We start from the raw sequence: 144,179 nt of genomic DNA, 5'->3' as shown, positions 1-144,179 counted from the left end.
GCTGAGGGCATTGTCTCAAAGCGGGCTCTAGAGAAAGCCCATCTATAAGCTTCGTTAGTGATGTTAGTTAAGTAAGGGGCAGCTGCAAAATTAGGCCAAGCTTTTAAACATCTATACGTCTACGGGAGTAGGGCGTCTTCTTGTTGTAATTCGACATCGTAAAGTCTCTGAGTGATAATTGCCTTTGCCTTGTTCAGAGTTCCAAGAAGAAGATTTTCAGGGTTTAGGCCAATTTGTTTGATCTTGTTAGTTATTTGCATAAGCCAAGGAGGGTAGGGAACTGCGGCCAGGAAGCAAGGTAACAGTCCCTTAGGATTGTAATGGATTTTCAGCCAGAGGGATATTGCTTGCTCCCAGACTATTAATTCCACTCTGGGCAGTCCTGCCTCTTGCCTTAAGACTGCATTAGGTGTACACTTTGGGGTAGCAAATAATGATCTTAAGAATTTTGATTGTACTGTTTCAAGGGTCTTAAGATGGGCAGAGGGGCTAATTTGAGACCCATACAGGAGTTGGGCTAAAGATTTTGCCTGAAAAACTTTTAGGGCCATCGGGAGGAAGCCAGCTCCTTTCCTTCTGAATAATCTAAGGATGGCATTTGCACTTCTTCCTGCTAATATAGCTGATGTGGTCAGGTGTGCTGACAATTTGGCATTATAAGAGAAAGTAATGCCTAAGTATTGGAAGGTCTTAGTCTGTTCAATGGCGTTTCCCTTTACGCTCCAATTATCTTTCCTGAAGGAGCAGTTAAAATGTACGATTTTGGTTTTGGCAAAGTTAATTGTTAACAGTTCAGTGTTACATTGGTCACTAAACTTTCCTAAGGCACGTTTCAGACCCACTTTGGTTTGAGAGAGAAGAACAGCATCATCCGCATACATTAAAACTGGTACTTTTCTGCCGTTAGAGAACACGGGGGGGGGGGGGGTTCGATTTCACGGCAGCATGTGACCAGGGAGTTAACATAGATGTTAAATAAAAATGGGGCTAATATTTTTTTTAATATTTTTTTTTTGATTTTCCAATTTTATCGACACAACAACACTAAATAATACATACAACAACAGACACACACAAAAAACATAAATCCTACTTTCTTAACCTCCTTTTCGTAAACCTCTTTTCTCGGACTTCCCCGTACCTTCCCCTTTTTGCATCCTAGTTTCACAATTTTTCAGCAACTCTTTTAGCCAATTAAAGTTTAAACTTATTCTCCTATTCAATATCACATTAAATCAAAAAGAATAAATATAGCTGTAATTATACATCTTCCTTTCCCTTCACACTTTAACACTCCTCAATTTTATAGCGATTTTTAAGATATACTTTAAACTTCTTCCAATCTTCCTCCACAGTTTCTTTCTCCTGGTCGCGGATTCTGCCCGTCATTTCTGCCAGTCCCATAAATTCGATCACTTTCGCCTGCCATTCTTCCAGCGTGGGTAGCTCTTGTGTCTTCCAATACTTTGCTAGTAGAATCCTTGCTGCCGTTGTGGCATACATAAAAAAGATCTTGTCCCTCCTTGGCACCAGTTGGCCCACCATACCCAAAAGAAATGCCTCTGGTTTCTTATGAAAAGTACATTTAAGTACTTTCTTAATTTCGTTATAAATCATTTCCCAGAAAGCTTTAATCTTCGGGCAGGTCCACCAAAGGTGAAAGAAGGTACCTTCAGTCTCATTACATTTCCAGCATTTATTATTGGGCAAATGATAAATCTTAGCAAGCTTGACTGGGGTCATGTACCACCTATAAATCATTTTCATAATGTTTTCTCTTAAGGCATTACAAGCCGTAAATTTTATACCTGTGGTCCACAACTGTTCCCAGTCAGCAAACATGATGTCATGTCCTAGGTCCTGTGCCCATCTAACCATTGCTGATTTAACAGTTTCATCAATTGTATTCCACTTCAACAGCAAGTTATACATCTTTGATAGGTTCTTAGTATTGGATTCTAACAATTCAGTTTCTAACTTCGATTTTTCCACCTGGAACCCAATTTTCCTGTCTTGTTTAAAGGCCTCCATTATTTGATAATAATGGAGCCAATCTCATACCTTGGACTTTATCTTCTCAAAGCTCTGTAATTTAAATTCGCCACTTTCTATTTCTAAAATCTCAGAATATTTTGGCCAATTAATTCTCGTGTTTAGCTTCTTCACCTCTTTAGCCTCCATTGGTGATAACCACCTGGGAGTTTTATTTTCCAACAAATCCTTATACCGAGTCCAAACATTATATAATGCTTTCCTGACCATATGGTTTTTGAAACCCTTGTGCACTTTAACCTTGCCATACCAGATATATGCATGCCAACCAAACATGTTATTAAAACCTTCCAGATCCAGAATGTCTGCATTTTCAAGTAGTAGCCAGTCTTTCAACCAGCAGAAAGCTGCCGATTCATAGTACAGTCTTAAGTCTGGCAGGGCAAATCCCCCTCTTTCTTTTGAATCAGTATCTTAAAGTTTATTCTGGGCTTTTTGCCCTGCCAGACAAATTTAGATATATCTTTCTGCCACTTCTTGAAACAATTCAGTTTATCCACAATTTGTAATGTCTGAAACAAAAATAACATTCTAGGCAATACATTCATTTTAATCACTGCAATTCGTCCTAGCAAGGTAAGCTTCAAGTTCGACCATATTTCTAGATCCTTCTTAATCTCAGTCCAGCATTTATCATAATTGTCTTTAAATAAATTCACATTTTTAGATGTCATATTAATTCCCAGATATTTCACTTTTTTTGCCATAATTAGTCCAGTTTCCTCTTGGAACCTCTCTCTTTCCACGCTTGTTAAGTTTTTTTCCAAAACCTTGGTTTTTTGTTTGTTCAATTTAAATCCTGCTACCTGACCAAAAACTCGGATTAGTTCTAAAACTCTTTTTGTACTAGTGTCTGGCTCCTGTAGGGTCAAAACTAAGTCATCTGCAAAAGCCTTCAGTTTGTACTCTCTGGCTCCGACCTGAACTCCTTTTACCAGCTGGTCACCCCTTATCATGTTTAACAGAACCTCCAGGACTAATATAAAAAGTAACGGGGAAATTGGGCACCCCTGCCGTGTCCCTTTTTCTATAAGAAGTTCATTCGTAACCACATTATTTACAATTAATTTTGCCTTTTGTTCCGAATATATTGCACCTATACCATTTTCAAATCTTTGGCCTACCCCCATCCCATGGAGATTCTTCTTCATAAACTTCCAAGAAATATTGTCAAAGGCTTTCTCCGCGTCCACAAAAATCAAAACTGCCTTTGTATTACTATTAACTGTCAGCATTTCTATTATGTCAATTATGTTCCTTACATTATCCGATAGGTGTCTACCCGGGAGAAAGCCTGCCTGGTCCTTATGAATCTCCTCCATCAACACTTTCTTCAATCTTTTTGCCAAAATGTCTGCAAATATTTTATAATCCACATTCAATAAAGATATTGGGTGGTAGTTCTTGATCTGTTTTTTTATCAACCTCAGTCTTTGGTATAAGTGTAATAAAAGCTTCTTTCCACGATTCAGGTGCCTTCCTCCCCTCTAATATTTCATTGCAAACCTCCTTAAGCGGCTGTATTAACCATTCCTTTAACGCCTTATAGTATCTGGAGGTTAGTCCATCTGGTCCTGGAGATTTCCCTAGTTTCATATTCTGAATGGCACCCTCTATTTCTTGCTCAGTTATTTTCTCATTCAGAGTCTGCACATTCTGTTGCGAAATTTTTTGTAATCCATATTTCTTAAGAAAATCTTCTATTTCTCCTTCATTTTCTGGCCCTTGTGCATAGAGTCTTCTGAAATAACTCTGAAAGCAATTACTGATCTCATTTGGCTTAGAAATGCTCTTTCCATCCACCTCCAAGCTTGTAACAGTGTTCAATTTCTGTCTCTTCTTCAATTGCCATGATAGGAGTTTCCCACATTTATCTGCTGATTCAAATGTCCTTTGTCTCATTTGCTTTATCTTCCATTCTATCTCCTGATTCATCAGTTCCATATATTGCATCTGGTAAAACTTAATTTCTCTCAAGATCTCATGAGACTTTGGTTTAGACCTCAATTTCTTTTCACCTTCTTTTATTTTTTCCAGGATCTTGTCTTTCTTCTCATTTTGTTTCCTCCTTTTCAGGGAATTCTGCTGTATTAGGAAACCTCGCATCACGGCCTTGCTTGCGTCCCAGATCACTCTTTTCTCCACTTCTGTCCTCAGATTTATCTCAAAGTAGTCCCTCAAAGTTTTTTGGGCCTTTTTGTAGACTTCTGGATCTCTAAATAGGGTGTCATTCATTCTCCATCTAAAGGAACCAGCTGTTGTTACCTTCATTTCCATCTTTACCGCGTTATGGTCTGAGCGTGTCTTTGGGCAGATTTCCACTTTTTTTATCATTGGAGCCATTCCACTAGTAATCCATATTTGATCTATTCTTGTCCATGTCATCTGGGACTCTGAAAAAAAGGTCCCCTCTCTCTCGAGAGGGTTTCTTAGTCTCCAAATATCTATCAAGTCCATATTGTCGGTCATTTCGAAGAAAGTCTTAGGTAGTCTCCCATCCTTGGAGATCACCTGTCTTTGTGCTTTGTCCATATATGTAGAGACGACACCGTTCATATCTCCTAAAAGAATCACCTTATAATCCAGGTAGTCCATCAATGTCTCATGCAATTTCTTATAAAATTCTGCCTTCCCTTCATTTGGTGCATATATGCCGACTGTCAAAAACTTTTCTCCTTGGATTTGTATTTCAATTGCCAATATTCTTCCATGTTCATCTTTAAAAATCAGTTTTGGGGCCAATTTCTCCTTTGCATAGATCACCACTCCTCTTTTCTTAACTTTATCCGATGAAATAAATTCCTGTCCTAACCTTTTGTTTATAAGCAATTTTCTGTGTATTCTTGTTATGTGGGTCTCTTGTAAACAAATCAAATCCAATTGTTATTTTTTTAAGATATGGAAAACTTCACGTCTTTTTCTGGGAAGGTTCAAACCGTTACAGTTCCAGCTTAGGAATCGCAGAGACATTGTTGGTTAGTTTCCTCCAGCCGCACCCTGCGGCGGTTCTCCCTCTGGAGGTGATTTAAGTCCAAATGTCAAATTTCCCAAATCTGTATCCGATGTCGAGTCCAGCACTCCTTTCACCAGGTCCTCTTCGTATCTGTCCAGGAATTGTTCTTTATCTTGTACTGTTCTTATATTAACTTTCTTTCCTTTGAAATTGAAGGACAGGCCTTGCGGATATTCCCACCTAAAAGGTATGTTGTTCTTCTTCAGCAGGTCGACCAAGTTCTTAAAGTAGGTCCTTATCTCTAAGATGTATTTTGGGATGTCCCTGTATATTTGCACAGTAGCGTTTTCAATCTGGAGAGTTTTCTGATAATGCAAGTTCAGTATTTTATCTCTTTCCTCTTTAGATCTCAAAGTTATCAGACAATCCCTTGGAATCTTCCTACCTTGCCTTCTGCCCAATCTGAAGGCAGTTGTTATCTCAAATTCTTCTTCCTCTAGGTTTACCTGCCAAAATTCCGAAAGTTCTTTTGTGAGAAAGTCCACTAGGCTGTCCCCTTCACTCTCTGGGACGAGTCTCAATCTCAAGTTCTTCTCCTTACGCTGCATCTCCCACAAAGACAAGGTCGCCTCATGCTGGTCAAGCTTCTTGCAAACCGGTACTAAATTTTCCTGTGTGGATTCCGCTGTAGATTTGGCCTCCTCCGCAATTTTCCTGATTGTGGCGTTTTCTTGCACCAGTTTATTTATAGTCTCTGTATTAGATGTAATACTTTTGGTATTTAAATCTAATTTTACTGTAAGTTCTGTCAATTGTTTAGTATTTTCCGTACTCTGCTTGGTCAAGTTTTCTAAAGATTCATTTATTTTAAGTAATGCCTGTGTCACTGAATCCATGAATGCTGTTATTCCTTTTTCCTGTCCTGCTGCACCTGTTGGCGGTAGTCCTGATAGCGAGCCCCTTTTCTTTTGTGCAGCTTTAGCTTTAGACCTTGTTGCTATTTCGCCTACAGGGCCGCTCATGTCCCAAGGTCGTTCTCACAGGAACAGGTTTACAATGGAAAAATCCAGTGACTTTCTTTTTAAAGCCTATGTTGCAACTGTTACCTTCAGCCCTCTAGAGGGAGCATCAATGTGTCAGTAAACAAAGGAAACAAAGAATCCAACAGCCCTCAGAGGAAAAAAGTTTCTAAGAAAGTCTATCAGTCTTTTAGTTGCAACAATGTTATTTCACAAAGTCTCAAAAGTTATATCCAATAAAGTCCACTTTAAAACAAAGGTGATCTGACAGTTCCTATCAAAGTGCTTCACCCAGGCAGTCCGTTCCCAGAGTCAGAGACTGCGGGAAATTGTCCTTTTAAACTCCCTTATGCAGGTTACCTTTTCTTCTACTTCTTCCCCCCCTGATCTTGCTTACAAGGGGGGGAAATTAGCTTCAGTGTTAGGGTTAGCCCAATCCAAAAAGTTCACAGTAAATTTTCAATTGCAGCTTCCTAGTTCCGTTGCTTTAGCGATCATGCAGTCCGGGGGAGGCAGACTTCCTTTATTTACCGTCCCCGTTTTCAGCCAAATTTTTAAAGGTTTTTGTTTGTAATCCCAGTAAGGTATCCAATCTTACTTACGGGTGCTCTTTTTCAGTCCAAATTTCAGGAAGGAATCGACGCTCTCCGCCTATGGCGACGCGGCTTCACTCCACGGGCTGGGTAGTGACTCTCAGCACCGCGCGATCCCCCGATGCTCCTCCGGAGCCTTTAAAAAGGCTCTTTTGCAGTAAAGGGGGGCGCAAATGGTGCCCACCGAGTCTCCTTGTTCACAGGCTTCCGCGCCTGTGATTTTAGGGGTCCCCGCTTCGCCGTAGCGGTCAGACCCGAACTCGTGGAGCAGCCCTCTCCCCGGAGAACAGAGAGAGAGCCGCCATTAAGCGCTGGCGCCGACCGGAAGCTGTCAATAAAAATGGGGCTAATAGACATCCTTGTCTAACTCCTCTTTGGACTGGGATTTTGGACACAGCAGCACCAGAGCACGGAGTGGAATTAGAAGGAAGGATGCGATCCTTTCCTTTTCCCTCTGCTTGCCTGGAGGGGAGGGGATTTCCCTGCTCTTTGTTCTGTTTGAGCAAACAGCAACCGAAACAGAAGTGGGTGGGCAGTAAGACCCTGAGGCAGAAAGCAGGAAAGTAACAGCTTCCTCTCTTCAGGCGTCCCTCCTCCCTGGCGCGCAATTGGATTTTTGCCGGATTTTTGCCCCTGCACTCAGGCCAGTCGGCTCCAGGGACCACACATTCGCTCAATAACACGCACAGACATCTCCCCTTACTTTTTAGGATAAAAAAATCTGTGTGTTATAGAGAGAAAAGTACGGTATGTTCAAAGGACACTATCCAAATGACATTTAACTCTCTTTAAAATTGGGAAATTGAGAAGCACAAGGTGTTCCCTCCTCAGTTGAAATCACAGGGACTCAGTGGCACTTGGTGTTGGATGGATTGTGCCCTTAATGTGGATATTATTGTAAAAATGCACAAACAGACGAGAACAGAGAGCATCATGGTCATAGATTCTTCGGCACTGTTAATAAAAAAAATGGCAAATAAAGATGATTAGTGACATTATGGGGAGCAGCCACAGGTTTCATCCTCAGTCTCAGACTAAGACAGTCCTGCAGTTTTCAGCTTGGCCTTATCTATCACTCCCCCTGCTAATCCTTTGATTGGTTCAGATGCTAGGAGATCCTCCACACACCAATTTGGGGGAAGTAACATCTGACCCAGCATATTTCTGAGCATTGTTTCCTGGTGCCGACATATACATGCACATGCAAAGCAACTACAAAACCACAAAGTAACCCTGCCCCCAGTAAGACGGGGAAATGAGCACACCAGCTACCCAGGTGAGCTTCACTAAGTGAGCTTTACCATCTCTTGCCTACTGGCCTGCTGTTTCTTGTTCTTCTGCTGAAACTCCAGGTGCCTAAGTTGTTTGGCCTCTTAGAGATGACCTAGAGCTGCTGCATGCTCCTGTCTCTTGGGACAGGGCACTCAAATGCTGCATTGTATGGCAGGATTTTGGCTGGTTCTGATGCAAGTCAGCACAGAGACTCGAGCAGTAAAGTTGATTTTTTATTCAAGGAAATACAAACAGAGAAACCTATGGGCAAGACTGACCCCAGTAAAGCAGTTGCCAGAACTGACGATCTGTGCCTCTCACTTCCCCCTAAGTCTTCTCCCCGGCCGGCTGTTTCCCCAGCAGTCTTGAGCTCTTTGCTCTGCTACATGCACTGCCCTGTGTGTTCTTGGAGACAAGGGAGGAGGGAATCTGAATACAGTATGACCCGCAGGCTCCTGTGAATCTGTTGCAGCCTCAGCCTCCACCTTCTCACTGGTCTATCCTACATCTGCAGTGCTTTCTGCCTCTGGGATGGGATTAGCCAGAGAAAGCGGGGGCTGGGGGTGGGCAAATGCAGTGGTCCTGGGTAAACGCTGTATGGTATGAGAGGGGCAAACCCGGCAAGGGGCACACAGCACAGTTGGGGGTTGTGCCATATGTGGCCGCTAGCCAGAGGAGTTGTGGTTGAGGTATTAGCCAGCCCTCAGGCCTGACGATACTTCTTTTGAATGCCAGGTTGGTTTTAAATAAGAGCTCTCTCATTCATGATTTGATTGTGGTTAAGGAGACTGACCTGGTATGTGTTACTGAGACCTGGGTGGGTAAGCAGGGTGGGGTTTGTGGGGAATTAAATACACGAATCCCTGTGGACCCACATGTGTGGAAAACAAAAAAATGTCTGGGTCCCTGCACACAGGGAGCCCCAGTAGCAGAGTATTAAACACACAAAAATAAGCAGTACAGTGAAGTGTTAAGAATGCAGGTTGTTAAACCTTTCTATCCCATTTAGCTGCACACAGCAGCCAACCTCTTCCCGCCCCTCTTGCAATGAGCAGGCCACACACTGTTAAGTAAATTTAAAATGATTTACTTACAGATTCAAAGTCTCAGTCATGCAGTAGCAAGGAGAAACACAGGCAAAGTTCTATTGGGTAGAAAAATACAGTATATAGCTCCAAACACTTGCTCCCAAGCTTACACATGTCCTCATTGATGGATTACATGATGCAGAAAGTGAGAGAGGAATGAGAAAGGCTTCACTTTCTCCCTCTCTAGAGGAGAGGGAACATGACTTAGTTGAGTCTTTCTAGCAATAAACTCTGTGGTCCTTAACCCCTTCATGCACTGATTAGCAGTCCTGCATAGTTCTGTTTGACTGCAATCTCCCACAAGGTTGGCTTTGCTCAGCTGTGCCTCCTCAGGTTACTCAGTCCTTCATCAGAGCAGGATTGAGGGTTGGAGAGGTTGGGAGTTGCTGTAGTCTGTAGGAAATTCATCTCTCTCCGGGCTTTCTCTCCACTTGAGTGGGCATCTAGCGTGTCTGTAACTGGTGCTGGGGAATATGAACTGATTAGGGATTCTGCTGGTTTACCTGTGACTTAAAGGCACACATACCTTTGTGGCTCTGGTGTGTTACAGTGAAGGAGAATGAAACATAAAGCATTAACAATACCCAGCTCCCCCCCCCCCCCAGAATGAGGGGGTAGTTTTTTGCTGTTATTGTGTTGCTTACTTATCTCAAAAAGGCACGTGAGATGAATTTTTGGTAACATGTAAACAGGCAAAGTTCATTTTGGGGAATCCACCGCTGACAAACAATTGGGAGAAGAGGCAGGAGGGCCATGGATAGCAGGAGTGGAGCCAGGTGAAACTCAGCACTCAGGGAAGTAACTGACTCCCAGGTCAGCAGCAACTGAGCAGGCCTTCAGACAGTTACTGACAGGGATGTGTTTCCGCCTCCAGTTTTGAACATTCCACAGAAGCAGCAACCAAGGCCTACAAGGAAATCACTTTAATGGCCCACCATTTTGCATGAAGTTCAATTAATTGGCTAATCAGTTAAAAGGCGGATCAACTTAAAAAGAGATCACCAGAGTTACTTTGAAGTATCTTGACTTGGGTCCTCTATACCCCATGCACCTATCCTGGAGAGGAAACAGTTTAGCCAGAACCTGCCTTTCAACACCGTTGAGAAAATTAGTTGAAAGGACTAGTTATCCAAGCTCAGACATATGTATCGCATCACTTAAACAGTGCAGGCAATCTACATTTCCTTCTTTCTTTTTTCAGTCCCAGGTGCCAGGAAGCAATTGAACACTACAGGGGAACGCCAGATCAATTAGGTTTTGAGTTTTATTGTGACTTGTCACACATGTGATGCAATAATTTCTCTCTAAATGTCAAAGCTCATTAATGTGAGTGAGGAAGAAGAAATACAGGAAAGGGGTAATGGTTAACAATCACATGCATAATAGTCTGTCACCATTTTCAAGTCTAAAAAAAATAATTCTGGCTCAATGCCCCAAGAAAGCAGAAAGCTGGAAGATTTTCTTTTGAGACAATGATGTCTTTAAATATAAACACAAGTGCAGAATGCTTGAGTAACAGAATCCTTATTTAATTCAGTTCTCCCACTAATGAGACTAAATTGGTTATTTGAATCTTTTTTAAAAAGGGGGGGGGGAGGCTTGTTTGCTGGTGACAAAAAATTATTCTGAGACATGAGCCCCACACACTCACCCATGGGCGATATAATATGAGTCTAGGCAAGGAAAGTAGGTTGTCCTGCTTTTATCACCCTGCCGGGGTGTGGAGACCCGGGGTGTGTATGTTTTACGAAGAAACCCTACAGACCGAGTTTGGGCCGCTTTTCTGAAATCAGAATGTGATGCCTCTCCTCTGCAGTGTGTTGCTTTTCTCTCTGACCAGTCTCTCTCCCCCTCCTCCTCCTCCCTGCCCCCCTTTCCCCTTCTTGGACTCTTCCCTCCATCTGTCATTTCCCTCTAGAAAGCTCCCTTCTGCTGAGTCCCTATTTCATTTCCTGGCAGCCTCCACTGCCCTGCTACAGCCTCTCTTAGCTTGCTGCTAAGTTCTCCTCCCCAGTCCTCCTAGGCCTTCCTGGGCCCTCGCCTGCTCTCTCTCTCTCTCTCTCTCTCTCTCTCTCTCTCTCTCTCTCTCTCTCTCTTTCTCTCTCTTTCTCTCTCTCCCTCCTCACCTAGGCCCTTCTGCATTCCCTGCCCTGGCAGCATGGCCAATGGCTACTGCCAACTAGAAGAGACAAAACTGTATGGACTCGTCTGGCACAAAGCATGGTAGCTTCATATGAAACATAGAAAACACACTCAGAATATGAAGGTGTTGAAAACCACCACGATGCAGATGATTCACCTCTGGGAAATGCATCTTTCTGACAATGATGATGTGTGCTCCACTTCTAATCCAAATGGCCATCTACAGGCAACTTCCTTTAATCAGATTTCAGTTGAAGAGAATGGAAGGAGAGAGGGAGCTGAAAAAGAAGAGTGTTAAAGCGGATTTACAGGGCTGGCTGGCTGGAATATATTTCAGTATCCTAAGTGCCAGAACCCAATCTTTAGCTCCAGATATGAGGTTACAAAAATGTCTTTTATTTTGCTTCCCAGCAGCTGTGGCTTTAAGCTTTTAAAGATGACAAAACAGTTTTATCCAGCACAGTCAGCAAAATTCAGACATTTATTTCCCTGAGGTTGTAAACCTCTATAAAGAATGTTTGTATTTGAGTCCCCAGCTCTTAAATGAACAAGGATCTTTTCCCTAAAAAAATAAGGAAAATAAGAAGAGAAAGATTGAAATCCTGATATTCTAACCATTCGAAGACAGGGAACAATCCAGTACTTTCAAGTGCCATTAGTGTCAGTGGGAGAAAATGAAGGATTCTCTCTTCGGCTTCTGCACAGTAAGAGCTGTGACTCTGGACAGGGGAGATCCATGGCTGATTCAGTCATCTCTTTCTTAAAATAAGGAATTTATGGGTGGTCAGTATTTAGATCAGTTGAGCCACAATGGAACCACCCTCGTCCTGTTTTATGCAGATATTCCAACAGTTCTTCTTTGGACTGTCATATTACACACCAGCAGTCATTCTACTCTAGTAGGCTGGCTACCTGAGATGCTTGTTTTATAACCCACCCTTTAATGAATATTTCAGTCCCAGAGTGTTTCCCTTCCATCTGGACTGTTATAAGAAATGTAGCTGTAACTATGAAATAGGTGCTTTTTCTCTCACTCCATCTCTTCTGCCTTTTGTCTTGCATATTTCAGACTGTAAACCTGAAAGTAGAGACTTTTTAAACTGAGCCACTCTGCTTGCTTTTTCACCTGTAGAGTAGGGTAAAAATCATTTAAATTACAGCTTTCTGGGAGATGGTGTTCCTAGAAATTAATTTAACAACAAAACAAGCATTGATACTGTTCCCTTCACTAGCGTCACTGGGGGTATTAGATGGGCCAAATGGAGGCAGATTGGATAGAGAATTGATTCTATATCTGTTGTTAGCTGCCAGGATGGTTCTATTAAGAAAAGTGAAATATTTAGAGGGGTTAAATAAGGATTTATGGTGCAGTCAAATTGAATCCATAGCGATTGCTGAAAAATTAAGGTATAGAAGAAGATGAACAAACAAATATTTATTGAATTATGGTATAAAAATGTTTGTTTGGTACATAGCAATTGCCAACAAAATAACTCACAATCTCTGAGTCATAAAGGAAAAGAACTTGTGGGACATGTTTATGCAATGTTTTGGGACTTTTTATGTTTCAGGTCCCCTTACCCACACCAGCAAAGGACATTTAGACGTCCTGAGCTACAGGACATCTCAACTATCTGAATATGAATGAACAATATGGATTCCTCAAAATTGACTTTCCATCTTTGAATGTCAGGTTTTTCCCCTTTTGTAATTTATTATTGTTATTTGTAAAATATAAATGATGGTATTCATTTTGGGGGGAAACAATGATAATGAATAAATATTCATTTTCATATATGTACCAATGATGTGTTCTTTATATAAACGAGGACAACAATGTTCAAATGCCTCCATTGAAATATGCCACTACTTGGAAACATTAGTTACCCTTCAGCTTCCATATTGTAAGTCCTAGAGGCCAACATCCTGATACTTCAAAATAAAACAAATCTTTAGGGAGGACCAAACAGTACCTCCATCTTCCACTGGAGTCAGTTTAAATTTGTTGGTCCCTGTCCATCCAGTTAATGGCTCCAGGTACCTGCTCAGAACACAGCCTTGATGGATTTATAAAGCATTTCAATGGCAAGCGGGCTGCCGTGCAGGGAGCATTACCGGCCCTGTGCTCAGCATTTTAGGAAGCAAGGAGCAGGTGTGCCCCACACAATTTTGAACCTCCTGTCAGCTGATGGGCAGATGAACATGGTTTGAACTGGGGTGAAATTGGACCCATTGATGAGCCTGCAGACCAAAGGTTCCCGACCCCTGACACAGATGTTAAAAAGCATGAAGGATAATGGATACAACTGAAGCGTGTAGAACATCATAGCACAGTGTTGAAAATCTCCAGCACCATGGAAGCAATCTGCCAGTTTAGAATGGAACCGCTGAGCTATACAGCCTATCCCATTCCCTCCAGGCAACCCACAAGGATTGCTACTATTTAACCTAGAGTCCAGGTCAGAGCAGATGTGGTTTCTAGAAAAATGCTCAGCAAGCAAGTCACAGCAAGCTACCAAGGGTTCTAGACCACACTCCAAGAGCTCTAAATATAGGAGACTTCTCACTATCCAGGAAAGCTCTACTTGGCAGCACAGAGCAGACACAGGAGTGTTGGTGATGTATTTCTTTTTGGCTAACAGTTCCCACAGCAGTAGCTGTGTTAGTCTGTTGCAGCAAAAACAACAAAAGATGTCATGGCGCTTTAAATACCAATTTCATTATTTGCATCTTATAAAGTGTATGCTTGTCCACATAAATTGCCATAACAAAATGTGTTATTTAAAAAAAAAAATCTGGTAGTCTCTGAGGTACCATAAGCCTTTATTGGCATTCTTTTTTGCCGTCGTCATCATCATGACAAGATTGGCCTTGCCTTCAAGGGGATTTTGCCCATTTTCAGTCAGACTTGTATTGAGGTCTTCCCCACAAGCAACCACAATCTACATTAAGCTGCATATTCAATTGTCCCCACAACTTCTTCATTGCTGTCAACTCCCTGGAATACCAAAGAACTGAGCTTACTCTGGTCAGCAATAGAGAATGTGCAAAAAGGTTGTGTTGATGAATATGCAGCTGTATTTAAATCTAATTGATAAATTAACCTGTTTCAGGGCAGATGATTAAGCAACTGACATTGTCCAATCAGTCCAATAAGTTATTTAAAAATCCGACTAATAAGCGCACAATCCAGCTAAATTTAAGAACTTCTAAATCACATTGATTTCCTCAGGAGACTGAAGTTGTGACTCTTAAATGAGAGTAAGCATCACTGGGACAGACACTGATAGGATTCGGCTACTAAGCAGCCAGTTGAACGAAAAAGAACATTTAACTTTCCCAGTCCTTTATTTAATAGCTAAAATGCTGTTGAAATAGAAATTATCAGCTGCAAGGTAATATCCCATCTTAGTGGTGCAGCAATAAAACTGCTAGCATGTTTTGTAAAAGCTAAGTAGGGTCAAATTGTGTGGGGTGCCGGGTGTTGAGATTTCCGCATTGCAGAAGGTTGGACTAGATGACCCTTGGGGTCCTTTCAAATTCTACAGTTCTGTAATTCTACAGTGGTACCTCGGGTTAAGAACTTAATTCGTTCTGGAGGTCCGTTCTTAACCTGAAACTGTTCTTAACCTGAAGCACCACTTTAGCTAATGGGGCCTCCTGCTGCCGCTGTGCCGCCGCTGCACGATTTCTGTTCTCATCCTGAAGCAAAGTTCTTAACCCAAGGTACTATTTCTGGGTTAGCAGAGTCTGTAACTTGAAGCGTATGTAACCTGAAGCGTATGTAACCCGAGGTACCACTGTATTATCCTTCGCCCCACTCCGCTTCAGAAGGCAGTGATAGCCATATGCCTCTAGGTGGCGCACAATATCTATTTGTGTCTATGTATTGGGGACGGGCTGTTTTTTTCCAAATACACTCATTGGGTACTGAGTGTTTCGGCTGTCTGCTCGGATTAAAAAGGTTGATCTTCCGAAACAAGTTGAGTTATATGCGCGGTTGATATTCCCCCATGAGGCCGAGAAATACAGACCCTGCAAGTGTCCCTATTTTCCAGGGGCGTCCCTGATTTCCCGGTTTCTGATCTGATTCTGGAATGTCCCGCTTTTCCTTAGGACATCCCTATTTTCATTTGAGAAATGTTGGAGGGTATGGAGTTATCCGACCCTGGATCCGTCTGAAGGCAATCCTGTAAAGCGAAGGTTTTTTAATGTGTGGTGTTTTGTTGTGTTTTCATATGTGTCGGAAGCTGCCCAGAGTGGCTGGTGCAACCCAGTAAGATGCCTAGGGTATAAATACTAAAATTCTCATTCCGGAATGGGACGTCCCTATTTTCATCGGGGAAACGTTGGAGGGTATGGAAATATATGAGGACGGACATAGATCAAGCGCTTCCTTACTTGCACGGGAAGCAATACATGCGCTTCACATCCCATCTCAGCATGAGCACAGCCAGAATTTTGTTGGGGGGGTGCAGAACTTCAGTTAGCTATGTGTGTGTTTTTTTATTGACGGGGGTTTGCAGCGACCCCTCCCTGCCTCCCCTTAGCTATGCCCAGGCACTTCCGCCTGCCAGCCCTGCAGTTAGCGACCAGTGACCGGGAGGTGGGGAGACAGAGCTACCTTTTCACTCTACCTGCCGACTCAGATAGCAAGGACCACGGTCTCATCCCTTTCAGCCGGGCCCTCATCCGGCACCGTACCTAAACCACTAGGTTACTGTGCCAGAAGAACCCTCCCGCTTTAGATCTTCACAAAAAAGGAGAGGGGAAAATCTGATGGGAGATTTCTCCTCTCCCTTCAAGTCTAACTTGTGCAGTCAAGTCTAACCTATGCACCTTTACGCGGGAGTAAATCTCTCTGAAGTCAATGGGAGTCTCCAATGAAAAAAGTGCAAGTAGAGTGCAGCCTTAAATGCTCACGGCCACATGTCTCTCCTTCTCCCTTGCCAGGTGAGCATCCCTGGCTCAAAGAAAGAGGGGGCGGGTTGGAGGCGGACCCCCAGGTCGGATCTAGCTTCCTCTTCCGTCTTCTAGCTATGAATTAGCATCCTGATAACAGCCCACTCTGAAGTCATGCTGGAGCAGCCAAATCCACAAGGTCAAAAACGGATACACCTCTGTGCGTCTCACGGGAAGTCAGACCACTGATCCATTTAGTTCAGTATTGTCTACACAAACCAGGTGTGGGGAGCACTTTGGGCCGCCTGACGTTGCTGGACTACAACTCCTATCATCTGTGATCATTGGCCATGCTTGCAGAGGCTGATGGGAGTTGGAGTCCGGCAACAAATGACCGGCCAAAGGTTCCCCGCACAAGTCTACACGAACTAGCAGCGGCTCTTTGGGGCTCCAGAGGAGTCTTCCCCAACCCTGGAGGTGCTGGGGGTTGGATTTGGTGGGACCTGCTCTATCGCTGAGCTGTGGAAGAAAGGCATCGCTGGAACTCCCTGCTCCTGATCCCGGGAAGCGATTTCTCCTTGCATTTAGCGAGTGTGATTTTGACATCAAAATTCTGGACACGCCAAAACTAAAGCCTTGCGGATGGTGTTGGTTGCAAGGATAGAGCTGAGTCGGCGTTTAAGGTTGCAACGATGAACGCTTGCTAAGGAGGAAGGATGATTCTGGGTCACCAAACATTGGGAATCAGGAGTAGCCCTTGTTCTAGATCAGGCATCCCCAAACTCGGCCCTCCAGATGCTTTGGGACTACAATTCCCATCATCCCTGACCACTGGTCCTGTTAGCTAGGGATGATGGGAGTTGTAGTCCCAAAGCATCTGGAGGGCCAAGTTTGGGGGTGCCTGTTCTAGATATTGTATTTGATGAACCCAGCCCTGGGAACACGTGTGTGAGGAAGGGCGGGCTAGAAATTTGTTTATATATACCCCGCTTGATTGATTGTTTAAAAAAACCTCTTAAAGCGGTTTACAAAAACGAAGGAAATCCATCCTGTTGCATTTCTTATATGGCTTTCTTTCGAATACAGATGAGCGTCTTCTCCCATTGAAATCAATGGGGATCCAAACGTCTTTGGCTCGCGTGTCTTTTTAGGCGAGTCTGGGCTGTCGTGGGTGCGACCTTGGGCTGGGCCCTCTCCATGGGGCAGGCCTGGATCTTCCTCCCCCCCCCCCCCCGCGACTTGGCCAACGAATGCGACCCGATCCGAGGCACCCTTTTCACGGGAGCAAGTCCCCGCGTGCCCAGTGCCACGAAGCTTGGGGGGAAGCCATCTTCCTCTGCCGGATCTGCCCCGATGCCCCCTGCTCTTCACCCTCGATTTTATGTTGCTGGCAGGGAATGGCGGGGACGGGCGACTGGGCTGGTCAGAAGAGAACATAGGGACCTGTTGGAAGGCGGCCTGCCTCCCCCAGCCAGGATCCAGGGGCCTCTGGGAAGCCCGAGAGCCCCGGGGCCCCTTCGCGCGGTTTTCCTCAGCGACTGGCATCATCGGGACTCAAAGGCGACCCTTTCCCTTTCACAAGGGCCCGGGGTCCGAGGCAGCGCTTCCCTTCTCCGGCCCTAAATCTCCCCGCAGGATCCGGCTTCACTGGGCGATCGAGGAGGATCCACTGGCGGCGACGGGAAGCTCCCCGCCCACCCACTCGCTCCGTCCATCGCCGGACGGGGCCTCGCGTGCCTTTTCCCCTCAACAAAACACGCCTTCTCCGGTCAGGGCTGCGCCTCTCGAGCCTTGGGGCTGCCCTTTGGGGAACCTTCTCCTGCCCTGCAAGAGCCTTTCTGAGGCGACCATGCCCAGCCCAGCGCGAGAGAGGAGGGCGAGCCGCAGCTTCGCCCGGGGGCCTGAGGCGGCCTCTTGGCCGAGGTGTTTCCGCTCCCTTTCCTGAGGCGGGCGGGCGGGCGGGCGGGCTCCGTCTCTTTCGGGGCCTGCGCCTCCTCACCTCAGAGAGTCAAGTCAAGGGCGGCTGAGGAGGGCGGGATGGCTCGGCCATCTCTTCCTCGCGGGTTTCCATGCTCATCCCCACTTTGTGGAGCTCTGAGCGAGACACCCACCCACTTCTTCTGTAAAAAGCTTTGCCCGCTGTTGTCGTTCCAGCACCCTGAATAACTGGGTGCCCTCCGCAAACGGGGCCCGGGTCTTTGGGCGAGTTCCGAAGCCGCTGAGGCCCACCGAGAGGCGGCGGGCAGAGGACGAGGAGAAGGAGAGGCCGCCCTGAATAGGCCCCCCTGCCCCTGCCGCCTCCAGCTTCTCCTCGCGGCTTCCCGCCTTCCCCGGCAGCCCGCGGCGACCTTCAGGCGACGGTTCGCTCTGCAGGGAAAGGGCGCGAAACCCGGTTGGTTAGGCTCCCCTCTTGTAATGCGCCCCGCCGACAAAATGGCGCCCCCGCCTCGCCCGGGAAGAAGCAGCGAGTGAAGCTGGGCCTCGGGCTTTGCTGCCCGCCTGGCGCTCGCCTGCCCTTTCCTCGGGGCTGGGCTGCCCGGGCCCCTCACAAGGGCCGGACTCTTCGCTCCACGGGACCTTGGCCTCGCCCGGGTCCCGCCTGCAGCTCCCTCTTGAGCGGGAAGGAAAGGGCGCTTGGCGCCTCGCCTCTTGGAGGCCTCAGGATAGGCCACGAGGCCCGAAGGACGGCTCTGGAGTGGATCGCCTAAGATCCAAGATGGACGCGTATTTACACCCCTCGCCCTGTAGGATAGTGATCGCCTGCTCCCTGCCCTCCTTTCGATGGAGCCCCCCAATAGCATTTTTATTGCTGCTGCTCGCACACACCAATGTCAAGCTGACCTCCAACTTTCCTTAGGCGTGCAGCATTTTGAAACCCCACCAAAGTCGCATCCCCCACCCCTGTGGCCCCTACTTTTTGCATTCTCCACCCCCCTCCCCCGGCTTTTATCGATTTTGCATTCTTCCCCTGGGCCTCTTCCACCTCGAGTCTGTTTCCTGCACGTACTCGCAGAGACCTCGCAAAAATGATTTTCCTTTGCAGATCTGTTTGCCCGCAACAAGCGCCGGAGAATGGTTGCACATTTTGGGAAATGTTGGGCAGCTGAAGCAAGCGAAACCAGCATTTCCCCCGGGACCAGATCACTTTATTTCAACGCCTGGCTTTCTCCTAACGTGTACCCGACACACTTGGAAAGTTCTCTGAGAGTCGCCAAGCTGCCCCGGGTTGCGAATGGGAAACAGAAGAGCTGCGTCTCCAGGGAATGTAAAGAAGGAAAGCCATCGCCATACGTGCTACATTAAGAATTATTGTTTTTTAATTGGTTTACAAGCTCTTATTACGAAAGCTCAGGTTCTGACTACTTTAGGGCACAATGCTGCCAGAGTCGAGCTCAAAGTTGCGTCCCGTTTCAGCGTGAGAAGTTGCTCTTTAGTTCCCCCATTGGAATCCGGATCACGCTCTAACTTTGTTGGCCTTTGTTACTTCTCTATTGGCCTTGTCATGAATTATCAATAATCAAAGACTCTCTTTGATTACTAATGATGCGTCCAGTTAATCATCTCTATAGTAATTTTTTTCTTTCACTGTGCTAGCAGGGGCTTCTGATGCAACGAATGAATACCGTGCTGGAAAGATCTATCTAGCATATAGCACCTATCCATGATGGGGGAAATGGCTGTCGCAAAACTGATTAAAAATAATTCATCTTTGATATAACATCATAGCTACGACAAAACTGACCTCATCTGATAAAATTGCCTAACAGGAAAACATTTGAAGGCCCATCATCTCAATATCGAAGCACCTAACTGCATATCCGAGGTGGGATTATACAGAAATAACATTAAATCGACCATTTGAAAACTACACAGGGAGAGAAAATGTTTGCAACCTAGAAAAAATGTTGCCCTCGACTGGAGGGGGAAATTAAACGGTTTCCATTAGTTTCTCCATGTTCGGGACAGATCTCGCCCCCTCCCCACCCGCCCCCCGCGCGCGATTGGTTCGTTTTGCAAAAGACGTTTCCCTCGGCGGAGTTTGACAGCCGGGTCCCTTCGCCGCTTACTCAGAAGTATGTCTCACTGAAGTTCAGCGAGTACAGGATCGTGAGCACAGCGAGCTGCAGTTAATAGTATTCTCGCGGAGCGAAAGGCAGCGAAGCCACGGCGCGGAGGCTCGGCTGGGAAAGGGTTAACGGGCAGCGCTGGTCCGGGACCCCCAACTCGCGCCCAGATCGCTTTGCCTGGAAAAAATTAACAACTTCTTCGGGCTGCCGTGAGAGCCAATCAGGCGGCTCCCGGGGCAGAGCCCTGCCCAATAGGAAAGGCCGGCCCGGGAGCTGTCACTCACGGGAGAGGAATGACAGCTGGGCTCGCATGAAAAAGGCCGAGGAGGGGAGAGGAAAGAAACAGAGGTGGAGGGGGAACGACGGGGAGGGCCTGCGGAGGGGGGACCGGAGCGCGAGGAGCCGCGCCGAGCGGGCGCGAGCACACCAGGCGGACCCGACGCCTGCCGGGCTCTTTATGGGAAGACTGCGCAGGACGCCCCGGGGCCCCGACGGCGCCGCTGCTGCTGCTGCTGCTGCTGCTGCAGCCCGAGGAGAGGCGATGCGCTCGCCCAGCTGAAGGAAGGCTTCCCTCTGGAGAAGGCGCCCTAGGAGCGGGCGAGGGGCGGGGGCCGGAGACCGATGGCGGTGCGCAGCAGCAGCACCCCTGCCCCGACGCCCTTCTCCATCCAGGCCATCCTCAACAAAAAGGAAGAGCGGAGTGCGCGAGGCTTCCTGCAAGGCCGACTGCAGCCCCCGCCGCCCGCAGGGGGCGCCTCCGCCAGCCCCGACGTGGCGCCCGCCTGCTGCTGGAGGCTCTTCGGCGACGAAGCCGCGGCGCTGGCCGCGGCGCTGCAGCAGCACCAGCCTGCCTCCGCCTTGGCCCCCGCGGCTTCCAGGGCTCCCGGACTCGCCGTCTGGGACTCCGACTCGGTCCTGAGCGAGGAGCCAGAGGGCGACAAGGAGGAGGAGGACGAGGACGACGAAGAGGACGACGACGAGGACGGCAGCAAATCGCCCGCGGCCTCTCGGAGGCCACGAGAAGGGCAGTCCTCTGGTTCCGGCGCCCGGTCGCTGTCGGAGGGCTCGGGCAGGGAGCCGCCGGGACAGGAGCTCCAGGAACGGTCCCCGGAGGGTCTCAGCGACATTGAGCTCTCAGCCCGAATCTCAGGTACGCAGAGATTACACGGGAGTCCCAGGGTGGAGTTTGCGCTTTTGAAATCCGGATTAAAATGGCCAACCCAAGGCGCTTTGCTCGCAGGAGCTGATTCCCGGAAATGCCAGTTCCGCGGCACCTATTAAGCACGAATTGGAATTGCAGGGCAGGGGCGGGGGGGGGGAGAATATCCACCCTAAATCATCGCGTGTTAACACAGAGAAACACGCACCCTCCGTGCGCCAAAGGAACGAATCTGCCCCACTGATCTGGAGACGCCAGTTAGCCTGTTAGGGCCGCTTTAGAGTTCCACTTTGAGCGAGAAGATCCCTGCCCTAGGAAACATGCTGTAGGGGGAACGATCCAACTACTATTTTAACGCTGCAGTCCTTTGCACACTTACACCTACATCTAAGGCCCACTGCAGTGCACTTAGATTTGGTCCCGAACGCACGCGCGTAAGAGTGCGCTGTTCGTCCCAATGGAGACGAATGGGAAGGAGAATTTAGCACTACTGACTGCGTCTCGCTCTCTCCTGCTGCTCATGGTGGACAAACTCGGGCTGAGGCCACAGAATTCTGGACCCTTCCAGCTTGCGGCCTAGGGAGTCGTGTTTTTTACTGCTTTCTCCATAAAAAGCGCCGTGCATGTCCTCAATCGGCGCGTAGAAGTTTTTACTGTAGCTCTCGTCCCGAAGGCTTAAGTGTATTTTTCGATTGCCTTTGTTTAAATAGTGCATCTCAATGTTACAAGCAGAGTCTATTGATGTTCAAGGCCACAACCTCCCTCCGCCCAAAAGAGAAAGAACTCTTTTAAAATATTAATTAAATGGGTCACGATCTTCAGGTCTCGCACCTTGCTACATTTTAAATGGAACCTTTCAGCGCCTTGGTTATTCAAAGCTTAGGGCCCATGCAAAGCGAGTTGCTTTTAAAACACTGGAGCATAAAGTTGCAGCTTATTTATTTTCGTTTTTGCTTTGCCCGTGTCTCTTGCAGTCCTGCAAACACACAGGCGCACACCAGCCTCGTAGTAATCTCCACTAAAATTACGGTTATGCGGACCCTTATAATCCCATCTTCCCGAACTCCACTCCCAACTTTATTATATAGAAATCTGTTTCTTTTTAATCCATAGTATTTCACTTAATTCGTCTACAGCACAACCCTAGGCAGAAATCCTAGAAAGAAATGGCTTCCCTTCAGTTCAGTGGTGTTAAGCGGGTACAGATAAGACTGCAGTATAGGCTAGACAGTGAGTCCATCACCCGCTGTTACTCCCAGTCCCCGCTCGCCATATTCTGTAGGCCCCGGACTTGGAGGCAGGCTGCGTGCAGGCCCTCCGTCCCAGAGAGCAACTGGCCTAGAGCCTCTTAGACTTTCGCTTGAAAACGGCGACTCTCCTCGTTTCCTCAACCCCGAGGCGGCTCCTCTGGACGCAGACTTCGGGATGCGATCCAAAAGGATGCGAATTTGGTGGCAAAATCCGGGGCGGGGAGTCCCACTGCCTGGTACCCACTTACATGGCGACCCGGTTCCTCGTCCACGTGCCAGGGAGGGGCCGTGCTATAGGGCGCCTTGCCTGCGGGGAGAAGCAGCATCTTCGGGGCAGAGCCATTACCGAGAGCCGCACCCCACCACCCCCCAAAAAGAAGAAGTCAATTTGTTCCTTCCGGCCTACTCGGGAAACCATGCAGAGGGCTGTTTTACTCCAGGGAGTTTCCCAGCCTTCAAGGGCGCTTGTTCGCCTGGTGGCCATTGCGGAAGAACCAAGGCTGGCAGGCCGGGCGAGGTCTGGGAGCAAAAAAAACCCGGGGGAATGGACGTCCAGGAACGGAGAAGAAGCAAGTTTATTTCAGCCTCGAGGGCGGGAATAATAGCCCTAAAAACAAGAGCAGTAGCCCCGCGATCCAGCCCAAGCTGCGGGCTTTCGAGCCTAGTCAGTTCTGAAGCAGAGTTGCGCGCATACTTCAGACTTTTGCGTGGAACTCCTGCGCTTAACCTCGCCGCCTTGCTTCCCGAATTTTTGTTTTCGTTTTTTTTAATGTAAGCTTTGAGATGCAGCTTTCATAAGGCAGGATCGTGCCTCTGAATGAGGATCCATTGCCACGGGGAGAAGGGGAGGGCAGCTGCCGCCGTAGTGGGAGAGCAAGCAAGTTATTTGCGGGAGGCGGCTAAAATCTCTTTTCAGTTGCGCGGTTCCAGGATTTCCAGTCACGTGAGCCGAATTAAATTTCATGTAAGGAATATTTTGGCCGGTCCGATCCACAACCTCATTAAGCCCTACGTAGTACTGAGCACGATTTTAAGATCAACGGAGCTCTAAATACTTCGGTTAATCCGTATTGAGACTCGCAAGGTCAACCAAAACAATAATTCAGCTGCAGCCATTGAAACCGCTTGTGTATTTTGCTCTCTGTCCTGGGGACGAGCCCACTAGTGCTGCTTACTCCCGTGTAAAACACAGACGCAGATCCTCCTAAATGCTTCTAGGCCCACCGCCGTTGCTTCGTTTTGGGTTTTCACGCCTGTGGCCGGATGTGGCGTGGCCTTGAGTGGGCTCGGCTCTCCGAAGCCTTTCCCTGCCTGGTTTGCCAACTGGGATCGCCGGGACTGGGGCTTCCCTCCTAACTCCGCAACAGTCCAGTTGCCGACTTTAATGCGTGAGTGGAAGAAAAAGGCTTTCGCCGCCCTGCACTGAACTCGATGGGTGTGTGTGTGGGGGGTGACCTCTATTTGGCGCTGTGCTGTAGGTGGATCCCGCCCACCCCAGCCCCGTTTTGAGTGCAGGGACGGAGGACAGGTATCTCACTGAGACTGGAATCAGGTGTCCCCTGGGAGGGACGGGCCATTTTGGTTTGGTCCCCCTCCCCGGGATTCCCGAAGGAGGCCTTCCTTCTTGCCTCCCCCTCCTCCTGGCTTTGCAGGCTCGCGGTTCGTCTGCAGGAGCCTCCATCCTAACTCCAGAGGCAGCACCAGATAAAACTATGGGCGCGGGGGGGGGCACAGAAGGGACAGAGTATATGTCTAGGTGTGAAGTTGCATCCCATATGTTAGGATCTCAAAGAAAAATAACTGCTTATTAATGACAAGACTCCAGCAATTGGGCGGGGGGCGAGTTTTTTTGGAGGTAGGGGAGGCGGCAGGGATGCATAGCCTCTGCCCGCCAGTTCTGCCCCTTCAAACGACGTCGTGGGTCCCTATCCTGCCTGGTTCCGATGTCCGCCTCCTTCCTGGATGAGCCAGGGACCCAGTGGCGTAGCGTGGGTTGTCAGCACCCGGGGCAAGGCGTAGCGTGGGTTGTCAGCACCCGGGGCAAGGCGTAGCGTGGGTTGTCAGCACCCGGGGCAATTTGTGCCCCCTAAACCCGTGGATTTGCGCCTTCTAACCCTAACCCCCAGATGTTGCGGCCGCCCCCCCTGCACCCCCCACGCTACGCTACTGCAGGGACCCGGCCCAACTCCGTGTCAGTATTTATATTCCGCTTTTTGACGACAAAGCAAACGCGGCTTGCCAGTTTGTGGCAAAACAAATTAAAATGCCGTCCGAACAGCGAAAAAAGGCAATCCAGCATAGAAGATAATGCGCTCGGCCAGAAAGCGTGTCTGAGGCGCAAGAGTCTCGAGAGCGGGTTCCCAAAGCCCCTCTGCGAGGTCGTGTGCCCCTTCGAGGTCCTTGTTCGAGCCCCGTCCAGCCTTCCTCCAGCCACTCTGCCGAGGGCCTCGTGACCGGCAGGCGAATCGCCCCCGACACGTTCCCGTTGCCCTCGGTGGGAAGGGAGGAGCCCCAGGCGGGTCCCGCCAGGCTTCCCCCGAAGCGCCAGGTCTGGCGGTGCTCCGCTTGGATCCTTATATAGGCTTGGGTGGTCTGTCGAAATGCCACGGGGTTTAATCCCAGGCCGAGTGAGTCTCGTATAGGATGCTCGCCTTAGGCTCTTTTCCCAAATGAAAGCCTGTTCCCTGAAAGCGGAAAGGGAGCCGCTGTCCGGAGACCGCCGCCCGCCTGCGACAGCCTTGCGTCCAGGCGGGCTTGTTTCTAAGCAAGTCTCTCGGGGTCAAGGGACGCAAGCTGTTTGAAATGGCATTTCCCCCTCTATTTACTGGGGTGCTGACAACCGACTGTGGTTTACGACGGCCGGCGGCCTTTGATCCGAATCGTGTTTCTTTCAGAGTCAAGCGTAATGTGGGATCCGAGGCGGGAAGGGTGGCAGCGAACCACAAAACACAGTCCTGGGCGTAGGGTGTTTCGAATGTCGCTCCGTCGCTGGTCCCAAGCAGAGGTGCCAGCGAAGGGGCGAAGTGGAGGCTCACTTCGAGCTCACTTCGAATCAAACGGACTTTGGCTCTCCATGCTTTCTGACTGTTTCTCAGAAGATTCTACATTTCTGGCCAACTCTGGTTCCAAACCCGGGTTACTATTGTGATTTACTCTCGAATGAGACTGGGTCACTGCGTGGGCATTTCAAAGGCACAAAGAAGAAGATTGGGTTGAGATATGCAAGGTTAAAAATGTGTGTGTGTGTGTGTGTGTGTGTGTTTCTGCGTGACACACATACGCGAGAAATTTGCTTTTCTCTGCCTCTCTCTGACAAACACCCCACCCCTTTGTGCCTCTCCAAATCCGAAACGTCGCCCCTGCGCCGGGTAATGCCAATGGGTGCGAACCTTTGAAAAGACGACAGAGGGATCCCCGCCGTGTGCGCTCCGGTTTGAGTCGGGTGTGGGTGGCGAGGGCATTTTGGGGGGTCCCCCAGCGCCCCGCCTCTTTCTGATTCTGGATTGTTTGTGCCTCCACCCTGTTTCCCTCAGATCGCAGTCATCCTGACGAGCTTGAGGAAGAGCAGAGCAACAGCAGAGGTGGCGGTAAGAGCTCCAAGGCCCCGTCGGAGGAAGACGAGGCGGCGGCGGCGGCGGCTGGGTCCGGCTCGGCCCCGATGGCCGCTTCGACGGCAGCTCCGAAGCCGCGAAAGAAGCGCTCCCGCGCGGCTTTTTCCCACGCGCAAGTCTTCGAGCTGGAGCGACGCTTCAACCACCAGCGCTACCTGTCCGGGCCCGAGCGCGCCGACCTGGCCGCGTCGCTCAAGCTCACCGAGACGCAGGTGAAGATCTGGTTCCAGAACCGGCGCTACAAGACCAAGCGGCGCCAGCTGGCCGCGGATCTGCTGTCCTCGGCGCCGGCCGCCAAGAAAGTGGCTGTCAAGGTGCTAGTCCGGGATGACCAGAGGCAGTATCACCCGGGCGAGGTCCTCCGGCCGCCGCCCCTCCTCTCCCTCCAGCCATCCTACTATTACCCCTATTATTGCCTACCGGGCTGGGCTCTCTCCGCCTGCGCCGCGGCCGCTGGGGCCACGCAGTGACCCACGCAGTGACTCCCTGCCCTCCATCCAGGCTGGATTAAGAGCCGTGGCTTCGGACTAAGGCAAATGGACGAGACCGGGAGGGCGGGTGGGCAGGCGGGGGGCGTGGAGCAGGGGCAGAGGAGAACTGCACCCTGACCCGCTGTCTCTGAACCCCAAAGAACATCATTCTTTCATCTGCCCCTCCCCCATGTCTTTTGGTCTTCCAGCGAAACTCCAGTGGAGCCTCCCCGACGGGGCTGGATGAATGTAAGGCAGCCTCCGCTCCACGCTTCCCTTTCTTCGAGGCGGCAAAAGGGTGAGGTTTTGCCCAACAAACACGCACCCCAGAACAGCGCAAATAAATCCAAACCTATTGTATGCCTCGGCGCAACCCCGCCGGAAGTTCTCCGGCGCGAACTGGCACCCTTGGGCAACGGAGGAGCCGCCGACTGTGAGTCCCCGCTGCCCATTCACTTCCATGGGCCTTGCGCTGGGTAACTTCCCGCTGGATCGCGCCCGGTTTCTTCGAGGCGATGATGGAGAGGATTTGGGAGAGTTGATATTTTAGCACTTTGCGGTTGTATTAAATTGTTGTTATTATGATAATTATTTTTATATTCAATGTGAATATTTTAGTCGGGCCTGAGGGGGTGGGGTGGGAACCCTCTAAAGGGAGTTTCAATACTATTCAGTGTCTTCTCTGTCTCTTCGCTGTCTCAGTTTCCCAGCAAACCTCGCTGTCATTCTCTCTGGTGGACGCCTGCATATTTGTGAATATTTGTTTGTTAATCCGTTCCCCTGTACCTATTATTTTTTTAATTTATAAAGTTCAGTTTAACTCCTGACTACTGTCTCCTTTTTCTACGGCTGGCCTTGATTCTCAGGCCCAGTTTAGTCGGACTTACCACCGAGTAAAATTAGTTAGAGGACCCTTTCCTGGGTGAATTCTGCTCGGTGCGATTCCTGTAAACGAAAAGTAACTTGACTTTATATGGGGGGGGGGTTAGCCCTGCTATGAATATAGTGAAACCTGTTTCCGAGTAAAAATAATAGTTTTCGGCTTCACTTTCCTTGTCTCGGAAGCAAACGTGTTTAATTTTGGATCGCTAAGAAGTTCGGCCCATGACAATGTGGCCTTTAGCCCGTATCTGCTTGAAAGCTAATCTGTAGGTGCTCAACGAAGTTTGGTTCGGGTCCATTAGGTGTAGAATCCGACCTACCTCTCCCCACAGTGAAGTTCGTCTTTCCTGGGTTGTGGACCATTCAACGAATGCCTCCACATCGCCTGCCGCTGTGACTCCATTTCCATTCTCCATAGCAAAGTCAACGGCAGTTGCAATCTCTTCATACACAAGGCCCACCCTACTTCTGTGACGGCACTGTGTGTGTGTGTGTGTGTGTTCTGTTTTAACTGTGCTCTGCTTTAACTGTTTTTAATTCTAAAATTTAAATCGTTGTAACTCTCCCTGGCATCTGCTGGTGAAGGGCGGGCAATAAATTTAATAATAATCTTAAACCATTCCCTGCAAACCTTTGGGTAAGAGCACTTATGAAAAGAGGATGGGCTGCCCAAGCCTCTGTGCATCCTTGCTTTTGAAACCAGGTGCCACCCTCAAGGTTTCTTGCATGTAGAGATTGCGAGATTTTATATACAGCATAGCTTTAGATTCCTAAGCTGCTTCCTCTTCCTCCCACTGTACACACACACAGACACGAGTGGGCTGCGTTTCTCCCGAGGTTAACTAGCTTTGAAAGGTTTCTTTTCGCATCTCGGCTCACAATAGCTAAAGGAGTCGCGAGAAAATGGGCAGACTCCGATCGAGGACGCAACGCACGTCTACACAAATAACTGGGTGGCGGAAATGTGTCCTATGGACACCTGAGAGAACTTGTGCTTGAGATCAACTGAGCAACTGGGGCCAAAGGGCAGCTATTTGGGTTTTGCCTATTAGCTTCGGGGAAGCGCCGAGGTGTCCCACACGTTGGCCCAGCAGGGGCTAACCTAGGGGGGCTTGATAAGGAATTCATGGCCATTTAAACAGTGAGGCGATTGTACCGGGTTTCTTTCTTTCTTGTGGAAGCCCTTTGACGCCTTGATTGGATGCTGCTTTTCTTAGCACAAGGGGATGTATTAATAAGTACATAACAAGTACCATCCTCTGTGGGTGCGTGTGGGCGTAGGTGTGCCATTCCCTCCCCCCGTGTGTGTGTGTGTACACACCCAACCACCCTTGAAGAGTCACTTGGTGGGAAGCTTCCAGCTTTTGAACGAGTCTCCCTCCAAGTTCCTGCTCCGGCCCCATCAATGCTGAGTTTCTCTCCTCCAAAATTAAGCACCAGGGGAATGCATTTGCGGGGAGAGCGCGGCCGGCTCGCGCAGAGGGATTGTTGTGCCCGCAACTGAGCCGGTGATCGGACGCTTTAGTTGCGCGCGAAGGCGCCCATGACAGAGCCCTGGATGTCTCCAACCCCAGGGCGTCAGACTTCGGAGCATAAGGATTCCCACTGCCATTTATCACAAGAGGTTTCAGATCCACCAGATCCACCGCAAGAGCGGACTTCACCCCTTACCTTCTGGTCCAAAATCCTTAGGGCTGCAAGCTTTAAGTGGGAAAATAACCAGCTAGCTGCGCAATCCTATGCGTGTTTCCTCGGAAGAAAATCCTATTGAGTTTATGGTTCCAGTCCTAATTCCTGCGCGCACCGAATGCGGATAAATCCCCTTGAGCTCGGTGTGGATTACTTAGCCGAACATACACGAGGGATTAGGCCAGAAAGCTGTATCTGATTTATCGAGGAGAGATGGGTTTAATCGCAGAAGGGAATTTCAATCCGTGCTGCTGCGAGTTAAGGGCAGGAATGTTGGTTTTTTGAGCTATGTTTCGCCCGAAGTACTGGTGACTTATAAGGAATGGGACGGGGAAAGTAAATAATATTTTAACCAGTTAGAGGCAACTTTGTTGATCATATCCTCAGTTATCTTGTAATTCCTCTAATATATAAGAAAGTTACCTACTTTGAACTTTTGGTAAGATAACTACCATATAAATCGGTGAAAGGGCAGGGGACTAAACATGATGCGATAGGCTCTGGAATGCATTGCCTTGTCTAAGAGCTGCTATCCATACTTTCACGTTGATCTGCTGCGGCCGAGGCGCGTGTCCGTTTGCGGAGAACCGCACTCAGGACGGGGACCATTTTATCAGGCAGCCTGCTGTGTTCTTATCAGAATACACCGCGCAGAGGTTCCAGAAAAAGCATTTGGCAAGATCTGCCTTGTGTTGGCCACAGAGGGGAACCGTAAAATCGTGAGAAGGCGGCAGTCTAAATCCGCCTGTGAGGCCAACGGCCTTTTGCACTAAAAAGAGAAAACAATGTTCCGCTCTCCATCTTTATCTGCGCTCTTTCTCCAGTGGCGTCGAGGAGGCAAAACGGGGAGGCTCCAAGCAGCGTTCTTGAGATGCAAATAAATCATTAAGAGTCGTGAAATCGGCGCAATTAAGTCCTGTTACGCTTTCGGCCCCTGTTAAGGCAGTGATCCTGATAACCGCTCAAGATCATTCAGCCGAGGGGAACTTTCTTCCATGTAAGCACGGGTGGCCAGGGCTGGACAGGGCAGTGGCCGGGGAAGTCTCGCCAGTCCAGATCTGTTATCTACGGACTGCTGGGAGCCGCCGACCTCCTGGAGCGGAAAGAGTTGGCTCTGGAGCACAGGGAAGGGGGATCGGGGTTCATAGCCAAGTAAATGGGGTTCACCTAACTACTGAGCGGCTCCATACACCCCGCCTCCTTTGGCTTTTCCCCTTTTCTTTCCTTAATGCTGCGTTTTCCTTCCCGGACTTCCACCAGGCTGGCAGGAGAGTCGGTCGAGGCGGGGCCTTCTTGGTGAGAGGCAGCGTTTGTCTTGGGGCGCCGAGGAAGGGGGGGGGGGATTCTCTTCTTTCCACTGGATTTGCTTTCAGGCCGAATTTTGCCACTCCCCATCGAGGAAACCTTCAGAGGGACAACCCTGTGGATCTGTTTGTAGGCAAAGGTGGGGGCGATTTGTGTTTTGACTCCCCCAGGGCCCCAGCTTGACTCCTTCTCTCGGGCATTCGGAGCTCTGGCCGAAGGAAGAGCAAGCTTTGTAGGCCTCCGGGAGAGGAGGGGAGCCACGATTGCCCTTGAACACCGCCCCCCCCCCGCCCCGCAAAAAAAGCAACCGGTCCCGCGCTCCTTTCATTTGTTCTAAGGTGTTGCACAGGTTAAGAAGGGTCTGCTGCCATGGGCACGATCCAGCCGCAAAGAAGCACATTTAAATCCTCTCGGCTTCTTTTCCACGAGGAAGGCTGAAGACAGCGTTTGTCTTATTGAAGCCCGCGCGCGTGTGTGTAATAAACCCTGTATTGAAAGGGTCATGTTTACTCCGTCTTTCAACTGCTAATAATAGTTAACTCCCATCACAGTCACTAGTGACATTTACAGCTCGATCCAGGTCCCAATTAAACCGAATAGTTCATTAAAAGCCTTATTTATTTATTACCGAGTCAAACAAGTTACATTCATTCCGATTTAAAAACAACCGCCGCCACCAAAGCGCTACCTCTGAGTCATCTTTTTTTTAAAAAAAAGCAAATTCTTACTTTTCTGTTAAAAAACAACAACCACCAACTCATATGCTTTATAATACTCTGAACTCAGGAAACAGGAGCAGCAACATCCTGTGGCATATTTTGATTTATTCCTCGCCAAGTACGATTGGGTCTCACGGAGCCGTTTTCTTGCATATGAAAGGTGTGTCTCCAAGCCCCCTAAATGAGGACAAGGCCCCTTCCGCCCCCTGGATTTGAATGGAGTCTGGGTTGCATCGTAAGACTTTGGGGTTCGACCCATTTGTCTGAGGATATATTTGTGCGGGGGAGGCTAACACTTATTTGACAACGCCATAAAGGGTTAGAAATTATGGTAAGGAGAAAGAGAGAAAGAGAGCAGATACTACGTATTTATTTCCCCTCTTGAAGGGGCTGCCTTGGAGATTAGAACGCGGCTCTAAACCCCACCAGACATAACAAAGAAAGAGGCTACGGTGTTATTTATTTGTCATTCCGTTTCCATCCCACCTTTCCTCCAAGGGCTCAAGCCGGCTCGCGCGATTCTCCCCCCTCTCCTCTTTCTCCTCACAACGACCCTGCGAGGTAGGTTAGGCTGAGAGACAGGGGCCGAGTGGGATGAAAGCCCTGGTTTTCCAGCTCCTAGTCCAGCCCTCGAGTCCCTCTTCAGAGGCTGCGGAAGAAGGCAGGCGCCCCCCCCCCCCCTGAAGAAGCAAGGAAGCCCTTCTCCGTCGCCTGCGCTCGCTGCCTGGGCCTTTCCGGTGGCATCTGCCCAGCCGCTGTGGGAGGCCGAATGCTGGGCTTGGTGAACCCTTGGTCTGATCCAGCAGCGAGGGCCTTCTCACCTTCTTAGGGGGTCTCACACACATGTTTTTCCTTCCAGCGAAGCGTGCAGGGATCGCAGTTTTGACCTGTCTCGAGAACGCCGAGGCCTCTCTGGTCGTTTTCGCAGAAGCAGGTCTCTTCCAAGGCAGGAACAGAGGGCGAAGGAAGGGAGCCCGAGGGGCCCGTCCGCCCATCCGACGGCGGCTGCCCTTCCTTCCGTCCTGGGCGCTGGCTGGGAAACGCGGAGCCAATAAACGGTAGGCAGGCGCTTACCCGAGAGCGCCAAGAGAAGGGCGGGCCGCCTCCAGGCCAGTTGATTATTGAGGAATTTCTGGTGCAGCATCAGGCTCGCATCAAAATTCGCATATTATTATGAGTAATAAACACATTGGCATATGATGATTTATATAAGCATATTGCGATTATGAAACAAAAAAAACTGAAGCTCATATTTATTGTTCAGCTAAACAGAAGGAGACGACCTTTGATTCGTAGCTATTTCACTGGGGCTTCCGGATGAATCACCTGCTTATGATGGAGGTCCCAAATATTAGTATTTTCCTGCATATCTCTGGCTTTTCCTGCTTCGTGTAAGCCACACACGGCAATGCACCTGCTCATGCCCCGAATGCGCAGGGCTGGATAAGCGCCCTCCCTCGGAATGGATCGGACTCCTCCCCAAATAACAAGCACGGTCTACCCGGCGGTTCTCCCGTCCCCATTCTAGGAAGTGTCAGCTGAGTAAGATACAATTAGGATTCTCCTTCGTTTCCATGATGCGATGGCAGGAAGATCCGAGGTGGGGGGGGGGGCGTGTTTAGAATCAGGGTAGGCGTTTTTTATTTGCCTGCAAGTACAGGTGGGTCAAGAACACAGTAACCCTTTCCTGACTGTATTACTTCGTTTCATCGCTTTGAAGATAAATTCCTCCTGAAGCGAAGGAGTAGCGTCTACGGAGCTCCACCATCTAAATCAGTGATGGCGAGGCTATGGCGGCTTTGGGGAGGGGAAGCACAGCAGTGTATGGAAGACTGATCCGAATCTGAATTGATTGATGGTGGTTAGCAAGGGATTAAATGGGCCACCTGTACTTCCGGGTCGGAGAGAAACTGTGGCAGGTAGTAGCGTTCCTTTCCTCTACGGTGCAAAATATGTACAATGCGTGCAGCATGTTTACTTGAAAGCCAGTTCCACTGTATGTTACCTGCTGGTGTCATAATAGATAGATAGATGGATAGATAGATATATAGATAACGAGAGATGGAGATATAGATAGGAAGTGAATGTATCCCTCCGAAGGAACGTGCTAAGCACCAGTTTAAACATTCAGTTGACTCACCAAGTGACAACTGGCGACGCCCCAAGTACCATTCAGATTGCAGAGTGCAATGCTCGCCAACCGAAGAAAAAAGTATTTTCTCCTGCGGAAAAGTAGCGGGTCAAGGAAAACGATTCACCCCCAACTTTTCCATTATTTGCATGTTCCAAAGTGCAGGTCCTGCAGTCTGAAGTCCAGGACCACCGCGAGCTCTTGACGTTAAGGACTGCATCATGAGCTCTCCCGAAGGAGTAACATGAAAAAGACAAACAAACCCAGCTGGTCTGGAGTCCCAAACTGTGCATATTTACTCCGAAGTAAGTAGGTGCTGAATTGGCTGACGCAGCTTGAAAGCTGGCTTGAAATACTTGCTGCTGAACGCTCTTCCTTCCTAAAAGCGATCAAAAAGAGTTCTTATTCCAGCCAAATTAGAGATCTGAAGGGCAGGGAGACAGCCGAGGATGCGTGGAGGTCCCTCACTCTGTTTGCTTTCTCCCCAACACTTGTTTCTAAGTTCCGCGAATGCATTCAGTGGGGCTTACTTCCAGTGAAATGTACATGGATTGTTGCCCTTGGAAATGCTCTTCCTCCTCCATTGATTTAATTAAACAGGGGGGGGGGGAACCCGATCTTGTTTATTCTCTACAATACTACTAAGCTGGGACAGCGACTGTTCTCTTTTTAAAATTCTATATATAATTTCACTTTCAAATAGAGAAATACCTCTCTTGAATCCAGCTGCTCATAGATAGCAGGGGGATGCAGCGCTACCGTCCCTGAGTATCCTGAATCGGCGCGTGCATATATGTGTAAGAGTGTCTAGAACTGAGGGAACAATCCTAACTATCCCATGATCTAATCTGAAATAGGCTTCCTTGGAAGTGAACTGGTCAGTGAATAGGGATTTCTTCTTTCTGACTGTATGAGATTCCCAGCCTTCGTATATTTGCTTTGCACGCCGTTTCTACAGGTCTTCTGAAATCTCGTAGGGACGAAGGAATGGGTGAAGCCCCCCGCCTGGTTCAACTCCGGCCCCAGCCTCGACTCGAGCGGCGGCATTAGGCAAGCCGTTCCCCTCGGCCTGGATCGTTCCCCTGCCCAGCAATCGCCTGTCAGAAGGAGAGCCGCAGCAATGTGGCGGAAGAGTTTGACCATCTATCTGGGAATCTGCCTTTTTGCCGCCGCGTTCCTTAAACGGTGTTTGCTAGAAAGGTCAGCGGGTCGCCTCTGAGCAGCCACTGATTTCTGAGGTGGGGAAATTGCCTCTGGGCTGTCCCTTTGAGACACCAGGTGGGGAGCCCACAGGATGAAACCTGATGTCAGGCAAGCAGAACCCTAATTTCTCCCTGACATGCTAGTTCTCTAAGTGCAGGGAGAGCATTCTGCGAATCTCCCGCCTTCCAGGTTTACCCCTCCGAGGCAGCTACGCTACCCTCCCTTGCAAGGTCTAATTTGTGTCGCGGGGTTCTTGTGGGGTTGAAGATTTTCTCCCGGCTCCTGAGAAAGAGGAAGATACAGGAACACACAAGCGATTGCCTCTACTTCCTTTTCTCCCTCTCCTTTCCCCGCTGAGATATATCCAAATATTTTGACTTTGGATTGTGGATGAGGCTGTCAGCCCCATTGACGTCAGCGGGAGGGACGCCGCGGGGTCTCAGGCGCGCTTCCTCGGAGCAAATCCCACGGAGTTCAACGAGATGGACTCTCTAATAGGTTTGCTTATGGTGGCAGCCTCACTTGACAGACACCACACACACACACTCGCTGATTTCAGTGACACTTCCAAATAAACCTGCTTGGGCATCCGAATTAATTGATTTCCAACAACTCAGAGGCTCTCTTATTTCAGAGTTTGTTTGCTTCTTAGAAGATCCCTACCCCGCCTTTCGAAGAAGCGCCCTTCGAGGCTGCTTACAACAGATTGCAGTCGCGCGCAGGAGCAAGCCGGCAGCCCGGGTGCTCGGTCTCCTTCGGCCGCTGGACCGGCCCGGCTGGTCGCCTCCTCCCCGTTGTTTGTTAGAGTTTTTTTTGCTTGTGACGGGGATCCATTGCTCTTTTCCTTTAGCGAGGTCTATGAATGATAAACAAGGGGAAATATGCTGGCGGTGGTGGTAGCAGAGTCTTGGGGGAGAGGCGAGAAGCCAAAACCATGGGGTCGGGGATGGAAATTTCCTCTTAACCAGATTGTCCCTTCTCTCAGGTTGGTAACGCACCCAAAATAAGAGCGTCCAGCGCTCGCTCTCGCGCCAGGTTTGGTTGGGAGGTGGGGACTGCCTGTGCTGAGCGAAGGTGATGGATGGCGCTTCCTTTCTTCGCACAAGGCGCGCATTTATAACCCTCGAGAGCGATCCCCAGAGAATCTCTGAGCAAAGACCCTCGACTGGAGACAATGGCGAGAATGCAGGACCCACCCAGCCCCTGTTCCTCTGCAACCCGAGATCCCGGAGCTGCGTGATCGCTGGCTATCGCCCTCCAGCTCCGGCACCGCCTGCTGCAAAGCAAAACAGTTGCTTGCAGGGCAGAGAGAGCAGCAAGAAAAGGCGTGCGCGCGTAGCTGCGCGCGTGGGGCGGGTGAGGGTTTTCGCGGGAGTTTTGGTCAGACATCCAAATGGAGATCTGAGGCGCTACGACGCTGGAGACAAGTGAAGGGGGGCGCGCGCGACACGACCCCTGCAGACCCTCGCCCCCCCAAAAGAGAACCAGCCTGGGCGAATTCCCTCTCCACACCCACCTACCCAACCAACAATGTTTGCTTTTTAGGCTGCAATTCAGCTCAGTTAAGCGTTCAAAGAGAAGCGGCTCTTGATTCCAGTTGCACGGGGATCGCCCACGTTCTGGCGAGACCAAAGCCTTGCCGTAAGACCCATTGAATCCAATGAGGTTTACTTTTGAGTAGATGCATATGGGCTTGCCCGGTGAGCCACTAGCGATGGGATTGCTTCCAAATGAAGGCGCCTAGGAATGCCACCTCACCGCTCCCTGCGAGCAGGAAGATAAGGCGCCACAGGAATGCCCTGAACGCCGGCATGTAGCCTCTGTGTGTACATCGATGTCATTGCTAGCCCCGCGCTTCGGGGGAAAGTCTCTTGCTTCCTTGGTGCGTAAGATCTAACCTAGCAGCCTCCTTTACGTTTCAGGAAACTGAACTATTCAGATTTCAAAAGAATCTCAGTTCACTCATTTGAACTAAGTCAGAAAAAAAACTTTGGAAAGTCCTGTGCGCGCGCGATGCTTTCTATGCTGAACGTGAATTGGTAGCTTGATTGTATTTGGTGAATGTATGGATTTCAGACATTTTATTTTATATTATCTGACATCTTATGCAAGGCCAAATGGCAGCAGGCAAAGAAACATTTGCTGCGTCCGAAGGATTCGTTCCCTAAGCGACTTAAACCCCAGATGATAGGCCATGAACGATATAGATAGTGTGTGTGTGTGTACATACATATATACACTATGCATGATGATACCGAGGCATAGATTTACTACACATCTCATTGATATCTATATCTCATTGATATCTACGGATGAGATCTATCTGTCCCGTACCGGTTGTCTCTCTCTTTTCAGTCAAGGAATCTGACACTTTGCAGCCCCGCCTAGCCTCGGTCAGGGTACGCAAATACGAACCCCAAATATACTTCCTCAAGGGGGCTTTGCAGAAATGAGTTCCACTGTGTTCCGGGAAAGTTTGCTTCGGGCTGCACCTTCCGCTTCCTAAAAGTTGCGCTTGCAGTCTGGTGAGACGCCTGCTTGAGGGTTGGGACCCCGCGCCCTTGAAGTCCTTGTGGGAGAACTCGCAGCTGAATCCGCTGCAAGAAGAACAAACTGAAGAGATTTGGAATGGACGAAAAGGGAATAAGGATGAAATCACCTCATCCGCTGGAAGGTCCAGTTGGACCGACCTCCGTGGCAGACATAACCTTCCGTTCAGAGTCTTTGGCTTCTTTAAACTGGTTGTGAATCCGGATGTTTGTTCTCCAAAAGCCCGTGGGAGGCTGCGGGCCAATTTCTCCGGATTTCACGGTTTGCGTATCGGGTCTCTGAAGGGAGGCAGGCGAAGAAACGTCGGACGCTCTCCAGAGTGACTTCTTAGCGGCCAAACCTCCCACTCCCCACCCGCGTTTCGTTACAGCCAGCTTGATTTCCACGGGGTTTGCTGATGCTTAGGACGGCCCATTCGGGAACGGTCGCTGTCACACATACACGAAGAAGTGTCAGGTGGCGGTGCAGTTGAAAACAAACAAATGACGCCCCGAAAATCAGTTACTAGGCAAGACCTGTTACTAGGAGAATCAACATGTCACAAAAATCGTGGGCAAGCCTTCGCGCCCGCCAGAACTCTTCATCACGGTCAGGGGTGGGTTCCAACTTCAATAAAATATTGAGAGGGGAATCAGGTAAGCCCCTCCTCACATTATGGATCACAATGGCAATGCCTTTGAATGACAATGCCTGTGAACTTGGGGTGGTGGTGGCCCCCTCAAATATTTTATTAGGGAGGGGTGAAGGGACCCATAGGACATGGCTGCTAGCCATTCTCTGGATATTTCATTTTCATGTCACTTTTAGTTTGTATACCGCCTTTTTATACACAAGGCGGTTTTCAAGCTGAAGAAACAACAAAGATCACACACCTTATAACAATCTGACCCAACTCAAAGGAGGAAACCACAGGAGAGGACTGCGCTCTTGGACTCAGATTCCGCTTGCAGGTTTCCAACAGGCATTGACTTGGTTGCCTTCAGGGTGGGCACGATACTGGAATAGGAGGGCCGTGGGCCTGATCCAGCCGGCTCTTCTTATGTCCTTATGCAGGAAGTGGGAACGGGAAGGTATTGTTCATGCCTTTTGTGAATATTAAAGTCTCAGGATGGAGTGTGCGAGGAGGTAGCAGAAGTTTACATGGGACCCTTCCAGGGCTTTTGGATGTTTCTGGTTCCTGCACCCAGGTCTCCTGGAAAGGAGAAGACACCTAACGGTTGACTTTGCCCTCCCCCCCTCCATCCCGGCAAATACTGTACAACAGCTGGTTCTGCCACCGAAAGATGGCCCCGGGAAGCTCTCCTGCGCAAGCTCTATTGAAATGAACGAAAGCTCCAAGAGAACCATTTATTCCAATGGGGCATATGCAAGAGAATTCCATCCTCCCCCGCCCAAGAAAACCGGTGTCGAAGGAGGGGGAATGCTTGGATGGTCAGAAGTGAGATCTGTTCTCAAACGCCCTCCCTGGCGACGACACCCCGTCGGGATTTCGCGTCAACGCAGCTTTTGAAAAAGGTGTCCTCCTTCTGTTCCTTCCAGAGAGCACGTCTTAAGCTTCCACCCTAAGCCCTGGATCCTAAGAGCCTTGCTTCAGAATCCTGTTCATTTAGATGGCGCTTAGTTCCACATTACAGTTGAGGCAGGGCACAAGAACCTTCCATGCTCGTGGGAGATGGTTTGGCGTCAGGGCAAAACCGACATGAAAATAAGGACCCCAAACATGGGGGATTTATGGGGGGGGGGTCAGGCCTAATGGGGGGGGAGAACCTAGCTATCTACGATGCAAGTGGTCAGTGAGTTAAGTATTTTTCTTTATTTACTTGATTTAAAGCAACTGCCCCCTCCAGGTTTGGCTACGCCCATGACCCCAAAACAACTCGAAAGCAGTTGTCTCCGGCTGGCCCCTGCGGACAAGCAGCTGCGCAGCGACCGCAGAGCAGCGAGCAGAGAAATTGGATGCACCCAAGTCCTTTGGTCCCCATGGATTTATTCATTCATTCTTCCCGTGGCCCCCACTCCGTCCCCACCTCTTTTTTTCTTTTTAAAAAAACATTTCCAAACAGAAAGGCTGAAAGCTTCAAATAAGGTACTGCAGGGTGCTCAGAGAGCTACTTCCAATGGAGAAGACGGCTTGCAGATTTACTACCCGATCCAACGCACACTTAGGCTTAGCTCAACTCGACTCCCACCGGGGACACCCCCTCTGGGGATCTGTCTGTTGCCAGGTCTTTCCGGTGCATAGTGGATCTCCTTGTTCGCAAGTAAGGCTGTGATGCGAACTCCATTTTTCTGGGAGTGGGGGAAGAAACTTAATTGATTTTAATAGGACTTACCTCTGAGTAGACCTGATTAGAATTGCTCTGTTATTCTACTTTATTACAAGAAAGCTTCCCTTTGTTTGTTTGTTTGTTTGTTTGGCGGGAAATATATCTGCAAGACCTTTGGAAAGGATTGGCAGGCTGGGTTAGGATCTGAATATTAAGAAACAAACCCATACATATCTACAGGTAAAGGAGAAAGCACGCACAATGTGACATTTGATTTGATTTTCTCAGACACAAAGGGGCGGCGACGTCGAGTTTTATTAGAATTGTTCTCTCATTGTTGTCATTTCGTAGCATAAAGGTTAAAATACTGAGCTATAAACTATGAGGTGCCGCGTTGCCTTCCTGCCTGCGCCATCAACTGGCCTCAGGTGCGCTAGTCTCCCTTTTCCTCCTCGTAGCAATATAAAATGTGGAAACCATAACGCTGCCCTACACTGCAGGGATGGAACGAAAATGAAATGCTGGGAACATCCCAAAGCGCTATCTAAAAAACCGGTGACCGTTCTTAGAGTTAAGTCGGATTGGCTCCTTTTTGCTACAACTTCTAGAAATTCATTTGGACACGCTATAATCAGGATTACAGTCACAAACAGCGTTGCTAGAGAGTAAATTTCACCCAAACCAACGACACTCCTGAGCAAATCCGCGTTGGTTCCTGCTGCTGGCCTCCAGGGCTAAGGTTGATCGAGATCGCTCCCCCCCCCCACCGCAGCTTTTATCCCCGACTTAAATCAAAGCGGAGGGCCACGTCGAGATTCTTTACGACAGAAAACTCTGCCGTTCTTTTTGCTAAATTGATTCTCAAACGAGAGATCTGATCTCTGCCGCTCGCTTCTCCTTCGCGGGAGGGATGGGGCCCTGCCCTACACACCCCATCTCCAAGGATGCCAATTTGGGGCCAAAACAAAACACGATTTTTAGTCCTGTTGGTTGCGCGTCTGTAATTTTCCCATCGAAGCCAACGTGGAGGTGTTTTGTTTTGCTTCGTTTCCTTTTTACGCAAAGCTTTTGCGCTTTTAGGCCAAAGTAAATCCTCCCTCTGTTCACTGGAGCTTACTTCCCGGTTAAGTGGGCGTTAACAGCCGAATCCTGCTCAGGTCTACCTGGAAGTCACTCCTGCTGTAGTCCACGGGGGACTTCTTCTCAAGTCAGCTTAATTTCCCAAAGGAGCCGCCATTCCTCATTTGTAGCACCTGCTTGGAACCACCACCCATTTCAAAGGAAAGGCGTTCAGCCCGATCCTAACCCTGTGCGGCGGAAGTCAAACAGATCTGCTAGCGAAACGTGCAGGCATATGGGCGTCGTAGCTACTGACGCTGGAGAGGGATTAGGATCGCAGCTGGTGTCTTTAGCACCGGTTGTTGTCCTGAGCGGAAGGGAGAAGAAACAGGCGCAGAACGGTTTCCTTTTCCATTTTTTCACCTTTTAAACCATTGCGTATGGTCGTCATAATCTTATGGCAAGTCGCTTGGTGAGATCTGCCTGGAAAGGCGGTTTATAAATCCCTACATTGAATCCTACACACCTCTGTTCGGAACCCACTGGTACCAGGAACCCACTGGTACCAGGTCAACCGAGCTCACCGCGCAATCCTAACCATGGCCCTATCTGCCCTAACAGGTTTTGACAGCATCATACCACCCTATACAGTCATAGCTTTCCCAAAGAGTCCTGGGAACTGTAGTTTGCCAAGTGTTGGTTTGTTTGTTTTCTTACTTATTTATTAACTTTATATAACACACTTCATCCACAGATCACAGGGCGGTTTACAGCATAGAAATACAAAATAAAAACACAACAAACAAACAAACAAACAAACAAACAAACAAACAAACAAACAGAAGAACCAGTAACCCACCTCTTACAAACACATTTCAAAGACAATTGATTGTTTAATTAGACAAAGATTGATTATAGAGGAAGTCCCTCAGAGTTACTAATCTCGTGGTTGTAACAGTCAATCCCTCTTCCCAGGGAATTCTGGGAACTGTAGTTCTGTGAGCAGAATAGGGATCTCCTAACAACTCTTATTACCCTTAATAAACTATAGCTCCCATGATTTTTTGAAGTGGGGACAAACAAGAGGGGTATGAAATTGCTTTAGATGTACTGTTTATTGAAGATGGGCTTTGTATTTACTTAGCAGAAGTTCTGCTGACAGGGTTTACTCCCAGGTGAGTGAGGTTAGGACTGCAGCATCAGATGTGTCAATCCTAGGACTCTTTTTAATAAATAAAAATTAAGGATGGGGAACTCAGAGCCCCAGCCATGGACGTAGCCGCAGGGGGGACAGCTGCCCTCCCCATAAAGTAAATAAATAAAAATACTTAACTAATTGACCAATCGCGTCACAAGTAGCTAGGTTCTGCCCTTCCCTCCAACAAAAACCCTGTCCCCCTAACAAAAATTCTGACTACGCCCTTGGCCCCAGTCAGGGGTGACGGAGCCTACAAGCCGGCCACCGCTGGATTGCATTGTCGTCCCCAAATGCAAGAGATTCAATCAAACTTTATTTAAATCAAAAGGATTTTTAAAAGTGCTGCACTTGGGCTGGGATGTGCTTTGGGTTTGTAATCCCAGCTGTGAGAAACAAAATATCGGAGATTAATTCCCCCGCCTCTGCCCCTACACGTGGGCCCCCACAAGAGGCCTTGCACACATTTCACTTAAACAAATGCCAACGCTTTAGTTAAATTATATGTAAGTAATCGAAGATGTTGAAGGAGAGCGAGCAAGCAAGCAAGCTTGCATATGAGCCCCCGCCAATCTCCCCGCCCCCTGGATCCTCAGAGATCCCATCCAGTACGCCCGCGAGAGCAAAGAACCAACAAGTAAAGATGCAGCAGAAACAGCGCATCAGAACAACGCCAGGGCCAGACTGGTGCAGCCTTAATTAATCAATGAATGCCTGGTGTTTCTTTATCCGCCCTTCGCCTTAAGGTCCAAGGCGACGAACGCAAAAACTTTAAGACCACCCATGTAACAAAACTGGAAACGAAGATCATCACATGTTCCTTAACTCAGTCAACGCGGTCTTCTGGTCGCACGACGCAGCAGCCTCCATCTACAAGGCGCTTCATCCCTTCCCAGATGCCTGCGCTAAGAGCTCCAATGAACTCAGAGGGGAGGGCCTTCCATAGAGCTGGTGCCACGACCAAGAAGGCCCTCCACGCGGGGGGGGAGGGGGACACACACATCAAATTGAGTCTCCTCTGTAGACATTAATGGAGGGACAGGTTAGTATGGGAGGTGTTCTTTCAGTTGTCAGCTAAACCTGAGAAAATAGCAGATCCAATCCTCACCCAGCTTTCGAGTTGACTGGGTGACTTTGGGCCAGGCACTCTCTCTCCAAATAAGAAGGAGCACAGGACAGGCGTGACCATGGAATGGGCGGAGAGAAAAAAATGCAAGCTGCCCCGAGGAAGGGGCTACTTGGAGGAAGGGGTGGGATTAAAAGAAGAAGTCCTGTAAATAAATAAAACAGCGCATAGCAGCTACTAGTTAATGCTAGGCGATTAATATGATGATAACTCTCTGCCCAAAATCTTTAGATAAAACTGCAAGAGAGCCTCTTTTCACACTAACTGCATGGGGATAACGGTAGTGGTTGTACTTGTTGAAGGGTATTCTGCACATGCACAGGGGCTCAGAGATGACGGTGATAATATTAATGCAATAGTTCTGAGTCATTCATGCCTCCGAACATAAACAGAGAAACTTCCGTGTCGGAGGACGGCTGCTCCGGGTGAAAATGTTGTTTGCCTATGTCCAGAATCCGCAGCAATTAATACTGGTGGCAGTTCAGACGTTCAAGGGCCGAGTGCCTCTGAGCCTTCGCAGAATGCCCTCCTCTCAGCAGGTCCCGCGACGTGTCTTCCAGGGGGCTTTGGCCCCCTTCATCTCTTGGTGGAAGCTCTTGTGGGGATCCCTTTCCCAGGCCTGTTTCGTTCCTCTGTCTCTCCCCCCGCCCGGCAGAGCGCCCGTCTTTTTCTTTGACGTCTGATTTCGCACGTCAAGGCTAATTTGCGCCTCCAGCATCACCGACTCGGCTTGACATCCATAATGAGCACTAATCATTCCGATTATTTTCGCCGGCCGCCCAGACATGTTCCAGTTGTTGTGACAGATCGCGTTTCAGGCCCTTAATGACGGACAATTACCAGCTCTAATTCGACGCCGCCGCCGCCCGTTGACACCTAAAGCCATATGTGCGCGCTTGGCCAGGGAAAAGGACGCAGGCCAAGCGATTCCTCCAGCAGCTGCAGCGCACGGGGGTGGGGCTGAATCCTGGCCCTGCCTCGGCGAGGCCAGCGTGTTGCTGCTGGCACTCACGGTGCTTCTGAGCGTCTGCAGAGTATCTTCCTCCAGCAGTAAATGGTTGGGTTTTTTTGTTGTTTTTTTAAAGTCATCCACTTCGCTCACACCACCCACATCCATCAGCAGCTGCGGAGGAGAGACCTCCAGGTGCGGAAGGATGTGCCGTGTGCCCCCCCCGCCCCTCCGCCGCTGGTGATGACGACGACCAGCAGATTGGCTTGCCAACGCGGTGCCCTCCAGGCTCCAGGTACAGTTGCATTCCAGTTCCCAGCAGTGGCAGCCAGCCGAGGCAATGGTAGGAACTGCTGGGAGCTGGAGTTGCGCAGCGTCTGCCGGGCGCCGCGTTGACTGCCTCTGGCTTAGATAAATCCCAGGCCGGGGAGGGGCCTGAGGGAGGTCACCTGGAATGCTGGACCAAATGGGCCTGGGTCTCATTCAGCACCCTGTCGGCCCAGCGTGTGGGTGGAGGAGCGCCCCCTCTTTGCCCTATTGGGGTCGCCCCGTCCGTTGGGTGACACTTTCTGCTCTGTTCAGCTGCTCCCTCCGGAGCGCTTGGTGCCGTTTTCTTTGGCTCAGATCTGAGCGATAAAGGAAGGGCAGGGACTTTAAAACGGCTCCGGGGCAAAAAGTGGCAACTGCTGGTTCTCTCTCGCCACCCGCTTTGAAGCCAGGATTCGCTTAAAGGTGCAGGTCGCTTTGCAGAAAAAACGCAAGCCAAGGAAAAGTCCTTGCCCCGCAAACCATACATTCAAAATGTAGACTTTGCAGGGAGCGGGAGAGACCACCCCGCCTCAGTCCACGCTTTGGGCTGGTTTGGGGATCAGATTTGCTCTCGGACGCGAAGAAGGCTGTGAGATTGCTTTCGATTAATGGTACTTGAGTTCCCTTCGGCCCCTTCACCTTCCGGGGACCTGTAGGTTGGGCAAGGTCGGTGGGTGGAAGGCAATCCACACCGACTCAAACGCTCTCCGAGCAGGGAAGCTGCCAGGATTGTGGAGTTTCCACCTAGTGACATCTCCTCCTCTTCTCGTTTTACCCTGCTTTTCTCCGAGAGGTCCCCTTGTAGAGTATCCACACCTTGTGATCCACTTTTCCCTTGCCCGTTGCAGTTTTTAATCCTTGGCTCGATTAATGCGAGAGGGAAGAAAGGGCGCAGGGAAGGGGCGGCAGACTCGGGATCTAATAACCTTGAAACATCACCTTACCGATAAGGTTTCTCTGCCTTTATTCTGCGTCTATAAGCGTTGATATGCCCTTCAAAGCTGTGTAAGAAAGGCAAAAGCTAACGATCTGGAATAATATTAATCCTGACCTGCAACGGCATGGCAGAATTCACTATTACAGCAATGATTTTGCGCCTGCCTCCTGGGCTGCAAACGGGATGCTCCGATTGTCCCGCGGCGTTTCCAGCGCCGCCACCAGGACTCCTTTTACGCAATAGGTTTTCCGAGCGCCCTGAGCTTTCGAGAGGGCATTGGGCGTCGCTGGAATTACTGCTGTTCCTGCGGGTCAAGGACCCTAACAAGTCCCTCCTTACGAGAGGAAGTCAAAAAGGGGGTCAGGGATGCGGCTCCCTTTTCTCCAAGCGGTGGACACTTAGTCACCTAAGCAGTTCGCTCCAATTGGATGGTCAGCGTCCGACCATAAACTCGTCTCGCTATTAGTACGATTTTAAGATAAATAAATAAAACAACCGGGAAGAGCTTTAAAGCTTCTGTGTTTTTCGGTTTCCTTTCAAGGCCTTCGAGGTCTTCAGATGGAAGAAGCAAGCCGGACCTCGCCTCGCTAATCCAGCAAATTTCGGGTCGGCAGCCTAGACTGCAAAGGGCGATGAAACCGCTGGAGGAAAATGGCAACAGCACCCGCAGGGCGCCCTCAGAACTCCAAAAGACTGCGATCCGCGGACCGCGTGTTCCGGAGTAGTCCCGTTGGGTTCCTTAAGAATACTCCCGCGTGTGGGTTGCGCTGTGCGAGGGAGTCAAATAATGCCTCCCCACTCCCGGTAAAGGTGGGCAGTCAGCCGCCTTCTGTAATCAGATCCGATTACATTTCCACCACAAGAAACGGTGTCTAAATGGAGATAGATTATGCTGATCTGTTTAATCTGTTTCCACACGGGATTCCAACACAACACACAGCAGAGAGACTTCCTGGGCATGGCAAATAAATTGCTTTATTGCACAGCAACGAAGCGGGACCAGTTATGGTGACAACACCCAAAAATTTCAGAGGCACTTGGGCATTGAACTGCTTGAGCACGCAAGCCTATCGCGATCCGAAATCCATTTACTTGCGGGTAAACTTCACTTAAATAAGCGGCATTTCCCCTTCAAGTATATGTAGTGTATTTAAGAGCCAGATTCTGCCTAACCGATTTACTCTGGTGCAATCCTCCGTGTCTTTGAAAGGTCAACCCACCGAACGTTATAGACTTTCAGGATGATAGTAGGACTAGGACCCCAAATGTCCATTGTAAAGGACACCTGCCCCACCGATCTAGAGACAAGGGGCAAATAAATCAGCTCATGAATCAGCGCAAGGGGGTGAGTTCCAGTTGTTCTGTCCCAGCTTTTGCCAGTCTAGCAGTTGGAAAGCATACCAGTGCAAGTAGATAAATAGGTACCGCTGAGGCAGGAAGGTACCGTAAATGGTTTCCGTGCGCTCTGGTTTCCGTCAAGGTGTTTTGCTGCGGCAGAAGCGGCTTAGTCATGCTGGCCACACGACCCAGAAAGCTGTCTGTGGACAAACTCCCGCTCCCTCTGCCTGAAAGCGAGATGAGCTCCGCAACCCCATAGTCAAGTTTGACTGGACTTAACCGTCCAGGGGTCCTTTACCTTTTACTTTTACCTAAGATCATCCTACGAAACAGGGCTGATTCACACGCTCATGCTCTTTTCGTGAAGCTTGCTACATCAAGCGCAACTTGCACGTGTGAATGGACCTTCTTCGCTAGTTAGAAACCACACCTAGAGCTTCCGCACCAGCTCAAACGCAGCTTTTTCTCCGTGCACCTGGTTTAAACGTTCAGATGTGAGTCCTATCAGAATTCAAAGCGGAAGAAAGGCACTGCTGTATTCATCACCTTCACACGAAGATAAGTCTCCATAACACTCAGATCCCCAGACGCATCATATATCTCGTGGCTCTCTCTGTGGGTTTGCACCCATATAGAGAAATCCGAGTTTAAAGTCCCCGGTGCCTCTTTCCATATCAGCTAGTCCTATCTTTGCATGTTTAATCGGAAACAAGTCCCATTGTCTTCAATAGACGTCACCCATGCTCAGGCTGCGCTCAAATGGAGTAGGCGCTGCACACGTGTTTACTATTGCAGGCTTGTGGATGGGACTTATTTAAGAATATAAATATGGGTTCCAGCGGCAATAAGGGCCCCAGGAGGGTTTTTTTTGGGGGGGGGGCGGTATTGGTGCGTGTTAGGTGCTCAAGGCATGATGAATATCGCCTACTTTCCATGTAAATTTTTACACCTGCATTTTTAATGGGTCACTTATAACGTTCTAAACTATCTCATTTAATATTGCTGAAATTGCTTTAACCCAATCATATGTACGCTTGGATTTTTAAATTTTTATTTTAAAGACATCTGAGAACCTGTAAATAACTGATCCAAACTGATTCTTAATGAAGCTGCAATCCTGCTGGCTAATCTGGCGATGGTGGGACGATTGTGACCCGCGTCCTCCTCTCTTTCCTAGCCCCCCTCCGTGCAATAATATTCCATTTAAATGCGTTAGGATACACAAGCAGTTTTACGACGGACGCGGTAGAAACTGGTGGTCTTTGTTCCTGACACAAATGTAAACGTTCGTTGCGAAACCTGGAGGTCCCGTCCCGAACCTGTTTTTCTGTTTTTGCTTTTTTTTGCAAAAGCAAAATTAGCATCTAGAAAGAAATAATTTAAGATGCGACACAATGGCGATTTATCGCGCTTATGCCTGCTTGCTGTGCACTAAGGCTCCTGTCCAAAATAGCTTACTAGGAACTGAACTCCACGCAATTTCCGTCGGAGAAAACAGAGGCAGACTCGGTTGTCACGCCCTTGGAGAGAGATGCAGGAAACTCGCGCGCTTATTTTCACATTTGTATACCGCTTTCTCTTTTTCAAAAGAGAAGCCGAGGCGGGTCACAATAAGCAGCCAAATCAAGAATGGGAAGACCAGTTTAATACTGTACATACCCCGTAGTGCCAATAGTGTTTCTTATGGAGTCTATAATTTTTTTAAAAGTGTCTCGTGTAAAACATGGTGATGTTTACAATGCTAGTGGTTCACTGCAGTCGCCCTGCCATATCAATAGAAATAACCTCGGAATGTTTCCGTCTGGACTCCGCGCGTCTCCAAGGTTCGTGTTGGCGCGCACGTCCCATCCACGCAGCCGCTGCGCGCAGTAACTGCGGCCAGGTCCACAACGTTCACCGCGCAGGTGGGAGGGAGGGAAGGAAGGAGTGTATTGGAGTCTGACAGTAGGACGATTGTTTTCTCGCCTGGAGTTTGCAAGTGCTTCAAACTATCCCCGAGGCAGACTGTGCATATTTGAAGGAGGGAAAAGGCGCAGGCTTCCATAGTGCGCTTAGAGCGGAAGGCAGCCGTCGGGGAAACTGAGTCCCAAGTTCGAGTGAACTCGGGTGGGACTTGGCTCCCCGCCGCAACCCTGTCCTCGCTGCAAACCCAGGCCCTCCTATCTGGCTAGTACGACTTGCAATATAAAAACACAAACACACGCAACATGGTAGCAATACTCTCCCCCCAATTGCACACTGTTGAAACGTGGCTAAGGCAGGCTTAGGCGGATAACCGGAGTGGGGACTCCCAAGGCCCTCGGGGACGAAGAAGAAAAAGGCTGTCCCTGCAAAGGACAGCAGCCTGCTGCCGCCGCCTCTTCCCCTTCTTGTTTTCCACGCCTTGCTATTGGAGGGAGGAAGAGAGGGGTGAGCCGACCTCCCGCGGGAGGGATCTGCGGTGGTGTTTCATAGACGCCCCGGCGAGGACCACCGACTGAAGCAGGAGCCAAACAATACGGGGTGGGGGGGAGAGCGGGTCTGCACTTCCTGCCGGGGCGCCTCTGAAGCGAGCCCAGGCTCCTCCTCGGTGCGAACGGAGTTCTCAGCCCTTCCACGCGCACCAACCCGCGCTAGGTGGCCAACACTGCCCACAATGTTTCCTTCAGTTCCCCAGCTCTCTCTTTTTGGATGCGGGTGTGTGAGCCGGGGGCTGCTGCTCCGGTTCATCAGCGGGGAGTCAGAAACGTTTGCTGACACGGAGTGGGAGGTAGCGAGCTCTGAAATAAATCCGCTCACAGGGCGATCCTATGCATGTCCTTTGTTGCAATGAGGGGACTGACTCCCGAGCAAGTGCGTTTAGATGGAGGTCTTTTCGGAGGAAGGTGGTGGTGCGGAGAAATCTATGTGGCAGAAAATGGAGCAGAGCCCCAGCGAGGCCGGACCACCCAGGAGACCACATGAGGCAATTGCCTCGGGCGGCAGGATCCACCGGGGCAGCAGATCCCAAGGCCAAGCTTTCTTCCCTCTCTGTTCCTACTGCAGATCTTCCCTCCCTCCTTCTTCCCCGGCAGGGAGGGGATCTCATTTTGGGGTGTGCCTCAGGTCCCCCCGCAGCAGCGGCCCCTTTTCTTTGCAACAGTTTTCTTCTCGATCAGGAGCGGCGAAAGAGAAGCGCCTTGTTCCCCCTGCCCCGCCCCCAGCAGCGACCGGCCGTCTCCCGGTAGCCCGGAGTGTGCCAGCTCTGACCTGCTGACAAACGGGATTTATCGTTTGTTTCTCCTGCTCCTTCGCTGTGTTTTCACATTCTTTCCCGTCACGTGAGGCGCATTCCTGGCTTTAGAGGTGCCCAGGGTCTCGTAGAGGCTGCGCCAGCGAGGAAAGGCTTTCCAGCAGAATGGCCCAGGTGGGGATGCAGCTGAAGCAGAGGCGCAGCGCGATCCTAAGGGCATTTTTATTTTGCAGAAGGCCAGCAGTGCTAAGACCTGCTTTGCTCAATGGGGCTAACTCTCTCCTAGTATGTTTGCTTGCTTGGGATTGCAAAGCGAACCAAAAAATAGAAAAGGGCGTTGTCTGGAGAGCAGAGGGTGTTTAAATGGCTGATCTAACAGGAGTTAAGCCTTGCTTCTCACAAGCAGAATTCTCATTGCAGAAACAAGTAATCTAAGTTACTGCATTTGTTATGTATTTTAATATAGTTCTCAAACAGAAGCTCTCCCATTTTACTTGGGTAAAAGTCCTGTGGGTCTTATTCCTCAGGAATCACGCTGCTCTGGCCTCAGTGGCGTAGGGGTGTTTATAGATGCTAGGGGAGGATATATTTATTAGATAATATTATTCCTCCTTCACCTGTTTGAGCTCAGCAGTGTGCTTTGCTTTGCAGCTTAAAAGGGAAACTTAGATAGGTGAGTTTTAGCCTTTTAGTTTTAAGTAATCCAGGATGCTTTGAGGCAGACTGGATTCTCCTGGTATTTCCCTCTTTTCTCCCCCTTAAAACAATAATCACACAGACAATCTTGTAAAAGGTAAAAATAACATTTACTCACTCAGAATACTTGTTGAAGAGTAACAGATACAGCAGCTTTGTTCAGGCTTAAAATGGTAATCCAGTTATGAAAGCATACCTTAGTCTATCTTAAGATGGTTCTCACACTGCGGGAATGAGGTGAAAGAGCAAAGAGGAAGAGGAAGTTACCTGGCAGGCAAGGAGATTTTGTGTGGCTACACCCCCCTGCAGGACACCACAGGAGTGTCTCTCAGAGTCCTCTCTAGGAAACTTACAGGACTCTCAGCTTCAGCTCCTATCAAGCGCCTATCTAGTCAACATGCATTATCGGTTTGACTGCATTGTAAATATCCCACAAGTGGCAGCTGGTGTTATTAGGGGTCAGTCCTCCCCCAGCAGAAAAGATTTATTTTGGTGAAGTTTATGAAAGCATTCCACTCTGGATATCACAAGAGAGAGACACATGGAAATGATCACACCTGCTGTTTCTCTGGCATATGTATTTTTATGAATGGCATCCATGAGTTATATACTCATGATTTCGGCCATCCTTGAAATGGGCTCTTAGAAGAGAGAATGGGAGAAGATAATAAGCACATGCTTCCATCGGAATCAACAAGACCAAAAACTACTTAACTTGCTGGCTGGGCCCATCCCATGCACAGCTGAACTGCTTGAGGCCAGTGCTGTAAAGAAGAACATTCTCAATAGATATGCAGGGTCAAGTCATATAACCAGATAGAGTGGTACCTCTGGTTAAGAACTTAATTCGTTCTGGAGGTCTGTTCTTAACCTGAAATTGTTCTTAACCTGAAGCACCACTTTAGCTAATGGGGCCTTCCTCTGCTGTCATGCCGCCGGAGCACGATTTCTGTTCTCATCCTGAAGCAAAGTTCTTAACCCGAGGTAATATTTCTGGGTTAGTGGAGTCTGTAAACTGAAGTGTCTGTAACCTGAAGCATCTGTAACCCAAGGTACCACTGTAATTGGAAGAGACTCTGGTGGACATCTAGTTGAGAGGTTTTCAACCTTTTTGAGTCCACAGCTCTTTTGATGAATTACATCGGGGTCTCCAAGCTTTCCTTGTTTCAGGCCGGTGTCTTGAGCAACAGATCGCGCGGCGGGCCGGAGGGTGGGGGAGCACGTGCCCCCACACTATTTTGGGTGCACTTCCAGGTCGGGGTAGGCCTGTGCGCATGTGCACAAGCTATTTCCAGTGCTCCTCTGGCCCAGAAGTGGGTCCCCGCGCTGTGCTATGCCAGTAAGAGTGGGCGGCAGTGGCTGGCAGTGGGCTGGATATACGAGTCCCTTGGGCCTTATCTGGCCCCTGGGCCGTAGGTTGGTGACCCCTGAACTAAATTCTTTCTGTGGCACCCCTGTGGGTCTCAGGAGCCCAGTTATGTCACCCCTTGCCTGCAGAGCTGGCAGCCTCTCACCCCTTTTTGTACACCCTCCCTTGTGGAGTGTTCCCTCAGCCTCCTCTCTTCTTCCCTCTCCTCTGGGCTGCCCACCCTTGTCTCTTAGCTGCCCCCCTGCCCCCAAAGAGAGGTGCCTCCTCATGCCGCCCCACAGGGGCCAGGGAAGAGGATGCCCCCAGTCTTAGTGACCCAATGGAGACTGGCCAAAGGTGAACCTGAGGCCAGCAGCTTACCTTGGGAGGCAGAGGAGGCGCTGCTGGGCCTGCATGGCAGAAAGGCTCCCCTTCAGCACTGGGCATTCATCTTCCAGGCAAGCCTTTCACACAGCAAGCACAAGAAAGGCCAGTGTGACGCTTGCCTGCCCGACCTCCCATTTGTGGCAGCCATGAAATAGCGTCTACAAACTTTCTCTGCTGCCAATGCTGCTTTGGCAGTGGCAGACGTCAGTGTTCACCCACAGACACATTTCAGTGGTGGACTGGCAGCAGCACTTTTGAATGAAATCTAAGCTCACCTTTTTCTTCCTTCCATCAACTTCTGAGAGATGAAGTTCCATTGGACATTTAACTCTTAACAGAGTCAGACTTTCAAATGTGAGGAGAGTTGAACTCCTTCACTATAAATATATGACTCTCGTATGTGAATTCAATCTGTCTCAGAAAAGCACCACTCATGTTTTCTGGCTACCTGGATGGTCTGTGGCATACTGTCACACCAATATCACTTGGTGATATTGCAGGGGGCCGGTCCACTGTCCCTCAGACCTTGTGGGGGGCTGGACTATATTTTTTTTTGGGGGGGGGAATGAATGAATTCCCATGCCCCACAAATAACCCAGAGATGCATTTTAAATAAAAGCACACATTCTACTCATGTAAAAACACGCTGATTCCCTTGTCGGGGGCCAGATTGAGAATGTGATTGGGCCGCATCCGGCCCCCGGACCTTAGTTTGCCTACCCATGCTCTAGGCTATCCTAACCTGGATCTTTTCAATACTACTTCTACTCTCAGATTCACAGGTTTCCATGCACGTGTAACATGTTCTTGATGTGGAATGTCACTGCCCCTCTTTTTCTGCTAGATCTCTTCCTTTTGAATAAGGTCTAACTTTCAGTTGCTATATTCCAGTCATGAGGCTTCTGCCACCAATTCTCAATATAAATCACATCATTCCAACATTAGACTCTCAGGTTCTTCCTGTTTATTTCCCATACTCTGTGCTTTACTGTGTAGATATCAGACACCATGGGGGGTTGCACCTTCTGGTTTCCCTGCTAAATTTCTCTGCGGTTTACTGGTCCCTGCTGCTCTCTGTGTGACCCATTTCCTTTCCACTGCTCTAGTTATCAGGATGGGATATTGCTTAAGGGTTGTTGCTGGGGTCAAGACTTAGTTTGGGAGATGCATTATTTTTGCCCTTGCCTGGATTATGTTAGTCTGTAGAGGTTTGGCAAGGTCTAGGAAGAGAAGGGAGGGGAGATGGGAGGGTGTTGTTTGGGTGAGCTCTGTGGGGAGAGGGTGGCCTTGCCAAGGAGTGCTTGTGGGAGGGGTGGATTTGGTGAGGAGTAAGGGGTGGGGCAGGGCACCCCACTCACCCTGCCACTTCCTCAGCTGGTGAGAAAAAGCAGTGGTGGTGGTTTCCAGTGAGATCTTGCTGAAATTTTGTGAGAAATCATACACTCTGCCATATCTCATGAGATCTCGCTGGAACTCGCTGACAGCCACTGCCGCTTCTCGGGTGCCGCTGCACAACCCAGGTAAGGGAGGCAGGATGGGGAGGCAAAACAGGGGGCAAGACAGGATGTGCTGCCCCTAGGAGTGGGAAGGGGTGGTTTTGGTGAAAAGTGGGGGGAGGGGGCGGCTTTGGTGAGGGGGTTGGTGAATGAAGTGAACAGGGGCACAGTGCCCAGTTCAGTATATTTCCTTAAAATGTCATGGGCTTTGTTTAATGACAAAGATTAGATGCAACTTGCAAGCACTCTTTTAAAAAAAGAAATAAAATTACTTTTTACTCAATAAATGCCAGAAAGTATAAGCATGTGTGAGACAAAGATGTTGAACCAATGTGGATTGTACATCTCCTGCCTTGAGCTATTATAATCTTGAGGTTTCTTAAACACTGGTCTTTTGAAATTTCACAAAGCACCCTAATTAAAACCACTCTAATTTCCTAACAGAGTAGGACATTCACACACATTCTTGCATCTGTTGAATCTCTATGAAATCAATGGGATTTTAAAAGTGGCTAACTTTCTGCCCATTTCACCCCTTATTAAGAAGCCCTCCTGAACAGTCTTTCTCATATTTCCTATTGAAACCATTAGATATAACCAACATGACCCAGTCAAAATTAAGGGTATTTTTTCCTCATTTTTTCCAGCAGAAGAGTTTTAAATGTGCCCAACTTTTCTATTGAAATAAATGGAACTTAAATGTGTTAATAATCTGTGCTAGATGATGATCCACATTTTTATGATTTAAAGTCAAATACTTGGTTTAACATTTTGCTTCAAAATAAACTGCAGATTCTGAAGGATATTGGCCATCTTGTAATTTTTAGGTGTGCCTTAATACCATGCAGATTTATTCCCGCCTAGAGAATTCCTAAAGTTACAATCTTTGATCTTTGTTCTCAAGAAATTGGTACCCAAGGTGCATATAAAACAGGCATTAAAGTGGCTTTCTACCTTGTGTTTCTTCATTAGCCATCTAGCTTACCACCCACCACTGCTGTGGATTTAAGGGACTCCACATAATTGAGTCTGTAAATTAACAAACAACCAGACAGCTGCAGAAACCGAGCCCTAGGTGGGACATTGGCCCTAATGTTCTCATATTAGCACATTAAACAAGCAGAAGGGGAGTTCTTAATTATGCCTTGTTTTATGGGAGCATGATAAATTCATTTTCCTGGCCTCTCTGCAACGTCAATGGATGTGTTTGTGCCAGTGTTGAATTAACAGAGATAACAAAAAAACGGCTCCCTGGATTGAAGGATTATTCCATGTATCTGAAAAAACATCAGAAGCAGGGTAGTAATGAACCTGGAGAACACCCCAGTCTGCTGTTCAGCATCTAAGCTAGCAGTTATTCAGCATTACAAACTGACAGCTTGTAAATGTAAATTTTATTAAATGCACAGCAATAAAAATTTGTAGGTTTCTGTCACTTTGAATAAAAGGCTTGAACCTTTTAAATTATAGCTTGTACAAGCAGAGGGCCAGAACCAGGCAGCATTCTTAAGCTGGGGCTTTTAAAAGCCTCATTATTTACACTCACTCATGTAATATCCTTTGCAAGATCCAGATATCCATGTCTCATATCACACACGGGGATGACAGACAGCCTTGCATTTCATACCTCTTAAAAAAATATGGCAGGCCATACATAAAACTTGGCTCCCTTGGCCCTAGAGGGCCAGATAATGAAACAAAAATTTAAAGCAATCATATAACTAGTCTATTTTAGGACTGTTCTCCCTTAAACCACACATACTGGGTGCGCATACATCCCTTTAGTGTGAAAAGTGGGTACAAGATTTAGGACAGGGGTGAGGAACCCATGACCTTTGTTCAATTTCATGTGGGTGGGAGGAACCCAGAGGGAGAGGCATAGGGCCAGGGGGTGGGAATGAGGCAGGAGGAAGCGGAATTGATGGAGCAATGGAAGGAAGAGGTTGAGTTCTCAGCAAGAGACCAGTTCATCTTGAATTACTTTGGAGCACTGGTTCTCAATTAGCAAAGTAGTGTGCACATACACACCGCTTTTCAAAAGCCATGCCATGAAAAAAATGAAAAATTTGATACCTCTGTGGTAGTTTTTGTTATGTCCCTGGACCACCAATTGGGAACCATTCCTTCAGAGAGTTAGCACACAGCTCGAAAGTTTGCTGCGAATTAAATACAGTACCGGTACTTGCTGTATGAATTTGTGTGTGGAACTTTCCCTCATAATCTGCCTTGGTAACAGGGTCAGCTAAAGTTCTATCCAAATCAAGGTCATGGTCACTCATGTACCTGTCTTCCCTCTTTCTCCAGGCTCCTTTGTGTCTTATGAAATGTCCTTTCAGAGGCATGTACAAAACTCAGCAGTATCATATTTATATAGAGTGAACAGATGCGAAAGAGAAAAATAGTGATGTATGTCAATGAGTACTGAAATAATGTGTTTGAGATGAAAGTTAAGCATTAGGCTGCAACTCTAAGCACCCTTACTATGGAGCAACACCCTGCTGAACACAATGGGACCTCTAAGTAAACATACTTAGGGTTTTACTGCATGTTGCATTTAACTTGTAGCATGGAGAGGTGTCTTACGGTTGAATAAAACTGCTTAGGTTTGTGCTCATATAAGAACAGCAATCTATATTAAGCAATACTGAGCAATTCTGTTTTCAATTTAGTTTTTATTAAAGGTTTTATTGTGTAACAAACAAATACACAACGAAAAGTACATATAGTGTCTCCACTTTCAATTCAGTCTTTTTCGCAGTTTGTATACATTTGGTATGAGACACTTTTGTCATATGGATTTTGAGATGGGGGGGGATAATTATATTTCTTTCTATTGCTTAGTGTTTGTGCAGGATTTTTGTGACAGTATCATGTGTGTCGATCCTTTATTTATATATTTATTTTTGTTTGAATTACAAGAGACTGGAGACTGGTTGGTTGCCGTGTGGTTTGTATGTGCGAGGGGAAGGGGGTTGTTGAGCCCATCTAGTCCCACACCCTGTTCTCAGAGTGGTCCTTAAGGGAAACCAGGGAGCAGAACTTGAGCACAAGAGCACTTTCCACGGTTCCCAGCAACTGGCATTTGCAAGCATTGCTGCCTCCCAACTGTAGCAGCAGAGCACAGTCTTCCATTGCCATCTCCTTCATGGATTTGTCCAACCCTCTTTCAAAGTCGTCCAGGTTGGCAGCTGTTACTGCCTCCTGTGGGAGTGAGTTCCACAGGCTAACCGCGTGAAGTGCTTTCTTTCGCCTTGTCCTGAATCTTCCAGCTTCCATTCTCGTGTCATGAGAATGAGAGAAAATATTTTCTCTGCCCACTTTCTCCATGTCATGCATAACTTTATAAGCAGGAGGGTGTCAAACCATGGTTTTTATAAGCCGCCTGTGTGCGTCAAACCATGGTTTTCCAATTTTGGAAATTGCAGGCAAAGCAACGCGCATGCCCAAATCTCCCTCCCTCGTGCTCCTCTGCCATTGGCGGACGCTTCCGGCGCCCCGCCCACTCCCTCAGGTAACGGGGCTCCGCCTTCCTCTTCCCCCGCCCTCCTGTCACCTTTCACCCTCCGCGGGCCCTTAGTTACCGCGCCGGCCTTGTTCCGAAGCCCCAGACGCCGCGGCTGCCCAGTCCAGGGCTCCGGATCGAACCATTCCTTTAGAGGGGGGGGGAGGCTCTCCAGTCCGTGCTCTCAGGCGGCGGCGGCGGCGGCGGCGGCTCCTCGCGGTTCCCTCTTCTCTGCGTCCCTCGGCGCCGCTTAACTCCCGTTTCTGCCTCTTCTCCCGCGCGGTGGCCTCTCCGCGGCCGTGTCCGTCGCCGGCTCCCCCCCTCTTCTCCTGCCAGGTGGTCTCGCCCAGCGTCGGCGTTAACGGAAAGCGCTGAGGGGGCCGAAGATGGCGGCGGCGGCGGCTTGGCCCCTCAGCGACTGAAGGCGCCCTGTCATGTCGGACTCGGAGGAGGAGTGCCCTGAGCGGCAGCTCAAGTTCGTGGTGCTGGGCGACGGCACCTCCGGCAAGGTCAGTCAGGCCCCCGAGGGAGCGAGACTCGCCGTCGCCCGTCATTGCGGGCGGGAGGACCGCGCTCCCCAAGCGCCTCCCGCCCCGTGAGACCCCCCCCCCCCGAGGCCGGAGCCGGGCTTGTGGGTCTGTGGTCTCGCGAGGGATCCTTGCCAGCCCCTCTCCGGGCCGCCCTTCGCCCTCGCCCTTTCATAACGCCGGCCTACCTCGCAGGGTGGTTGTAGAGAGACGACAGGGACCAAACGCACAAGGGGCGGGGGGGGGGGGGCTCCTGAAATGCTTTAAAGCAGTGTTTTTCAACCTTTTGGGGGCAAAGGCACACTTGTTTCATGAAAAAAATCACGAGGCACACCAGCATTAGAAAATGTTAAAAAATTTAACTCTGTGCCTATATTGACTATATCTAAAGTAATTTTCTTGAATAGGAATCAAATAAACACAAAGAAAGTATTTTATAATTACTTTATTATGAAATAGTAAGTAAACAGAAATATGAAAAATTATAAAATACTTTATTTTTAAATCTTTTGAATTTTCAATTTTTCCCACGGCACACCAGGCAACATCTCGCGGCACACTAGTGTGCCACTGAACAGTGGTTGAAAAACACTGCTTTAAAGCACCAAGAGGTGTTTTCTTATTTATTTAGTTACATCGTCTGTGTTGGGGGGGGGGGAGTGATGCTACCGCCCCCCATGTAATTAAGAAAGCAAATAGTTTTGTTTTAGCAAACAGCCAATATGCACATTAAAGCGATGGTAATTATAACAATAATAGTGACTTGCATTTCTACTCCTTAACCTTTTAAAAAATTCCCATACCTTCCTTAAGTTTTGTAGCACGGATCTGTAGAACCTTAACAAAGAATTGGGATGTTCTGAAAGATATGTACTTCTCTGGATCAGACAGCAAAAACAAACAAACAGGTCTTTGCAAGTGATATCCTTCTCTTCTGTACTCTTAACAGCGGGTGAATAGTATAATTGTTTCTAAGATCATTATAGAAAAGGCATTCCGGGAGCACATGAGTTGTATTTTCTATTGACACCAAGTTGCAACCACAGACTCAATATCTTTCTTAGGAATTCATTTATGTCGGCCCATCCAAAATGCTAACAGGAGAACACTTAATCTTGCCTGTGTAAAGAATAAAGTAAATAAATAAGAACACCCCTCCCCACACAAGGATCCTCTCCATGATAGGGGCAGATCTGATACCTGCCAGGGCTCCTTAAAGCAGGGGGGAGCTCAAGTGACTAAAGAAGCGCCTCCTTGCAATATATATATATATATATATATATGCAGGTTTTGGTGTCCTCGGGTGTCTTCCCGTGTAAAAGTTGGGGTGTCTAGGCGACGTTTCGACGAGGTCTCACTCGTCATCTTCAGGCTGGTGCTTTCGGCTTCTTGTTACTGGAACAGAGCGGGATCTCAATGTTTGAGTTCCTATAAATACTGTAGAGGGGGTGTGGTGTCTAGCCTCCAATGTTCTGGGCAGAGAGGAAGTTCCCAGGCTAGTGTGCCTTTTCTTCTTTTGTTCCTTAATTACTTGAGAGATACCTTGAGTGATTTCTTGAGTGATATCCTGAGTACCACTTAGGTGGGTCATTAGGTGTGGATTAGTTGCTAAAGTCTTTGTGTCTTGACCTCTTGAACTTTGTGAAGAGTTTTCCTGAGAAGATGGCTGTATTGCACTTAGTTGTGCTTTGGCTTGGCTTCGTGTGTAGGGGCGAGCTGTGGTTTTGTGGCTTGTGTCAGCCAGATCTGTGTAGGGATTGCAGGGGGGTGCAGCATCCGGAGGTGCCACCATGGATTGGCTACTGGATGGTGTCAGTAATTCATCTGTGGAGAGGGTCTGGGTTTGGGTCTGGTGTGGTTGATTGGTGTTGGCGTTCTGTGTGCCTCTGGATCTGGTGTCAGTTTTTGTGGGGAGGGCTAATTTCCAGATGTCTGGCAAGCGGGATGTGTCGTCACGCTTGTTCATGTTGTGAGGGTGTTTCTCTATCTCGATGGCTTCCATGATTATTCTCTTGTGGTGATGTTCCGTGTTAAAGAGCAATTTGGAATCTGCAAAATTAATTTCGTGTCCTGTTTCTTTCATGTGTTGGAAAAGAGAGGAAGTTTTTTCTTCTTTTTTGACGGCATTCTTGTGTTCTGCGATACGTGCATTTATTCGTCTGTTTGTTTGTCCAATGTACGTGGCTGGGCAGACTTTGCAGGGTATTTCATAGATCCCTTGGTTTTCCAACTGGATTTTATCCTTGGGGTTTCTGAGGATATTGGCTATTTTTTGGTTGGTGCAAAAGGCTGTTTTGATATTGTGTTTATGGAGGATTTTGCTAATTTTATCTGTAGTGCCCTTGATATAAGGAAGGAGGGCCATGCCATTGTTTTCTTCTGTGTCTTGGTTTTTGGGGGGTGTTTCCTTTTGGATTAGCTTCGTAATCCTGTTTTGCTGGTATCCATTGGCAATTAACACATTTGAGAGATTCTGTAACTCAGTTGTCAAGTGGTCTTTGTCAGCCAGGCGTTTGGTTCTGGAGATGAGAGTCTTGGCTACGGAGTTTATTTGTGCAGGGTGGTGGTGTGATTGTGCCAATAGAAGCCAACAACCAACTTCCCTTCCTTGACGTCCTAATCTACAAAAAACCTGATGGCTCCCTAGGACACACTATCTACCAGAAAAAAACACACACCAACCGCTACTTACATGCACAATCACACCACCACCCTGCACAAATAAACTCCGTAGCCAAGACTCTCATCTCCAGAACCAAACGCCTGGCTGACAAAGACCACTTGACAACTGAGTTACAGAATCTCTCAAATGTGTTAATTGCCAATGGATACCAGCAAAACAGGATTACGAAGCTAATCCAAAAGGAAACACCCCCCAAAAACCAAGACACAGAAGAAAACAATGGCATGGCCCTCCTTCCTTATATCAAGGGCACTACAGATAAAATTAGCAAAATCCTCCATAAACACAATATCAAAACAGCCTTTTGCACCAACCAAAAAATAGCCAATATCCTCAGAAACCCCAAGGATAAAATCCAGTTGGAAAACCAAGGGATCTATGAAATACCCTGCAAAGTCTGCCCAGCCACGTACATTGGACAAACAAACAGACGAATAAATGCACGTATCGCAGAACACAAGAATGCCGTCAAAAAAGAAGAAAAAACTTCCTCTCTTTTCCAACACATGAAAGAAACAGGACACGAAATTAATTTTGCAGATTCCAAATTGCTCTTTAACACGGAACATCACCACAAGAGAATAATCATGGAAGCCATCGAGATAGAGAAACACCCTCACAACATGAACAAGCGTGACGACACATCCCGCTTGCCAGACATCTGGAAATTAGCCCTCCCCACAAAAACTGACACCAGATCCAGAGGCACACAGAACGCCAACACCAATCAACCACACCAGACCCAAACCCAGACCCTCTCCACAGATGAATTACTGACACCATCCAGTAGCCAATCCATGGTGGCACCTCCGGATGCTGCACCCCCCTGCAATCCCTACACAGATCTGGCTGACACAAGCCACAAAACCACAGCTCGCCCCTACACACGAAGCCAAGCCAAAGCACAACTAAGTGCAATACAGCCATCTTCTCAGGAAAACTCTTCACAAAGTTCAAGAGGTCAAGACACAAAGACTTTAGCAACTAATCCACACCTAATGACCCACCTAAGTGGTACTCAGGATATCACTCAAGAAATCACTCAAGGTATCTCTCAAGTAATTAAGGAACAAAAGAAGAAAAGGCACACTAGCCTGGGAACTTCCTCTCTGCCCAGAACATTGGAGGCTAGACACCACACCCCCTCTACAGTATTTATAGGAACTCAAACATTGAGATCCCGCTCTGTTCCAGTAACAAGAAGCCGAAAGCACCAGCCTGAAGATGACGAGTGAGACCTCGTCGAAACGTCGCCTAGACACCCCAACTTTTACACGGGAAGACACCCGAGGACACCAAAACCTGCATTCCTGTACCCGTGAAAATCTACGAAAGCATATATATATATATATATATATATATCCCTGTGAGCAGTGCTGGATTTACGTATATGCTAAACAAGCTATAGCTTAGGGCCTCACTCTCTTGGGGCCCCCAAAAAATTTAAAGGAAAAAAACCTGGATGTACATTTTCAAAATATAAGATAAACAAATAAAACCTACATACAGCAACAGTGTTTCACTATTAATATACTTCTTAATTGTATTGCAGTTCAACAATTACTTTGATAAAATACATATTTTGTTATGTGCAAATGGCTTTAGATACCTATTAGGTCCATAAATTACCATATAGCATATATTCGACACAAAAAACAGCAACAATTTGTTGTTTACAAAAGACAGCTGGGCATATAAAGGGCCCCATTACCTTTGGTAGCTTAGGGCCTCATCAAAATAAAACCAGCCCTTCCTGCGAGAGTACAGTGGTATCTCGGGTTACAGACACTTTAGGTTACAGTCTCTGCTAACCTAGAAATAGTACCTTGGGTTAAGAACTTTGCTTCAGGATGAGAACAGAAATTGTGCGGCAGAAGTGCAGCGGCAGTGTGAGGCCCCATTAGCTAAAGTGGTACTTCAGGTTAAGAACAGTTTCAGGTTAAGAACGGACCTCCAGAACGAATTAAGTTCTTAACCCGAGGTACCACTGTGTTCACTTTTGTCATTTGCAGCTCAGGGCTCCTCTGTTTGGAAGAAGAACACTCCACTGAACACAGTGGGAATTATTATTATTGTTATTATTACTATTTAAAAATAGGGTCATTTCAAAAATAGGATTGGGCTGTCACATGATGATTACGGGTTTTAGATTGCTAGAAAAAAAGACATCAAAACTTTCTAGGTTTTCTATTTTATTTATTTATTAAATTTATAGAACAGCTTTATCTTCCAAGGAGCTCAAGGAGGGGTACATAGTTTCCCCCCATTTCATCCTCACAAGAACTCTTTGAGGGAGGTTTGGCTAAGACAGTGGTTCTCAGTTCTTTTTCTCGGAGGCCACACTTGCAGAAAAAAATTGCTTGTGCCACACCAATTTTTTTTATAGATGAGAAAAACATTGGAAAACAGAAGAAAGAGCAACTAGCACTGCTTGTACACAACTACTTTATAATATTATCATGGGACATCCAGAAATTATAAAGCAATACAGCTACATAAGAACATGAATTATTTCCACAATAGAATTATAAACAAGCTTTAAGTATAAATATGTACCTTAAGTATGTATACAACCTCAACGAGATGTATGAGCTTGCTTTTGCCTGGTAATCTCAGTTATAGGATGAGATAGTTCTCAGTATCACTTGATGCTCCTCCTCTCATTTAAAAAAAAGATATCCACCCCCGCCCCCGTATTGTACTGAACTGTACTGTACTACATGAAAATGTTTAAATGTTTCTTTGTCCTTGAATCTTCCCACCACAAGCCATCCTCTCCTGCCATACCCTTTGAGAACCACTGGACTAAGAGATGGTGTCTGGCCCAAGATCATCCAGTGAGCTTCATGGCTGAGTGGGGATTCACACCATGGTCTCCCAGGTCATAGTCCTAACTATTATGCCACACTGGCTCTCCAAATAACTCTGGTATTTCAGGATTCTGAAACAGGTGAGGAGACGTCCCCACTCCCACAAGCTGAAGAGCACAATTTGGGTGGTGGTGGTATTTGAGCTGGTGTGTTGGCCTCTGCTGCTCCCCTTGAGTGTTTTCAATAAAGCTTTATTATAGTAAAGCTGGGAAGGGGCCAACCAAGTCAAATGCATTTGTATAGCAGTCTTTTTAAAGCTGTTAAATTCACAAAAGGTCCCGAAATGGAGATTAATGGTTTTTTTAAGTCCCTAACTTGATTAAAAGTAAAAATGAGCCTAGGTAGCCTTCCAAGGGCACTAGAATGCATTTTGAACTGGACTTGAGTGGGAAATAATGGTGAGTAGTGTAGGGTAAAGGGATCCCCCCGTACTATGCAAGAGCATCCAGCGATGTAGGTCTCCACACCTGCAGTCTGAAGTGGAATAGTCCAGGCACATCATTGAGAACTAGGTCTGTTACCAATATTGCATCCATTTACTTTTCAGTAGCATTCATTTAAGATGAGGAGGAATAAAGTTCTGTTCTAATAAAAATGATATAGCCTAGCATAAGGAGTGTGCCCCGTGCCCACTGGTGAATGATGAGGGGAAAGGGTTTAGTTGCTCCTAGGATAAGAGAGCAGTGGAGTCATATATGCAAGTAGAGCATCGCCAGGTCTGGCCCACCCATGAGGCAAGGTGAGGCAACTGCCTTAGGTGGCAGGATCCACAGGGGCAGCAGATCTGGCCTACAGCAATGGCTAGACCTGCTGCTTGGAAACTGGATCTGCGACCTGGGGCTGTCATCCCACCCCCAAGTTCTGCCTCCACAGTAGCCTCTTGGTGAATAGGAGGTGCTGCTGGTCTCCTCCCACCCCTTGGGGGGAAATGTTGGGGTCTCCTGGGCTCTGCAGCCACCCAGCATGTTTCAGAGTGAGCCCCTTTTCCTCACCACAACAGCCTTTGATTCCCACTTCAACCATCAGGTAAGGTTGATTTAGAATCATAGAATTGGAAGAGACCACAAGGGCCATCGAGTCCAACCCCCTGCCAAGCAGGAAACACCATCAGAGTACTCCTGACATATGGTTGTCAAGCCTCTGCTTAAAGACCTCCAAAGAAGGAGACTCCACCACACTCCTTGGCAGCAAATTCCACTGTCGAACAGCTCTTACTGTCAGGAAGTTCTTCCTAATGTTTAGGTGGAATCTTCTTTCTTGTAGTTTGGATCCATTGCTCCGTGTCTGCTTCTCTGGAGCAGCAGAAAACAACCTTTCTCCCTCCTCTATGTGACATCCTTTTATATATTTGAACATGGCTATCATATCACCCCTTAACCTCCTCTTCTCCAGGCTAAACATGCCTTCTCCCTTAGCCGTTCCTCATAGGGCATCGTTTCCAGGCCTTTGACCATTTTGGTTGCCCTCCTCTGGACACGTTCCAGTTTGTCAGTATCCTTCTTGAACTGTGGTGCCCAGAACTGGACACAGTACTCCAGGTGAGGTCTGACCAGAGCAGAATACAGTGACACTATTACTTCCCTTGATCTAGATGCTATACTCCTATTTGATTCCACCACCCTGTTTCTTCCTGTTGTAGATCTTCATGCACCCGTCCTTCCCTGTTGTGGTGGTGGTGGGGGCATTTTGTAGTTTGCCTCAGGTTTCAAAATGTCTTGGGCCAGCCCTGAGCATAGTGGAGGAATCGGACTCTATAGCAGAATGTAAATTTGCTGATACTGTGTCAGATTCACAGAGAGCAACTTAAATCAATCAATCAATCACCTTTCTAAAGTTAAAACTGTATAGAAATTACAGAATATAATTTTACAAAATATAATATTACATATTACAATCATGGCAAAAATAGTCATTAACAATAAATTAAACACCAAAAATTACACAACTGAATTGAACAATTTCCATATAAATCAGAATAAGGTCTAAATAAAGATGCAAAAAATTAATATCAATAACGGCAACAACCCCACCCTCCACAAAATCCCCTCAACAACACCCCAACCCAAGAATCTGTTCCGCAGCCACAGCTTTTGCATCTGGAGTCAGTCCAGGTCCTGCCCTCCCAGGCCAGGTGGAAAAAGGCCAGCAAGGCAGGGATCAGGTCTTTCTGGTCTCACAGCCAAGATAGTCTCGTATATACCTTGCCCTGCAGTGCTGCAGTTTCAGCTTATTCCTGCTATAAACTGCCAGCTTGCCCTCTCTAACTTGTATTACAAGCCTGGTTTAAAATTGTTTCTGGCCTCTTCATGTATCTCTGAAGTATGTACCATCCAAGCCATCATAAAAAAAATCATAGAGTAATTATAAGGATAGTTAAGATTGTTTTCTAAAAGTTTCTGGCTGCTCTTTCACATTTACAGATAGCCAAAATAGTTCAAAATGTGTGGCTGTAGAGCTAGAAATATCAGGCACTACTTGTATCATGCTTTAGTGTTCAAGAGTGTACATTTAGAAGCATGTACATTCAGGTCCATGTGACACGCGTGGCGCTGTGGGTTAAACCACAGAGCCTAGGGCTTGCTGATCAGAAGGTCGGCAGTTCGAATCCCCGCGACAGGGTGAGCTCCCGTTGCTCGGTCCGTGCTCCTGCCAACCTGGCAGTTCGAAAGCACGTCAAAGTGCAAGTAGATAAATAGGTACCGCTCCGGCAGGAAGGTAAACGGCATTTCCGTGCGCTGCTCTGGTTCGCCACAAGCGGCTTAGTCATGCTGGCCACATGACCCGGAAGCTGTACGCCAGCTCCCTCGGCCAGTAAAGCGAGATGAGCGCCGCAACCCCAGAGTCAGTCAGGACTGGACCTAATGGTCAGGGGTCCCTTTACCTTTACATTCAGGTCCAGCTTCATGACATAGCATCCTCAGGCCATGGCCCTGTCTCTTACCCCGGGTTCTGATTAGTGCTAGGCAGTTTGGTCTGGGCGCCTTCCATTTTAATTTCCCACAGTGCTTCTGGTGCAGCATTATTCTGGGACATTGTGGGAAGTTAAATAGCAACTTGCTGCTCAGGGAATGAACTGATATAGGTGGAGGTGCGCCAAGACTCACTTTGCCAAGGACACACCGCTACTTCTTGGTCTTTGATAATTGAACTGTTTGTTTTAGTTTATATGTATTGTATGGTATTTGGGGGTGGATTTGTTTTCATTATATTGTATTATTTTTTCTAGCCGTAACCTGCCCTGGGATCTTAATGTGAAGGGTGGGTAATAAATACGATGATAATGATGATGTTGTTGAGAAGAATTGCTTTGCTGGATCAGACTATCCGCCTAGTCCAGTATTTTGTTTCCAACAGTGACTGGCTGAATGCTTCTTGAATCTAAAGAATGTATTTATTTTACATATTTAGTACCTCTCCCTTCAGTTCTGAAGATCTCCCAGGGTAACGTATAGTAGATCAAAAAACCCCAAACAAAAGCTTAATGGTAAATCAGCAGTAGGGAAAACCTATCATAACATTAAAACCAAAGCTGCAAAGTTTACAAAACTGGAGCTACCTGCAGACATTGAAAAGGTCTTCATGCTTGACACCGAGATTTCAAAAGTTGCTTAGGCAAGCTTACAAAGGGAGAGTGTTTCAAAGATGGGGTGCCACAACTGAAAAGACTAATCTTGGCCACTCCCTGCCTCATCCCTTAGTTATATTGTACAGAATTAGAGCAACTGCCTGTTTATCCCCGCTGGTGGTAGTTCTCCACAGGCCTTTCTGTTTTCTGATACCTCATATCCTTTAACTGAAGATGCTGGGAACTGAATCTGGGACCATGCACATGTGAAGCAATGCACTATATTAGTGTGGGAAACCTGTGGCTTGTCAGATATGAACAGCCTCATGGTGAGCGGCCAGGAATGATAGGAGTTGTAGTCCACCACATTTACCCCAGCCTTCAACTCTAGTGGAGAAGAACCATGCCCTCTGTCCAGAAACAGGAGCACTCAGCTTGATATCAGTGGAGCAATAACAAGCAGAAGATACAGCGGGTTGGGGGTTCATTACTGGTTTTTGGGAGCACTGAAATACGTTTCTTGGATTGTGTGGCACAGTTGCTTGCAGAGTTTTTACAGTTTCTGACCATGTCTGTTCCCATTGTATTGAGAATTACCATATACAGTGGTGCCTCGCAAGACGAAATTAATTCGTTCTGTGAGTTGTGCTGTCTTGCGATTTTTTTCGTCTTGCGGAGCGTGGATTCCCTGGGTATTAACGGCTTTAAGAAAAAGGAAGCAAACTCGCAAGATGTTTTCGTCTTGCGAAGCAAGCCCATAGGGAAAATCGTCTTGCAAAGCAACGCAAAAAACAAAAAACCCTTTCGTCTTGTGCGTTTTTTTTCTTGCGAGACATTCGTCTTGCGAGGTACCACTGTAATGGTTATGAGTGCCTTATATGACACGATACACTTGACTATAATATTGTACTCTGTATGGTTAGAATTATACTCTTCTAAACTTTTATCCCTAATTATGAACTAGAGACACTTACTTTTGAAGGAAGCCTTTATTATTTTACATTTTTAAAAAGCATTTTAAAGTGTGTAAATTACTTTACAGCTTGTTTTTTTTTCATCCTGATGATATCCCTATATGGAAAGTGACCATACCCTAGCTTTTAAGAAATGTAGGTAGCATTAGCAACTCCCATGTCGATAAAGGCTTTGAAATTGATTGAGATTCGCACCCAACACTCTTTCTTCAATTCTGACAAGAGTTGTGATTCATGTGTATGTGTCAGTGTGGCCTGGTTCAAATGTAACTGGACTTCTCACCAAACTTTGGTTTGAAGAAACTTGAGTGCTTCCATTTCCTCTTGTGTGACTGGCTGCAAATGAGACTTCCTGGTTTTTTTAGACCAGAGTTTCCCTGATGTCTGAAATTGTAGTTTAAGGACCACCTACAATTTAGGATTGCAAACCAGGGTGGTAGTGGAATGCTTAGGTGCGTGCCCACTCAAATCATGTCTAGCTGAGTGACTCTATTGTGTCTGAACTGGACCTCTTTCTCAATTTAGGTTAGGCTGTAGTTAATGAAGGTTACTAAATTTGGTTTACATGCATGATAGTCAGAATGCTTGTTCAAATCATGATTTCCAATTTCCAATTCTTATTTGTTGTAATGAGAAACAATAGTTTGAAAAAATGGCACTGAAGTGGCAAACTGTGGAAAGAAGCAGCTATACCCCACCAGCAAATAGTGCACAAAGGAAGAAGTTATTTTGCAGAAATGTTTTTGTGAGAAACTTTTCTTTCTGTAAATTCTCATTTTCTTCTGAAAAATTAGAGGGCAAAAATTCAGTGCAGCCTTAATTGAAAACATTTGACCGGCGAACCCACTCTAGCAGGAAGGGAAATGGAATATAGGGTGCTAGTAGATTTGTCAGCCAGACTAGGCTTGTGGAGACGAGAAGGAAGTGCTGCTGTGGAATGCAAAGAAAACCACAAGGAAAAGACTAAAGAAAAGTATTTACTGGAAGTTAAGTTTGGAGAGTATAAATACATGATATAGCAAAAGAGTGGTTAGTTAGAGGATGATTAATCACCCCCTTTAATAACAGCTAATGAAATGAACAGGCTGTAGGATTAAGACAGATGTACCTGAAGTTCACATGGAAGGAATTTTAACAGTTGTATGTTGTTCCCTCTCTTTCTTCTATTCTTCTGAGACTTAGAATCCTCAGTTTCAGCAAATCAGCTAGGAATGCCGAGGGCTACTTTGGGAATCTTAAACTGTAAAAGGCCCCCATGTTTGACAACTGCGCTGAAGACCCAATAACTTGTCTGTTTCTGCTGAATACAGATTACTAGCAGCACTTCACGCCAGAACTCTTATAGCTCTTCGCTTTCTGGGTACTCTTCTGGATGTTTCGACATATAAGCAATGTTTCTTAACCACCTGAGCCTAGAATGGGGCCTTCGGGTTTATTATTTTGGCTCCTGAGGCCAAGAAGAGATTTGTTTATTTGTTTATGAGTACTTCTTGAGGCTTTATTTGTAGTACTTAGATTCCAGTGAAAGCAAATTACCAAAGATCGTAAATCAGATATAATGGATTCATTTTTAATTCCTCAGTGTTTTGGTTTTTGTTTTTTTAAAACTTGGCTATGTTACATATTGGTCTCTCTTTCTCTCCCCACAACCCCCTGAGCTGTTGGTATAGGGCACTTTACATTTATCAATTGCAAAGTAATAAGGCACCCATCTCCTGATTTTTCTGCTCTAAATTCTTTTGCATTAAGTGGAGATCATGAAAGTTGTCCTAGAAAACTTCGCTGAGTTGTTGAAAACTTCTTGCACTTATTGGCAGATGTAAACCCAAAGAGTGTGTTCATTAATGCCTCTAGAAACCTCTTAGGGAATATTGAGTGTCACACAGTGATAAAGTCAATATTTACAGTATCCCATAAATCAAGGATGGGAGGATACTGTATATAACCTTTCTGAATTGGAAAAAATTAAATATTCCTATACAATTTCTTATGAAAATACAGGAATATTTTAAGGTAGGAATCTGTTTGCAAAATGAGGGTAGTTTTGGTCATTTCTTCCATTTATTTATTATGTCTGACATTCTCATTTTTGTAGTTTTCTCTGATGTCATACAATTTATATACTTCCTATAAAGTTTTAAAATGCAATTTTGAAATACTGAAATATTTTCATATTGTTTGAAAGATACTTTTCAAATCAAAATGTCAAAATAAATTTATGGTGAATATAATTTTTAATTAATAAATATATAAACATTGAAATGAATTATGATACCACTTGTAAGGTAGGTTATTGTTCTCAGTCAGTCTGCAGCTTACAGTCTAAAATCCTTTCCCTCCCCCCTTTTTTCTAGAAAATGTATTGGGCTTAATTTAGCAGCAACACAATTATCAGTAAGCATATCTTTTAGGAAATGGATTCTATTCCACTAAACTTACTTTGTTTTATTGCTAGTAATATGAATTGGAGGCCCACGTATTAATAGGAAAATTGCTTCTTATATTCTAGGCATATCCTCTAAACTCTTGCATTTATTCATAACTTGAATATCTCCATAGCCTCTCATACATTAACATCTGCAGAAACAGATTAGTGCTCAGAAAGTGAGAGGCAAAGTAGTCCAGTGGATAGAATTTCAAACTTGCTTTGAGGAATTCTAGATACACATCCCAGTTCTTTCATGGACTCGTTCTGCGGTCTTAGTCAGGTTGCCTTCTCTTTGCCTTGATTCTCTTCTTGGGCTTGTGCTAACCTAGTGAGATGTTCTTAAAACATTTTTACTTGAACTGTACACCTTTTGGCCATGTGACAAGCTGTTTTTGCAACTCCAATCAACATCAAAGGTCATCCGTGTAGGGAAGGAAACTCAGGTCCAAAGCCCCCTTGGGCACATGAACTATTTGTGTGGTCTTTGAATCCTGGACAGTGTTGTTGTGAAGACAAACAACGTTCTGAAGTGCTTTGCTTGTTACAGTGCTAAGTAATTAAGGCAGGATCTGGAGTGTGGCAGAGCATATGCTTTACTTTTAGAAGATCTCTGGTTCAACTCTGCATCTACAGGAAGGGCTGGGAACAATCCCTATTTGAAACCTTGGAGAGCTACTTCCAGTCGTTGTAGATAATACTGAGCTTGATGGAGAAATTGTGTGATTTGATATAAGGCAGCATCCTATGATCCTATGATGTAAAGATAAATTCTTGTGCTCTCTGCTAGAGCAGCCCAGACTTCGTGTGTGTAGAATAGGATGTACACTTTTATTCTATTGTGCTCTCTCACTTTAGACATCAGTTTTGTGTTAGAAATTTCTCTTCTATAGTTTTAGAATTGGTATCCTATCTGTTGACAGGAACCCCCCCCCAAAAAAAAACACCAGTTGGGAAGCTCTGATTTAAAACTTGCCTAGTTTTCATTTTATTATGTTTTACTTCAGTTGTGTCTTCTGAGATATCAAGTGAACTTAATATGATTCTGTTTTTAGACATCCTTAGCCACACGTTTTGCTCAAGAAGCTTTTGGGAAGCAGTACAAACAAACCATAGGACTTGACTTCTTTTTGAAAAGAATAACACTCCCAGGTAAGAGGAGATTAACATGCATAATACGAAAAAATGTGACCAACAGTGAAGTGTTGAGAAAAGGACTGTACTCTTAAGCACATAAAAAGTTCTGAAGTTCTAAAAGTATGAACGAGCTTCAGTTACTAATACAGGATACTTACTGATGAAGGATTTTTTTTTATATTTACATTATGTTTTGTTGTGTGTGAATATTTAGATTCCCAAGAATGTGTTTGTATGAGGTTCTTGAATTTAGGATTTAAAGTAGATACACCATGTGCAAAATGGAAATGGAAAAATGCTTATTTTGAAATGAATATGGTTTTTAGATAAAATATCCCCTACTTTTACTTAGGTTGAGGGGATACATATATACTGTAACTATGGAACTGCTAGGCTGTGATATGTGAATGCTGTCTTATGCAAGGCAGCATGAAATTGCTGGCATTTAATAGACCACTAAAATTCAGGGTCCCCAGGCACTCATAAAAATACAGTTTGAGCATTCAAGATGTTTCACTTCGTGATGCAAAGAAACTATTTAGATGCCAGTTGTAGTACACTGCATGGAAAACGTAAAGAAGTAATTAAAAAAGAATGACAGAATCTTAAAGTTTGTTTCTAAACAATTGGGGGGGGGGGTCTAAAATGAGTTGATCATTTTAATGTAATTCAATTTGCAAGCATAAAAATATTCCATTAAAGGCATTTTCCCCTGGTGTGCTTAACAAACCAAAGCTGGAGAGAGCATTTTCACTATGAAACTGCAGGGAGAATTGATAATGTTGCTGCAAGATTGAACTTTTATTATTTTTGGGATGTTTCAGGAAAATACATATGAAGCATAGTTGAATTGAACAGTGAGCAGGATTTTTGTGTGTGCTAAACCTCAGATGAACTTTTCTGAAAATTGTTAAATAAGTGTCAAACTTAGAGGTCCTGAAAAATAATTCAGAATCTAGACTTCAGAAATTTGGGAAAGTTGTCAGGACTTTTCCAGATTTACTAACATTCAAACTACATAGATTTTTTGGATGTGATATTAAATCTCAAATATGGGTGCTTATTTTTTAGGAATGTAGAGAATAATCCTGTGTTGCCCACTTGGCTCTCTAGATGTACATACAATATGTATCATATTTTCAATAGCAGAATGTGGGCCAGAAATACATTTCTTCTTATCTCCCCCTCACCACCCCCAATAATAGCTGCTAAGCTTGTGTAACATATTAAATCATTATTGAATTCTAAATGGGGATTGAATGCTTGGGAAAATTTCTTTTCCTACAATAATTTTTCTCGCCAATTATAATAAAATATTACCCACTTTCTTTATAACATCTGTATATTTCTTGTATTTGTGTTTATAAGAACATTTCAGTTGCTTTTTGGTGGAGTACATAAAATTGTTATTTTCCCAGATTTTTTCACAAGCTCCTCTTTGTACATGATGGCATAGCTTTTTAGTTATCGGTGGTAATGTTTGTTGGAGAGCCATAATAAGTCTTCTTGTGCTCAAAATGTTTATGCCACAGAAATCCATTTTTAAAGATGAATGCAATTGTTATTTGAATAGCAACATTGTTATTTTTAAAGTGCAATAACTAGAATAGCAATTTCAAAAAGAAACAGTAACTGTGATTGAACTCATTAGGGGCCAGGTAACAAAACTGCAGTTTCTTGAGAGCTGTGGGATTAATATTTTTGGGTTAATATTTTTGAAGATGACCCTTTAAAGTGAAAGTATTTTAAATAAAAACGCTTATTCTGCTTCCTTTTTCATGAACCTTTGGTAATTGTTCAAGACTGAATATTGATTTCAGCTCATATTTGGTACCTTTATTCTTGTTAGCTTTGACAGGCATTTATTTTGGGTTTGGAGGGAAGAAGGTCTGATTCTAGGGACCTCTTTTCCCTCCCAATTCCAGTGCTACCACAGCTGATGGTGTCAACCAACTGTTTTGTATGGAAGGTCCTTCTCGTACTCAGTCTACTGCTGTATGCAAGGGTCTCTGCATTGGGGTAAATGTTTTTGGATTTGTGGTACATATCTTCCAGCACAAATATTGTTGAATAGTTTAACTGTAAAATGATATATTTTTAAAATTAAAACTGATTCAATTCTCTTTGAGGGAATTATGTTCCAAATAGTGGCCTGGTTCATTATATTTTATGATCCAGTTTAGTGTGTCATTTAGATGTAACCACTGTGCAGATTTCAATGCTTAAAATAGTGCATCTGTTAGTCAGAAGTTTTGCAGATAGAGCTCCTTAAGAGTCACAGTCAAAATACTTTCAGGAAGGTTGTGGGTATAAGCCAGTAAACAGGGTTTCACTGTGAAAAGGCTTTTAAAAGGCCTCAGTAAAAAAGGAGGACAGACGTGTTTTCAGTTCCATCTTTACTGTGTAGAACTTTAAGTAAGGTTAACCAGTGCCCCAAGTATACTTTTAGAAGGCTGCTGTTGAATCCTGCTAGTGGCATCAATTCAGACCAAATGAGTTTGGCTATCTGCCCTGTGTTCCTAATAAACTCAGCTTCACTTTCAATTGAACATTATTTCCTGTAAAGTACAAAAAAATTGAAGTTAAAACAAAATTTCTTAAGAATTTTTAATATTCAATACATATGAAAACTTTAAAGGGTTTTTTTTTGCTATAGGACCAAAAATATACATCATGCAATTGTGTAAAACATATTTGTGTATAGTAACTTGAAATATTTACCACTGTTCAACAACTACATGGATAGTCTGTATTCTCTCCAGTTTTAAATATACATGGAAATTGAACCTAACTGAATAATTCTGGCCTCATTTGAAAAATACATATTTTAGTCTCATTTATTTCAGTACAAAGTTCTGCCAAATAAATGGGCTTAAGACCAGGATTCTAGGAAAATACAGCTATCAACATATTTTGAAGAGGGAAGAACCCTGTGTTTTTGAACGTTGTAATCATAATAAGATATTTTTCAACGTAATATGTTGCTCATAGCTTTGATGCACATTAGTCTTAAGTCTCAACAACCCTGCTAATTGGGTGCCTTCAGGTGCAATCCAAGGGAAGTTCTCCTGTGCAAGGTTCATTAGAATGGATGAGAGCTTCCATTCATTTGAGAGTAGCTTGACACGTCAAATGCCCTTCAGGAATATATTTACACAGAAAAGTTGTTAAAACCATTATTCACACTAGCTTTATTATATAGAAAGAAGGTTCCAGATCTGAATATAGTTTCTACATGTATCTCTTTAACACAGGCAAAACACTATCAAAACTGGCTAACTTTCTCAAGTTTGCATGCTGTTTTTCCTGATCATTTATTTATCTGACTATGCAGCAATGTTATGGGAAGAATTTTAAAAGGTGTTCAGACAGGAAACCTTATATTTATGTTAGTTGTATATTGTAAAAGATCAATACTTTTTATGTTAAATGCAGTGGGACTAAGACTAAAATCCTGTATATGCTTACCTAGGAGTAAGTCTTATTGATTTTGTTGTGGAGCTTAGTTCTGAGTAGCCACTTTTATAAACCAATTTGAAGTTTTATTACATTCAAGCAATATATAGGCGTTGTGAAATAAAATAAAAAAATAGACGTGCAAGTTTGCACTCTAAATATACATGAATGGGTGCATGATTGAAACCATAGTACTGTAAGTCATTTACATTGATTTAATTAGGAGTAATCAACATAAGGGTCATCAATTTTATCTTTAATAATATTGAGTAAGTGAAATTAAATCTTTTTGTTTTATAGAATTACTTTTGTTTTAAAGAAATTGATATTTTTATAACTGATATGAAGGATTTTAATAACTGTTACTTGGGTGTACTAAACTTTTATCTGCAATATAACATACAAAATTCAAACTGATGTCCTTTCTTTCTTCATTACACACACACACACACACACACACACACACGCATACACCTTCCATTTCCTCAGGTTGACATCTGTAACATGGGAATCTAGGAATATATATTGTTCTTGAATATGTGGACTGTTTAGGATTTTGCCACCTTCTTGTCTTGACCAACTGCTCTGCTAACAGCCGTGTGACAGAGAAAATGCAGTTTTGAGAAAAAAATGCACCTATTGAATTTTCACTAGTCTGCTCATTGTTACGATGGCACAGAGCTTCTGTCCATAAAAAGTAGCATACTATGATGCTGGAATTGTGACCTAAAGCATTCCTTTGAGATTTTTGTTCGGGAGAAAAAATGCATTGGCTGCTTAGATTTTGAGCACAAAATCACTATTTTGTATTATGCAAGCTGTACTGTTTGAACAGTTCATGGAACTATGTTCTAAAATGTGATGTATGTAGGCAGTATATTTTGCCGGGGTAAAGTTAACACTGGTTATAAAAGTTGGCATAGGGAATAATTTATGTGAGTTGTTTCTACACATACACATTTCTTTTAAATGGAAGAGGCATGATTGCAATTTGTTACACTCTTGTGTTCAGTATTTTGTTAGATGTAAGTACTTTAAAGTACTTTTAAAGTATGTGCAAAAGTGGACATGCTACTTATCTGACATGAACTGATTCCAGCAGTAGCTGGTTCTTAGCCTAGCTGTCAACGTTTCCCCTTTTTAAAGGGAAATTCCCTTATTCTGAATAGGATTCCTCGTAAGAAAAGGGAAAAGTTGACAGCTATGGTTCTTAGCTGTTACATCTTTCTTTCTTTATCATTACATTTTTGGGGGGTGTGATGCAAACAAATGAATTCCTGTGGGTGAGATTTTAAGCTTTTATTTAGTGAGATCAGTGAGACTGGGAAATGTTTCAAATTGGCTGGATCATGCTTATATTATATGAAGTATTATAAAGGCTTGATATTAGAATAATTTGGATTTCTGCTAGAGAAAAATTAAAAACCATTGCTCAATTCATGAGATTTGAAGTCACGTTGAAGGTGTTTTGCTTTTGGGATATTTATTAATGGAACATAGTGCTGGTTTAGCATCCACAATATATTGAGTATGCTGACACATATACACTGTGAGGAGCTAAGGACTATTGGAATATCTAGACACAATATTTAAAATCAAGTCCAGTTACTATTGCTGAAAAGTGCAATCGTTTAGTATTTTGAGTCTGTCTTTCTAGCTGTGCTATCAAGGAGATAACCAGGATCCATTGTAAAACTATTCATTTGTGAACAAGGTCAGCCAAAGCTTTACTTTCAATTTCTCTGCAGTTATTTGCTCTTCCAAACAGAAGAGCTGCTCTGCAATTTTAAAAATGACATGGCTGTTACTGTGGGAAGTGCAACAGATAAAAGTGAAAATATAGCTTTGCACACCATTCATGTCTTCTCAGCTGAATTAGGGGAAAAATTGCCCACAAGAAAATTTGTGTCAGATTATTAGTACAAATAAGTGGAAAATGGCTGCTACTGAGCACTCACAAATAATGAATGATGTGATGTTGACAGGTACAAACTGTTTGGAAAATAATGTGCCCAAAATTTCATTGTGCTCAGGACCGAGAAGGCAGAGGGCCTTTTTGGTGGTGGCGCCCTCCCTGTGGAACACCTTCCCTTCAGATGTCAAGGAGATAAAGAACTACATAACTTGTAGAAGACATCTGAAGGCATCCTTGTATTGGGAAGTTTTTAATGTTGGATGTTTTATTATGTTTTGATATACTGTATGCTGTAAGCCTCCCAGAGTGGCTGGGGAAACACAGCCAGATGGGTGAGGTATAAATAATAAAGTAATTATTATTACCTAGTTTTATGCACCAAAGTGAGGTTTTAATTTTGCATTCCTTGAACACCACCCCCTCCTGGTAACATAGCAAGTAAATTGGGGGGCGGAGCTGTTTGCAATGGAGGCGTGGTAGTGAGATAGAGTTGCTGTCAGAAATCCCCAGTGGGTTTGTGCAAGCCATTGGGCATTATTCAATAGCTCTTGGATCCTAATCATGCTTTGTGTTTATCATGGACACACACACACACACGTGTGCACATATGCTGTCTGGGTCCGAGTGATCCTTGAATTTGTTTTTTGTGCACAGCAGACCATGTCTTATCATATTGCCACTTTAACAGACTTGCATTAGTTAAATTGATGTAAATAAGCAAACCAATAATGGTTTTCATAATGCATCCAGAAAAATATTATTAAGGAAAAAATCAAGAGAAGAATCAACATTTGAGATGACTGTTCAGTTTGTTTGTTTGGTTTTTTAATCTATTTGCCAATGTGATATGGGTGGTGGTGGTGCAGTTTGGGAAAAACATGATTAAAGCTCCTTTAGATGTTGCATTGCGCTCTGGATCCTGGTCAAATGCAGGGCATGGTTTGGTGTAGGCAGTGGCAAAGCCTACTGTTCATTTCTTTTGTACAAGACAGATAAATCAGCAACAGCACATCTGACAAAGGTGGAACACATGGTGTTGCTTCTTCAATATTCTGTTGTAAAGATTATTTATATCTGATTCCTGTAAACCAGCTATGTCAAATACATCAGTTATTTTTTTCCCCTTCTTGCAGGAAATGTAAATGTTACTCTTCAAGTATGGGATATAGGAGGCCAAACAATAGGAGGCAAGATGTTGGATAAATATGTCTATGGCGCACAGGTATGGTTTAAAAAATTATAAGTTACTGTGGTTACTTATTGTTGGCTTCTCTAGGACCTTACTGTAAAAATGATAGTTTGCAGTAGAATTTTAAGAGGCTAGTAAAATGTAAACATCTGCTTAAGTGAAACTGTTTTGAACATTGGTTTTGTAGACTGAATTTTTTTAGCACAGGATTGCTTGAACAGTATTTCCTTTTATGAATGAAAGGTGCTAGTTTGTATATCCCTAACAGCTTTCTGAAACAGATGTTCATGGCCCTGCATTGTGGCTTAAGTTGAAAATAGCAGTTTTCGTCAAGGTTATTTAGATATCCCCATGGATATCTAAATAGGCATAGTGGCTGTTTTGAGTGCAGATGCTTCCTGGGGAGCAAAGGTAGAAGGAGGAAATTAAGAGCAATCCTATGCTATTAAATTCATTCAGCCAGCTGAGGTTCTAGGAGGGCAAACAAAAGAAGGCAACTAGGTAGCTAAATGTTTTTGCAGAGCAGTGAAAATGAACTGTGCTTTGCAAGTAGGCAAATTTTTAAATTATCAGTAATGCTACATACATTCTTTTCTGTTTAGAATAAGAAGCATTTGAGACAATGCACCCTCTGTTGTTAGTAAACTACAAAAGAACACTTGATTTTTTATAGTACTGCTTTTTGGACAGCTTGATTTATAAATATGTACAATAAAACTTACTCAAACCCACAGCCCATTTTTATTTGTGATGAACCTATTTTTGTTTTGTTTTCTCTCTGAATAAAGAGAAAAATAGGTGGTTGAGGCCCAGATGAAATGGGGTGTGTGGCAATGTATAAATATAGAGGAGGAATTGTTAATTGAAGAGACTGGAAATTGCACATTAGTAGAAGAAAAATGGGCCAACTTGTTAAATTTTAAAGCTAGTCATTTTCAGAAATGAAGTTAACAGATGTTTATTGCAGCTTACCCAAACCTGAGTCAACCTTGCTGCATCTCTTGAGCCACATCATGTTTTCCTACATAAGGCGAGGAAGCACTATAAAATGAGATTAAATTTAAACTCTCAATAATATGGTAACTTCACTATATGGCTGCAAATTATATACACAAAATTAAAAGCAATTGGGGATGTGAAATACTAGAAAATATGTTTCCCATGCAGCCAGTCCATGGAAATAGTGCCCATCTGTTCTCGAGGTATTTCTTCCAAATAAATGTATATAGTTAGCTTTGATATATGAAGTATTTTGAGTGTTCAAACCACCTAATATAAATTATTTTAGTATCCCTTAGAGCAATCTGGTCAGGTAGGTCATTATTTAGTATCTCCCTATTGCAGATGAGAGACTGAGGCTAAAAAGCAATAGCTTGCATGAGACCATCTGCTGAATTAACTATAATAGGCACAATTTGAGCCTTAGACATCCTTATTCATATTTAGGCACTACACTAATTCTATTACCATTTTAACTTATCAGGTAACCTCTTTTCTTCCTCAATTTCTTTTGATTTCAGATTTGCTTCATTAAATTTCAATGCTGTGCTCTACAGCAGAAGTTGCACTTGAATTACAAAAATATAGCTGTGGAAATAAATTTGATACCCAGAGTGCTGGTAACTTTGTGGACATCCATATTATAGGTTAAGTTTAAATAAGACTGTAAACTTTATTTAGACTTTATTTTTTATGCCTTAGCCCAGAAATTTTTTATCATATCCCCCTGACATCTTCCATATATCTGTTTTATTGGGCATGACTGATTCAGTCTGTTGCTAGAAGAAATAAACCATTGTCTGAACTTTTATATTGTCAATTTCACTCTATCATAATTTCAAGGTTAGAGATTCATAATTAAGACTCTGCAAACTTGAGGGTGATGGGAACTAGGTGCTGTCCTGCCGGTGACAGTGAAGAAGAAGAAGAACTTATATGCTCAGCAGCAACTAATGAGTCACAGTAGCCACTACACTCAGGCTAAATGACAGGAAAGATGAGGCTACATGGGCTGGGAGTAGCAATCCAAATTTAAGAAGTCCAAGGTCAGGGCAAGGAGTTCAGAACAGCACAGAAACAACGGAGTTGCCCTAGCAGGTTGGCAGGCTCATCTGCCAAGTTTCCAAATATAGGGCAAGGCATGCTTACTCATGAGACTCATGAGACTGCCAAGTGTGCAGATGCTCATTGCATCAAGGAGGATGCGCCTGTTCCCAGTGTTGGGAGCACTGCCAGGCCCTGGGCAAACAGGCTGTGCCTTCCCATTCTGACCCTGGTTTTTTAACACCTAGTGGTGGACTAACACCCTCACTGGATTCCATTGCTGTACTCCTTTCCCGGTTGGGGTGTGTGTGTGTGTGTGTGTGGTGGAATGGCAGGACTGCTTCCTCAGCCAAGACAGCCACATCCTGGGAGGGGGGTGAATCTGTCTGCTTCAACCTCTGTTGCTTAGTCTCAGCCCTGTCTCCCAATGTCACCCTCCTGTTCTCCATCCTCCTTCATCTCAGCCTGCCACTGCACATGGTGATCTCAGGACTTGTTACATCATCTCTCCTCCGATGATGCCCCCCCCCTCTTGGTCTTTGGATCTGGCTTCATGGGGTAGTGCCTGTGAAAGTGGTGTACCAGCTCAGAGGTGGGTACATCTATGACACCCTTCCTGGAGTGTTCGTTTAGTCCATAGCCCTTCCAGTCTATCAGACACTGCAGCAGACTAACATGGTGATGAGAGTCTAAAATCTGAGTCATTTCATATTCCTCTTCCACCATTACCAGCGCAGGGGGCATCTCCAAGATGCCACCCAAGGATGCTTGGCTGCAGAGGGGGATAAGGAGTGATCGCTGGGGGCATCCACATAGACAGGAAATGATCCTGAAATGCCATGGTGTTGATCTGTGCTTTAATTTGGAAAGGTCCTAGATGATGAGCATCCATTTTGAGGGAAGATGATGAGTGAATAGTTGCACTTTGAGTTTGGTGTCCTCTGGGCAATGTTTACTTGCAATTTCTTTGGATGCATTATTGGTGTTTATCGGCTTAAGGAGACTATCAGAAGAGATCATAAAGAAAAAAGAGAAAATATATGAACAAGAGGTGATGTGGAAACAGCAAGATAAGACTGGATAGAATTATGAACTTTGTTTGGACTGATTTGGACATTAACGCAGTAGCAAGAAGATGTTAGTTAGTTTGATTTATTACGGCCATTGGCCCATATGTAGCAAGAAGATGATCAGAATCCCCCTTCAGATCTTGAAATATGGGTCCCCTCAACAAAATTTAAAATTCGGCTTTGTAATTCGGAATTTATGTGATTTGATTTGATTGGCCGGTTAATAAAAATTATTTTTAAAAAACACAACAATTTCTTTGGATGCAGTTTTAGCCCAGCCCAGGTGCTCTTGATGGAGTTGATGCATAGTTGGAAGGTCCTGGACAAAGAATTTTGTGGTGGGGATCAGAGAGGGGGGCAGGGTCAGTCAGAGGCTTGTGGATGGTTTCCATAGTTGATGGGGGAAAAGGGACTGCTGGGTGGAGGGGGGGGGACTCTTTAAGGGGAAGCATTGTGATCCAGTCGTCTTGTTGAAAATTTATACAGCAGTGCAGATATTTCAGTATTGCGTTGGGTCTGTTCTGCCTGACCGTCATCTGTGGATGATGGGAGGAAGGCTAGTTGAGCTTGATACCCAAAAGTTGCAAAAGGGCTTGCTATAAATGGGCTGTGAATGAAGGTCGCCTCTCCAATATATTCCCTACATGGAGCCCATGGAGGCATAATATGTGTTGCACAAGCAGCTGGGCATCCTCCTTGGCTGCTGGAAGCCCTGGATGTGGCAAAAAGTGAGCCATCTTGCTGAAGAGGTCCATATTACTAAAGTGGTAGTGTGATACTTACAGGGTGGCAAATCTACACTGAAATCCATAGACAAAAAATTCCAAGACCCTGTGGATATGGGTAGAGGTTGTGACAACCTTGTAGGCTTGCATGGCATGTTTATTCCACAGGATTTGACATACCGTTCTACAACATGAGGTGCTTTGAAACACTAGAACTCCCTAGCCATGGAATGATGAGCCATGCATTGTCCAAAGTGGCTGGCTATGAATTTCAGCAACCACCAGAGTAGACTTGCCTCCCAAATGAGGATCTCAGTGTAGACATCTCAGTTTATTCTTCCCCGTTTGTCAATTACTTTGCTTCAGTGAAGTTTCAGCTAGTATGATTAGGAGTGCAACATAACCCTTAAAATAAAGGAAACTCTTATTTTTTCAAGAGCTGTCTCTTATCTAGAACATTGCATTTTAGAACATTTTCTGTGCATGTGTCATTTTAATGCTGGTGGTGGGGAGCTTGTATGAATTAACATTGAATAAGTGTTCAGTCTGTCTCATTTCTAAGTTCTCATAAAGATGGATTTTAAAAAATATAAACTTAGACATCTTAACATACTGTGCTTTATATATATATTTTGCTTCTCAGGCTGTCCTCCTGGTGTATGATATCACCAACCAACAGAGCTTTGAAAATGTAGAAGATTGGTATAATGTTGTAAAGAAGGTCAACGAAGAGTCAGAAACTCAGCCACATGTGGCTCTCGTAGGCAATAAAAGTAAGTTGTTGAACTGTTGTTTAGCTGGAATGTTTTGGTGATCGAGCTAAGATGCAGGTCAGCAGTATAATCCATATGCACAGATCTGCAGTACAACTATGTGAGCCTCAGCATTGCAGACATTGGTACATGTGTGGTCCCTTCTATTTTACTGGCACCATTGTTCATTGATTTTGGCAGGCTCTGGCCAGTAGAATGTAATATTTCATGCATTAGACCAAATGGGGGTGCTATGTTGTGACAGCAATCACAATGTTTAGTCTGCTGGGGGTTATCACTTCATGGAAATAACCTGCTTCAGTGATTAGCAGCATGACATTACCCATAAAACTTGGGAAATGTTGCCAGTATGTTTTCCTTATTTTTCTTATACAAAATGGTTGCATTATTCATCTTCTTTTTCTTAAACTGTGCTCAATAAACAAAACATAGCCTTAATTCCTAATAAGGACTTTTTTGCCTTAATTCCTAATAATAAAAATAATAATCTTTTATTATGAGATTATTATGAGAGATGACTATAATAATAATAATAAGGAAAACAAACAAACAAACAAGCCACTACCACGAGGAGCTTAACAACATAGAGGCAATTTAGTGTCATGGGGGCAAGGATAGAATGATGGGGCAAGAGCTATGTGTTAAGTCACAAGAACACTGTCAGGTGACTAATTTCCCCTCAATCATTTTAGCAAATCCTAAGGTTTGGTATTGTCCTTATCAAACAAGGTTTGGTCAATTGACTAGTCAACTATTGGTCATATATTTTAAAGTAACAATTTTATGAGAACAACAGAAAAACGTTTTTTTTACTCTACAGATATGACAATTGGCTCATTGCAGAAACAAAGTAATTTCATGTGTCACAATATACAGTAGTACCTTGGTTGTCGAACAGCTTGGCTCCTGAACAAATCAGCTCCCAAACGCCGCAAACCTGGAAGTGAGTGTTCTGGTTTGCGAAGGTTTTTCGGAAGCCGAATGTCCAGCATGTCTTCCACGTCTTCCGATTGAGAGCAGGAAGCCTTGGTTTTCAAATGGTTCTGGGTGTCGAACGGACTTCCAGAATGAATTAAGTTCAAAAACCAAGTACTACTGTATATTGTAAAACTTTCTATGTCACTGTTAATTACAGTAGATTCTAGAGTACGCCTCAACACAGTAGAAAAAATATTCAGTAACTGGCCACCTGCAGCAGAATAATTTAGCAGATTGAAGAGCAGGCAAGTAAAGAGCACAATAAGTGTTATGTAACTTACTATAACGTCATAACAAATGTGAATCATTCATAGGGGAAAAATCTGTTTGGTTTTTATCCTGAAACTCTAGGCTCAATAAATACAAATGCAGTATAAATAAATAAAGTGTGGATAATGAAATGAAAGCAGAAGGCAACACTGAGGCTTAATTCAGTACCTTCAGTTATTTCAGTGGCTGTTTTCTAGATTGCAGTCCAGCCCTTCACAGGAGCCTTACAGAGCAGATGGTTAGATCATGTACAAGAAGGAATTCTGAGCCATAACCTTTGCCACTGACCACTTGTATTCCTGTACCTCTTTGAAGATTCCTGCAGTTGTAGCAGGTAGCCAGTAAGAGAAGCTTTGCTTTGCTGTTAGGTTTCCCTCTTGACAGCCTCAGTGCTGAGGGGCAAGCAGCCCTCCATCGTTCCTGCCCTTAACATCATAGCACAATACAAAAGTAAGCTGTCACGGACACAGTGACATTCTGGCTTTCATAGAATACTTGGCAATGTTTGATTATAGTCAAATAATAAGTGGTCAATTTTATAGTATTTCATTTGTAAGTTGACTGAAATGCCAACGCTAACAAATCGTTACATTTACAGACTAGAAGATGCGCACTGTCTGCATTTATCACTGGAAACTTTTTAGAAAGTAATGTTTGTTTAGGTTTCCTTTCCCCTCCAAATTCCACAAATGATTGGAGTGAGGCTACAGAAAAGGCAGAATGCCGTGCCATCACAGTCCCTCCTAACTGCTGCATGGTGCAAATGTATAAAGGCAGCTTTTGATTTTCCTAACTTAGTTATTTGAAATAAGTGAATATTATGAATATGTTTATAGTTCTGTTCCCTGTGTGAAGTCTTGTTCAAGGGCTTTCAAATGCTATACTTCATGCCTTTTGTTTCCTACTGTTATCAAAGCACTTGAAAAAGCTTCATACAAATTTGCATGGATGTGATTTTCACTATGTAGAGTTTGTTCTGTTAATTTTACACATCATTCAATAGTAACATTTTCCCTTGTGGTGTATAGAGTGGTGACTGTGTGTTTTCTTTAATTAGAATCTGATTCTTCTTTTCTGCTTATAGAATCTTAGTACCAAAACCAAGTAGTCCCCTGTCCTGGAAATAAGAACTAATATAGCTCTGGGTGCCATTTTAAAATGCACATAAATCTCAAGAGTACCGGATAACTGTTCTGAAGACACAGCACATACTTGATGGCCTGTCATGATTTTAAATGGGGGACGGAAAGTATTTATACCAATCTTGTTGTGGACTTTCAGTTCTTGCAACTTCTGTGGATAGCTGTGATTCTGACATAATTGAACTGTAAAAATGGGAATACACCTAAAACCCCAGTAGGGTATTATTTCAATTTCTGACCTTAGGATATAGAGTAGCTTTAGAAGGGATGTAAATAACAACTTGGCAATATTAAATTTGCTTAACATCATTGTCATCAAACTTTATTATGGTCACAGAGCAGCATAAGTTACAAACATGCAAATAAAATAAAATACATAAGACTTAAAGAGGAGAGGGATAAAAGCTAATAGTTAAAGTGGTTATAACTCACATGAACTTAAAGCAGATAGAGACAAAAGACAAGTGGTTGAAAGTGACTATAAGGGAGGAAACATGAAGCAGCACAGGCGTTGCTTTATTTGCTTAACAAATCAAGTACAGTGGTGCCCCGCAAGACGAACGCCTCGCAAGACGGAAAACCCGCTAGACGAAAGGGTTTTCCATTTTGGAGGTGCTTCGCAAAACGAATTTCCTGTGGGCTTGCTTCGCAAGACGAAAATGTCTTGCGAGTTCTGCGGGTTTCCCCCCTCCCCCCCTTTTCTAAGCCGCTAAGCCACTAAGCTGCTAAAAGCTGCTAATAGCGCTAATCCGCTAAGCTGTCAATGGGCTTGCTTCGCAAGATGAAAAAACCGCTAGACGAAGAGCCTCGCGGAACGGATTAATTTTGTCTTGCGAGTCACCACTGTACTGATTTAAAATTATGAAGTTCAAGCTATATGAACCTGGGCTTCTCTTGCTCTGTACTACCCTGTGCTCATCTGGTACTACTGCGAAGAGGAATTGGGAAGGTCTTGCTTCCATTTTTTTTACTAACTATAGCATAAGCCGCTGACAGAGATCATCAGGGGGTTTGGGCTGGGTGTTCATCAGTATGCAGATGATACCCAGCTCTACCGCTCTTTTAAATCAGAACCAGTGAAGGCGGTGAAGGTCCTGTGTGAGTGCCTGGAGGCGGTTGGAGGATGGATGGCGGCTAACAGATTGAGGTTGAATCCTGACAAGACAGAAGTACTGTTTTTGGGGGACAGGGGGGCAGGCGGGTGTGGGGGACTCCTTGGTCCTGAATGGGGTGACTGTGCCCCTGAAGGACCAGGTGCGCAGCCTGGGAGTCATTTTGGACTCACAGCTGTCCATGGAGGTGCAGGTTAATTCTGTGTCCAGGGCGGCTGTTTACCAGCTCCATCTACAGTGGTGCCCCGCAAGACGAACGCCTCTCAAGACGGAAAACCCGCTAGAAGAAAGGGTTTTCCGTTTTGGAGGCGCTTCGCAAAACGAATTTCCCTATGGGCATGCTTCGCAAGACAAAATGTCTTGCGAGTTCCTGCGGGTTTCCCCCCTTTTCCCCCCCTTTTCCTGAGCCGCTAAGCCGCTTATCAGCTGATCCGCTGATAAGCTGCTTATCAGCTGATCCGCTAAAAGCCGCTAAACCGCTAATAGCGCTAATCCGCTAAGCTGTCAATGGGCTTGCTTCGCAAGACGAAAAAACCGCTATACGAAGAGCCTCACGGAACGGATTAATTTCATCTTGCGAGGCACCACTGTAGTACGCAGGCTGAGACCCTACCTGCCTGCGAACTGTCTTGCAAGAGTGGTGCATGCTCTAGTTATCTCCTGCTTGGACTACTGCAATGCGCTCTACGTGGGGCTACCTTTGAAGGTGACCTGGAAACTGCAATTAATCCAGAATGCGGCAGCTAGACTGGTGACTGGGAGTGGCCGCCGGGACCACATAACACTGGTCCTGAGAGATCTGCATTGGCTCCCAGTACGTTTCCTAGCACAATTCAAAGTGTTGGTGCTGACCTTTAAAGCCCTAAATGGCCTCGGTCCTGTATACCTGAAGGAGCGTCTCCACTCCCATCATTCAGCGTGGACACTGAGATCCAGCACCGAGGGCCTTCTGGCGGTTCCCTCATTGCGAGAAATGAGGTTACAGGGAACCAGAAGGAGGGCCTTCTCGGTAGTGGTGCCCGCCCTGTGGAACGCCCTCCCTTCAGATGTGAAGGAAATAAGCAGCTATCTTCTCATTAAAAGACATCTGAAGGCAGCCCTGTTTAGGGAAGTTTTTAATATTTAACGCTGTATTGTTTTTAACACTTGATTGGAAGCCGCCCAGAGTGGTTGGGGAAACTCAGCCAGATGGGCTGGGTATAAATAATAAATTATTATATATTATTATAAAGGTACATCTGAAAATAGGCAAATGCTGGTTAGTCTTCATAATTGTTTCCTAAAGCATGGTTTTTGAATCTGGCTTGCTTTAGGTTTGGGATGCAATGCTAAACTGTGTTTAATTAAAACAAAGTGGAATTTTCTGAACACCTTGCAGTTGTGCCAGGAGAATGGAAGGAGATACAGTGGTACTTAATTCATTTCGGAGGTCCGTTCTTAACCTGAAACTGTTCTTATCCTGAGGTACCACTTTAGCTAATGGGGCCTCCCACTGCTGCTGCGCCGCCGCCACACAATTTCTGTTCTCATCCTGAATCAAAGTTCTTAACCCGAGGTACTATTTCTGGGTTAGCGGAGTCTGTAACCTGAAGTGTCTGTAACCCAAGGTACCACTTTAATGTAAAAGCTTGAGGCTCATGCTTGATATGGCATTTAGTCATGTTAATATGTTCAGCCTGGATGAGACTGGGAGAAGATATCAGAGCCATCTTCAAATATCTAAAGGGTTGTCACATGGAAGATTGAGCAACCTTGTTTTCTCCTGCTGGAGAAACCTCTGAAGGGTTAGACTCGAACCAATGGTTTCAAGTTACAATAAAGAAGATTCTGAGTAAACATCAGGAGGAACTTTGTGAACGTAAGAGCTGTTCAGCAGTGGAACGGGCTCTCTTGGAATAGACTCTCCTTCATTGGAGGTTTTTAGGAAGAGGTTGGATGGTCATCTGTCATGCATAGTTTAGTAGAGATTCCTGCATTGAAAGGGGTGGACTAGATCCTTCAAGATCCCTTCTAACTTTACAACTTTATCATTTTCTGATTTTGTATGAATACAGCATTTTATGGCTTAAATGAAATGGTTCCTTCAGAACAAAGATAAACTTCTCTTCCTTTGCTTTTGTATTGTCTTCTGTATACTCCAAGGTCCCATAATTAGGCTGTTTTCCCATTCCTACCATCCATGTTTTTCACCTTGTTTTATTTCCTAGTCTATTATTCTTGCTACCTTTGTAGTTCCTCTGCATCCAATGAACCAAACTTGCCTATGAAAGCATTTAACTGCAATAAACCTGCTAATCATTAAGATGCAAGGAATCAAATTTCTGGCAGAGCAACATGCTGGAGTCCGTAATCTTGGAATCAGCTGTCCAGATCTGGGCTGTGAATGCAGCAACCTTTGATATACATGCTGACCATTTCGCATGGGGTTCCGTTCCTGGCTCCTGCATGTGTTGGTGGAGCACGTCTAAGTGCGCACTGCCCCATTTTGCCCTGGCCCCATTCTGCCTTCTTTTGGGTTCAAAAGGACCCCTGCCTCGGTGATCGCATGTCAATTGGACACACCTAAAATGGTTGAAGCCTGCATTACACTAGCAATTTACTGGATTTAATTGAGCAATGTATGGGGCTCTCCTGCCCTCCCACTCCACTGAGTTACATGGAGTGCTGGAAGTGGATGTTTAACTTTTGCCTTACTTTGATTTGTTTGGCTTTTGTGCAATGGGGAAAAATATAACTAAGTGTAAAAATTAATAACGTGATCCTATGTGTGTTTCTTTGGAAGGAAGTTCCACTGGTTTCAGTTGTGATTGCTCCCAAGAAAGTGTGTGTAAGTATATACCTTACCTGAGCAAGTACCATTGAACTAAGTGAGGCTTACCTCTAAACAGACATACATACCGTATTTTTCGCTCCATACACTTTTTCCCTCCTAAAAAGTAAGGGGAAATGTGTGTGTGTCTTATGGAGCGAATGCAGGGGGGAGGCAGGCGGGAAAAGCCCCCAAGAGCCACACACAACCTCCGTGTGGCTCCTGCAGGCTTTTCCCCAGGAGGGAGAAGGGACTGATGCGGCCAGTCAGTCCCTTCTCCCTCCTCGTAGAAAAGCCCGCAGGAGCCACACGCTCTTTAAAGCAGCTCTGGGGTAGCCAGCGAAGCCTTCGCAGGGCAGCGGGATGAAGGCTCCCCGCTGCCCTGTGGAGGCTTCGTGGGCTACCCCAGAAGCCAGAACAGAAGCCAGCAGCGCTCCCTCTAGCTGTTTTAGCTTCTGCCTTAGCGCCGCAAAGTCAGTGATGGGCTGCCCTTCTCCCTCCTCGGGGGAAAAGCCCCCAAGAGCCACACACACTCCACGCGGCTCGTGAAAGGGAGCGCTGAGCAGAGCCTGGAATGCATACAGGCTCTGCTCAGAGCTCCCTTTAAATAATTTTTTCCCTTGAATTTCCCTTCTAAAAACTAGGTGCACCTTATGGAGCAAAAAATACGGTAGATTTCACTGCAAGTTTCCCAAATTACCTGCTAAAGACCCCCCAAAAAACATGTCCTCTGGTATGTTATTATTTTATATTTCAGTCTTGAAATAAATTACTAGGGTGGCATACAGTACTAAATAAAAATGCAACAACAGTATAAAAAACATGAGGACAGTACTTATATTTTTTACATGTCACTGGAACTTTGTTCCCATCTCCTTTTGTGTACTTCCAAAAGGCATGCTAATAGCATTCGCTACTAGCTGCATTCATTCCCTCTGCAAGAAGTGAACTTCCTCGAAAGTTGCTGTTTCCTTACTATGCTGTCAGATAGAAAATTGATTTTGACCGGACAACTGAGCTTCCGTTATGCTCTGAAGGTTTTCTTTTCACTATCCACTTGTTGGAGGTCAACTGCTTGATACGAAGTGGTGAGCCATTATTGCGGGGAAAAATGGTGCTTAGAAATGCTGCAGAAAGTTGCTCTAATGAATTAATCCCATAAATATTTTAATTGCATTGCAGTCAATCATTATGTTGCCATGGCACTTAGAAGATGATGTAGCAGCTTGCTCATCATTATCCAGTGTACCTAGAACTGATCTTAAGGACTTTCCTTTCTTCCAATACAGGCTCCCCATCCCACCCAAGTTCAGAAGATAAAAGAACAAGTTATACTAATTTCAGCTTGAAATCTATTTCTATTTAATACCATTGACTACTATGGCAGAATATTTTTGTTACATAAGGTTTTCCCCTATTGGTTCCTTGATCCTGACAAACTCAATCAGTGTTTCCTCCCTTTATCACATCTATAAGCAAAACATGCAAGTGTCAAGTCAACATTCCTGCTGGATAAATTGTGACCTAGAATTAACCCAGACTGCATAGGAGCTGCTGTTACTTGATTTACAGCTAGCTGGTTAGCCTGAGGGCAGTTGTTATCAGTAACTTGTAGAAGGGGTAGGAATTATCGGTCAGCATTGTAGGGTGGATGGAAGAATGATACCTTTTCTCACAGATATTATCCAGATCCTTTCCTAAGCAGAGTCCAATAAGTCAGGTTTTTAAACAGCCATTGTGATGGATGGGCCTGAAAAGAGAGTGCATCAGTGCTAATTAAAAATGTTGATGGTATATTCGACTGAGTGATGATTAATTGATGCTGGAGTGCTTTCTCTGAGCAGGAAATGTTGTACTGTTGTAGTGTGAAGTTTAAAGGTTACATTTTAATGTAACTCATAAGGTTAATGCATTGAGCTGCCCGTTCTATTGGGATAACTTAATTGCTCTTAAAACTGTAGAGTTTAGTTAATTCTAGGTACTCAGTAAAAATTTACTAATTTCTGCACAAATAAGCTTAGGAGTTTTCAAGTACAGTGGTACCTCGGGTTACATATGCTTCAGGTTACATACGCTTCAGGTTACAGACTCCGCTAACCTAGAAATTATACCTCGGGTTAAGAACTTTGCTTCAGGATGAGAACAGAAATCATGCTCCAGCGGCGTGGCGGCAGCAGGAGGCCCCATTAGCTAAAGTGGTGCTTCAGGTTAAGAACAGTTTCAGGTTAGGAACAGACCTCCGGAAAGAATTAAGTATGTAACCAGAGGTACCACTGTAAACTGGCTTGTAAATGCTATTTTTTGTTTGTGCTAATGAATTTTTACACTGTGGGATAAGACAGCACTACACTGGATTACAATAGGTTAGGATATTCTCAAATACAGTTTAGACTCCCTTGTTTTATAAAATAAGAAAACTATAACACTTCTGTGTAAATGTATCATACAATAATGTTTTGGATATCTGCAAATGAGTTCTTTAAAACTGATATCTGATTTGATTTTCTGCTCCATTCCACAAATTAAAGTCCCAGCGCAAATTCCCAGTTTGCAATTTAACAGCATACTGGCTGGGATCCGGGGTCACAGATTGGCTTTGTTGAGAACCCTAACCCACCGGAGATCATCGACCAGCGCGACCAAGGCAGTTTCATTCCCATGGTGAGGCCTGAATCCCGATTGGAAGGGATCCAAATGGTCCGCATCCTCCAGATGTGCTTAGAGTTGTTCAGCAACCACCCGCTCAATCACCTTGCCCAAGAATGGAAGGTCTAAAGATATTGTTTTTTAGAGGCGGTTTAATGACCGCCTCTTTCAGCAGGTCTGGGAAGGCTCCCTCGCAGAGGGAAGCATTCACCACCCCACCGCCCAGCCCTTCCCAGCTTGCTTTTATCAGCCAGGATAGACAAGGATCAAGAAGACAGGTGGTTGGTTTCACTCGTCCAAGCAGCCTGTCCACATCCTTGCTGGTAACAGATTGAAATTGATCTAACCTTAGAAAGCATGTTATGAAGCATTATGATGTTCATAGAATGATCGGATTCATATAGTGGTGTTGGTATGTTTATGAAGGACGCAGTCCAACAGAAAGTTCTCCTTTGCAAGCTCCACTGAATATCTCTTGTACAGTTCCCATTCAGTTTAATGGGGCTTGTACAGGAAAATTACTCAGTAGATTGGACTGTTTCCAATATGAGCCTTCCTTACACTAGACCCATGGCTAACTTAGGTCCGCTTATTTCAATGGGTCTATTAAATATAAATTAGTTGGAGGCAACCCATTGTGCTTTTAACAGCAACAATAAGTCTAAGAAACAAATTTGCTTCAGAGTTTGGGATGATATTCCCAGATATTCCCAGTCCTGTGAAACACCCTAACAATTGAGATTCAGCTGGTGCCTTCTCTGCTAGTTTTTAAATGCCTGTTGAAAACTTTCTTATTTCACCAGGCCTCTTGCAGGCAGGCAAGAGTACATCATCCACAATGGTCAACTGATGTTTGTTTTTGATTCTTTTGCTTTTAACTTGTCTTTTTAAAATTATTTTACTGTATGGCTTTATGTTTTTATATTGTAAACCGCTGTGATATATTTTTGATATGGCAGTATATTAATATTTTTATAAATAAAATAGGTAGGTGATTCTACCTTTGTGTTTAAGTAGAAATGTCTTCTGGCAGCATTGTTCATATTTGGTAATGTTACAACAAATGAAGAGCTTGTACCATGGAAAGCCGCTAACTGTGGACAGAAGTGGAATATAGAAAAGGAAATAAATCAGAAAACACATGAATGTCTCATTCGGTAGTCAACTGTGAATAATATTGTGTTGCCTAACTGCACCAACTACTTTAAGAAAAAAAATGTTAGTTTCTCCAGTAGCTAGGTTAATGATTCTTGGCTTTAAAACAGAATGGTTCATTGTTATCCATCAATTAAAAGAAAATATTCTATAGTCCTTTTATAAAGTTGTTGCCTATAAGAAGGGCATAAATAAGAGTTATAATTATTATCAGCTGAGCTTGGACATAAAATTACATTTTTGCAAAACACATTTAGCACGGTTTTGGATAATTGGCATTAACCCTGCACAGCGATTTGGCTTTATGGATTCAAGCATTATATGTGGTTGCACTGCTTCAGCAAAAGGTTAAGTATTAATGGAAAATGTTCACAGCTCTTTTACTCAAAGAAAACATGTTACTTGTAAGTTTTCTTTTGATTTTTACTTTTACAGTTACATTGAATGTCTTCATTCATTTAGCCATCCATAAAGCAAATATTGTTGCACATGCAGTGGATAATAAGTCTTTTTAGGACTACTTGTGTGGCATGTCACAGATCATTAACTGCAAGTAACCACCTGACTTGAGGGAAGTCTGGAAGCATCATTACAGTGAAATGAGCTTTTATTTCTGTATCACTGCAGCACATTGATTTGTAGGAATGTCTCCATTAGCTACTGTGGAAATATATCCTCACCAAAGGAAGCTGATGATAGAGGGTAACTAATGTTCGATTGTAAGAGGGATGTTAATACGGGGCATTTTGCACAGGGTTTGAAAAGGGGAGTACAAATATCTTTAAGAATTTCTGCAAAACTTCTACATGCCATTAAGTTGTTTTTTTTTTTACAATTGTTATTTTCACTAAAAAGTGAGTCAAATTTGGAACTGTAACAAAACTTTACTTGTACAGCCAGTGTACAGTGTTGTTGCTTATGCTGCAAATTCATCTAATCTGTACACTCACTAAATATAATGTTTGTTTACTGATCCGGTGGTATGGCCGTGTGTGTGTGTTGGGTGTGGAGCAAGGCAGAGGAGGGAGATGACCATCTACTCAAGAGAGTGTACTAATAACACTTCCTAGTGTTGTTACTTTGGACAAAAAAAATACATACTGAAAAGCAAATCCTCACAAAAGGATATTCTAATGCTCCTTTTACAATTGTTTATGTTCTAGCTTAACTATTTGATATGCTATTCACAACGCTTATAAGCAGAATGCCACTTTAACAGTAATGTTAACATAGAGGTTATTGACAAACCAGCATGTGGGGAAGAATTACTTCACAGTGGAGGGTGTGTATGCAAGAGCTTTCCTACATACTGCTTTTTCTCTTGATTCATCCACCACCCCTGCTCCCGTCTTTTCTCTCAGCCAAGATCTTGAAATGTGCTTGCCACTCAAGTGGGTAAAATGACTGGCGGCTGAGAAAACGGTTAAGCACTGCCTCCTGTCCACCATTTTCCTCTGCAAAATGCTCACTACCATCACTTTATGTAAAAAGGGCAAATACAGGGTTTGGAATCCCTGTGTATGTTGCTGAACATGTAGTTCTGGACTTAGCTGTTTCATCAGTGAATTCATATACTTATACTGTATCATTTAAATGTTCTTCTGTTCCATTTCTAATAACCTAATGGTTACAAACAGAAGACAGTATTGGACATAACATTACTTCTCTTGAATGGCAAGCTAATATAGATTCAAAAAGAGGCAAAAGAACTCTGGGGAAGGTGTTTAAGAATCTGGTGACTTGAGCATAATTTGTCCTGGCCCCAGGTAAATAATTTGATATATTCATTTTTCTACAGAGGTGTGCTTGTTTCTAGCTAGCATTAGTTCTTTTTCTACATGGTGTTTAGGGGAGCACCTCATAGCTTGATAAGTTAATATATGAAAAGCTGATTTTGGATAGTACTTTCTTCTGCACATACTGAGTTTATGTAATTAATTATCATCATTCATTAATTTCATATTAGTGTCTCATACCTTGCCAGTTTTCTTCTCAGTTGACTCAGCCTTGTAAGACATAAGTTGACCAGTTACTGAGTTACAATAAAAAGGAATATAATTAAGCACCTACAAATATATTGTTCATCATTTGGTCATATTAAAATTTACACACAGAGCAGGGAAACATATTACAATTCATCAGTAATAAGTAAAATCTGTTGTGTAATATTTTCAGAACATTAGCTTAATTTTCATGGAGGACTCTGCATTCCTTGTTTCTAGCATGCAAACTGGTACTGCCTTTCTGCTCGTCATGGAACAAAATTAGCCCATTTCTTGAATTCTGATACTAACTGACCCCTCACAAATTAGCTGCAAGTTTGTTAATTAGTCTTTGTGACAACTAGAAGTGCTTGAGTAATCTTTGCCAACTCTGATACAAACTGACCTGCAATCTTGGGAGAAAAGAAATAAGGAACATGAAGGGAGGCAGTGGGCTACCATGAGCTGTGGTAGTGAGATGAGAAAACAACCATTATAAGCTAAAGAACACACCCCTTAGGGTGTGTCTGAACCTACATTTGTGTCCAGCACACTAAGAGGTTTAGGATCTTTTGGTGGAGTTAAAATGCCCCAAGAAGTTCACACACCAGAAGAATAAAGAACTGGATTATTTATGGTTTTGTATACATTCCTATTAGCCCTGTTTAAGCATTCAAAGACTGAATTGAGTTGGTTTGGCATTTGTCTGTCTCGTGAGACAATGGAGTGCACCTCGGGGTGTGTGTGTGTGTGTGTGTGTGTGTGTGTGTGTGTGTGTGAAGTCAAATTGCTGGAGAATCACAGTGCCTGCTGGGTCTGCAGTAAGAGAGGTCCCTGCCATAGGTTTATAGGATAAATTCAGACAGAAAGAAGACAGCAGCAGAAGGGAAAGGAGGAGTATTACTATTTTTGCTGTGAAACAATACTTAAGAGCAGTGGTTTTCAACCAGGGTGCCAACAGTGGTGAAGCTGCATGCTCCAGCACTGGGGGCAGAGAGCAGGCGGGGGCATGGCTGGCGTGTGTCCCAGGGGCGTGTCGCGCCACCTGTGGAGGTGTGGTGTCTGGTACAGTGGGGGGGCGGCATGTGTCGGGAGGACCCATGGTCGCAATGGTACCCCCTCTCCAATGGTGCTGGGGGCAGTGCGCTCCCCCCCATTCCTCTGCCAGTGGGTGCCATGGCACCCTGGGGTGCCTTGAATGATGGTCAGGAATGCTGCAGGCAACACTGGCCTCCATCCCTCTGTTTCAGACATGATTTTCAGCCACGTTGGTGTAATTTTCAAAGCCATACTGAGAGCTTGTGTGAAGAAAACATTTTTGTCCCCATTAGTGGGTTTGCTGATAAAAGTTTGGTGGAGTTGTGAGTGAAGTGCAGATTTTGTTAGGGTTCTGCGCTCAATAGATTAGCACACCCTGTTTTCCATGGTATGTATGTAGGTAAATGTCTTAATATTTGTGTGGTTTTCTCCCATATAACCTCTTTAGATGTAAAGCCTGAAATTGCACAATGGCAAAGTAAATATGAAATTATTAGGGAAATGTTCCATCATTGAACTTATGAAAAGTCAGTGGTGATTTGTTTTTGAATAAGCTACCTGGGTATTTACTTATTTCCCCTGTTCCTTCAAAAGCTGACAACAGGGACGGCAAAGGACAACATTCAGCGTCTTTTCTATGCTCTTGCAGAGTTACAGCACAAGCGCTTCCCCTTGTCTCCATGTATATTTTGCAATTCCTATAGGAATTTTGAAACTTAGGTATGATATCAAAAGGAGTATCAATTTTGGGGCCTGGCAACTGTTGGAAATAGCATCCTGGTTAGAAATCTAAAGAGATTTTATTTTATTTTAAGGAATCAGATGTGATAAAAAATATATTTGATGTCAACGGAAATTTTAAATGACCAGGTAGTTTTCTCATTAGAAAACTAATAATTTTCTTAAGCTGTCTTCCTGATAGAAAGCATAACTGCAGACTCAGTGGACTTCCTTTGGTGTTTATAACTAACTTCCAGTATAAGAACAAAGCCAAGCCAAAGATTTTCAGAGAGTTTGAGTAGCTGCATGCTCAGGAAGTTGATCACTTGGGCAATAATACAGGTTTCTGAGCACAGCCAGTACTTTTTCCAGCTGCTTTATGGTGATATCTTGAAGCTTAAAATGTAATCTGTATGGGTAAGCCACAAAAGCCACTTTATATTAAAGCAGGCCTGGACAGTAAATCACAACTGACCAGCTGGCACCACTACTAAGGTAATAAATGTATTTATTAAAAAATCTAATCAGAAGAATTATATTAAAAAGTAAGGTGTAATTTCTACACACCAGCAGATATAATTTAAAAGTAAAACCGGGAAGTGTTCTAGATTAAGGCCCAAATTTATGAACATCTGTTCTGGCAGTTCCTGTGCAAAACTCATGCTCTTCACAATAAAAGTGTGAAACATGTTTCTCTCCTTCTGCCCTCTTGCATTAATTGTGCTTTTCTGCAGTTCATAAACCTCTTGTTTGACCTTACATGAGTGGCTTTCCATCGTCTTTACACACTTGTTAAAGTAATTACTCTGTTATTTGCCAAAAAGCAAGTGCTGTCACAGCATCAGAGCCGTGGAGCAGTGTAAAGGGGGTGGCATGTTTCCATTCATTTATTTCAAAAATACGATATTCTGAGTAGTTCACCAGCTTTGAATAATTTTTCATTGTGAGTTCAAAATTATATCAGTGCTAAAATAATGCTAGAGATTGAACATTGATAGAGCTGTATATGTTGCTGCATTTTCATAGAAGCGCTTACAAGCTGAATAATTCTACCTTCATAGGAATATACACTTTCCTTAAAAATAAATAAAAATAAATGCACTGTATGGATCTGAAGGTAGGCTTGACCTTATATGGACAGTGCTATCTGAAATCTCTGAAGCTAGGGGCATTGCCAAATCTAGGGCCAAGGCTTCAGTGTCATATTTTCATGTTACTTATTCTTATAGTGGTAAATCAATGTAGGATCCAGGCTCAGATTTAGAAAAGTCTAAAGAGAACATTGCTTTTGAAATAGGAATATTTACACAAGGTTAACTTTCCATTAATTAAACTAAAACAGCTGTTTAAGGCACCCACTTAATTTTTGTGGAACTATTTTATGTGTTTTTACCTCACTTCTTTCTCTGGATTTCTCTCCACTGGCATCAGCACAGCTGCATCGCCCATTCCATCCCCCCGTTAACCTCTATTTTTAATTAAGAAACTTTAAATCAAATTCCTTTTTTAAAGCTTCTAGCTTAGATTTGGGAAAATAAAAACTTCACATCTAGCCCAGAGGTAGCTGAACAGCTGTTTAAGAGCAATAAGCAAAAGTTGCTTGTAAAAAGAAAAGAAAAAGAGTTTTTAAAAGTAAAATTTCCACTTAGATTTCACCTATCCAAACTTCTTTAGTTTGAGTTAGCTGCATAACTTCCACCCTCACCAATCTTTTATGCAAGAAGAAACAAGCATTCATGTAATAGCATTAACAAGACCCTTGCTGCTGTTGTTACTGGTTTTGTGATTAAGGATGCAATCCTAACACAATATCTGCCTGAGAGTAAGCCCCATTGAATTTGTTAGTTTAAATTAGGAATCTCTTTTCATGAAAACATCTTGAAATGATGAACAAGAAATAACCAACCTGTTTCTTGAGCTTTTTTAAAGGAAATTCGCCAAAATTTGTACTTCTGACATGGGTTGCCTGGATTTTCCTGGACATTTCAGTGATTTCCGCCTGGATACTGTTTCTGACTGCCGAATCCCAGCTATCTCCTGGAAATTCCGGACGTATGGCAGCCCTAGATAACCAGCCTTATATAATCAACATGCTTAAGTCTAATTAATGCATACCATAGAGAAAGCTGTCCTGACCAGTGTAGTGAGGTCACTTCCCCTTACCTTGGGAGGAAATGGGTAACCAAGCCTATTGTTTTCACCTGCACTCTACCTGAGCAGCTTAGCATGCAAAGAGGTTTCAGCTGGTTGTTCCAGTTCAGACACCCTTGAATTCTTATACCAATAATGTAGGGTCTTTCACCACCTTGTAACTAAGCCAAGGTTTACTGCCTGTGCAACATTTTCTGAATGCTGTATAGAAAAGCACACAAAACAATTTAAAACTTATCAAATGTGTGGCCTTTTTCTATACCAGGGAAAGAGGGAAATTCTGAAACTCACTTTAAAGGACACATTTTAAAGGCCTAACAGCCTATATTTGCTTTGGTGCACATTTTGTGATTTTAAATCTCTGCTGAGCTTCTCTCGCCCAAAGAGTACTTGCCTCAAACTTAGATCTTGACATCCAGGGAATTCTTATCTATTTTACCTTGAACCAGCAGTTTCAACTTCAATACAGGCCACCCCCACCCCCAGTTTCCACCCCTACCCCCAGTTTGTGTTCCTGGCCCCCGCTTGCATTGGCAGAGCATGTGTAAGCTTGCTGCACCCAGCTACGCCCTGCCCGCTTTCCCAGGTCAGCATGCACTGAACAAGCATAAAATAGTCGTTGCCTGTACTGAGTGAGATGAAAACTTCCAACTTAAAAGGTTTGCTGAAAAAGGAAGGCCTTCAGTAAGTGCTGAAAAGGCAATAGATAGGATGCATGCCTTATATGTAAGGGGAGGGAGTTCAGTGGGACTTACTTCTGAGTAAATGTGTTTAAGATTGCATGGTAATGCAATAAGAGTAGTCGCAGTAGGGGCAGGGCAGTAGCTTTGTTGCTGCTTACCAGGTGGCTGAGGGGAAGCGGAGAGGCAGCAACCAGGTTGGTGCAGCGCAAATGCACCAGAGCAGGAGCACCAGATCGGCTATGCCAGTGCATTGGCATTGCACCAACATGGTCAGTGCCTCTCCCCTTTACCCACTATCACCACTGCTATTGAGTAGGCACCCAGTTGACACAGGAGAAGAAGGAATTTCAATTTCTTAATAATTTTCTATGTTGAAAAAGGTAAGACCAGCGCTCTCAAACTGTTGCACAATAGGCACTTGGCTGTATATACTAGACACTTGAATGATAAAAGAACAGTCCATATACATTATAGTAGTAGTAGTAGTAGTAGTAGTAGTAGTAGTAGTAGTAATAATAATAATAATAATAATAATAATAATAATAATTTATTATTTATACCTCGCCCATCTGGCTGGGTTTCCCCAGCCACTCTGGGTGGCTTCCAACAAAATATTAAAATACAATTGGATTTTTATTTCCTTGAAGAGTTCTGAAATGTATTCATCTGTCCAAACTTGTATTGAATTTACTTTTACTTTTTGCTGGTCCTTGTTGTGACTATTGTGATATGAACATAGGTCTATCTAGTCTCTCTTGCTAAGCTGCATTTTATATTCCACCAAAGTACATTGCTAAAGCAGATAGATGATGATGGGGCTGCATTGTACTCTTATAGAATAGCCCAATCCTAAGTGGGTAACACAAATATTTATATTTTGTTGTTGAAAATCTTACTATTTTAAAGGCATCTTACTCTTTTAAACTCCATTTCCAGTCAGCTGCTAGATTAGGATGGATTTCTCCAACAGTTTGGCAGCTGGTCAAGATACTCAAAGTACTGTACTGACAAATTTATCAGTAAAACAAAGCGTTTCTAAGTATTGATTTGCATTTGAAATTCAGCTTAGAATTTAAGAAGTGCTGCAGTTATTCTGAATATTGCCAATACATTTTTCTACACTTGATTGGTCTCAGGTTTTTTAAAATTCCCAGACACTATGTTTTAAAAATAATTGCTGTTCAATATTTAAAAAATAATTAAAAAAATAAACACTTAGTATGTTATTGCTTGTTCACTTACTATAGGGAAAAAGGTACTTTATCTTGGGACCAATCTATACTTGACATTAAGTCTCTGTTCCATTCATATTTTGCTTAATCATATCACATTAAGTCTCTGTTCCATTCATATCTTGCTTTCTTCCCCTTTCTCCTGTACAGCCCCCTATAGCCAGGCTAAACTAGTCTTTGCTCTCTTCCACACACTCTTTTGCCGCTTGATCTGGCTGTTAGGAGAGAGACACTGCCACAGAAGAGTGCCAAATTACAGTGCTGAGTCATAAAAGTAGAATTGGATAGCTATGATACAGAAAAGCAGCAGTAAATTGCATAGTAACATTGAGTAATGGCTTTTGCTCCTGCGCCACTCTTGCTTGTATGCTATGAAAGGTTTGGAACAAGAATGCAGATTATGGTTGAAATGACTTAATGCTAGACATTTATAATAGCAATAATACTAGTTTGGCCTGAAATTTGTAAAATGTTGTTATGTCTTAGGAGAGTAATTTGTTTGGTGCAGAGGTACAGAGGAGGAAAAATCTAAGCTACCCAAATCTTTATTACCTCTGCTGGAGATGGTGAATGAATAAGCTTGGAATGTCTGTGGAACCAAGTTGTGCTGGCACTCTTGGAAGTACATAATTGAGAGCAGTTGAAAAAAGCTCCATAGGTCAGAACAGACTTTTTATGGATCTATTGAAAGGCAGTTGTGCACAGGGATACCTGTTGAAACTATTGAGAAACTGAAAAAAACACAACTTTAATTCAGCTGCATTTCTCCAGTACAAACTATTCAAAACAACAATAGCGCTATGCAGCTTACCTTTTTGCTTTCCTTGCAAGAGTCCTACATTGGGGCCTAGAGCCAAGGCAGGTGTTGAACAGAGAATATCGAACCATTAGTCCTGCCCTTTCTATTCCACTTGGGATTGATCTTTATAGCTTACTTTTCTTTATGGTTTTTTTCATTTAGTGTATGAAAAGCTTAAGTTTAGAATTATTCTAGCATCCGTCTATAGGGCAGTGCAAACATTAGTGCATGAGAGAAACCTAAAGCATGCTTGCAATCAAATTAATTTTTCTCCCATCACCTAATAATCTGAGTGGGGCATAAACTGTTTATTATGTATTTGAAATAACTTTCTGGAGGTTGTTAATATGACACATAGTTTGGCTGGCAAGAGCATAAGCAGAGTACTTTAGATGCTTTCCTGATAACCTAAATTATTGCATAAATGTATCCCAGAACTTTGTTTATTTCAGATTTTTAGCTCATTACATCAAACTAGCAATATGTTTGTTTTTCAGTAGGGGATCACTAAAAACATGGGATTTCAGTAAGTAAAGAGGTTTGCAAATACAGTACAAAAGACATTCCATTATTTGTGTTTTTTCTTGTTTGAGAGAGAATATACTATAATTATTTGAAGTTGCAAATGCAGTAAAAGAGTGCTTGCAAAGGCACTTCTGTGTCTTTGTCAGATCTGCCCCTTGCCTAGTTGCTGGGGTGTGGGGAGCAAGCTAAATGTTTTAGGGAGGGGTGGCTAGTTCCTCCGATGTTGATGGCCCACAGCTCACTAGACTATTCAGGCTGCTGTTGATTAGCATCCAGCAACATTTGGAGGGCCACAGGTTAGCACTCACCCCAGTTTAAGCCAAGGTGAGTCAGAAGTTAAAATGTTAAATCAGTATGGATATGGATACTTAAAAAATCCTGAAGGTTCAATACATTAAATAGACAAAATAGCAACCTCTTCATAAAGACATCTTGTAGATGAGGACTGTGTTGTAAGCCATCTGTCTTGGGAGACAATGGAGGAGGGTGCCTTTGAGTCAACAGCTGGAAGGTTGCAGCACCTGCTGTGGCTGTAGAGACTGATAAGTGAGAGACATATTTTGTCGCAGCGGTTACAGATGAAGACATCCAGTTGTGCTGATGTAGATGCACCATGGCATTTCTTCTCTCTCTGCTCCTCTCAGTGGTCATTCCTTCTCTGGTCACTGCTATGGGTACATGACCTGACAGTTTATCTCCAGGCACTGTAGTTGGATTGGATTGATCTTTATTACGGCCATTGGCCCGTTACACGACAGTTTCCCATACCAACATATTATACTTAAACCTCCAAATTTAAAATCGCCAAAACTTACAAAAGACAAACAGTAACCGAAGCAAAACAAAAACAAAGACCACCATCATACATTACAATAAATTTGTAACCTATACATCGCCCTCTGCTCATAAATTAATCAAGGATATCAATGGTGATATCGCCTAAAACATAGATCATGGTTTGAAACAATGGTGATATCACCTAAAACATAGGTCATGGTTTAAAGGGGTTATCCGAATCACACAGGAGACCGTTTCTCTTCTTTAGGGATAGGACGCTGATCAGGAATCTGGCAACCATGAGTGATCTTAGGGGGTCATCATCATTTAATAGATATCTCAGTTTGGCTTCAATCGTATCATCGGCAATTCCCTTAAGATATTGAGCAAGAAACTTGCTCCTGGCCGGTAAGTGAAAAGCACAGTCAAAAATTATGTGATGCACGATTCCGGTGCCCCACAATTACAATCACATAAGAGCGATATCTGTCCATTGGAGAATTTATTTCTCAGCACGTTCGATGGGAAGGTGTTGAAAATCTTGCCTTTACAAAGGCATATCTATGAGCTGAGGAAGTTAAGGAATTCAAATAGTTTGGGAGCCTTAAGAGGGGTAATAAACCAAGATTTAGAGGTGAGCAGGTACCATTGCCCAAGACCATTTTCTGCTGCAAGTCCATCTCCTCTAGCTTACAGGTTACTGTTCTTTTAGCTGGGACTATGTCCTGCTCTAGTAATTTGGATGGGGAGATTCCCATTGCCGTTATTTTCAGCTGTAAATTTTTTACCCATGGGCTCTGGAAATCATCTCTCCACATACATTGTATCAAGTACAAGTTTGGGAGATTGTGCCATAGAGATAACCAGTGACAAAGTAGGCACTGTAGTTGTCTGCAAGAGGTTCCCACACAACAAGGTTGATGTTGCCAGCCTTCATGGCACATTCACAGACATCTTTGGAGCACAGAGTTGGTCTTCCAATGAGTCTGGTGCCTGAAGCCAATTCCCTGTAGAGCATCTCCTTGGGGATCCTGCCATTATCCATTCTGGGGGCATGACCAAGCTAGCCTAGACATCACACAGTGTGAACATGCTGGGGATGTGGGTTTAGGAGAGCACATCTTTGTTTGGAATTCTGTGCTGCCATGTGATACTCCACATCCTCCTGATGTAGCACATGTGGAAGGCATCGCTCCTGACAGTTGTAAGTTGTCCACGACTCACTTCCATGAAGCAGCATGCTCAACACACAAGCCTGGTAGACTGTTCAATCTTGGCATTGAATGTTAGCATCACATTCTCCCCTACCCTTTTGGAGAGGCGAGCCATTGTCATAGCAGCCTTGCCAATACACTTGTCCAGTTCAGCTCAATGGAGAGGTTGCTGGTTATGGAGAAACCCAGGTAGACAAAATTGTCTGCCACCTCAAGCTTGTGATCACTAGTGATGATGTGTGGAGTGCTAGCAATGTCCTGACCCAAGATGTTGGTCTTTGTCAAGCTGATTGCAAGGCAGGCTTCGGCAAAACAGAGGACAACACCATGGTAGATTCATACCATAATGGATACCTGTAAATTATGTGATCCTGAACACTTACTTTGAAATAAACTCTAATCTTTATTAATAAAGCCATGCAGTGTTCTAGCAAGATAATGTTCTGGTTGTTTAGAGGCAAAAAATATTTTTTATTCTTTCTCACCATGGCTGGGTAAAGAGGAGAGGTAATTGATCCTGTTGGAGTTAATTTTTCCTCAGACATCGGTCACCTCTGAAGCCTATCGTTTCTGTTTACCTATATTTCTTTGATAAGCAAAATAAAAATAAAAGTTTGCCATGCTTTTCTTGTCAAATAACAGTTGTTTCCTCATAAATATCATACTTGTGTGTGCTTTAATTTTGCTAGTTTCTAAATTGGTTTTCCTTAGGCCACACCAGCACAAGCTGTGACCTATATCAAGATGAACGCAACTGTTTGGATGCATATTATGGTCTGCCAAGTGCTTGGCCCTTCCTTCTCATTTTTGTAGTTTAGGCAGGCAGCATAAACAGGATGATTGTGCATGGGGGGGGGGTCATGCATGGCTAGTTGGTTATGTTCGGCTTCGTGGGTTACATTTGGCAAACTGGTTGCATTAAAGTTTCCTTTAATACCATAGTAGACCAACACGTTAAAAGAAACATTGTTATATGCTTTTATTATGGCCTGAGTGTATTTTTAGAACACTAATATGTATATAATATGTATATAATTAAGCACATGTAAATTAATAAATCACAAGAAGGTTTTACTTGTCAGATTGGTGTGGCCTAATCTCAATGGCTCATTATTTAAGCATTATGTAACTTTATAACTTGTATGAACAGCTGCAAATGCTTTGCAGATAGATTATTTTTAGTTTTTCACAATGTTTTAGAAATTAATATACTTTGTGCTATATAGATTATCCAAGTATGCAAACAATACTCAGGACTGCATTTAAATATGAAACTTTTCACCAATTTAAATGATAATGCAAGACGTATTACCTGATTAGAGAAAGCTGATGTAATATCTGCCAGCTCAGTCTGTTGAGCATGAGACTCTTCATCTCAGGGTCATGGGTGAAAGACCCGTTGGGCAAAAGAATCCTGCATTGCAGGGGTTTGGACTAGATGACCCGCTTGGCCCCTTCCAACTCCACGATTCTATGATTCTATGCATATGCGAAGGAAAGAATATGCTACATTTGTTTTTTTTTGTGGTGCCTGTATTGCAACAGGTACTGTCTTAAAGGTATTTCTTCCTAGTTGAACAAAAATAGAGAATGCATCTTCTGAGATGGTCCTTGCTATCTGCAACTTGAAAGAGAAAGTGTATGTGCATGTGTGTAATCTGCCTGATAATCCAGGCATCTTCATAGTTAATTAAAATAAACTTTTGATCTAATCAATTAAACAGTACCTGGCTGCAGCAGAGCGCGACATGGGAAATTGAGCCCATTGATTCTGCAGAGAACCAGCTGCCATTTGGCTCGTCTTCTCTAAAAATGAACTGCTCCAATTCATTATAAAAGCAACCATGTAATGTTAAAATGTAATGTAAAAAATGGGACGCTGGTGGCGCTGTGGTCTAAACCACAGAGCCTAGGGCTTGCTGATCAGAAGGTCGGTAGTTCAAATCTCTGTGACGGGGTGAGCTCCCGTTGCTCGGTCTCCCCCTGCCAACCTAGCAGTTCGAAAGGACGTCAAAGTGCAAGTAGATAAATAGGTACTGCTCCAGCGGGAAGGTAAACGGCGTTTCCATGCGCTGCTCTGGTTCGCCAGAAGTGGCTTAGTCATGCTGGCCACACACCCAGAAGCTGTACGCTGGCTCCCCTGGCCAATAAAGCGAGATGAGCGCTGCAACCCCAGAGTCATTCACGACTGGACCTAATGGTCAGTGGTCCCTTTACCTTTACTAATGTTAAAAATGGATCCCTGGGTTTGCTTTTCTTCTTCTTTCTTCATGCTTTGTCTTTCCTACACACAGGGCCATCTCCATTTTCATCAGTTGGGTTTCTCAAGGACGCTCAGGCAGTAGTTTCTTAGTGGTCTAAGATTCCTTTTCCAGATCTTGAAAGGGTGGTCAAGATGATCAGGGGCAATAGCCATTGCATAAACTGATAAATAAATCTTACACATCTCTTCCACAACTGATAGAGCATCTTAGACTGTATATATTAGAAAGGAGCAACCAGGGGAGACAGGGTGACTTGCAGAGCTGACATGCAGGGAGGTTTCTTTTTGCACATCAGCTGTTAGTCGAGAGAGCCTCAGCAAAGCTCCAGTGTACCTATGGCTTGCAAGTTGACTCACTCCAGAGCTGTAGAGCAGGGTCGGCAATTTTTTTAGCCACGGTCTGGTCCACTGTCCCTCAGACCTTGTGGCGGGCCGGAGAAGCAGCACTGGGGGGCGAGGGGGGGAGCTGGAAGAAGAGGCAAGGGGGGCAGGTAGTCCTCCTCCCCAGCCGCTGCACTTACCTTCCCAGGGGCTGCCGCCACTGCCACTTCTCTTGGGTAGGCAGAGGGAGCTCGTCCACTCCGCTCTCTGGCCCACAGGAGCACCAGGGCGGCAGTAGCAGAGGGAAGAAGAGCGGCGCAAAAGGGCTGGCTTAAAATGTTGATCAGCCAGCCCCCTTCCTCCTCTAGGCAGGGCGGGGAGAAGCCAGGAGGAGGGAGGGAGGAGGCGCCGCTGCCACAGTGTGTGTGTGTGTGTGTGTGTGTGAGGGAAATGGAATGGTGCAGCCCGAACGAACAGAATCCCCACGCTGATCCACCCAACAGTTCCCGGGCCGGATCCTGAAGGCAATTGGGCCTGATCAGGCCCCCAGGCCTTAGTTTGCCGACCCCTGCTGTAGAGGATGTCCATTTCAGGCTCTACTAAGGGTCTCCTCATGAGCCAGAGGAGCAGCAGAGTTTTGCCTAGGTCTTTCCTAAGAGATGCCAGTGTTCTGGCTGAAAAAACCACCCTGCTCCTACCTTGTGCCTAGCAGTTCTATGAAGAGTGGGGCAGAAAAAGAGTAATTCAAGAAGCTCCTGCCGTCCCTCATCCTCTCATGTTCCCAGCTATAAGAATATTGGTGAATTAAAAATCCTTCCAAAATGTACCTTTATGATATCAACCTCTGAAATGCTTAGGGGAATGTTTTTAGCCACCATTTTGAAGCAGAGGTGCCATCTGAAATTCATACCCCATGGTAAAATGATTTCATTTTCCCATGTTATGGGACCAATAAAACATGAATCAGACAAGAATAGCTCTGGTATAATTTTTGCACATTGCTTCTATGCCAACCCCTGTTATTTAAAGTCAAAACTGGCTAAACCCCGCAAAGTAACCAAGGTATGCCATATAAATGAACTGTAGGAATCCTGTTAGGCCAAAACCTCTCTCCGACTAACTTTCCAGAGTGTGCAAATTAAAGACCTCCAGTATCATTTTTAAATAAAGCATTTTATGTTGCATTTTTTCCAGTTGATAATCAAATGACCCTATTATTCAGACTTACTAGATTTACAAATTTACAAGTTTTCACAAGTCAGCTGGGTCCCTTCCTCAGGAAATCACTTGAAGGTTTCCCCCTCTGTGTTGACATAAAGAACTTAGTTGTCCTTAAATCCTTGTGAATGTACTTGCCTTATAATTTGACAGCATTGAATCAACACCCTTATGGGGACTTTGGTGCAATAAAAAGAGAAGCTGTGCAATATAGCTTCCAGTTACATTAGGATTAGATTCGAAGAGACTGGAATATGTACAATAAAATCCATGCAGGATTTGAGTTCAATTTTATGTGAATTGGGGTGGCATTTGAAAATTTTTCTATACCCACAGTGGGCCTATAATTGTACAAAATTTAAAAAATGGAAATGCATGAAATCTCATAAAATCTCAAAATATGTGGTATTGCATTTGTAATGGCGATATCTGAAAGTTTTAATGAATTGTCAGATTCAAGTACGTTGGTTTCAGAGGTAATAAGTTGGTTTCAGAGGTAATATGCTGTTTCTTCAAGGATAATTTTACATCTTCCTAGTATCAATTGAAACAGGCACTGTTTTTTAGGATGCCAGCCCTCCCTCCCTCCCTCCCTCCCTCCCTCCCTCTCTCTTATTAAAACCACAAGTATTGCATTGTTTTCAATTCTCTCCAAACCGGGTGTTGTTTTTTGGTGGGGAGAGCTCCCCCCCCGGTGGTTTCAAAATTCCTGGAAATTTTATCTTTCTACTCCTTTCATACATTTGTACCATACACAACTTATCTAATTACATGGATAATTGAGACAACATTGTATTTAATATTTTTAATATTAGTGTGATATGCAGCACAATCCTATAAATGTTTATTCAGAAAAAAAGTTCCACTTTGTCTAATGGGAATTACTCTCATTTACTCTCAAATACTTAATTTGTAGGATTGCAGACTAAAACTTTTAACTGGCCAAAGGAAGCAATTCATCCTAGGATACATCTCATTTTGACAAAAGGTTAAAAACATTTATTTATTTTTGTATTTTTGTCAAGAGGTATGCCAGATGTCATTTTTCTTCAGAAAAAGAATCAAACAGACAGTCCATCAGAATGATGTATACTATACGAAGGCTAGTGGAACTGCTTGTGTCACCTTTGGAACCTGTTCATCCTGATTGTTATGCATTAATAGTATAGCCTCCAGCTTTTTCATACCTAGGAATCAACTTACATAAAGGTGCAACACACCATATATGCATGCCTGTTTGCTTCTCCGTCTGGGACTCAAAAGGTGAAACAGGACAGTGTTTTTGTGCCTTTAACGGTGGTATCACAAGCAAATGTTGGCACGGTCAGCTGGTAAGGTGAAAAAAGCAAGGCTCGCTGAAACTTCTGTTTCTGTACCATTATTAAAGGTTTGAGTCACTTTCAGATTGCACAGGGTTCTTGAATGTGGGGAGGCTTCTAAGCATTTTGAGTTGAATATGCTTTGAGTCTCACCTTCAGATCTTCCCACTCAATAGGAAGGTAAGGGATGGAGTCAGCCTCAGAAGTGAATGTTGGGGACAAGGCTGGATTGTGCAGCCCAGCTCCCACTTTGGGTTCTGAATTTCATAATGCTTACACTGGAATACTGCTTTCTTCTGCACCTGACTTTGTGAGTCTGTTTTCCTCTTGCATTTTCCCCTACTTTCCCCTCTCCCCTTTCTTTTTTTCCAAAGAGAAGAGAAAAGGGTGGTGTTGTCTCTGATGTGACTTACCTTAGGTCTGAGTGTGTTTCACTATTAAAGGCACCATGGTAAAAGTTAAGAGTTTTAGAATGTATTTAAATATTCACTATTACATTAATACCACACTTTCCTTTCCTTATATAGTTGATCTGGAGCATCTGCGGACAGTAAAAGTTGATAAGCATCTTCGATTTTGCCAGGAAAATCATTCTAGCAGTCATTTTGTGTCAGCCAAGACAGGTGATTCCGTAAGTAATATGATGATTATTGTTAAGTACTTATTACAGGTACGTTATTCATAGGTGTTTTTTCCATTCTCCATAACTTTTGTGAACTGAGTTATTTAAGAATGCTTTTTAAAGGAGAAACATTAAAAATATAATTCAGGTTTTTATTTTGAAACTCTTCCTCTGCTCCGTATTTTATATTTTTTGGTTTGATCAGATTTCTTCTACTAAGGATACATTAATTTCCAAAAACATGCACAGCATATTAAAGTTTGCATGTTTCTGTGGTTGTTAATAATGAATATACATTTTACATTGCTGATTACATTTTAAGTAAGCATTTCTTCTTTTGCAGTTTCAGAATCATATAGCCATTCATGTAATTTCTAAAATTTAATACATTATCTTTTCTGAAATACATTTGTTTGGTCTCCACCAATATTCTAATATTATCCCCCCCCCCCCAAAAAAAAACCCCTCCTAGCTACATCCCAAATTCTCTAACCAAGTTTTAATCTAAGGAACTACTGAATATTTTCCAGCAATACAAGGCTTTAGTGAACAGATTATGCATTAGATAAGAGTTGTCCAAATACAGCCAAAAATCAGTAATTCTAGGACATCAATCTGCATCCTGTCATGAAATAAAAGACCCTCAGAATATCAGTCCAACAAGGTCTTACTCATGGAAACCTCCAGCACTTTGGAACATGTTTGGAGTAAATTTATTAACTAACTATAGTCTGTGGGCTGTTATTTCTCGTTTTTCAGCAATCAAATCCAAAGGTTGAACAATCCATTTTTTAAAAAAACAAACAACAACCAGCAAATTCTGTGGTGTAACTTTTTAAATTGTTGCTTTTATCTTTCTGTTTGCCATTGTATTTTTATCTGCTGGCTTGCATTATTTTGTAGTTAATTATGTGTGTCATTGAAGGGAAGGGTATCAATTACCGGTATTTTTTATTTCCATTAGTCTTTTCCATCTGAACCTGATTTGTAGTCCTAGATTAAGCCTCATTTTCTTGTTTCCTGTTTCTTTTTGAGATATTATTTTATTTATTTTATGCATTTACATAGCCATCCTTTAACAATAGTAACCCAGAAAGTCACCCTGCACTAGAAACCAATAACCTCCAAATGTTAGAAACCCCCCAAGCACATTAGAAACCATATGATGGTCAGAAAACTATCCAGCCAGGCTCTTCCCACCAGAAAAAACAAAGCAGTTTACATCTCTCTTTCCAGGCTCCTTCCCTTCTAGTAAGCCACCACTTCCCTATTCACCCTGAGAGTCTTCACAATTTGCTTTTGAAGCTCAATTTAGATGTAACGAAGCAGGACTTCATTTGAAGCTCAATTTAGATGTAACAAAACAGGACAACAAATGGCGCATAGGAGCGGGTTGGACTAGGGCCATGAATGGAAAGGGTCTGTGGGCGAGCTGCAGCCTCTGAGCTGGCAGTGCCCCACCTCTGTCTTAGCTGGTGAAGCTCTGACCATTGTGTGAACTATCAAATGCAAATGTACTTGGTGTTCTTTTGTTCATCTTTATAACAATCTGTTTTTAAGAAACCTAAAAGGTATGGCTCCCTTAAACTCAAATAACTAAGACATTTTCTCTTCTTTGAGCTAAGAAATTAGGATTTAGCCTTTCCAACATTCAGATCTCCTGCCCTTTTACGAATTTTGTTCCATCCAAAAAATATAGCATTATTTCATCTTCCACTTGGGGATTCAGTCATTTAAATATGAAGCTTGGGTTTATTCCAACATTGTGCAAAGAGCCGAAATTATGAATTATGGCTGGACCTAGTGGCAAAGCTGTTATTTCTGCCAGCCAGTGCCTTTGAATGTTCTGCAAACGCAAGAACAACCTGTCTAATATGGCAGATGACACTGCTCCCCTTAAGCCAGAGTGTCTGCATGTGTATTTCTGGAAATTAAACACTGCTGCGCTTCCCTGGGAAAACCACTGTACATAAAACTCCACTCCTTGGTCCACCCCCCCCAGCTCCCGTCTATCAGTTGCACACAGTTAAATCTTCCCGTTTCTTCAACTCTCTATGTCCCTTGCCTTAGGCAAGTTCTCTGTTTTTGACACTCATCCTAACAGAAATCTTCATTTGTTCCAGACCATAGTCCAGCAAGCATCTGTTTTTTAACGCCAGAGCTAACTAGGCAAGTACATATGATCTTTCCCTCCATGACAGAACCCTGCGATAGATTTTTCTTCCTTCCCTGCAGAAGCACCATCCTTCACAAACCAGTTTTTTTAGTAAGTCTCCAGAAGATAAAAGAAGGGAGATGATGATTTGTGGCTCCAGCCACAAATGCATTCTGCTACAGTAGGCACTTGCCAAGAGGAGTTCAATGGCAAATGAATGGTAAAGGCCCCTGCAGAGATGGAAACACAGGTGAAAGCAGATGAAATGATTCATAGAAGCAGTAAAAGCAACAGAAAAACTCAACCAAGCTTGCTTCTTGGTAGATCCGAAATAAAGAGGACGTTTTAAAATGCCACTGAGAAAGAAACAGGGGCCATGATTAAACACCCCTCAATTTTATACTTATTTTTCCATTTCAGATCTACCAGCTACTTCAGGCTTTTTCTTCAGTTCATGTCACGCTTTAGCTTTAGCTTTTTTATTTTTCCATAATCTGTCACCACATCTTTTCCGATTTGCTTCCCTTTCAGCTATTAATGTTACGAATTTTTCTAAAGTGTAATGTTTCTCTTCCTTTAATTTCAAAATTTCCATCATTTTATTCTGCTTTCCAAACTGTTATCTTGTGCATCTAGTTTCCTTTTTTCTTTCCTGCCATTTCTTCAAATGCCCCCTGCCCAACGTTTAACCCTCAGAGCATTCTATTATTTTTCTTTAACTGCACTCCTCTGCATATTTACTTGGGATGATGTCCCATTGATTTTAATTTAGCCAAGCCTAGGTTTGCATTGTAAGTTTCCTAAATCTTCAAAAGCTTTAAATTCTAAATGTTTCTGTATGAACTGTACAAAATAGTTTAAGAAGGTAAGAAGAGCTTGCTGGATTGGGCCAATGGACCATCTAGTCCAGCATCCTGTTCTCACAGTGGCCCACCAGAAGCCTGTGAGAAGCCTGCAAGCAGGACCTGAGCCCCAGAGTCCTCTCCTCCTGGGCTTTCCAGCAACTAATAGTCAGAAGCATTAATGCCTCTGACGATGAGGCAGGGCATAGCCATCCTGGCTGGTAGTGATTGATCTCCTCCACAAACTGGTCTAATTACTCTTTTAAAGGCATTTAGGGTGGTGGTCATCTCTGCCTCCTGGGGGTTCCATAGTTTAACTATGCACTGTGTGAATAAGTACTGTCTTTTATCTGTACTGAATCTTCAGTTTCATTGGATGTCCCTGGGTTCTCATGAGGGAGAACTTTTCTCTATCCATGTTCTCCATGCCACGCACAATTTTATAAACATCTATAATGTCACCTCTTACTTGACTTTTCTCTAAACTAAAATGTCCCAAATGCTGCACCCTTTCTTCATCCCCTTAATCATTTTGGCTGCCCTTTTCTACACCTTTCCCAGCTCGGCACTATCCTTTTTGACGTGAGGTGACCCCAACTGTACACAGTATTCCAAATGCTGTCATGCCACATATTTGTATAATGGCATTATATCAACAGTCTTATTTATTAGGTTGATTAGTGTCTAATTTGGGTTTGGGGAACCTTTGGCTCTCCAGATGTTACTGAACTACAACTTCCATCATCCTCTGCCAATGGCCATGCAACCGGGGGGGGGGGAGGAGAGTTCCCAACACCTGATCTAAATAATTCATAGTTATTCAGTTTTTATTTTTTCCAGTTCTGCTAATACAGTTAATTAATTCCATTAATTTAGCTGCTGCTCTCCAATACAGTGGACCCTCGGGTTACGTTACCTTCGGGTAATGTAACTTTCGGGTTGCAAACATGGCAAACCCAGAAGTGTCTCCTTCCGGGTTTCACCGCATGCGCATGTGCAGAAGTGCTCTGTTGCGCCATGCGTGTGCGCAGGAGCGGCGCCTCTTACAAAATTTTCAGGGTTGTGCACGGACCCCCGGAACGAATTAAATTCGTGTCCAGAGGGTCCACTGTAACAGCATATTTCCAAATAGAAAGCTACCAGTAATTCATTAGTTCATACATAATACATAGAAACAATTTATCATCTGTTTTCTTTTGGTTCATTTAAACACACACACACACACACACACACACACACACTATCACATCAACAAAAGATTAAAGCCCAAATAAAAAGAAGGAAAAAGTGGTCTGCAACTCATACACAAAAATAAGTGAACTATTTTCTTACCTTCACAGAATGTAAAATTCAAAACAAGGAGATAAAAACTAATAGTCCCAGTCAATGGAGCCACTTTGCAGAGATCAACATATTTTTTTCAGTATTCTTAACAGTGAGTGGTATCCAAGGTGCCTATAATGGCATCCAGTTCAAAGCCCAAAACTCTTGCAAAGGGCCCTTTTGTGCCTTCTCCTTCTCAACTTCTGGCATGCCTCCCCACTTCTCTGCAGAGAGGCTGCCTGGTAGACTTCATAGTCCCATTCTTTATGGGGAACAACAACACCAAAGACATATGTTCTTTGTATGAACTTTTTGGTGAAGCCCCCTGATCACAAATTATTTTCTTTCAACATTAATTCAAATAGCATAGCAGACGGTTTCAACTGCTAGCAGGATTTAAATTATAGTAAAGTGGTCCATCATCAGTGCTTTAGGGAGTGATCTGCTGGTGTTCTAAACCTGATACGCATGGTGCTGTCATGCTGAAACCTGACTCTGTTGGATGTTTGGTAAAAACTTTTTTTTTTTTTAAAAAAAAGTATTGTTAATGCATTTGTCAAATTAGTCCAGGCATCGTTTTAGACTAGACATTCTGTGGAAGAGTTTATTTTTGACCAACTGAAGGAGAAAAATCAGCGTAGTGTTTGTTGTAAAACAAATGAAACTAGTTTGTATGAAAATAGTGCTGCAGTTGCTGGCATGAAATTTACAAAAGGAAAGCTCTTGAGATATCTCGCACAGGTTGTATTTTTTATATTTCATTGTTTATAGTTCAGGATTTTTTTGCCATATTTGTAGCAACTCTAGGAAGTCTGTTTCTAATCACTTACGCCTTTCCTTTTTAAATAGGTCTTCCTGTGTTTTCAAAAAATTGCTGCTGACCTCCTTGACGTCAAATTAAACAAAGCGGAAATAGAGCTATCACAGGTGATGTTTCTGAGCATATTGCTTTGACTAGCCAATGTGCATTTTCTTTTAAATGTGTGAATTAATGATATATCTTACTCTGAGGTATGGCAGTTTTGTTTCTTTGCTTTTCTGGACAAACTCTTCACACTTTTCCGCTCATAAATTGTTTTCTAAAACCTTCCTCTGAACATGGTGTCAAAGCTTTAGAGTTCAACACCATTGTTTTCTTGCATATCCAGAAATACCCATAACTCTCCAATTTTTTCTCATTACCCAGAGAGCTACTTAAGGCTCATTATGGAGTTCTCACAGAATTTTTTTCTTAAGCTGCAGTTAAAGTTTTTGTAAGGCTACCTCACATACTGGGGAGCAGGATGAAGTTGTAAGTAGAGTGTTGAGCCCAAACGTTTGCATTTCCTTAGTAGAATAGTATCCTGGCCCTGTTTAAAAATTGTAAACCAGTAAGCTGATGATGTGACATTAAGGTTTGTGCAGCATAAGAGATGTCCTTGCTCCCCCATGGCATCCCTTGACATTTGGATAGATTTAGGACTCAGTTCTGCACTTTATTTATTTAGTAATTCTCTAAATCATTTCTATATCATCGTTCATCCAGTTTGTATTTCAGAGCAGTATATGACATAAAATAATGATGAAACCGTGGAGGTGTTATGTTTTTTGGTTTTGCTAGTGAATATATATTGTTGTTACCATGCAGTTAAATAAAATAATGAATCTCCCAGACTAACAACATTTGGTATACAATGAAATAGACTTGTCTATCAAATCTGCCAATCCGAGAATCTGATAAGTTACAGCACCCGGACCTTTGGAAGACATATTAGTTCAGATCTGGAGATGGGTATACACAGTGTACCAAAAGGGTAATGTTATTTCTTTGTTAATTGAGCTGAAATTCTTTTAAAAGTCCAAATTGTTTTAATCTAATGCCATGTAGTGGCTTAAACATAGGTCACTAGCCTAGATATTGTAAACAGCTTAGGATTTAACCCAGCTTTTTGAGCAACAATTGATTGCTCAGTGAGTCTTAGAATTCTCTCTCAACTGCAGCAGGAAGCATGCTGCATAGAAATTAAGTCCTGTGAGGTCAGATAACACTGTTTAAGTGCAGATAACATTGCTCTTTTGTTAACATCTTCATGAAATTGAATTCTTCTCATAATACTGTGAGTCCTGGAGTCCAGTGAATCATAACTCTTGTCTACCTGATTAGATAATATGATGATGATCAGTCAGAAGTCAGGCAGAGCAGATAATTAGATCATAAATTCAGAACCTTTGTCACCTGTATCTGTTACCATTTCTTATTTAGAGAGAAGTTATCTTAAAAAAAGAAATATTTATGCAATTAGGTAATCTATACTTTTAAAATATGTAAAAATATGCTTGGGCTGCAGTCCTAAATATAGTTATTCTTAACGGTCTTATTGAATTTTCTGGAACAGCTGTGAAAAAAAGCCAGCTTACAAAAAAATTAAGAAAACAAGTAACTCAGGGAGACTTTGTGACTTCTCTGAGAAAAGAGAAATTATTTTATTTATTTAGACATATTTTATGTCTAAATAAAATACTGCTCATCACAAAACAATCCTAGGTCACGGGTACAATAATAGAAATAATTTAAGCCACATAAGCAACAGCCATAAAACATAAAACCAAATCAATGCAACATAAGCCAGCAGAACAACCGACTCAGAACCAAAAGAGCTCAAAACTCTTGGTACTGGGACGGGAGGAAGACATTCCATAGGAAAAGCACCATTACAGAGAAGGTCCCATTGAAGGGAAAATGGTGTGATTCTGAAAAGGTTACTCTAGAAGAAATCTATTTTATGTTTCCTTTTTGAATATTGTTTTGTTATTAAATACAGTAAGCCCACAATTTATGCAGGGGTCACATTCTGGGGATTGTGTATAGTCAAAACACATTGAGTTCAATGGTGGGTGGGGTTGCCCAAATGCCCACCTGTTTCACTCCCCCCCTTTTTTTGCTAGGCTTATAAAGCTGAATGCACTCAAGTTAAATGCATGTAAATTGCAGGCTTACTATACTTACACAATCTTTTCAAAATTATGTTATACTAAATACTATTGAAATCTATTATCTGCAGCAAGGAATATACAAAACATTGCAGTATGTAGGTGAAAACTCCATGGCTGCATGAAATCCAATCACCTCTTAGGCAGAGGCTCATTTTCTGACTTTTTTTCTTTTGTTACAATATGTATGTATGTATGTATGTATGTATGTATGTATGTATGTATCTCACTTCTGAAATTTAAAACAATTTCCAAGTATCGCTTGGACACAAAACAGTTGTTTGTGACCTATGGGAGGAATTCACAGCCATGCTATTATATTCATTTTTCAGTGCAAGCATTTTTGCATTCTCCAGACCCCCCCCCCCCCCGGAGACAATTTGCAGGCGGGGAGAGGGCTTAGGGGAGCAGGGGAAGCTCCACTGCACTAGTGGGGCTCATTGCTCTGGCTTCCACTCACATGCCATTCAGCTGAATCTGGCCCCATGTACAGAAAGGGCTGCAGGTAGAAATGGGGGGCGGGGGGAGAAGCTAATCCTCACATTTCCCCTCCTCTTAATTTTCTGATCCCTCTCCACTCAATAAACTTTTCTTACCTCTGCTGAGATTAAACTTCATTGATTGCTTTGATGGGCTTGGGCTTTGTGAGTCAAGCTTTTCCTTTAGACAGATCTGCATGAAGACTTTGCAATGCATGTTTTGCAGCCCCAATGCACGTTCTTGTACTCATGCATGGACACTCAAAGGTGCAAATGCTGTGATGATTCCAGGCATTCCTGGTGCTCCATGTTGGAGGATGGGGATCAGCTCAGGACTGTCGTTGGTGAGGTCTTCCCAATAAACGTTTTGCTCTGAAAGGAGCGTGTGGGGAGAGATATTGCTTCAGAGACTCTTCCCAACAGCACTCAAAGCTGGCAAGTGGGCGCACTGATCATGCTGCATGGTGTCTGGAATGCGATGGCTTTTGTTTGTTGCTGCTGTTCATTTGTCTTCCTTTCTAATAGTTGATCTGTGTCTCTGTTTTTTCACTCGCCTCCTTGTTCTGTCTACTGCTTGACATGTGGCTGCAGCATGTTGTCAGGGCAGAACTAGTGAAGTATCCTGAAGAAGATAATCAACATCAGAGCACTGCCAGCTGTCAGAGTAAAGTCTGTTCAGTGCAATAGTTCAGGTAGTGTAGTAGAAAGACAGTGTTTTAACAAATGTTACTATTTCATTTGCTTGAAATACTAACCTTGATATTGTGTTTCCTTCTGATTTGTGTATTTGCAATAGCTAATATTTTGGCTCCCAAACGAGAGAATATTAGGTGCACTAAGCCCCAAGGAATTCACCTTCCGATTTCAATTGGATTTGGGTGGGACAAACTTTGGGACCAACAGTTGCAACCTCCTATAGCAACTATAGCAACCTCTTATAACCTCTGTGCTAGATTGGAAACTGCTTTTTGCCCGAGTTTCAGGGACGACTTTACAGGTGACATAAGGGATCACTTTTGGAAGGAGAACCTCGAAAGGGGAAATGCACGAATGGGACTAAAGCAGTCACAGATACTGTTGTCCACTATCAAGTCTTAGGAAAAAAGAAAAATTATAATAATGGTGGAATTATGTACTGTATTCTCCTTTTTTAAAAAAGGAGAAGAAGAAGGCGGATGTTAACACATGCAGTTAATATTTTTGCCCTGTACAAAGCATGTCACCCCCACCCACCTGCTTTCATATTCCTTATTAAAAATATCTTACTTGCAAGAAGGCAAATGCTATGGAGATAAGGGAGTGTGTGAGACAACTGAGTCACCATTCCCTTCCCAACTGAATCATGCACTTTTGACTAGCTGGGGGTGAGTGTGGCTGAGGATGTGCACCTGAAAACATATATGCACATAGAGCTAGCTTGGGATGAAAGTTTTGCCATGTGGCACTAATTGGTGATGAAGCTGCCAGCATCACCTGAGCCATGGGAACTCCTTCAGAGTGAGATATCCACACTAAGTGACATCATTCTCTCCTAATTTTACAGGGCTTTTGTTTTCAGTGTTTTTTTTGGTTTTGACTATTTTTAATTCTCTTGTGTGTAAATTGTCTTGAGATGGTGTTTTAGAATGTGATTAATGAATCAATAATAGCAGTAATAGTGATAATTATAGGCTTGGTTTATTGCAGCTTCAAAACAGAACTCTGAAGAGTGTGTTTGTGTGTCTGTCTGTCTGTGTGTAAACCTTTTTCGGTGTCTAAATTCAAACTTTACAAAATTTCAGGTCAGGACTAGTAAATATATCGCTGCAGAGTAAGTGATAGAAAAACGTTACAAGCTAGAGCCCTTTCCTCCCTCATTTGGAACAAAGGAACCAGTATTTAGAACTGGAATCAGTACTTGCTTATCATAACCCTTTAATATTTATAAAAAATACTTAAATATGCACTACGTGTTATACCAAAACATGAATGATTTCTGAGAACAGCAGACCACAGCATACCTTTTCTCTTTCTTGTTCTTTTTAAATGTTTCATATTTCATAGTCCAGTCATTAACATGTGAAATGTTTTACTAGCACTTTGGAACAGTGTTTCCTTCGGATTCGCTTGCTATAACCTCTTCTGTTTTTCTTTTCTCTCTCTCCTCCCCACAGAGTGTAGTGAAGGCGGATATTGTAAACTATAGCCAGGAGCCCGTGACAAGAACAGTTAACTCTCCTAGAAGCTCAATGTGTACAATTCAGTGAACTTTTTTTGTATTGATCTCCTTTGGCAGCCATACTACCTTTGCAAAGACGTTGCCCGGAATGTTGTTTTAACAGGGAACATTTCTGTAGAGCGTTTAGAAGTTTCAAGAACTTACTACCCTTTTGTGTGTTGAAAAGCAGCAGGCAGTGTTTTTGGCTAGTCAAGATTCAAATGTTGGGACCACACACTTTGAAAAATTATGAGATATATATCTATATATCTATATATATCTATAATCTTGTGAATTATATTTCAGTAAAGGAATACAACTATGTATACAGATGCCCTTTACATATATTGTCACTTTGTGGGACAGGGAAATTAAAAATGTATAAATGATACAGGATAATCAGTGATGCTTGAAATACAGCTGTGGAGTTGAAAATAAATCTCTGCTTATAGACATGATTGTTTCTCATTTTGTCCTTTCGTTTGTTAGAAGCAGAGCGGGAGAGATCCCTCATTTTACCATTGTGAGCAACACATTGCCATGTCATTTAGAATAATCCATATTCATTGTTACATCGCAAGGTGCTTCAGGTCTTCTTCAAACCAGTCGGCCCTTGTTCTTTTGTTAATACAACAGATGGTCAAAAGGATCTTTCTTCTTCTGAGGAATGAATCAGTTTTTAAGATTTTAGACTAACAATTTTTGTGATTGCACCATAATTGACACAGAGGACGAGAACATTTCTTTATGAAACCAATCTGGATTCCAGCTTAACATGCCACTCGGATATATAAGTAGTCCCCCCCCCCCCCCGTACCAATACTTAAACCATTCAAAGTATTTCATATAAACTGCTTCCCAGATATTTACAAATTGGAATTTTCCTTAAATAGGAGATAGTAACAGTAAAGTTTCCATTCCTATCTTCTGCTTTTAGCTCCCTGTAGAATGCAGCCTTTTCAGCCCATGTGGGTTTCCTACCCCACTTCAACTTCACTCAGTTTGACACTGGATTTTAAAATCGGTGTTTCCAGCTGGTCAGTTGGTTTTGTTTGTCTTGTACATGCATTTTCTAGGGGTGGAAAGTGTCGTGAGAAGTGTTGAAATAAACTGTTGACTCAAAACTATTTGGTTTCAATGACTTGCCAGAACCCAAAATCCTAAGGAGTTACCAACTCAGGTTTGAATTCTACATCTTGTTTGAAATGGGTGAAGACTTACCACATTTAAAGCTCTGGATTCTTAATTGGCTTTGGCTTTATTTTTGGCATGGAATCCTGGTATTGTATTAAGAGAGGCTAAAGTTAGCATGCCTACTAGTGAAGAGAAGCGTCATTCATATTTGTCCTTGTACAGTTGGGCTTTTAAAAATCATTGGATGCCTGTGTGCTTGGATTTAACAATGGGTGTAAGTTGTGTCGAGAGTGGAATACCAGATGAAGTAAAACGTATATAAGTATTCCTTTGTATTGTCTGGATCAGAGCCCTGACACGGAGTATAAACATGAGCTCTGTCATCTCCGTGGGATTTTGAGAGGTATTTGATCTCCATGTAGGAAAAAATGAAGTGAGATTTCTGGATATATTCTTGTGTTTGTCAAAGATGAGGCAATGTTTTAAGATACTTAATGGAAACATTCAAGGGAAATGTTGATAGCCCCCAAGCCAACCCATTTGCTTTTCTCTCTGTCTTTCTCCCTTTCAGTCTCTCTATTGGCTTGAGAAAAAGGGCAGAGTGTGAACCAACATTAGCAAAATGGGTTACAGTTGTCACTTAGCAGTGATTTCCATCAATAGGTGACAAAGGGGCAGATAAAATTTCTTGCTAGATTCACAAACGTTAATTTCAGCTCCATTTATGAGCACTATGGCCGGTATTCAACTAACGACTTGCGCAGGGGGGGGGCCCTCTCCTTCCCCCATGTGTGCCCCATACTGTCCCCAAATCTGCTCAAGGAAGGATAGGGGGGAAATGTTCTGTTGCACAAGGAGAAATCCTTTTGCTGACAGAATGTTCACCATAGTGTTACGTTAATGACAACCCTGTGCCTTTAATGTATGAAAACAGATTTGCCTGCATATCTTGTTTGTAAAATTTATGGGGAAGCCTTTTAATCAATGGCGGAACTCATATTTTTGCACATAGAAGGTACAAAGCTCAATCTCTGGCATCTCCTTTTAAAGGGATTTGGGGTACTGCAGCTGGGACAGTCCTACGCCAGTTAGAATAGACAGGATTGGCCTATATAGCTGTGTGGTCTCAGCGCATGGTAACTTTATCTGTGGGGAGGTACAGGAGCTGGGGTAGTGTTTCCACACCGTACATGAGATTTAAAAAAACGAAGAGAGCAACCAAATAAAGCCTGTGGTGCTGTGGGTGGGCTGCGTAGCATATTGCCTGCCAGTGAAGCCAAACAAAGTGGGAAGAAGCTCATCAGCCTCAAATCTTGCAATAACTGGGAAAACCTGGCCACTGGGAGACTTCCTCAATATTACACAACGTCTAGGAAGCTTTCCAGAAATTTCCCAGATACCTAGACCTGACTGACTTGGCAGTCTGCTTTCATCTTGAAGGGAGGTGGAGGTAGACAGATGGTGCTGCCCCTCCCTGGCACACCAATGATGCCCTAACCTGGCAGGTCTTTTATTGTTTCCCCCAAATAGATTAAGCATGTCCCACGCCAGCTAGTTGAGTGAGCTTTTTAGTGGTGGAACTGTATATGCAACACCTGTTTGTGTGCAGCGCTCCTACAACAAGGGATGCATACTGTAGCCCAATAGTTGGCTTGCAGTAGATAGGACCTGCACACAGCCCTTATTCTCCCAAGGAGTCGTCTTGGGAAGTAGAATTCCATTCTCACACAGAGATGGAGCAGCCCAGTAGAAACTTTGCCTAGCTGTCTGGGACCAATAAGATAATGGACAAGGTCTGTATGACATCAGGAAATGGTTCCCGTACCAAGTTTCCAAAACCAAGTAATTTAAGTAGGATCCAGCTAGGTTCCATGATACTTACCCATGCTATTAACTAGGTTCCATGATACTTACCCATGCTATTAAGTCAGGTTATGAAAACTTATATCCCAGTATGATTGGTTAGTTACATCACTGGAGGAAGGGAATGGAGACCCTCCTTTTGTTGGTTTTGCAATCAAAATCACAAATGCATGATTGCCACACAGGCTTATGAGGGGCTGACACTCATATAGAGTTCCTGAATCAACATGAGACCACTTCCTAAATGCTTTGGTGAGAATTTCTAACAAAGGAGATAATCTTATGTGCTTATTTCCTGCCTGAGAGCTCCCTCTTTCTTTCAAGCCCAGCACTGTGAGCAGATGAATATTCATGGGCTCTGCTGAGAGCCCAGACTCTATTTTGGAAACTAATTTTGTGTTTTGTAACTAAGACGCATTTTTCACCTGCATATTACTTGATGCACTTGCTGCCCACACTGAAATGGAAGTAACCCCTTTTTTTTTTACTAAAGCATATGGTTCATTCTTAGCAACAGAGACAAAGAGGGGAAAGGTCAGCATATCATAAATAAACAGGAATAAAATGTGTAATTGCCTGATTCCTAGCTTCCAATAACACAGCCTGTTTACATTAATATTTCTCCCACACATGTGGGACAGGAGGTTTAAATTAAAATTTACAGATTTCATCCTCAATCCATCTCCATCACTTTTTCCTTAGGTTATAACCAGGGCTTTTTCTTTCAGCAAGAACTTGTCAGAACTGAGTTCCGGCGCCTCTCGGGTGAGTGCCATTGCCATTATAAGAGAACAAGGGAGGTGTTCATGGTGAGTTCCTGTACCTCATTTTCTGGAAAAATATCACTGGCTGTAACTTTACATGTTAGACTAGCAAGCTTTTGTATTCATGTTCCTCTTAATGCTTGTGTTTCAGCCATTTGATGCTCAGGGGTCTTGAACACCTCTAGATTAACCACACAACCTCTTCACTAGATTAAAAAGAAAATACTCCACTGGCTGCATCGATACATCTTTGTGAATTGCTGTCAGATTAATGTTATTCATCTAATAATTTATTACACAAATGGTGTGGGTTTTAAACAACCAACTCTCCTTTGGTACCCATATTGATAAATTTCTTGATACTGAAATTTCAAAGACTGTAGATGTACATGTTCCTCATCACAGTAAGACAGAAGAAAATGAAGCTATTAGTCTGATCAGTATTTGATTATGGTTTTGGAGAAAACCACAGCTATGCCATCTAAGTTTGCCTTTGCCAGCAGGGGATGTTGAATGGCAAAGAAATCAAATAGAAAAGAAGAAAAGATTTATTGCCATATAATTCATGTGCTGAATCTGCATTTTGCAGGTCGTATTCTGTCTTTATGCTTTGAAATTGTTTACAATGGTAAAGACTCCCATTTTCAGAGCTGAAGCAAAGCCTCACTAAAATGAAAGGGTTACCACCAAGACTTTGCTCGTTAACTGAAATGGAGCAGATCATTATTTTGCTTCCATGTTGAGATGACTCTGGCCTTACAGCTAGTTAGTTAATTCATCTTTGGGGAAGCACAATTTAAGTTACAAAAACATGTCTATTTAGACAGCTCACAAAACATACAATGCTTGGCAAAACATTGGAAAGTAATTCTCAAAACAAACAGATTTCCCAGCACCACCCAGCATCATATTCATAACTCTTAGTACATTTCTTCCCTGGCATTATAAAAGAAGCAGCAGAGGAAAATGGCTGTGGTCTTTAAGATTTGTAGTGTTTAAGGTTCAAGTTGGTATCTATACTGCACACGTCCATTATTTAAGTGCATATACTAATAGTGAACTCATGTGCTGATGCACGTTGTCTGTGCGGCCAAAATGAGGCTATTGAGAAAAACGAGGGAGGTATCAGCAGGGCACCCCAAGTTTTGGAGGAGGGGGGGCTCTTTAGAAGAAAATTTAATGGGGCAAATAAATCTGAAGCACTCCAATGAGCGCTACATGTCTGTTGAAGGAGGCAAGGGAAAAATAAGGAGGAGGGGAAATGAAACAATATGGCTGGCTGGGATAGAAATGTTTTAAATAAAATACTTACGAGCCTTAGCAGTTTGTTAATTGCCATCGATATACAGTGTGCTTCAGACTTTTCATGCTGCTCTTGCCATGTGAAAAATTCTGATTCAGTGTACAATAGTTGCACTGGGATTAGCAGAAAATGGATGGATGATCCATTAAGGGTCCGTGCCATTATAAAAAGCTACAGTGTGACCATTTATGTAGTACTCTTCTGGCTGTCCTATCTCAAAATGGATTCTGCAGAACTGGCACAGTTTCTGAAAGCTTTGAAAACATAATTAGCTAATTTGAACTCAAAAATATGAATTTGCATTTGCTTCTCTCCTACAAAATTCTGCCCATACTGTAATCTTTGCAAAGGAACATGCTCAGGTCTGTTGCCAACAGTATAATTTAAGCTAGGTTGCCCAATGAAGATGCTTCTGCCATTAGTTCCAACCAGCACATCAAATGATGGGAATCTACTATGTAGAAAATGGCCTAGAATTTGTGTGTTTGTGTGTGCTTTAAGAATGTGTCCCGTTTTCATTTTCATACAATAGCAGTGCTAGTTGCTGTTCAGTATTGTGTGTCCTGCCAACCTAGCAGTTCGAAAGCACGTCAAAGTGCAAGTAGATAAATAGGTACCACTCCGGCAGGAAGGTAAACGGCGTTTCCATGCGCTGCTCTGGTTCGCCAGAAGCGGCTTAGTCATGCTGGCACACCCGGGGTGTGCGCATCACAGGATTGACCCGGGAATGGAGTTGTGGATGGTAGCATTGGGCACAAGGTAGCTGCCTGTCTCTGCAGTTCCCTCATGCGCCAAAACCAGGCTCCAATGAGGGAGCCTGTTGTGTGGGTGCCTGGTTGCACCCTCTTAGAAAAATGCGCCTGGGGCCACAGCCCCCTTCAGCCCCCCCCCCGCCCCTGGCTCAAAGCTATTTTGGGCTGCTAATTTTAAGAAATTCTGAGTTTTGATGTTGCTCATTGCTTGCAGGGTTTTGTATACCAGTCAGATAATCAGTGTGCTTCATTTTTCCAGCATCTTTCCCCCCACAAGTACAATGAAAAACAAGCAGGGTTGCAGGGAGGAACATGGCTATTTGGCATGAGTTTATCTCCAGTGGATTCATTGGGCCCCTAACTGATACTGGAGCTGAAACTGCTCAGGTGTTTTGGCGAACATTTTAGCAGTGGGTGCGCTTGCGTGACGGAGAAAATGTCTGATCTCTGTGAACTAAGTTGGATGGGCAGGATAGAATTGTCAGCATCATCATAGCGGAGGCAGGAGTTGACCAAGAATTGTGCTTGGGACAGGGAGTCACAGCTGATAGATGAAACCAAGATTCTGCCAAGTAACTCTGGAACATATCGGAGCCAGAAAGACTCTTCCTCTCTGCTCAGGCAGAGCTTCATAAGTGACGTGGATGAAACCGGTGTAATTTGTAAACACAGTATTATAAAATATCCAACATGACTATTTCTGCAAAGACCTGGATGCAATTTTGTTTGGAAATTTCACTTTGTATTGTTACTTACATTTCCGATTAAATCACATAAGGAGGAACACAGGCTATATGTAAAAAAAAATGGCACTAATTTATAAAACTAAAGGTTTATCTCAGAATATTGTATGTGATTGAACAGATTTGTAATATTGTTGTTCTACAAACTCTATGATTTAGGCATTCCATGGTATTTTTTTCTATATGCATGCTTTTAAAGTTATTGTCAAGCTGTTTTTTGGATTTTAAGGCCACTTTGAGATATTTTCTTGTGGAAAGCAACAAATAATTGTAATTAAGAATAAAAATAAACTAATAATGTCAAAATCTTGCTGATGTACAAGTTTAAAAAGTCAGTAATTACAACATGAACCAGCCACTTGTCATTTCTTGATGTAAATTGATGTTTATGATGGAGAATGTGTTTTGAACTTAGTATAGTAAAGGTTTGATCCTTATTTTAAAACAAGACAACTTCATTCAGTTTAACAAAAAAGAACGGCTGTGACTTTATTACTATGATAATTCACAGCTGCTGAACTAAATTACATATTTCCAAACTGAAAATAGATTTTAAATCTTCAGCCTTCTGAAAATATTGCACTTGCCCCATAATTGCGCCTGTTTTCATTTTGTCTGTTTTTAGCTTCTTATTTTATTTTATTAGTTCATCTGTCGTTAAGCCACCCTGATGCTGCAGAGAAGAGTGCAATATAAACAAACAAACAAACAAATGCAAAGTAAAGCTTCATATTTAAATAACGAGGCATGTACATGTATCTCAACATTATACTGTCTGATTTGAAATCAGACTTACGTAAGATAGTCAGGTTTGATTTTAAAAAGATAAACCCAAAACTCAAGCCCAGGGCCTCTATATATTTTATCAAAGGGGACAAGGCAAGGATGTCCACTATACCCAGTATTTTTCATTCCAATCCTAGAAGTGCTGTTTAGAGATAGGATGAGAGAATTATGGGAAAGTGTGTTCTCATTAAAAGAAAGCACGTGTTGCGGTGGGGGCCAGCCAAGACACCCCTCTGTTGCCAGGGAGTTTGGGATGGTATGGCTCTGGCAGAGAGTGGTAGCCTGAGTTGCTGGGGTAATTTTCATGTTGCCAATTTGCTTTCTCTTTTGCTGCGTGCACCGGATCACCCTCCCTCCCAGTGGCGTAGCGTGGGTTGTCAGCACCCGGGGCAAGGCAAGTAATTTGCGCCCCCTAACCCGTGGATTTGCGCCCCCTAACCCCCAGATGTTGCGCCCGGTGCGGCTGGCCCCCCTGCACCCCCTACGCTACGCCACTGCTCCCTCCCTCCCTTAATTTGGGTCTTGTGCGTTGACCTTGCTATGCCTGTCATGGGGTCGTCTGCCGTTGGGGCAGGGGCCTGGTAGGAATTTTGTCCATTTGGCTGATTGGCTGGTGCCATTTGGTTTTTGCCTACTGCGTAGCAAATTGTCACAACTTGTAAGGTTTGTGGTTAAAAAGGGACCCCTGACCATTAGGTGCAGTCGTGGCCGACTCCTGAGTTGCGGCGCTCATCTCGCTTTACTGGCCGAGGGAGCCAGCATACAGCTTCCGGGTCATGTGGCCAGCATGACTAAGCTGCTTCTGGCGAACCAGAGCAGCGCATGGAAATGCCGTTTACCTTCCCGCCGGAGCGGGACCTATTTATCTACTTGCACTTTGATGTGCTTTTGAACTGCTAGGTTGGCAGGAGCAGGGACCGAGCAACAGGAGCTCACCCAGTCGCGGGGATTCGAACCACCAACCTTCTGATCAGCAAGTCCTAGGCTCTGTGGTTTAACCCACAGCACCACCCACGTCCCTTAAGGTTTGTGGTTAGGTATTAGGCATTGGTTAAAAAATTGGTTGGTGGAGGGGTAAGTGCCTACCCCTCCAATGCTGGTGTTGCAAGGGAATTCTGTTAAAGGAATTCAGGGGCTTGCCATCCTTTCGTCCAAACCCCTGGAATTGGGTTCGGGCCGCGTAAGTCCCTGGGAGCATGTGGAGAGAAGCTGAGGGCCTGTGGCGCAGCTCCAGTTCTCCCCAACATTGTTTCCCTCACTGACGTTCGCTGGAATCCGGAAGTCAGTTCTTTCCCCAGGCGGGGCAACAGATAGTCCTAACCAATGCCTAAGCAACCACTCACATCCATGTATGTTAATAAAGTTGTGGCCAAAATTATGCCAAAAACTTTAAACAAAAATTCTGTGTGAAGTGTGTGTTATTGGGGTGGGGGTGTCTTGGGGACCTCAACATGCAATAAAGATTTAAAAAGAAATGTACAAACTTAAGAGAATTTGCTGATGATTTGATGTTAACTTTAGAAATCCTATTGCAGGGCGTAGGAACTTTTATGGACAAAGTAAAATTTTAGAGTTTGGTACGTTTAGCAGGTTTTAAGATTAACCGTCAAAAAATGAAAATACTAACAAAGAATATGACAGCATAAGACCAGAAGGTTTTGATGGAGAAAACAGGGTTTCAAATGGAAAAAGTTAAATATCTGGGTATTACTATGATAAATATGAACTGCACATTGTTTCAGACTAATTATGTTAAAACATGGGCTGAAGTTTAAAAAGATATATTAAGATGGGAGAAGTTAAAACTGTCATTGCGCGGTAGAATTTCAGTGATAAAAATGTTTTGCCTAAAATGATGTTTTTATTTCAAACAATACCTATTGTGAATAATGACTTACCGTTTAAAGAATGGCAAAACAGTTTATTTTTTCACAGAGCTTCTTGGAATCCAACAAGCGTTATTTCCTGATCACATACAGTTTTCATATACTCTGTAAATTTGTTCCAGTCCTCGGTGAATCTCTGATCGCGTTGGTTTCGAATTTTCCCAGTTAATTTGTCCATTTCTGCATACTCCATCAATTTCGTTCTCCATTCTTCCCTCGTTGGCATTTCTTCCTGTTTCCACCTTTGGGCCAACAAAATTCTGGCTGCTGTTACTGCATATCTAAATAACTTCACATAACTGGAATGTTGCTTAAAAGAGAAGATAAAATAGGGATTGTCAAAGTGCAACATAAATGTATGAAATGTGAGAAGTTGTGATAAATATGAAAATTGTCAGATAGGCTGATGGAAGTCAAAAAGATTGTATAAGTTAAATTGGATGTTTAATTATAAATGGATTGGTTATTGGAAATTTGAATAAAAATTAAATTAAAAAAAAAAGAATGGCAAAACATTTATCTAAGTTTGTATGGCAAGGTAAAAAAATCACGGGTTAACTTAAAATGAAAAGACTGCAAAATGAGAAGGAGAGGGGAGGACTGGGACTGCCTGATTTGAAATTGTACTTTGCAGCCTGGCTGCCTAGCTTGGATGAAGGAGTGGGTGCCCTTGAGAAATAAGAGAATTTTGGATTTAGAAGGTCACAATTTAAGGTTTGGATGGCATGGATATCTGTGTTATGACAAGATTAAAGTTAATGTGGAGTTTAAAAATCATTTTGTTAGATGTACTATATTAAAGGTCTGGAATAGAAATACACCTAGGTTATATACGAAGATACCTGTATGGATTTCAACGCAAAAAAGTGTTTCATAGAAAAGAGGCGACAGGTAAAGAGAAATGGTTAACCTACAATAATGATTAGAGTGGAGTAAAGGGGACTGTAAAATTCAAACAAGGGAATAACTAACAAGAGAAGGCTACAGTCTCCAATGGTTTGCACATCTATAACCAGCTGATAGACTTAAGTGGGATAAAAAGACATTTGGTATAGAACAAAAAAGACAAATTTTGAAATGCAGATATAGATAGATGATGAACATGTTATTGCAAAAAAATGTATAAATTATTGTTGAAATTGGAAATGCAAGAAGAACAAATTAAAGAATGTTTGATTAAATAGGTGAGAAATTTTGGATATAATATACAGTGGATATAATATAATATATGTGAACTAAAGAGTTAAAATATAAGCTGTGTTATGACTTAAATGAATTTTTAAATTAAATGATGTACCACTGGTACTTAACTCCTGAGAAATTATTTAGAACGTACAAAACTATTCTGTATACCTGTTGGAAATGTAAAGAACATGAAGGGATGTTTTTAGTGTGTGTTTGGTGGACATGTGAAAAAGCCCAAAAATATTGGATACAAATACATACACTGAAATGGAGAATTTTGAAAGTTAACCTTCAATTGAAACCAGAACTCTTCCTGCTGAAACTTACAGACATACAGTTACAAAAAAAAAAGCTAAGGAACTTTGCTTCAATATACGATTACGACGGCAAGACTTTTATATGCACAAAGCCGGAAAGACTCATCATCACCAGCAATGGAAGAACGGTTGTTAAAATTAACAGACTTAGCTGAGATGGCAGAACTGACCTGTTTGTTCAGAGAAAAGTCGTTGTTAAAGTTTGAAAACTTCTCATAGACTTTTTGTGTGAAAAAGAAAATGAAATAATGACATTTGTATTTGAGGATTGAAGGTAGTTTGTTTAGAGAAAGTGGTTTTGTTGAGTTATATTGGAGTGAATGAAGTGATTATTGTTTTTATACAGCGGACAGAGGAAGAATTGGAAGTTCTATAATCTCTGAACTTTATCTTTTTCATTTCCTCATGAAAGCTCTTTTCTATTCCCCCCCTCTCTTATTTTTATACCTCTCTTTTCTTTCTTTTTTGCCATGTTTTTATCTTACTTTGATTAACATTGGGCAAAAAATTTGAGATTAGGTTTTGCATTTCTCTTTATCAACTCTAATACACACACGCAGTACACACACACAAACACGCACACAAAATATGTAATCAAATCACATTCAAGTGAGCAGAAAATAATAGGACAAATAGATCTGACCTCTGCCATTATTCACCTTTCAGTGGAGAGATGGACAGTGAGACTAGTTGAGGCCACTGACTCAAGCAATGCTGATGGCGCTTTGCAGGCGCTGCTGCACAACACAGCGAACGACGGCCAGGGAGTGGGGCAGCGTGGGGTAGTGGCCCATTCCTGTTTTGCCTCAAGAGGCTAAGGGGGATGCAATGCCCCTGGTCACAGAATCATAGAGTTGGAAGGGACCCCTGAAGGATTGTCTAGTCCAACCCCCTGCAATGGGGGAATCTCAGCTAAAGCATCCATGACAGATGGCCGCCCAACTTCTGTTTAAAAACCTCCAAGGAAGGAGAGTCCACAACCTCCCGAGGGAGCCAATTTCACTGCTGAACAGCTCTTACTGTCAGAAAGTTTTTTTGTATGTTTAGTCGGAATCTCCTTTCTCGTAACTTGAAGCCATTGGTTTGAATCCTACCCTCCAAAGCAGAAGAAAAACTTGCTCTATCTTCCATGTGACAGCCCTTAAGATATTTGAAGATAGTTATCATATCTCCTCTCACTCCCCTCTTTTCCAGGGTAAAAAAAAAGGTAAGTCCAGTTGCAGACAGCTCTGGGGTTGTGGCGTTCATCTTGCTTTATAGGCCAAGGAAGCCGGTGGCGTTTGTCCGCAGACAGTTTTTCTGGGTCATGTGGCCAGCATGACTAAGCTGCTTCTGGCTCAATGGAACACTGAAACCAGAGCAGTGCACGGAAATGCCATTTACCTTCCCGCCAGGTTGACAGGAGCTGGGACTGAGCAACGGGAGCTCACCCCGTTGCAGGGATTTGAACCGCCGACCTTCTGATCGACAAGCCCAAGAGGCTCAGTGGTTTAGACCACTGCGCCACCCGCTATGTTTAGTATAAACCCATATGTTTAATCGGAATCTCCTTTCTCGTAACCTGAAGCCATTGGTTCAAGTCCTACTCTCCAGAGCAGGAGAAAACAAGCATGCCCCCTCCTTCATGTGATAGCCCTTAAGATATTTGGAGATGTCTATCATATCTCCTCTCAGTCTCCACTTTTTCAGGCTGAACATATCCACCTCCTTCAAGTGCTTTTCATAAGGTTTCCAGATCCTTGATCATCTTGGTTGCCCTCCTCTGCACATGTTCCAGCTTGTCAACATCCTTCTTAAATTGTGGCGCCCAGAACTGGACACAGGATTCCAGGTGTGGTCTGACAAAAGCAGAATAGAGCGGTACTATTACTTCACTTGATTTGGACACTATGTTCTGTTGATGAAACCTGTTGATGCTCTAGGAAGGTGATACCTACAAACAGGCACTCACTTCATCAGTGTTCTTTATGAGCTGCCCCATCGGTTGCTCACAAGATGCAGGCAGTTTGGGTGATTTCAAAACTTATGTAACAGCCAAGCCTTCCGCCACTTATGAGATCAAGATATTTGCATAGGCTCTTGGACCATGTGGGTTCCCGCAGGTGTCCCCACTTTCAGGTACTTGCTGTGGAGCTTAACCGTGGGCTGAAAGCAGCTCTGATTGTTCCAGAAGTGGGGGGAGTGCATGGTTTGTGGCATGTTGTATTACTCCTTCATTTGTAGCCAAGGAGTTAAAATCCTCAGTTATTCTGAAAAAAACATAGGCAGATAAGGCCATACACAGCTTGAACGACCAAGGAGGACGCGTGATCATTTCTCTCTCTCTCTCCTGTCCAAAACAAAATCTGACTTTATCTTTTTACTGTGCTGTTGACAACAAAATAACCAGCTTTTGGTTTAGTTCACATCTAAGCACACAAAATCCCAAGAGCTTTGGAGAACATTTATTCAGCTGGCTGGGGTAAAAAAAACAAAAAAACCTGTGCTAAATTTATTGTAGAAGTTTTTTTTTATGTATAAAAGTCACACAGAAATCACAAACTGTGATGTTAATAACTTTGCTTGTGCATAAGGCAACCAATTAATTTGGAACCTCTCTCTCTCTCTCTCTCTCTCTCTGTGTGTGTGTGTGTGTGTGTGTTTGTGTGTGTGTGTGTGTGTGTGTGTATGTATAAGCAGGACTATGAACTTGCTGATAGGCTCCCTCCACCCACCAAGCAAACTGGTAATGTTTGAGGACATTCCATAATAGCACCAGCTGCCATGTGGCTACTTGTAGACAGTGGTAAGGCTTCATCAGTTTTTAATGGCTCTTAAATCCATCACCTTTTAAATAAAGGATAATACTTTTGGGATAATACATGTGCATGGTTAATATTCTTAATTTAAATATCACTTAGTTCAATCACAGTTCTGAGTTTATCATTGTTTTGGATGACTTGTAAAAAATGATATTAATGCCTCTGGCTACTGCTTGAAAGAAAACAATGTCAAAAGCTGATTTATGCCTTTGGTCAAATGCTTGCTTTGAGTTTCATCCATCTGTTAGAACACACAAATTTACAGAAAGATTAATTGGTTCATAGAAGGTACATCTTGTTAAAGGGTCTTTCCTTGTCTAACTGCCTGTCTAGCTGTCAAACAGATCATTGCCCTGATTAAAGCTGCTCAAGGAAAGGACTACTAACCAGATGAATGATTAATAAATGTATGACCATACGAATTAGAAATATCACTTTAGATGATGCCACATTTTGATGACATGGCAAATTAATGATCTGTGATAAGGATATTTTCACTTGGCTTCCAGATCATATTTTTCTGGCATTTTTTAAGATTTCAGTTATTCTTAGGTAAAGTGCAGCAACAGTTGTTTAGGAAAGTTTCTGGCTTACTATAAACACCTGAGATGTGTTGTTGTTGTTGTTGTTAATAATAATTGAATTTATATACCACCCTATACCTGGAGGTCTCAGGGCAGTTCACAGAATAAAATCAAAATATAAAACCACAAAATACATAATCAAAATAAAAGCAACAACCCAATAACCCCCACCGCCAAAAAACACATTTTAAAAGGGCATAGGATCCTCACAACATCTAAAGTAAGACTATTAACAAACATGAACAAGAGCCACTTGTTGGAAATACCATGATCTCAGAAACGTTTGCAGCAATATTTATTGGCAACGCAATTGGCCAGGTGCCTTTCTGATACAAAGACAAAAATAGCTTTGAAAAAAGAGTGGGAAGGCAAAAGCTGCCCAGAGTTGTTGAGCAATAATAATTATAGTAATTTCTAAAGTGTCTCCTGTGGCAGAGATGCGGCTCCTGTCCTCAGGCTGTCCTAAAAAGACAAAGCTACAGGAGGGAATACGTAGAGGACGGGCATCCTATCGGCAGCACCAGAAGTAGTGAGTTGTGCAAGGATTCAAATCTAGTTGGGGCCAGGCTGATCTTCCCCTGCTGGGGTTATTGCTAGGATGGAAGTAGTACAACTACCCCCGTTTTTTATACGTTACTACTGGATTATGCAGGGAACGTGGGTGGCGCTGTGGGTTAAACCACAGAGCCTAGGACTTGCCGATCAGAAGGTCAGCGGTTTGAATCCCCGCGACGGGGTGAGAAACAGCCAGAATGTGAGAGATCAGGCAGTTACTAAAGTTTGTTCTAACTCCGATTCATAAAACCAGAACCTTGATTCCTAATTCCTCTAGTTCCACACTAATGTGTGTAACCGACAGCTCCAAAGAATTCACAGCAACTTCTAGAAGATGAAAAAGAGACTCTCTTTCAGTAACGCTGACTATGTACACAACAGCTTGGAAGTAAAGCTGACTGGACTGCAGATTTGATGATGCTATGCTCCGAAGCAGCCAGAAGGTGTCTAGGTCTCTCTTGTGCCTAAGATGCAGGAGCCTTTAAAACAGGGAATGCAGGGCCTGCAGCAATACATTTTGTGGTGAGTAGAAAGTATGTTAGAGGAGGAGGGGAATCCCAGACGAAAAGTCAGGTTTGCTGCATTTTAACATCACATATATAGGATGTTTATATATATATATATATATATATATATGCAGGTTTTGGTGTCCTCGGGTGTCTTCCCGTGTAAAAGTTGGGGTGTCTAGGCGACGTTTCGACGTCGCCTAGACACCCCAACTTTTACACGGGAAGACACCCGAGGACACCAAAACCTGCATTCCTGTACCCGTGAAAATCTACGAAAGCAAATATATATATATATATATATATATATATATATATATATATATATATATATATATTATGTCCTAGTTATATACATTATATATATATAATGTCCTAGTGCAATGGTTCTCAAACTTTTTTCTCTGGGCCACACTTTCAGAATAAAAATTTGCTCATGCCACAACCAATTTTTGTGTGTGATAAGAAACACAATGAAAATCAAGAAGAAACCACTCATATCAGTGCTTGATTTATAACACAGAACACAACCACTTTATAATATGATCATGGGACATCCAGAAAGTATAAAACATAAGAACATGAATCATTCCCAAAAGTAATAATAAACGAGCCTCTTGCATATGTATGAATAAAAACTCAATGAGGGGTGTTGAGCTTGCTATTGCCGGATAATCTCATATTAGGTATAATTTGACACAAACAAACTCTCATCTCCTCATCTACATAAATAAGTTTTTCTCTTTTCTGATCTTTCATATTTATCAGAGTTGAAAATTCCTGTTCACAATGATATATTGCAGATAATTTTAGAAGAATTGCCAATGCTCTTGAAGAGAGGTGTGGATACAGTTTCTGGTTGTAGATACTATATATATTAATACTATACTATAACACACTGAAATATTTAAATGCTTCGTTGATTCTCCTTGACCCTTCCTGACGCACTTGCTATCCTCTCCTGCCACATCCTTGCAGAACCACGGCCCAATGCTTGACAGTGAATCCCAAAACATTTGTACCCATGGGGAAGAACATTGTACGGCATGAGCAGGATTTCATCTTACTGAGCAAATGGGTAGTTAACGGACAGAGACTTATTATGGTCCCAAGTAAAGGTAAAGGTAAAGGGACTCCTGACCATTAGGTCCAGTTGCGGACGACTCTGGGGTTGCGGCGCTCATCTCGCTTTATTGGCCGAGGGAGCCGGCGTACAGCTTCCGGGTCATGTGGCCAGCATGACTCAGCCGCTTCTGGCAAACCAGAGCAGCGCACGGAAACGCCGTTTACCTTCCTGCCGGAGCAGTACCTATTTATCTACTTGCACTTTGACATGCTTTCGAACTGCTAGGTTGGCAGGAGCAGGGACCAAGCAAAGGGAGCTCACCCCATCGCGGGGATTCGAACCGCCGACCTATTGATCAGCAAGCCCTAGGCTTTGTGGTTTAACCCAATGTGCCACCCATGTCCCTCATGGTAGATACCTTTATTTTACCTTTTACCTCATGGGAAACTTGTTTAAATTCTGACTTTGTCATACCCGGAAACATCTCTGGTCCACTCTTACTCCTTCTATCTGCCAGCTGGGCTACTGGATGACTAGAGCAGCTTTGGAGGAGCTGTTACTTACACCCATTGGCTGCTCCTTTCAATGGTTAGAAGAAACAGTAGCTGCTGGACTTGCTTCAAACAGCACTTCTGCAAAGTGCCTTAAGAGGCTCAGACAGGAGTACAGGGACTTTCTTTAAGCGCTTTGCAGAAACACTGTTTGAAGCAACCTCTTCCCAATCTTTAAACAATTGAGAAAAGTTTAAAAGAAGAGGGAAGGCTGCTTCAAACATCAGTTTTGCAAAGTGGTTCAAGCAGCCTTCCACCCTGCTTTAAACATTGTTTGACTGATATGGAAGTGGAGGGTGGCACTACTTCAGAGAGGCTTCAGAGGCCACACGGGAGGGTGTGGGCTGCAAAGAGCAAAAGGGCTTTGAAGCCATTGCAGGTTCCCAAGAGTCTGAGAGGTGGGCGGCGTAATCTCCATGTCAATCATGTGGTGTCATGACAACCAATTCTCTTTGTTTAGGGAATTGTTTTGTCAAGAACAGAACCCTCCAACAGACCGAAGTGGTACAGCCCCCAAAAAGTGAGCACTAGGCCAGTCACTGCCATTTTGTTGCAATAGGGTTGCCCTGCTCCGCTTCCTTGAGAGCTGCCTCCAGGCTGAAGTCTTAGGAAAACATGGGAAAATGTTCATTTGCACAGAGGAAACAGTGAGAAATTTAAACATTTGCAAGCATGGAAACTCATGGAGGTGCTGAAAAGAAAGGTCACACTCCAGATGAGATCACTGTTTGACAGAGTCACTCTAGAAGGATGTTTCAGGAGGACTCGATTGCAAAGGCTACACATGACAGAACTCTGGGGGTTTCCTTTTCAACGTGATCAAAAGGTTGCTTGGCTTGGCAAGAGACTTGATACAGATGCTGTATCTGGTTGAAAATTGGCACTTTGAATTTAGGAACCTGCAGCGTTCGGACTTACTATATAATGAATCTCTAATTTATTGCCCCTAAAGGTAATAGAGCAGCCCAGGCATGATGGCATGATGGGATGTTCTACAGGCTAGTCTCACAACAGCTGCTGCTCAGGCCATGTTCAAAAAAACAACAACCATGACACATATGAGTTATGCAGGATGACTATGGGGAAAGGAAGGGGGGGCCTGGAGCTCTAATTGCACGACTCTATTTTGACAAATTAAAAAATGTGTAACATAAATTAACCTATGACTAGCCTGCTTGTTGGAAAACCAAGGATTGGATGGCCTATTGACTTATCCAAAGGTATTATGGCTATTTTCCAACCTCTCTCTCTACCCTGGAAATAATCAGTATGGTTGGATAGTGTCTTCGAAGCTACAAACATGAGTCTGACCAAACTGCGGGAGGCAGTGGAAGACAGAAGTGCCTGGCGTGCTCTGGTCCATGGGGTCACGAAGAGTTGGACACGACTAAACGACTAAACAACAACAAATATCCGAAAAGAAATTGGAAAGTAATGCAGCGTCTTTTGAAGGTAGAGCTAAACTGATCTCCTTGTCTCAATTTAGAGTCAAGTCAGTATTTAGAAGCTTTCTTGCTGAATGTATGGAAAAACCTTAAGTGTCACCTAGTTTATTCCTAGTTACCTAGTTTACTAATAATTTAATCAAGAGTAAAGGTAAAGGTAAAGGAACCCCTGAACATTAGGTCCAGTCATGAATGAATCTGGGGTTGTGGTCTCATCTTGCTTTACTGGCCGAGGGAGCCAACGTTTTCCACAGACAGTTTTTCCGGGTCATGTGGCCAGCATGACTAAGCCGCTTCTGGCGAACCAGAGCCACACACGGAAACTCTGTTTACCTTCCCGCCAGAGCGGTACCTATTTGTCTACATGCACTTTGAGGTGCTTTCGAACTGCTAGGTTGGCAGGAGCAGGGACCGAGCAACAGGAGCTCACCCCATTGCGGGGATTCGAACTGCCGACCTTCTGATCGCCAAGCCCTAAGCTCTGTGTTTTAACCCACAGCACCACCCGCCTCCCTTTCATCAAGAGTAGGAGGTTAAATTTAAAACACTTCTGCATTCGTCCCTATAAAGGAGCTGTGTGCATGTGGAACCTTCTAAGCAGGACATGAAATAAATTCTGGGAGAAATTCTACTCACTTCATAATATAGTTGAGTATTATAAGGTGGGCAAATGTGACCTTGAAGTAATCACAAAATTATGCACCATCACTAATGTAAAATTTTGTTTCACCTGATTTTAATTTCAGATAACATTATTCATCAGATTTTGTCCTTTAGTCCTCTGGCTCATAATGACTCTTCCTTATTTCTATAATCATGCTTTATAAAACGTAATATATAGTTTCATTGCTCTACTGCACAGTCTTACCTGACATTTCAAGTAGGCATTTTGCAGTATTTGATAATACAAAACATATAGCCTGTAGAATACAGCTGCCATAAGCTCAAAGGCTATACAGAAAGCAGAACAGGAATGTGAATTAAATGTTTCTACAACGCACATCATTTCCCCTTCTGGTTGTCTCATAGACCATATATGGGAATCTTCTACCGAACAAACCAGCAATAAAAACTCCACATTGAATAGACACTTCTGCAGCAACCAAAGGACAATGCTTGTATAATTTAGGTGAGAGCTCTTATTTATTACTGTGAAATTATGGTGCACTTTAAAGTACTCCTTATGTGCAGAGAGCAGAGGAGATTCTTAAGCTATTAACATTTGATCTCCTGCTGTCATTAATCAGGTGCAGAATGTAATCTAAATAATGTGTTTGTACAGTGTTGTCGAAGGGATAGATTTGCAGCCGGGCTTTGAACTTACTAGACTTCACTTAGAGACAACTATTTTACTTTTGACAATATCCACTTCTGGCGGATGTTGCTCTGATTATTTTAATTTTATGATGGGATGTTTTCAGTTGAGGTAAAACTTAATTTTTAAACAATCCTGCAAATACTTTCTCTGTTTAATCATTTCCCCAGTTTAGTCATTTTTGGAATTGAGATATTGCAGGTTAGGAATTGGTTTCCTGGAGTTCAAACGCTGAATAAACAAAAGATAGAGAGAGGAGGAGGAGAAGGAGGAGGGAGAAGGAGCGGGGGAAGTGAAGGCGGAGGTGAGAGAAGAGCTTGTTTAATGTAAAATCTGTCATCTTTGTTTCAAGGGCTATTGCCATTGTTTGAAAATTTAATGTATGCTGGTTGGGAATGAAAAATTCTGTGCTTCTGTATGTCCATTAGGGGAATTTGAATTAGATTCATCCATTAAATCTTCATGAAGAGAATTACTAGTGAACAGATCTGTATTCATGGTGCGTACACTTTCCTGAAAAAACTAAACTTTTCATGTATGTGTGAGTGAGTGAGTGAGAGAGAGAGTTTAAACTATGAGCTAAAAGGTACATTTCTGGCTTTGAACGATGTTGGTGCAATGGTTGGGTTCAGATGAAATGACAATGACTCCCCTTTCTGAACTCTCAGTTACTCAAAAAACACCATTGGAAATCCAGAAACAACCAATTATCAACCTGGCTTTGTACCAAAGAGATGGTGATCTTGGACACCAATCAGTTCCTCCCCAAGAGGCTTTTGTGAGGATGAGAAGGAGCTGCACTACATATCAACATCACAGTGAGGTGACAAACAGCATTAGGGTGGGCTCAATGGCACCTTGGAAGCAGATTCAATTTTCATCTTGCACTTACGTTCATTGCTGAATACGGTTGCTCTGGAGATCAATGTACTGAAGTGTATCTTATATCTGTATATAAAATCTGCATTTAATCCCTGGTTTGTCTGTATCATTCTTCGGCCTCTGAAGAGGCCTATATCTATATCTGAGTGCCTTCTATGGAGGGCTGGTGAATATTGAAGTGTCTGGGACTGTAGTGTACCATATGTATCATATACTCTTCATGTTCACAGTGCGCACGGCTTCAGCTCACTTTTGCATTTTCCTCATACCAGTGCAGCAACTCGTCCTCTACCTGCTGAATATTCAGGGCCATCTCCACCCTGCTTCACCGATCATCTATATCAAATCACTAGTTGCATTGCCATTATATGAGTGTTTTCAGGCAGGGAGGAACCTTAGTTCCACTCACAAGTGAATAACCAAGCGAGATATGCTACCACCTAGAGTTTTTGGAAATACTAAAGGTTCAGAAAGTAAGCAAGTAGGCAAGCTCCACCTCATCTCAGGCACGTTGACTGAGAAGGCCACCTAGAACATCAGGGGGACATGGAGCATTATTATTTTTATTAAATCAAACATACATTACCATCAATATCCTTAATTATGAATAACCCATAGTAAAAAGTAAGAAATATACACTCCAAGTAAGGTTATAATTAATCAGTAACAGTATGGAAAACACCAGAGAGCAGGACTGGAGGCATCTGAGATGCATGAGCCAGGCTACCCATTTGGTCCAAGGCAGTTTGTAGGCTGGCTGATTTGCCTCAAGGTGCATCTGCATCAGTTTCATTCCCCTCATTCACTATTGGGATTTTGTTTAATTTTGTTATTTGGGAAGAAGTGAATGGAATTTGCAGACATCCCAGCCTTTCCAAAGTGGATAAAGCCAACTGAACTACAGGCAAATAAGTCCAGAGGATTTTGCGTTGAGCACCTTTACATTTATATTCCCACCCCCCCAAGGAAACATCCGTAACTTCACCCTTTCTTGAGGGCATGAATCTGGCCAAATTTCAGAAGGATAGCTGCTGTGGTTTTGATACAATGTCAGCCATTACGGTTTGGTTCTGTTTTTACCTACCCCAATCTAGTATTTTGTGAGTAATTGGTCTGAAAATTGGTGTCCCCGGGAAAAAGCATTGAGCTAAAAACAATTAAATCCAGAGGCTTTTATGCTAGGCATCTTTATAGTTTATATTGGTATGGGAAGAATTAAAAGGGATTCACTTTGGGAGTAAATTCATTCCCTCTAATTAAAAGTTCGATCTGTTGGTCACAACAGAGCTCTTCCTCCGTTCTCTTCCCAGTCTAGTGTTCACTGGCTCCCATCTTGGTATTATTCCATGTGGCTTATGAGGTAAGCTTAAAGCCATTACTTTCAGAAGGTGCGTAGCATTTCTGGGAAGTCTGGGTCACTGAGATGCTGCCCCAAGGCACTTTAGGGCTCCCCACTTAGACTTGTGCTACCTCATGCAGAACCTGCTTTGCTTTTGACAAGTCAAAACTATTTCCCACGCACCCCACTTCAGCTCAGGATTCAGAAATCATCCAAATCCTATGAACATCCCCAGAAATCTTACCACAAAGAGGGCTTGCTCACTTTGTATGTAGTGAGGCCAGGGTTGCAGGCGGGATTGGTCTCATTGCTCATTTAACTCAAACGTTATTTCCTTCTCCAACACTGTAAACCTTCCATTGGCCGGCAGAAGAAGCAGAAGTCTATATTCTGTTAAAAGATCTCCTCTGCTTTCCCCTCCTTTTCACTGTTCCATCATAAAACCATTAGTACTTTGCAAACTCTTCTAATTATCATGCAGCTCATGATGCCCCCTGTCTTCTAATAACCTGTCCCTGGAGTCCTCCAAACCTATGACTGGTTCTTTCACAGCAGCTTAGCTAGCTATAAGTACTGCATGAACAATTTTGAAATTCAGGCTGGCTTCACTGACCGCCGTCTGAGGAGAACTGGTCCTGAGAGAATTATCTCTTCAAAATAGACCCCATAGATTGACTTCTGTTTATTTGCAGACAGATGGAACAGAGGAGCCTAGTGAGCCATTGCCAGCAGAGCTCTGTGAAACCCAGGCTGTGCCAAACTAAGTCGATCGTATAGTAACAGACAGGAGAGGAGAGGCCAGTGTGAAAATATAAGGGTAATCTTGTTGACCCTTTCTTTGACTTTTTGAGTTAGGCCTTGGCCATTAATGTGGTGCAGGAAATGAGGTGAGATTAGAGGAGTAATTTCTAAACATTGTGCTATGAAAGAACTGCAAAATGAAACAATTAAAGGCTACATAGGCCCAAAGGATCTCTCCGCAGAGGAAGGAGGCTGCCTGCTGCCTCTCCACAGGATCCATTTTTTCTCGCCTCCTTTCAGCTGCCTTTTACTGGAGTAGAATAAGTTCCCTTTATCCCTGAGTCAGGTGTGTTTAGATCATTCATGCTACAATTCTGTACCCATTTATCCAGGAGTAAGTATCATTGAACTTAGTGGGATTACTTGTGAGCAGATCATACCCTCCAAGTGTTCTGATTTTCCTGGGACAGTCACGGAATTACGAAAGCCATCCTGGTTTCTGAGTTGATCCCAGAAGGTCCCTCTTTTCCCTATCTGTGCTGCCAATGGCAAGCTTGGGCAGGTGGATGAACCAGCACTTGTCCTGAGTGGTGGCAGCTGCAAGGGATCCTGTTGCCACCATATGGCCTCTCTCCATGACTGCTCCCTAAAATTATATAACACCTCCTTACGTTATTCATTCTACACGAGACTAACACTTAACTATGATGTCACTTGCTGAAAGAGTATCTAACTGACACCATGACAGCTGGCAATGTTTTTCACAGATTTGCCTTAAGTCATTTGGGGGACCATGTCTTGCTTCTAAGGTAAGAGCCATCCTATCATTTAAGTGAATATTGGAGAGGGGACAGAAGTAGGGCAAAGCAGGGGTCTGGATCCTGAGGTCACCCATCCTGGAGCACCACTTTGAAAGATGGATGGGGCTGATCACCTGTCAAACCTCACCATGACATCAGCTGACCTCCCCCCCCCCCCGTAGCACTGTCTTCAAGCCCCACCTTCAGCAGGGATTGCTTCTACACTGGACTCTTAGTTGGGAACTGGAGCATAGACAATCCAAGCAGGTTTGAAAATCACTGCCTATCCCCTGACCTGCACTGATGTCATTTGGTTCACTAGGGAGCTCCAATGTGGGAGTTCTTGAGTGAAACCAATCCAGTAAGGCTTTTCAAATGTAAGAGACGCCAAAGCCAGTTCCCAAAGAATGATTAGGAATGCATTTTAAGGGCTTCTCCAGACTGGTGTTTTAATGTGACTGTATTCTGCAACATGTTCTGGACACAGTAACCGTGCATTAGTGATGGATTTAGGTGCAGATGAGGCTTCTCAACCTGGGAAGGGAGCCCATGCAGGAAATAAAAGACTCTGGTCCTAAACCTACGCTGCCTTGCAGGATATCTTTGGGAGAAGAAAAGGCTCAGGAGTAAACCCTATGCAAATCCAGAGTCCCTAAAATGGTTGGATGGCATCTTTATGTTTCCTTCTGGCAACTCCAGAAGCCTGCTTTCCTTTGGACCATAAATTGAGGCTGAGAGAGAGGTGTTGTTGCCTGGGCAGCCCAGGACCTCCACACACTGCCCAGGCCTGTGCCTTGTAGAGGTCACTTTAGTGCTGCCAATGCAGTGAATGGACATCACCCAAGGACAGCGGCAGACCTACATTTTTGAGTCCTGAAGCTTGAACTGTCATGGGGGCCCCTTCACAGCCACCAACGAGGTCCAGGTAACCACTGTCACGATCTTCAATGGGGTGGCTCCACAACAGATTACCACACTATTACGATGTCTGTGCCACTGACTCTCAAACTTTGGGATTGTTGAAATATATGCAACAAAAAATATCAATCAATGTGACTCAGGTTAGGTCTACAAGACCCAAAATTGTTAAGCAATGTGGACTAAGTTGCTTTCCATAGATAATAAACAATAACTTTGCTTATTACCCTGCTCTTATTTGCTCTCAGAAAATATTCATAATTTCCTAAGCTTTGGTGAACTTAAATTAATTATCTTATTTCTGCTAGTAGTATTTGTTTGTTGCATAGTTCTGAGTCACTAGGGAAACCCAGCCAGATGGGCGCAGGTATAAATAATAATAAGTTGTAGTTGTTGTAGTTGTTGTTATTGTTTTACAAAAAAATAAAATTCAGTGTATATTAAGTCACACTTTTGTGACTCTCCAATAGTAGAAGCCTTGGAAATTTAGATATATTTAGATCATCTAACTAGCTTGGATTATTTTCAAACACACAAGTTTTCCATGAAGTGAACATCCACCAAGAGACTAATTGCCACCATCCCATCTATTTTCAGAATGCTTGTGCTAATTGACGGGCAGACTTAAAAGCTGAATATTTCTTCTACTGGATAGGACAAAATGTAGGCTCTTTCCAGCCCATCTCACAAAAGACCTTTCATTTGGTAGCATCAGTAGCAAAATGAATTTCCTATTTGAAGACGATAAATTTCCCTGATTCCATTTAGTCTG

The 144,179-nt window shown here is 43.8% G+C and overlaps 2 protein-coding genes and 4 long non-coding RNA genes across 9 annotated transcripts; 5 read left to right on the top strand and 1 right to left on the bottom strand.

Annotated features, from left to right (window-relative positions):
* Positions 1–9,734: 9,734 nt before the first annotated feature.
* Positions 9,735–14,674, bottom strand: LOC310825227. The gene is made up of 3 exons (XR_014555175.1): positions 11,735–14,674; positions 11,104–11,397; positions 9,735–11,045 (listed from the first exon to the last, which is right to left on the bottom strand). It is a non-coding gene; the product is annotated as an uncharacterized lncRNA (long non-coding RNA).
* A 4,829-nt stretch (positions 14,675–19,503) lies between these two features.
* NKX3-2 (NK3 homeobox 2) lies at positions 19,504–27,169 on the top strand. 2 transcript variants are annotated; one of them, XM_083757213.1, is made up of 3 exons: positions 19,504–21,238; positions 26,031–26,320; positions 26,788–27,169. In XM_083757213.1, the coding sequence occupies exons 1-3, from the start codon at positions 20,710–20,712 to the stop codon at positions 26,878–26,880; spliced, it is 912 nt and encodes a 303-aa protein (XP_083613339.1). In that variant the 5' UTR covers positions 19,504–20,709; the 3' UTR covers positions 26,881–27,169. The 2 variants fall into 2 exon arrangements, with proteins under 2 accessions (XP_083613339.1, XP_083613338.1); XM_083757212.1 differs by having other exon boundaries at positions 26,031–27,169.
* Positions 27,170–56,920: 29,751 nt separating this feature from the next.
* RAB28 (RAB28, member RAS oncogene family) lies at positions 56,921–119,626 on the top strand. 2 transcript variants are annotated; one of them, XM_083698470.1, is made up of 8 exons: positions 56,921–57,386; positions 70,977–71,073; positions 77,563–77,651; positions 82,100–82,229; positions 109,111–109,214; positions 114,375–114,452; positions 117,566–117,666; positions 119,128–119,626. In XM_083698470.1, the coding sequence occupies exons 1-7, from the start codon at positions 57,312–57,314 to the stop codon at positions 117,659–117,661; spliced, it is 669 nt and encodes a 222-aa protein (XP_083554596.1). In that variant the 5' UTR covers positions 56,921–57,311; the 3' UTR covers positions 117,662–117,666; positions 119,128–119,626. The 2 variants fall into 2 exon arrangements, with proteins under 2 accessions (XP_083554596.1, XP_083554597.1); XM_083698471.1 differs by lacking the exon at positions 117,566–117,666.
* Positions 91,523–97,701, top strand: LOC310853050. The gene is made up of 2 exons (XR_014568527.1): positions 91,523–95,069; positions 95,106–97,701. It is a non-coding gene; the product is annotated as an uncharacterized lncRNA (long non-coding RNA).
* A 2,592-nt stretch (positions 119,627–122,218) lies between the features above and the next one.
* LOC310825242 lies at positions 122,219–126,036 on the top strand. Its single transcript, XR_014555190.1, has 2 exons — positions 122,219–122,977; positions 125,247–126,036. It is a non-coding gene; the product is annotated as an uncharacterized lncRNA (long non-coding RNA).
* Positions 126,037–132,580: 6,544 nt separating this feature from the next.
* Positions 132,581–139,698, top strand: LOC310825228. Of its 2 annotated transcripts, none has more exons than XR_014555176.1 (3): positions 132,581–132,689; positions 138,442–138,541; positions 139,396–139,698. It is a non-coding gene; the product is annotated as an uncharacterized lncRNA (long non-coding RNA). The 2 variants fall into 2 exon arrangements; XR_014555177.1 differs by lacking the exon at positions 132,581–132,689 and adding an exon at positions 134,044–134,366.
* The last annotated feature ends 4,481 nt before the right edge of the window (positions 139,699–144,179 follow it).

This window comes from Podarcis gaigeae, assembly GCF_964106915.1.
Source record: "Podarcis gaigeae genome assembly, chromosome: 9".
In the NCBI taxonomy this organism is placed as follows: domain Eukaryota; kingdom Metazoa; phylum Chordata; class Lepidosauria; order Squamata; family Lacertidae; genus Podarcis; species Podarcis gaigeae.
The sequence above is the reverse complement of the archived record's forward strand: the minus strand, read 5'-3'. Positions and strand labels throughout refer to the sequence as shown.

Coding starts and splice junctions, on each gene's coding strand:
- NKX3-2 (XM_083757212.1), top strand. CDS start 20,710: ATGGCGGTGCGCAGCAGCAGCACCCCTGCCCCGACGCCCTTCTCCATC. Junction 21,239..26,030: donor GCTCTCAGCCCGAATCTCAG/GTACGCAGAGAT, acceptor TGTTTCCCTCAG/ATCGCAGTCATCCTGACGAG.
- RAB28 (XM_083698470.1), top strand. CDS start 57,312: ATGTCGGACTCGGAGGAGGAGTGCCCTGAGCGGCAGCTCAAGTTCGTG. Junction 77,652..82,099: donor AATATGTCTATGGCGCACAG/GTATGGTTTAAA, acceptor TTTGCTTCTCAG/GCTGTCCTCCTGGTGTATGA. Junction 109,215..114,374: donor CAGCCAAGACAGGTGATTCC/GTAAGTAATATG, acceptor CTTTTTAAATAG/GTCTTCCTGTGTTTTCAAAA.